Source organism: Embiotoca jacksoni, unplaced genomic scaffold, assembly GCF_022577435.1.
Source record: "Embiotoca jacksoni isolate LCO1_2020_lvr unplaced genomic scaffold, fEmbJac1.0.p SCAF_4, whole genome shotgun sequence".
NCBI lineage: Eukaryota > Metazoa > Chordata > Actinopteri > Embiotocidae > Embiotoca > Embiotoca jacksoni.
The window spans coordinates 12,391,262-12,501,244 of NW_027185392.1; the positions used below are offsets into that span (position 1 = coordinate 12,391,262).

The 109,983-nt window shown below is 39.4% G+C and overlaps 5 protein-coding genes across 9 annotated transcripts; 3 read left to right on the forward strand and 2 right to left on the reverse strand.

The window, feature by feature from the left end:
* Nucleotides 1-2,440: 2,440 nt before the first annotated feature.
* On the forward strand, nucleotides 2,441-31,998 carry tet2 (tet methylcytosine dioxygenase 2). Of its 2 annotated transcripts, XM_069166895.1 has the most exons (11): nucleotides 2,441-2,869; nucleotides 2,965-3,163; nucleotides 22,060-25,038; nucleotides 25,121-25,211; nucleotides 25,323-25,416; nucleotides 25,498-25,706; nucleotides 25,960-26,110; nucleotides 26,581-26,670; nucleotides 26,906-27,043; nucleotides 27,268-27,622; nucleotides 27,816-31,998. In XM_069166895.1, the coding sequence occupies exons 3-11, from the start codon at nucleotides 22,104-22,106 to the stop codon at nucleotides 29,174-29,176; spliced, it is 5,424 nt and encodes a 1,807-aa protein (XP_069022996.1). In that variant the 5' UTR covers nucleotides 2,441-2,869; nucleotides 2,965-3,163; nucleotides 22,060-22,103; the 3' UTR covers nucleotides 29,177-31,998. The 2 variants fall into 2 exon arrangements, with proteins under 2 accessions (XP_069022996.1, XP_069022995.1); XM_069166894.1 differs by having other exon boundaries at nucleotides 2,441-3,163.
* Nucleotides 31,999-32,108: 110 nt separating this feature from the next.
* Nucleotides 32,109-36,931, reverse strand: ppa2 (inorganic pyrophosphatase 2). Its single transcript, XM_069166899.1, has 12 exons — nucleotides 36,580-36,931; nucleotides 35,744-35,808; nucleotides 35,602-35,646; nucleotides 35,465-35,518; nucleotides 34,768-34,887; nucleotides 34,447-34,533; nucleotides 34,200-34,326; nucleotides 33,334-33,461; nucleotides 33,093-33,178; nucleotides 32,916-32,985; nucleotides 32,760-32,799; nucleotides 32,109-32,670 (listed from the first exon to the last, which is right to left on the reverse strand). Exons 1-12 carry the CDS (start codon nucleotides 36,770-36,772, stop codon nucleotides 32,648-32,650), a joined length of 1,038 nt encoding a protein of 345 aa, XP_069023000.1. The 5' UTR covers nucleotides 36,773-36,931; the 3' UTR covers nucleotides 32,109-32,647.
* A 4,051-nt stretch (nucleotides 36,932-40,982) lies between these two features.
* Nucleotides 40,983-54,685, forward strand: arhgef38 (Rho guanine nucleotide exchange factor (GEF) 38). Its single transcript, XM_069168048.1, has 14 exons — nucleotides 40,983-41,317; nucleotides 45,956-46,140; nucleotides 46,637-46,754; nucleotides 48,049-48,196; nucleotides 48,332-48,349; nucleotides 48,439-48,638; nucleotides 48,818-48,951; nucleotides 49,098-49,202; nucleotides 49,296-49,400; nucleotides 50,114-50,482; nucleotides 50,597-50,734; nucleotides 51,185-51,386; nucleotides 52,851-53,134; nucleotides 54,000-54,685. Exons 1-14 carry the CDS (start codon nucleotides 41,095-41,097, stop codon nucleotides 54,180-54,182), a joined length of 2,412 nt encoding a protein of 803 aa, XP_069024149.1. The 5' UTR covers nucleotides 40,983-41,094; the 3' UTR covers nucleotides 54,183-54,685.
* Nucleotides 54,686-54,716: 31 nt separating this feature from the next.
* Nucleotides 54,717-59,963, reverse strand: ints12 (integrator complex subunit 12). 2 transcript variants are annotated; one of them, XM_069168051.1, is made up of 7 exons: nucleotides 59,693-59,850; nucleotides 58,673-58,830; nucleotides 58,386-58,541; nucleotides 57,512-57,693; nucleotides 57,181-57,340; nucleotides 56,903-57,046; nucleotides 54,717-55,658 (listed from the first exon to the last, which is right to left on the reverse strand). In XM_069168051.1, the coding sequence occupies exons 2-7, from the start codon at nucleotides 58,826-58,828 to the stop codon at nucleotides 55,095-55,097; spliced, it is 1,362 nt and encodes a 453-aa protein (XP_069024152.1). In that variant the 5' UTR covers nucleotides 58,829-58,830; nucleotides 59,693-59,850; the 3' UTR covers nucleotides 54,717-55,094. The 2 variants fall into 2 exon arrangements, with proteins under 2 accessions (XP_069024152.1, XP_069024150.1); XM_069168049.1 differs by lacking the exon at nucleotides 59,693-59,850 and adding an exon at nucleotides 59,864-59,963 and having other exon boundaries at nucleotides 54,718-55,658.
* Nucleotides 59,964-60,236: 273 nt separating this feature from the next.
* Nucleotides 60,237-106,166, forward strand: gstcd (glutathione S-transferase, C-terminal domain containing). Of its 3 annotated transcripts, XM_069166720.1 has the most exons (12): nucleotides 60,237-60,324; nucleotides 60,451-60,887; nucleotides 62,330-62,788; nucleotides 64,189-64,458; nucleotides 68,858-68,951; nucleotides 89,177-89,292; nucleotides 89,636-89,680; nucleotides 90,154-90,282; nucleotides 95,509-95,642; nucleotides 98,035-98,065; nucleotides 100,770-100,839; nucleotides 105,792-106,166. In XM_069166720.1, the coding sequence occupies exons 2-12, from the start codon at nucleotides 60,468-60,470 to the stop codon at nucleotides 105,980-105,982; spliced, it is 1,959 nt and encodes a 652-aa protein (XP_069022821.1). In that variant the 5' UTR covers nucleotides 60,237-60,324; nucleotides 60,451-60,467; the 3' UTR covers nucleotides 105,983-106,166. The 3 variants fall into 3 exon arrangements, 2 of the variants coding, with proteins under 2 accessions (XP_069022821.1, XP_069022822.1); XR_011179112.1 differs by lacking the exon at nucleotides 105,792-106,166 and having other exon boundaries at nucleotides 97,162-98,065; nucleotides 100,770-100,837; XM_069166721.1 differs by having other exon boundaries at nucleotides 60,244-60,887.
* Nucleotides 106,167-109,983: the final 3,817 nt, after the last annotated feature.

Below are 109,983 nucleotides of genomic sequence, written 5' to 3' on the forward strand. Positions count from 1 at the left end.
ATTTCACTTTGTAGGTTTTCAAAAGTAGCTCAACTCTGTAGCTCCTCTCTGGGCTGCTTCCCTTGAAAGCTACTGTAGATTGTAAATCAGAGATTATCTCGTCATTCCTCTCACTTTGCCACATTTCAAAGGAGTGGAGGCATGTGCCGTCACCTCATCTGTAAACACAGAGCTGTGGCCTCATGCTGACCCGGGGGTCATCACAATTTAGGCACACTTGTCACTTGACTGATTTCACACCTAGGGACGCTGATGAGCATTAGTGAGGGATTTAAACTGTTGATTTATGCTAAGAAAAACAAAGACAGGAACTACTTCTTAGGTCAAAGATCTGGGCTTTTGGTTTCACAATAAATCATGTGGTGGTTTATAGTCACACTCCCTGACCAGTTTAAAAATGTGAATGAATGCTTTGCAGCCCAGTTTTACATGAAAAGTAAAAGCCTGTTCAGGGAGTGAAATGACTTATTCTTAGGTATTTTTTACTTGCCACGTAAAAAAAAATATCTGATAAAAGTGACAATGATAAAACCATCTTCAAATGTAATGTTGAGTTCAAACATGTACATCTTGTCGTGCAGAAGGCTGCACACTGATGTACAAGCTCTGCCTGCCTGACTGCGTGCAATATGCTTGGCAAAAGACACTGCGGCCATGACAAGACAAGCATCAATAAATGCATTAAATGCACTATCGGAGTGCTGTGACCTCAAACCAAGTGGCTGCTTCGGGGCAGCAGAAACGTCCAATATTGACTCTCTTTTAGCGCTGTATTGTTCGCCACCAACTCCTGATGGATAATTTGGCTACTCTTCTGCTAAATGCTACGCTACGTTCACCGGTTAGTTTCTAACTGTGTCTATTTGTCTTTAGTGGACAGTGGACTGCTGTTTGTTGAAGCCCGATGGGGTAGTGACAGCGGCGGCGTGAAATACCCAGAAAAAGGACATTTACGGACCAGGCAGGTAAGCAATCAGCTGTGACTTAATTCCTACAAGAGACCACTTTTATATCATTTTTAGATTATCGTTTGTTCTCACTTTTACTGGAAAAATATTGGCTGTAGCTGAGAATAAACATCTAAACTGGACAAAGTTTAATGGCTCATCTCAGATGTTATTCAACCAGACATGCAGACAAAGTGCACTTTCTTGTTTTAACAGCAGCGGCCTGAGGGAACGGGGAGATAGATGGAAGGAAACTAACCAGTCCAAACAACCGCTTGAAGCCCTGCAGCTTCGATTACTTGTACACTTCATAGGCTGGTGGTAGTGGTAGGTTTACACATTTGTCTGCTTGTTTTTCTTATCTACGTCTCCACCTTTGTGACCAGCGTAGATTTAAAAGGGGGACCTCTCAACATGATCCTTTTTTTTTTGGACATTTCTGTGGATATTTATAACCGAGGCTCGACCAAACAGCAAGAACACAATTAGAACAAATTGCAAGCCTTAAACACTTTGACATCCATTTAAAGAACACCCTCTGATTGGTATATTTAGAAATACTATGTACACCAGTCTTGTCTCTGCAGTTACAGTCCACAGTGACTCCTCCTTCCTCTTTCTGCCTCTTCCCCTCCCCCATTCTGTGTAAAAACAAATCTCCTTTTCTGCTCTGAGCCTGAAACTATTGAGTCAACAAATGTCACTGCAGCTCGGCAGGGGCTGCTAGGAAAGAGGTGGGGTATCCTTTTAAGCCTGAAATACATCCAAAATATTATTTTCAGACAAGCCCCAACTGTAAGTAATGAAGGAATTAAATAGTAAAATGAATGGGAGGTGCTGGTTAAAACTATGGCCACATATTTAGGACAAATAAGGACAAAACAGCTTGTTATTGGATAGTAAGGCTGAGTAATGGTCACAATATGTGTATACTTGTTGCCATGGCTTTCCCCTTTTGTATTCTGTTATTCCTCAAAGGAAAAGACAAATACAATTCTTTCATTGATCTCCAAATTGTTTTACTGCCATCAATGAAACAGCTTTTTGAATAAACCCATGACCTTTAATAGCAAAGATGCAAACACACACTTTGCAAACTAAGATCAAACATGCTGCTTTGTGTAATACCTAACTGACAGAAACATACAACAAAAAAAACAACCTCTGAAGTTTTGTTTTTGTCATAAGTCATATTCCCTCCTGTTAATTGGACAACATTCCAGGGCTGAATTTGTCTTTTAAATCACCCTCAGACCCTTTCTCTTGCACACTGCTCTCTCTATCTCTTTCAAGCCCACGTGGCCAGTGTCAACAGGAGGTGGGTCTTGGCAGACAGATGAAGCAAAGTATGCTGCCTGTATGCAGTCTGTAGAGTTGTCTTACACCCCACTCTAAAAATGAGCCAGCCAGCTGAGAAGTGCCAAAATAAGATAGCCGTTGAAAATGAGTGCATTGCTCAACTGGTTGGACTCCAAAGCTGCCACATCTGATTGTTGCTGTAATGCTCTCTCTAAAAAAAAAAAAGGAGTGCGATTACACCAAAGGGGAACTTCTGTAACCAATGACAGAAAAAGAAAGAAGTCAAGACAGACTGCATGAAAAGGGAGGGGAAAACCCTGAGTCACCCGGCTTCCTGTCTGAGAAGAGGAAGGGGGTGGAGGCATCTTCTGCTCTGCTACCTCACACAGTTGAGACCAGTGCAATATTCAACATAAAGTGGACTGGGGGGTGGAGTCCTGTCCAGCTCAAAATCCATTCCAGTGCTTCAGAGCTGCCATCACAGTGTGCACTATTGTGTACTGCTGAGGGAAGAAGAAAAAAAAGGAGGGAGCAGAGGGGGGGGGAGAAAGAAAACCTGTCTCTTTGTGTGGGAAGGACTTAGCAGGAAAGTGATTTTGTGATTATTTGAGTTCACAACCAAAGTAAGGCTCTACGCCTCTGACCTGGGACAAGTTCTTGTCCACTCTATGTGCCACTGCTGCCTTACACCAGATTCACAAATATGTGTGTTTCTCAGGCCGGCAAACAGCGACACCCGGGCTTCTCCTGATGATGAGAGCCGACGTCAGACTGGTTTCCATGAATATTGATGTGGAGGATAGTCTGTTTCATAGAAGAACAGAAGGAGGCAAGATGGCTGCCCTTTAGGATTTGTTAAAGAGGAGATCCAGACGGTTTGTTGGAATTTCTATAAAGTGGAGGGACGTAAAAAGAAGGTGAGAGTTTGCTTAGTATGTTAACAATCTGTTTATGCTTTTCCCCTTTAACCTTGAGTGCATTTTGGTGGTTTTTTTGTCAGGTGAAGTATAGCAGATGTCCCCCACCGTAAAAGCAAGAGCCAACATAATAAGGAGGGGATATTAGATAAAGCTACTCCAACATGGCTGACAATTTTCTTTCTATTTTTTGCCAGCTGAAACTGAAAGACTGTCTCTGTTTCCTTGTGTGTCCTATATGTTCACACAACATTCTTGCTGCTTTTGAATGCATCGTAGAAAATGATGTATTTAGACTGCTAGATCAGGAGTTATTCTTTGAGCTTAATTTAAATGCCTGTGTAATGCTTTCTTTCATAATATTTCAACCTTGCTTTTGTATCGGGCACATATCAAGTATGTTTGAGTGTGTAATATATGGGTGTTTTTTGTTTGAGTGAGTATTTTTGTAAGAGTGGAAACACATTTTTAACATTTATGTGTAATTAATGGATATTATGAAATGATGACCTTTTTTTTTTTTTTTAATTAAATGAGTTTAGATGCAGGAAGTGTTACCCTTTGTAGGTTTTCCTTTAACATCCATTGCTATGTATGTGCTTGTTTATGCTGTTCAGTGGGCTTCAGTATGTGGGAGAGTAAAAGTCCAACCTGGACATGTCCAGTAGTAACTGCATAGTGCCGGCACAGCAGTGGAGCTGGAATAGCTTCTGGCTTTGTGTATCTCTGTGAATCAGCTTTCATTGCTTTCACCACTGAATGACAAGCAGACACAAAGGCAAATCCCAAGGAGAAGCAAAAGAGAGGAGAATTGTGGTGGCAGAGCAAAGTGAAGGCAGGCAAGGTCAGAAAGCTCTGAAGGAATTGAAACACAATCCTACTGCACCATTAACTGGGGGAACAAGAATGGTAATTCTGGAGCAGATTTTCTGAACTCCAGGCTAAACAAGGGGTTGTTGCCAGAAAGCAGAAACAAACATGTTCATCCTCAAAAAAGTTTACTAAACTTAAACCAATGGTAACTTCACATGAATGCATTATTTAATGAATTTCAAAGTTACATTTTACCACAATCAAGCCAAGCAACTAACAAATTTGATTATTGACAATAGAAACAATGTGTATGGGTGAACTGTAACTATGTTTTAAGGAATTAAAGCACAACATGTAAATTCCGATTTTTATTTTTTTTTACACATCAGGTCTCACCTCAATTACCACATATCTAATTGGTTGTTAGTTTTATGTCTCAATTCACTAAGTGTTACTTTAAGATTAACATCTGAATGGCCCATTAGATTATAACAGATCTCTGTGAAGTTTGTATATTGGCCCTGTGTGTTCTACTGACTACAGTCGTAATGTAACTACACTATGGCCTCAGGTCACAAGCAAAGTAAAAGCCTGTCTGCAAGGTGGAGAACAATGACTGACCATTAATTGGGCATTGTAATTTACTGGCGTAGGCTATCTGCAGCAGCAAGGCAGAACTTCAGTTTTAACTTGAATCAATAAATAAGTTTTCAGAAACTTTAGACTAATAGTGCAGATTTATTTAAAGTGCAAAAGGGACTATAAAAAAAAAAGTAAATGGGCAGTGAAGTTAAATGAAGTCAGTTAAATGTCTTGAAGACAACTACCAAGCTTTTATCTGAACAGCTGATGACAAAGTAAAACTATTCTTCGACAGCCAAGCGTTGCCTTTCCACTTCTGAATCAAGTATTTGTTGTGTGGTTCCCTCAGCAGAGCACGCAGCTACTACACAACAGTACACACAATCGACTGTGAAAAGAAAATTATCTGCTTGTAATGGAAGATAATCCCATTTTAGTTAGAGTGGGTTGTCACTAAACTTGCAAACTAACAATTGTGGTGTACCTCTCTGACGCAATAACATGGCCTATATTTTGATATGGCAAGCATGGTCACTGATGTGTACTCTCAACACGAGTGCTTAAGCAAGGGTGTTCACAATGTTCATTAAGTATGTTTTGACTGCATGAGATCAGGTGATCAATGCTTTTGTGTGTCTACATGTGTATAGTGATCCCATTGACCCAAACATGACAAGACACTAGATAATGCCTCATGTGAAAGACTGTATCTACCACATTGTTTGGATGGGCTGAAAATAACCCAGTTCATTGCTTGCCAATGAAAGCACATGATTCATTGTTGTAAAAGTGCAGTTGTATAATTTGGGTTGAGCTGCAGCATGCAGAAATTACCAATGTTAATCCTGACCTGCATAATAATGCCACATTGTCAAATTAAAAATAAAACACAATCTAGCTAGAGGTGTTTTCATAAGTCTCTGCGTGGATGCTGTTACATCAGCTGAAAAGGCACCAGAGCATTAATAGGGCTAAAGGGGACTGAGTGGGGGAAGGGCTATATAGATCAATCACATGCACATAGCTTCTCTCATCTATCCACACCTACAGATAAAGCGGTTGGATTGCTCCTCCGTCATGGCCATAAGTCCCCTTTATGTCACTCCCAGGGCAAAGACAATATCACCTTTGGGAAGAATGTCCAGTTGCCATAGTGTTCCACAACAATGCTGTCTAGTTACAATACCCAAGCCCTTACCCAAGCTCTCACCCCTGACCCTGTCTGTCCAGCCCACGGATCATTTTTCCAGCCAGGGGCTGTTGCACAAATGACACAGAAACAGACCCAGTGGCAGGTTAGACATTTTAGATTGCACTACCTGCTGGCTGGTCACAGCTCAACTGCTTTCCTAAGACAAAATGGCGAGATACTGAGTGTTGTATTGATTTCTGCAATATTGATTTCCCTCTTGTCTGCTATTGGGGGTTGTTTTTCTGTGGAGACCGGGAGAGAAGGAGCAAAACACCATCAGGTGGTTCTACAATGGAATCATAGAAGCCATAATTCCGTCAATCATTTGCACACATACTTATACATTTGCACATAATTCACTGTCAAGAATGCCCAGATGTGAGAATTGTCTTGTTGATGCAAACTAAAGGCAACAATAAATTTGATAAAATATGTTTTTTTCTTGATAAAATTGACAATGCTTCAGCCTCAGACATCCCTGTGGAATTTTGAAAGACATGGTTGAACCACATGTCATAATGTGTTTTCATTTAGCATAATATTTGTGTGAGTTTCCTCGTGACCCTTTTCAGGATTAGGTGTGTAAAGATAATGAATATATAGATAGATTTGTGTGAGTTTTCCATTTGATGGCCATTTTCGTTCTTCATGTACTGAACAGTCCTAAAGCCTATTTCAGGTACCGGAAGGTCTTTTGACTTGTAAATCACTTCTCTATGTATGTACTTACTGCAAAAAAAAATTGTGGGTTGACGATCATTTTATGTGCTTAAAATAAAGTGTATTAACTAAAACCAAATTACAAAAATGTATCAGTTATAAAAAATTACCAAACCAGATCCAGACCCCCAAAACAATCTTAGCTTTCTGTCCCATGAAGGCCCGACCTTGTGAGAGAGATTTTGATGTAATTATGGCCTGGGATGGGTTTGTTTGTCATTGCTGGTATCGTAAAATAGTAATTATGTTTTTACGAGTCTGAGACACCCAAACGCTATCCGTAATTGCCACATCACATACAGTGAATCCCAAATTTGACTTGTGGCCACCTTCCGTGAAGCTGCACATTGTTCGCCCAGTTGAGGCGCAATTATGGACTGGGAGTGACAAGGCTGTGTTTGAGTGGCATAGGGCTGGAGGGAGTGTTGCTGGCCCTGTGAGCATGTATCGATGTCAGGGTTTACCTCGTGGGTGAGACAGCGAGGGCACCGACTCAAAAGCTTCCTCCACGTGAGCATACGCACATGGCCGTTCTGTTTACAAACACTATCCTGGCATTCCGCAGAGAGAGAGGCAAGTGAGATGTTACGTAACCGCCACAAAGTGAATAGCATCCCTTCCCGCTTCTCGCCGTGCCGCTCCTCCTACGCTTGGACAATCTTCTTGATAGCGTTTCCGCTGGTTCCACCACTAGAAGTTAAGAATAAGAAAAAAGACATAAAGAGCCCTGGTCACAATAGCGTCTGTACCCAAGGACATGGCGAGACCTTGAGCACGCCTCTTCTTATGCCAATCTGCATAGCTCTTGTGCAGGTGAGGGGCCTTAACAGCGGCATGTCAGGAGATTTAACTGCCTGTAAACCTTTCTGCCATCTCAGACGAATCCATACACTTCCCTGAAGTTACAGCTTTGGGGCATGAAAACAAAAATTGCAATATTTGCACGTCTGCATGCATAAAACCCAACACATGTAGTAAATAAGACCACAAAATGGATAACAGACACTGTTAAAGACAAAGTTTAGCTTCCAGTGGTGCTCTCCATTACACTGCACTGCTGACATGAATGATTTATCTGTTGAGGAAACTTGCTGTGACCGTAATTTTATGAAACTTTACAGATTGTGAAGATATAAATGAAATTTGGAACTGAGAACTCTTGAAACGGAAGGTAAAAAAAAAAAAAAAAAAAAATACTTATCAGTTTTATAAGAATGGCCTCCTTACAGATAAGGTGTGTCTTTTCAAACAAATGTGTTGCGAGGTAGCAAAGCAGCACACAGGCCTTATAGAAATTTAAAAGTAACCTAACCTCACGCTAAGATCTGACCTCCAGTAAAATGTTTGTCAAATTGTATAGCTTTCAATCATTTCCAGGTACAAATCAAATCAATGACAATGAAGAGGTTTCACAAGAGGTCTAATCCTGAAACATTCACAGGGAAAAAAAAAAGTTAACTTTCAGCAAAATATAGCTTGTCAAAATGCATTTTTTGCTATGAAAAAAATGTGTTTGATCAAGGTCAATATCTGAAAATAAACTAATGCTAAGGCTATCACAATCTGCAAAGTTCTGTCATGATAGTACAGTCTAAAAGACTTTCAAAGTGATCTAAACAACTCCTTCTGATTGCTGTCTGGCCTCTTCTAAAATGGCTGTCAGATATGAACCGTTTTGATGCTCGGAGCTATCACCATAAAGGTTAGGCCCCACGGCCCCCCGTTGTCTACACAAGGAGCACAAAGACAGACAGCTGGTCCTGATTGTCATTTAGAAGCGTTACGCTACGAAAGGCTTTGAATGACATCACTAACTACTTCTGAGGGCTTCGAGTGGCTCAGGCTCAATATTAGGTTTCTTTAGTGGAATGTACAAGTGCAGCAGCTGGTGTCTTTCTGACCCGTAGTGCTCAATGACAACTGGACTAAGTTGCATCCATATATGTATTTATATTGGGAAAGTTTCAAAGTCTGATTTTAGCTCTGGATCTGAATGAAGAGAAACTCCTGGGTGGGATAATATACAGCACCTAAGCAAAAGACTGATATTTATTTACCAGCTTCCTTCCTGAAAAATGACACAGCCGAACATGACTGCCGATTCCTGAAGAACTATCACATTTGAATGACATGTTTTGTATTTAAATGAACACCTTAAGTGAGCATTAAAAACAATACACAGACCGTGTTTGAGAAAGGATTAATATATCTTTAATACTATATTCCTACTTCCCAATTAGTTCCTGAGGTGTGAGAGATGAAGTGAAGGATTTAGACAACCTTTAACTGAAGTAATGAATCACAAAAATATCCCTCACTGGGAATTTGTGATTTCTATTCAATGAGAATCACGTGCCTCCTACTCAATGGAGGGAAAGAGGGAGCCTAGCAACAGTGGCTTAAGTCAGGCCGCTTAGAAACCAATGGGGGAAAGACTGTCACTACATTTGCTTTCCAGATAACTGAAGAGCACCTACCAAATAATTCTTACTCAAAGTTATTGTAACCACTGCTACGATATATTTTTTGGCTTCATGTTTGATGAAGAAGAGAGTAGACATTGCCAAACTTGCCTTGCTTTTTGTTTACACTAAACCATAGTAGCACAGTCCTCAATGAAAGGGAAATCTTCCCTGGTATTGAGTATATTTAGAATTCCTTTACTGCCATGTTCATGTGCCATGTTATACTTTCCCCTGTATGTGTTTCCCTTCACTCTGTTTACTGTTCACCTCCGCTTCCTGTTGAATTGCAAGCTGGTTTGGATTTAGATCAAGCAAACAGAAAATAAATATTTGCTATATGTGCCTGTGAGCTAATCACAGGCCAAGGCAAGAAGCTGAATGAAAGAAACATGGTAATTCCTACATTTGGATGAGTTTTCCATTTCATTCCAGACTGTAGTGGATGGGAAAAGAAGGGAACGGTTGACATGAAGTATTTCTTCTCTTACTGTTTCAACATTTCTAAACTGTAATTTTAATGGGGTTGATCTACACAAGTGCAAATGTATCTTTTTTGGATGTGTGGCACTACTGGATTACTGGCAGGATCAATGCATAAAGCACATGTGCACACCATGGCAAAGAAGCCTATTCTGCAGTCAGCCGTGCTGGGGTAATGTTTAGACCAGATGGGCTTTGAAGCACTCATAAGATGGTCGCCATGGCTACCATGCACCCAGAAAGAAATTAACTTTGCTCTGTGCACAGTTCATCAAGTTAGTCAGATATATTGACTGTTGCATAGACAAAGGGTTGGAGAGGAAAAGAGACAGGCAGTTTGGAGGGGGCAGGTTAGTGGGTTTGTATGCTCAGGAGCCCATTTCTTAATTAGAGTCTCCATGTGATGCAGCTCGAGGGCACAAACAAGGTTTTGACTCTCTGTAAGCTTTGCTAAGGGAGACTCTGGGCTAGGCAGGGTATGTTTTCAGGTTGTGCTGATTAAACAGGAAATATTCAAGACCAACAGGTTTATGAAGTGAGATCTAGGCTAATGTTCAACTGCTGTTTGGTTTGACCTCTTCCGGGAAACACTCAATGCTGACATGATTTCTGTGCAAAGGCACAGTTTTAATGAACTGTTTTTTATATAATAAAAAAAAAAATATTATTTTCTAGTCTTTCATCAAAGGAGTAGTGTGTTGGATTTAGTGGCATCTAGTAATGAGGTGCAAATTGTAACCAAATGAATACCATTCGCCTCACCTGCCCAAGTGTGGAAAGCGAACCTACAGTGGCGGTGAAACTCTCTAAAGCCAGTGTTTGGTTTGTCCCTTCTGGGCTATTACTGTAAAGATACATGGTGGTGGAACATAGCATGGTCCGTGGAAGATGGCTCACTACCTATGTAGATATGTTGGAAACACTATATTTCATTTCTGCCAATAGATCTCCCTAAATTCTAAATTCCTAATTAGAAAACCCTTAAACTGCTGAGAAGATCAAGCTGATTTCAGTAGACAAAAGTAGAACATACCATCATGATGTTGTGTGTGAGCGTTTGTAGGGTTCCCAGAATACCGGTTGTACAAGTTGTATCAGAAATACAGAGGCGGGGTTTATCCCCAACAACAAAAGCTGTTGAGTTACTCATATGCATGTGCTGACTACAAGAATTTATATATAGTCATCTCTCAACTTTGCTGTTCACATAAAGCTTCACATTCACTGCAAAATAGATGGTGTCAAGAAAAAAGTCAGTCAATTCAACCTTGCCCATGAAAAGTTGACTGCAGACAAACCTGTTCAAAAGCCAAATCATTAACTCCTATCCTGTATTCGTCACGAGCGTCTTGTGGCAAAGTAAATGCACGGTCCACCACAACATCAACACTATCTGCCTATTTTTGCGTATGTCCCCCTCGTGCCATCCAAAAAACTCTGACCATGGACTCTACAAGACCTCAGAAAGTGTCCTGTGGTATCAGGCAAAAAGAGGTCAGCAATAGATCCTTCAGTCTTAGAAGTTGTGAAGTGGTGTTTGGACTTGTTTTTCCAGAAAATTCCACAGATTCTCATCTGGATTAAGGTCTGGGGATCTTGGAGGCCAAGTCAACACCATGAACTCTGTCATGTTCCTCAAACCATTTCTGAACAATTGTTGCAGTGTGGCAGGACTCAGAGAGGAGACTACCATCAGATAATAACACTGCAATGAAGGGGTATTCGTGGTCTGCAACAAGGTTGAGGTAGGTGGGACTTGTCAAAGTGACATCCACATGAATGCCAGGACCGAAGGTTTCCCAACAGAACATTGCCCAAAGCATCAAACTGCCTTGTTCCATTGCTCCATGGTTCAGTTCTTATGGACACTTATGATGGTGGATAGATGTTAGCATGGGCTTTCTGACCAGTATGTGGCTATGCACCCCTATATGCAGCATGCTGAGATGCCCTGTGTGTTCTTACATCTACCTATCATAGCCAAATCAAATTTTCACCAATTTGTGCTCCAGTTACTCTTCCATGGGATCAGACCATACCGCCTTTGCGCCCCACATGCACCAATATCTGATGTCACTGGTCCGCTGGTTGTCCTTACTTATCTGGACCACTTTTGGGAGGTAATACCCTCTGAGCACCAGGAACACCCACAGGATCTGCGGTTTTGGAGATGCTCTTATCCAATCGTCTAGATGTCACAGTTTGGGCCTTCTCAAACTTAGTCAGATCCTTACGCTTGCCCATTTGTCCTGTTTTATCTTTTACCTTGAGGAAAGTCTACCAGTTAACCAAATAAGCACTTCTTAGAGTTGACGTGGGACTCTCTTGGCTATTCCAGTATTGCTTTTCATGCCTTTTAACTGTTATACCCTTCATGAAGCAGATAGATGATTTCAGCTTTTTGATTTTTGGCTGGCCATTGAGCTTTGTCCTCAAGAAATTGATGTTTTAGTTATCACTGCCTTCTTTTGATAGCCGATTGTGCTGTCTACTATGAAATTCTTTAAAACGGACATTCATTTGTTGGGTTCCAGCAGTCACCCATCACAAATTATTTTTCTTATGGTTGATTAAAAATAAGTAACTCTCAAAACAGAGTGTCTGTTTGTCTACTCTTTGCCAAGAAGTTGAATTTAAAAGTGGACAGTTGAAGACAGTTCACAGACTAAAATTGATACTTTCTTCAACCACGTGTACACTTTATAACTGTAGAAATAACTGAATAATTTCACCAATTGAAGTAGTTTCAACTATACTTCCTTCAATAATGTTATAGTTCGGTAAATTCTAAAATACAATTGAAGAAGGCAATGAGACAAGAAGCTGTGGGAGTTCAAAGACTGCAGTGGGAATCTCTAAAAGTCTGCCACATGTGTCTTACATTAGACATAAAGAACAATGTAGATTGCACAGATCCCTTCTTCATATGGAGGGGGAGGAGGCTCTCAAGAGAAGAAATTATAAACAGAAGCGCGTGTCTTCTTTGTCTGTCTCATAGCCTGGACATCTTATGTTCAGACTGAAAGATACAAAATAAAGATACTGAATTGCATTTGCATGTATTTGCACGCTTACATTCTTGAAAATTGTCTATCAGAGCAAAAATGAGACATACCAAATATGCAAAGATTTTTGTATCATATTTGATCGGAAGAGTAAATAATTTGCAAATCGGGATTCAATTTCTTAGCAGGGTGACTCTATTTGCAGTGCTGCCCTAGTTTTGGTCAGTCATTGAGGGGCGAGGAAAGATAAGGGAGAAAAAAAAGATCCTTTACTCCAGGCTGCAATGTGATGCAGTCATCATTATATCACAATCTTGTGATCAGGCCACAGATAGCATCAATAGGTAACTGCTCAGCTCTACCTGAAAAACTAAGACCTTAGGTTGTGCGTTACAAAGTCAGACCCTACCCCCATGCAGGAAGCTTTTTCAAGCTTATTAATGAAACCAACATGTGTCACATCAGTAGCTCTGAACCTCAAGGCTGTGCATTCCTGGTAATAACCTTCACATGTATCTGCATCTATACAGTAACCAATGCAAAAGATCACCATTTAAATTAAAAACAGAAGCTCTGTATATACCAAACATCAGACAGATGCAGAAAAATCTTAAAAAACAGCAATATACTGTGACACTTCAGATTTACTCTCAACCTCAAAACAGTAACTTGAAATGTAGGCAAACACTTACTTGCTTTCTTTTCAAGTGGTACATCAGATATCACTCTCGTGTCAGTACGATAAAAATGAAGCTACAGGGAGCAGGCAATTAGCTTAGCTCAGGACAAGTGCATAAAGGGAGGGGGGGCAGCTAGCCTGGCTCTGTCCAAATGAACAAATTCTGCTCCCCATCACATTTAAAGCTCACTAATGAACAAGTATCTAATTTGTTTAATCCCTGCAAAGACTAAAGTAGAAATATAATAACTTGTGGTTTTACAGGATGTTGGGGGCCAAACTATTGCTTGTCTAGAAGAAGGGGAAAAAAATGATGTCTCACTCTGATCTGAAAAATAAGGAAATGGTATGGCATGATGCTCTGACCAATCTATGTGGTCTACTCCATCTTGATTTAGGATTTTGTTCCACATTTCACTTCCATGTTTGATTTGTTCAGATAGTTCATCTTACTGACGAGGCCGAAGAGCTAACTGAGTGTAGATCCCAGTTTTGCTAAGGCCATTAATGTGCAGCAACAAGATCCAAGCGCAGAAGAAAATGTTACAATGATTTGAGCAGCCTTTAAATTCAACTTTAGACCAGACAATGTAATGATTATCGGGCGTACTGGCACAAATCATGGTAGGACGCCACAACGGTGGGCTGATAAACCGTCAAAGAAACCCACAGAAGTTATTCTGCCCCTAGTTTCTTTACCTGCCCTGTCATTCAGGGTGCACATCTGTATTCTGGGACTGGGCTCTCTGGCCAACAACAACTAATATGTAATCATCACCTCTTTCCCTCCTCAACAAATAAGTCCAGGCTGAAATTCTTTGCCAGTGCACCCCTGTTGCAGACACAGGGGCCTTTTGTTTCTTAGCCAGGGAGTGTCATATGTTCAGACTGACAGAGAGAGAGAGAGAGAAGAGAGAGAGAGAGAGAGAGAGAAAGAGAGAGAGAGAAAGAGAGAGAGAGAGAGAGAGAGAGAGAGAGAGAGAGAGAGAGAGAGAGAGAGAGAGAGAAGGCACAAACAACCACATGAACTGCATTGCACACACTCACTGCACGAGCGTGTCATGTGACAAAATTCACAAGTTTGAGGTGCATGACCAAGAGACTCAGTTAGATGAAGAACATGAAGGAACATCTGTTCTATTGCGCCTGACGAGCATTTGACTAACACGAACGCATGCTCCTTGCACATTAACTCACATGGTGCTTTATAACTTGGCATGTTCTGACCTTCTACTCTTTTCAGTCCACCCCCTTAACTCCCCCCCTTACATTCTCTCCAGGGAGTCAACCCACTCTGTTCATACACAAGCCATACATCATGAACTGTCATGATTCAAAATGTCTACACAAATGTCTGAAGGAATAATCAAACAGTGATTTAAATCAGGCAAATGAGTACGCGCAGAGTACCCTCTACTTTGTCGACATAGCTGATGTTTATTGATATGGCATCAAAGACAACAACCATTAGGCTGAGAGTGTGGTATGTATGCTTGAGTGCCCCAGTGACCAATGAACAAATTCAGTCTTCGAATTAAAACTGATCATTAGATTTGTTTTCAGCGTTCATGTTTTTTTGTTTTGTTTACACAGTCAGTTGGAATGGAGCTGTGAACATTTTCTTCGGGGTCATTAGGTTTGTGGAGCAGCAAGTTCAGCTCTATATTTACAGCAGGGATTTAAAACACTGTAGAATGCAAGTCATCTGACCTAATTACACTGGTAAAGGATTGCTAAGGATGAGGTTTCACTCACAGCTCAGCTGCATGCAGTCTGAACCGTCCAAGTCCAGTCTGTCAGCATAGCGTTACTTCTACTTTTTGAAGTGAAATATTCTTTATGAGAATGTATGTTCTAAACAAGGACTTTGTTTTATCTCAGTTTTTAGTGACATAACTTTATTTGTCATAAAAATGCAATTAAAAATGAGAACTTAGTGGCAATATAATTTCAACTTGGGGTCTTGTACGATTTAACAGTGGCTCAAACTATGCTTTTTCAGTATTGAAATATAACACAATATATACATATATATATATAGGTTAATGTTGACACTTCCATCATACACATAGCTATATATACTTATTTGGTGTATTATACAGCATGTTTTAGAACATCATATTTTCAGGTCAAGTACGCCATATGAAAGAAACATCAAGGTTGTTGTACTATCAATACTTTCAATTGTGTTTTAAAATGAAGGCCATATCAATGTTTACTGTTACTTACAGTTAGTAGGTAGGGATACTGCAGCTATAGTGGCTAAATGACAATACAAGAATAGCAAACAATAGTTTACGTTTTGTTTTTTTATTTGACTACTGAATTGGTCCACACCAACTGTTGAGAAACCTAACTGGGTTAATGTCATATTATGTTGGTAAGTTGTGGCAGATGTAGCATTAGCACTGACTTACAGTGGTGGTGTAACACTTAGTTATAACATCAAATCACGTGATATTACAATGAATGTTAGCACTGCATGGGCCTTCTTGTGACTCAGCTCACAAGGCTTCTTGGTTTTCCCTTTAACTAAGTTCTTTGAAAATTTATAGTCTCTGGCCTGAGCGCATGCTCTGCGTTCTTATCTTCAAAACAGGAAAATACAAATGGGCCCATTTCAGCCAAGAAAAGGAAATGTACACTTGAGATTATGGCTTATTCTTGGGACTATTCTACAAAACAGTGGTGTGGCTTGGCAAGTGTGTGTGTTTGATTTACAGGTCTGCTCCACATCTCCCCTTCTTGAACGGCATGGCTCTTTAGCATAGCTGCCTTGGTCTTAACCTGAGAATACAGAGATCTGAGTCTCCCAGCAGCTGTCGTTAGTGGTGAATGTCACATACGGTTGCCAAGTCACGCTAAACAGACCTCATCTAGCATGGCAGATCTCATATTTCATGAGCTCTGTCTGGGAATAACAAAAACACAGTATGAGTCCAGTGCATTTAAACACTTTTACACCAGTGCTGTGAGGACATAGTGAGGTTTTACTAAAACGAAATAGGCTGACTATCCACCACACCGTAAAGTTTTTTGGTAAAGCAAAACTAGATTTTGACTAAGCAAAACACAACATTGCATTGTTAAAAAAAAAAAAAGAAAAAAAAAAAGGCCCTACTGTCATGTGCATTAACTGCCGCCTTTAAATGACCCTTGTGCAAACTGTGCCCATTGTTTTGCAACACTTGTCACACAGTGTCCAAGAGTCCACCATTGCCCCCAGGCTCCAAAGCACTAAAGCAACTGACCATCTATAAATGGCAGCAAATATATAGCTTGAGAGCAAATTACTATGGGCAACGACTGTCTAGCAAGGTTCATAACTGCATGGGTTAGATAGTAGACTGAACAACATGGCATACATAAGTAGAGATGGACCTGAAGTGTAATTACAGGGCAGAGGTGAGGCTGTGGGAGAGGGAGGGAAACCAGACAACAGCATACAAAGACAAAGAAATTGACTTCTGGAGGGAAAGAAGGCTTTGTTGGCAAGTGAGTTTAAGCCAAATAAGTTGAGTCATATCATAAACTGTAACAGAGTGCTCATTTCCCTGGTGGACATTAGCTACTAGAAAGAAAACCAAAATAGATCGAAGCATTATAACTTCCAGCAGGCATCCACACTAAATCCACTGCAACGCTGTGCCTCTGGCTTAGTTTAGTGCTCCACTTCCGGAGTAAAAATAGATCTCCCCGTGAATCACATCTAATAAATAATTAACAAGAGGCAGCCAATACTAATGTCTTAAAGCACACAGTCAAAGTTGGACTTACAACATTGCATAATTGGTGTGTGTGTGTTTGTACGGAGCCTAGATAAACGCGCACACAGCTGGGATCTCTGGCTTTGTTCTGGGTTTGCAAAGATTTTTTTTGTTGTTGTTGTCAGTGTGGGTGTATCCAACTGTGACAAGCTGCTTGGCTCAGTTCAGTCCTTTGTAAAACCTGGAGTGTCCCATAGGAATGGAGCTGCACTGAAAAAAGCTTATCACTGTGCTCACCTCTTGACTTTGTTACTGATTTACAGACAACAAGGTGGGCCACAAAAAAAACATGAGTATGTTTTTGGGCTCGGGAAGTGGTATTCAATTGCTTACCTCATGGTTACATTTTGAGGGATGCATTATATGTGGGAGACTTTAAAGACGATGGGAACACTAGTTCACTCCTTATTTGTTAACTGTGTACTTTTTTACATGACATTTTAATACAAATGTATGAACGAAACCAGTTAGAAATATCGACATAAAAAAATGTTTGGCATATTGGCATTGCTCATTTGGTTTATCTATCTGCAACAGTTTAGCAAGATTATTAAATTAAGATGCAACACCAGTCACTAGTCTGCGTTAAATGTAGCTCATGACTGATCATAACCACCTCATCTCTCATCATTCTCTCAATTTCTGGGCCAACAAATTACACAGAAAGAAAAGTTAATCCAAACAGCACATTGTGAAACCAGTCGAACTGTCAGCGATTACAACATTCAGTATTCCTGTTGAGTGAATGAAAATACCTTCCGGGTGTAGACTCCAATAGTCATCCGTCAAAAGGAGCCATGCACGATTCACAACTCCCACGTGGTGTGACTCTACTCATTTGTAAAAAATAATGCATTTCCATTTTAATATGGTTGACATGATCATAAATGAGTTCAGTGTCACTTCTGATTACAATGCTGCTGTTAGTATTCCACTGTGGCCTTAAACATCCGCTCTGCAACTTGTTGCCCGAGCAGCTAATGACACTCTTCATCTACAGGTTCCAGTGATGACTCCATATAATTTTATAGATTGACATGCACTGCAAAGTTTATAGTATAGTTTATATCATAGTAGTCATTTAGTTTGAGTAGTTAAAACTGCAATTATTTTGTATCCATTCCAAAAACAGATCATCCTTAAAAGTCATTAGACAGGGAAACTTCAAGGAACTTCTTTAAATCAGTAATGAACTAAATTATTTTAGATTGATCATCTTCTCAGTGATGTGCATGCTGAAACAATTCCAGGCATGGTAAAATGTAGAGAATATACATAGGATCTTTAGGATTTTCGTTTTCATTTTAGGATCTGTTTATTGGTACATAATACTAGGTCTACTTAAGCGCTAAAAGCCAATGACTTCAGTTCTTTGGTTTCTTTCCTCTTCAATTCCCTTAGGTAATGCCATAAATCAATTCCCATCAAGCTGATGAGACAGTTTTTCTGAATACAAATTGATATTTGGGATGCAAGATATTCTCGTTTCACCCTCTACAAACAAAAAGACACGTGAGGCTCTTTTCTCTAAACATTGACCTTAAAGCTGATTTTTTTTTTTGCCTGTTAACATGCAATTGGCTTCTCTGTTGTGACAACAGTGGGAGCTTCCAGACACCCTTGCAAAAGTTTGGCTCATTACTGGGAGATGTAAAACTCTAACTTTGAAGGTCTGGTGGCTTAAATGTCCTGGATGGGTGATTGACATTGAAAGGAGACCATTATGTCACCCAACTTGTCTGCTTAGGCACTGCTTGCCTTGACAGTTTCCTGTCGTCTTGGTCAAGATGAGCAATTAGACCACAAGGCTGAAATTTTTTGTAGCCTCATTCATGGTCCACTTGACTAAGCTGGAGATTGTGGTTAAGAAAATACAGAGACCTAATTCAACATACTGCCTCTGTCTGAAAATGCGAGGTATGTTGAGGTCTTTCATAGGTCATAAGGTCTCCTCTTATATACGTAGTTTAATATATCAGATATTTCATTTTAACATTTTAACCATTTGTTTGGTCCAATCAGAATTTTGGACATGAATGTTAGACGTTGCTGAACTTTCAAAAAATGTGTATGGACATTCTTATGTAAATGTTATTTATAAGCCATTTTCAGTAACAAAACCAACACACAAACTGATCCAAACAACAACAACAAAAACAGTAAAGTTCTGGACATTCTTGAGTGAACAGTGTAAATCATTAATGGATGATTTTTCTTTAAAAATGATTCTTATTGTGGTTGAAACAAATGCCGTACACATTTTTTTTTTCTTTAATGTCATCAAGTTTTGGAAAATACATCTTCATCTGAAGACAACAGCTGTTCTACCAGAATTATAAATAGCTGTAACATGTTCCAGATGTGATCATCAGGCCCAATGACAGAGCACAATTATGCTAAATGAAACATGCCATAGTACCTCAATTATTTAGCATTTCTTTCTTTGTTCCCACAAGCATCAGTCAGGGCTAATAGTGAACCTAAAGTAGGTTCACATTAACAGAACGGCTTTTGTGGAAATCTAATGTTGGATCCAAGTTTGCAAAGTACTGTATTTTTGTTCAGTTTTAATGTAAACAGTAGCAGCTGCTAGTTGTGACTGGAGACTTCAAATACATTATTCACTCCTTTGTGTATGTGTATAATGTGTTTTTAGATTGCTTACATTTCGGAGTCTTGGAGATCCATAAACAAATCGTTTTTTAATTAACTAAACCTAAACTGACCTGATGAACATGTTTTCTGACACCCATCACAATCAACTAGTCTTTGAATCCAAACTTGTGGTGAAACCTCTTATTAGCTGGAGTTACAAACTCATTACAATCATTGTTATTCTGTGTTGCATTTGTAAAATGCCTTGGATGAAGTTAACAACAGGGATCTAAGACATCATTTTAAATGAAAACAGTTCAAATTAAGCCTGTTAATTTATGTTAAATTACATATATTGACTTTATGGACATAAGCCTGGAATCAGACAGTTTGGTTTCCTACTGTGGTGTAAATAAAAAGGGTTGTATATTTCCCAAAACAACCACGCATTACGAATTCAGCATGTAGAGTTTGTGGCATTTCTGTGGGATACTTTTACGTAGGCAAAAAAAATCCTGTGGACACCACTTCAGCAATTCTATTGTTTTAAACATATGTAGCATAATGAGGCTCAAGGAAAAGCTCAGAGAGTTTGAAAAGATGGCTGCCTGTACTGCATATAATATTGTTTAGCACAAGCTAAATGGAAATGGCAGCTCTGGGTCAGTGTGTTTTCTATCTTAAAGCCAGTGAAGAGAGTCAAAAGTAGACAAATAAACTAATGCAAAAACAGAGATGCAAATATGATACAAATGTATCAAACCTAATTCCAACTCTAATAACGCAGTACGAAATCAGCACTATTTCTCTCTTTTGTCGCGCCACTTTTATGCCAAACACTAACTATTTCACTTCAACTTACAACAATGAATCTGGGCTCCTATTGATGCTCACCAGCTACCCATTCCTTTGGCATCTGCAAGAGAGTTGCTCATAATTATGATGGATTAGACTGCAGCTCTTTGTACCTGTGCACTGCAATGGTTTTGCAGATGCTGCGGATGTGACATGCATTAATAATTGAGGGCAGCAGACAGAAATCAATGCTCCACTGGAATCACTGGAATCTATTTGCTTTTGGCAGAGTAAACCAGCACGGGAAAATGAAAAGGAAACCAAATGCATAAAAAAATATTTAGACTGCCATGTAAAAGATTCACCTACATTTTGCCCCTCTTCTAAAGTTTTGAGGTTTATTCCTGGAGCTAAGGAGAAAAACTAAACTATTTTGGCAGACAATTTTGTCTAACGTAAGATATAAATGCACCAATAGGCGCATTCAAACCATTTAGGAGAAACAACTGTTGTTTAGTGCACTCACACATGATACAGCACAAGTGTACCAACAAAATTGACATGAGTAATATTCAGTGAAGGTGTTTCTGCTATGTTTGTCTATAAAAGACAGTAATATGGAGCAAAACTGAACATTAGAAGTTAGCTGATGGGCATTTTGGTACCAACAACTTTGATTCAGAAGAATGTAGTTACAGTATTTTTCTAATTATTAACCCATTTTTTTGAACCCGCAGAACAGTTTTGTGCCGGAGCATTTGGTCTAAGGTGGCTTTTTAGATTTACTATGCACATACATTGCATGGTAGGAAAACCTTCAGAATGAGATAATGTTTTGCAAAAATAATGTATACATTGCTATGCACACCTGACACTAGTTATCAAAGATGCCACAGGACCACAAAGCATGGTCAACATCAAAATAGGGACTCATAGTACACCTATATTCTCTTTTTCTTGTTCACTTCCTACTAGCTCCCTGGTTTTTGGGTGATGGAGGGATGAGGTCATGGTGAATCAAATCCAAATCAAAATGACAGGACTTTTTCCACCCGACAGAACTTCGGTGCCAAGCGTGAAAGTGGCCTTCCCCTCAGTACAGCCTTTTAGTTTCAAAGTGTTGTAATAAAAAAATTCAGCAATGTATTTAATTGGTGAAAGTAGATATTTCAGTATAGCTGGTGTAAAAAGACTTAAAAAGGCAGGACTTATTGTAAATAATTAGCTTAGCTTAAAAAGTGTCACAAACAAGTGTCTTTAATTTAATTAATTTCTGATCAGAAACAAATTTCAATTCACCTTGTTTCTTTTTTATTATTATTTATTTCTGAATAAGTGCAGTTTGCCTATCACTAGTACATATAATAAAGCATAATGATGTAAAGGTTTACATGACTGAAAATAATCAGGCTACACTTGATTAGAAAAATGTATTTGAGGTGCAAATTGAAAATTATTCCTCTTTCTTTGGCATACAAAAGTTAACTGTATCCAATTGTGTCTAGGGGGCTGTCATGCTATAAGTACACTAACAAAAACAACTGGTTGGTTCTTCAACATGATCATGGATACATTTTCTTTCACACTATAATACATTTTGTGGATATATACAGGCACATATGTACCTAACCCCAATGCCTTTAGAGGTAGGGGTGCGACCACATAAAACATATTTTGATGTAAACAAACATTTCAACCCAAAAGCTTTTTGTATTATATAGTATCCACTACTGTATTTGAAAACACAACTCTTCTTAAAGAATGACAAAACCAAATATTTCTCTACCACTTTCTGCCTTGCAGGACGGACAGAGGGCAGCCCTGTGTATGGACTCTGAACAGGCCAGATGGAAACAGAACAGACCAGACATGAGACGGAAGAAAGTTTGATATTAGCACAATTTGGCACATCTCGCAACATCTCTCACAAACTCCAGAATGGAGGCCAGTCTTCAGAGGGAGACTCTCTGCAAATTACTGGGGATGCGAACTGGAACCATTACAAGCCCAACACAGGTGCCAACTCCATGAAAAGGCACAGGGAGAACTGCAACAACCCTGCTGCAGAGCTAGGGCTGTTAAATCAAGGTTCCTACATGATGAATGGAGAATTGATGAATGGAGAGTTGAGACATGCGCTTACTGAACAGTCCTATTTGGCCCATCAGCCCAAGAAAATAAAAGTTGATTCTGAAATGAAAGGAAATGATGACAGTTTGGAGGACAACTTTCCTGATTTGACAAAGGCAAGAGAATTTGAATGCAGTTCCCCACAGACGGATATTAAGTTAGACAAGAGGAACTGTAATTTTCCTAATGGAGATATGTTCTGCCTACCACGGAATAAACAAGTTCCAAATGGTGCTGTATCACCCCCCTCAACAATTGAAAGCACTCCAGGTGATCTGTTAGAGAAAACCTTGTCTCAGTATTATCCTGAGCAAGTGTCAATTGCACCACAAACATCTGGGTCAAAATTAGATGCTGTCAATGATTCATTGGCCAACACGCTGTCCAGTGAAGGTGCTCAACCCCCGCCTTTATCCTCAGGATTGCCCAATTCAGCACAGATGCTTGACTCACAGCAACAGCAGCCTGGGACGTCTAGAAATGCTGAAGGAGGCAATAATTATAACTCTGTCAACTATGTAGTGAATGGATACTCCAACAATTTTGGAGCAGCCCACCAGCAGCAACAACAACATCAGCAACGATCTTACTCCAGTCAGGAGTTGGCTCTGGGACAGCTGCCCAGCATGATGACACCAACAAATAATGGCAATAGCTTACAACAACATCCAAATGGTGCACAGCATTACCCAGATGACACAAATCCTCAAGATATATATGCAGAAGCTCACCAGGGGTTTATCCACAGCTCTTTTCTGGAGAACAGTAATCCCATACAGGCGGCAGAGGCAGGTGGATATGGATCCTTTCCCATACAGAAGATGGGGCAAAGTGAGAAACCTGGATCTGGTCAGCATCTGCATCATGGCACTGACAGAGGCCTCCAGTATGGGATTCAACCCCAGAACTTTCAAGAAAATGCTGGGAACCCACATAGAGCTGACAGCATAGGTCCCATGGCGCCCAGTCTCCAACAGCCACATCACACTGGATTAGAAAATGGGATGGAGAACACATCTCAGCAGAGAGCCAACTTGTCATGTTCAACTCCCAACCAGAGAGGCTGGATGGAAATAAATTCTTCACATCCCCAGCGGCAACCATCGAGTAGCCCATCATCTCAGGCACAAGAACAGGACATGTGGAGGGGCTTCCCTGCTAAGTCTCAGTCAGAACAGCAGACAGCTAACCCCCAGGTTCACAGCCAGACGTTTGAGCCAAACCCAGCGCAACGATTCCAGACACAGGGAGTTTTCACAGAGAGAAACCAGGTGTCTAACAGCTTCCAGAAGAAACAGCAGGATTGTCTACCTGCCCAAACGCACTGTGCTCCAGCTGAGCACAACACTGCCCCTGAGTGGGAGCAGTCAAATTCTAAAGCACCTCAAATGCAGCAGCCTCTACTGCAAAAAATGGCTGAGCAGCATAACTTCCCTCAAAATGAGCTGGCAGACAGCCGCTACCACTCCCGGATGCAGTCAGAGCACTTATGTGAAGACACTGACCTCCAAGATATACTGTCACCTGGGTTTTTAGCAACACAGCAACAGCAGCAACAACAGCACTGCCATCTTCAACGTCCACTCTCCCACCCACCACAATTTGAAGGGCAGCAAATTAAGTCTCCCAATTACAGACCTCGCAGTCAGCCTCCACCAGGTCAGCATCAGCTTCAACTCAATCAGCCTTTTAGAAACAACTCTGGTCAGCCCAACAACCAACACAGCCAGCACAGCGACCATACAATTTTCAGTTGCAATAACACAACAGAGATGCAACAACCGCAACAACATCAAAGGCAGTATCCATCAAACTCAGGCAGTAGTAACCTCAAGCAATTTCAACCACAACAGCCTAACAACCACTGCCACCAGCCCAACCCCGTGGACTTTCCTGAGACCTCGACACAGTCACAACCTCACTTATCACAAGGTGCGTTAAACCAACAGGTGACAACAGAGATGTATCTCAAAGCTGAACAGCAGCTAAAGACATCTTGCACTCAGCTCCAAAGGGGACCTAGACTACCTCTGGGACCTGCAGGTTCCCATGTGGACTTGCAGAGGCATGCCGCCCTGCGTATGCACCTGTTACAAAGGCAGGAGCGGCAAGGCCCTCCCCATCCCCCTCAGAGCTCTAGTGACCCCAAACATATTCTAAGAGCTGTAAAAATAGAAAACGGACCGAGATTTGAGCTGTCTGGTTCACAGCAGCAGGAGCAGCAGTTACAGATGCCTGACGTGGGCATTGGCGGAATCCAAGTCAAACAAGAAAATCAACAATTCCTGTGCGAGCAAAGCAAGAAGCAGGGAAGCATCCTGGCCTCTATGGAACAAAGCCTGAGGCAGTATCAGCTTTCACCTGTATTTGAGAAGAAATCCCTTGTCATCAATTCATTAAACAAAGTCAAGGTGGAATCTTCTGGGCCTGTCACAATCCTGTCAACCAACACTGATTTGAGTGGATTAGAATCATCAGCATCTGCCTCAACCACTCTAGCTTTGAAAAAAACACCTGATTCTACCCCTAAAAAGGAACAACTCCTACAAAGTTTTGTGGACTCTCCTATGAAGCTATTGGATACCCCTATAAAGAATCTTTTGGATACCCCCATGAAAACACAATACGACATTGCATCCTGCCACTGCGTTGGTGAGTGTACCAATTTTTGTTCCAAAGCATGAGTGATCTGTTCAAGTGTAAATATTAACATATTTATATTTATGATATTTAGAACAAATCAGTGAGAAGGATGAAGGCCCGTACTACACTCACTTGGGGTCAGCACCAAGTGTTGCTGGTATACGGGACTTGATGGAGAAAAGGTTAACCAAAAAAAATATAACTGAAAATTACTGTAAATATGAATTCTGTTACATATGTACTTTGTACTTTTTAATTTGTGTTTATTTTAATGCCGCTATTCTGCTTTGAAGGTCTGGTCTAACTGGTCATGCCATTAGGATTGAGAAAGTAATATACACCGGCAAGGAGGGAAAAAGTACACAAGGGTGCCCCATAGCCAAATGGGTATGAACATTTTTCATATATTTCATACGAGATGCAGACAAATCTTTGTGTGCACATATTCCTATAACCTTCACGTTACAGGTGATTCGTCGATCCAGTGTCGAGGAAAAGCTTCTGGTGTTGGTGCGGCAACGTACTGGTCACAGATGTGAGACTGCCTGTATCATTGTTGTAATGATGGTCTGGGAAGGCATCCTGCCCAGTCTGGCTGACCGCCTGTACTTCGAGCTAAGTGAAACTCTCACAAAGCATGGAGCCCTGACCCAGAGACGCTGCGCTCTCAATGAGGAGTAAGTAATAGCACAACAAAACAGATTGTAGCAAAAGACAGTTCTCTGTAATTATTTTGTATGCATAAAGTACAAATTTAGTAATTGCTTTTGTTTTGTTCAAAAGGCTCATGTCATTACTTGTTGTCAATTCATTACTTCTTTGTTTGGATGAAGTCCAGTTGCCTATCTAGGCCTCAGTCATTAATTTGACTCTTGACAGATTTACCTGGGCAAAACTGACACATTTTAATTTATTTTCTTGCCCTTTTAGGAGGACCTGTGCATGTCAGGGGTTAGATCCTGAAGCCTGTGGAGCATCTTTCTCCTTTGGCTGCTCCTGGAGTATGTACTACAACGGATGCAAGTTTGCCCGGAGCAAAATCCCAAGAAAATTCAAGCTACTAGGAGATGATGTGAAAGAGGTACCTTATGCAGGTTAAAAATAGTATTCTAAGTGCACACCATAGTTAAATTACTATTATACGCTAATCAAAGTAATTTAATTCCAGTGTTTGGAGTAACGTGTTACAAAGTAAAGTAAAGCATAATGTCACTATTTTGGGCACTAACTCCTGATGTCAAAAATTACTTTTAAAATTAGATAATGCAATTACAGTTTGTGAAATTTAAGTGAGCTCATTACTTATTACTTTTGTGTATACAGTAAATAGTAATGGATAACTGCAGACTGTAGCTGGCAAGGAGAGTTGGGTACTTGGACATGCCTGAAGGGCGACAAAGGTGTATCAACTTGCGATGATATCCCAAGTGGTGGGCAAGGACTAGCACCCCGCACCGTCTTATGCGCGCACCCAAAAATAATGTCTGTCAGCCCTCGGAGGAAGTGTAACTTCCACAACATCGCTTAATACCGCCAATTTTTGTCTTTCAGGAAGAAAAAATGGAGCACAACTTTCAAAACTTGGCAAACTTACTGGGTCCCTTGTATAAAACTATGGCACCTGAAGCATATGGAAACCAGGTGAGTATATCTGTATATTGTATGAACTGCTTGACCCTTTTCATGTATGTAATTTATCATAAAACATAATGAAAATGTTGTTTCTGAAAAGTAGAATTGACTTTCATATCAAATCTAAACCAAGCATGATTTTCAGTCACGTATTAATATTTCAGTGACACGTCTGTATTGATTAAAGACCTTCACAAACTCTTTTTATAGCTTGTTCAAATGTACTTGTTGTTCATGGACACAGGTCGAACATGAACATAGGGCACCTGATTGTCGTCTGGGGATCAAGGAGGGACGTCCTTTCTCTGGGGTCACTGCTTGTATGGACTTCTGTGCCCACGCTCACAGAGACCTCCACAACATGCAGGGTGGCAGCACTGTGGTAAGCAGAACCTGGAAAGCATGTATCTCTCTCAGAATGTTGTAATTTTTTGAGAATGAAACATAAAACAGATACACAGACTCAAACTGCACACAGAGGCACAATAACCCTTCAGAGCATACCATTAAAACTAATATGTGAGTAAAAGTAAACTTGTTATTTAATGTGTGTTATGCCCCCAACAAAAAGTATTTAACTCAATTGGTTGTAAACTTTATTTCCAGGTGTGTACATTAACAAGGGAGGATAACAGACAGATCGGAAAGATACCAGAGGATGAGCAGCTCCATGTCTTACCTCTTTATAAAGCTTCCAACACTGATGAATTTGGCAGTGAGGAGGGTCAGCAGGAGAAAATAAAGTCAGGGGCCATCCAAGTCCTCAGTGCCTTCCGCCGCCAGGTGCGCATGCTTGCAGAGCCTGCCAAGTCTTGCCGGCAAAAGAAGCTGGATGCAAAGAAGGCAGCTGCCAACAAGAATGCCATGTTGGACAGCTCTAATGATAAGGCAGAGAAGGCCCTCCTGGCCAAGTCAAAATCTGGCACTTATGAGAACACTGCTCAGAGCACTCATATGGCAGGTAGGGTAAGATTTATACATTTAATAAATTGTACCGTAAATCTGGTGTCTGTTGTAGGGGCATATTGCCAAAATGCTAATTTAATGATAGAAAAAAAAGAAAGAATAATTGATTGACACAAACTGATACAAAGAAATGCTTGATATTTTTCTGGTGCCAAACCCTATATCTTTGTCGGGGTTCTGTTTTCTAGGACCTATTCCAGGTGCTATGGGAGCAACCCTACAGTCAGGTCAGCTGTCATACCCTCTTGGGGTCCATCATCAGCATCTACAGCAACAACAGCACCTTCTCCGTTATCCTGGCTCAACAAATACTGCATTCACCAGGTTCCCTAACCATCCTGGGTCTTTTCCAAGCACTTCCACGCCAGGCAGCATGTATCCCCCTCAGCCACAAACACCAGGGGGTCCTTACCCTTCCCCACTCCATGTACCAAACGCTTACATGAATGGATCGAATCATCCGTACCCAGGTTATCAGTGTAATGGAGGAATGCCCCTCGACAGTTACCACCCATACTATGCTTCAAACCCAAAGCATCTGGAGATGTATCGACAACAGCGGCCGGCGCTTTACTCAGAGCAGCAGTACGGTGTACCTCAACGTTATGAGGTCAGTTATCCTCCAAGGTATAGTCAGCCAGGTTTACAGGTCAATGGTTACAATGCCAGCGGCATGAGACCAGTTCACCCCATGAGACCATATGGCCCTTATGGTCCTAACAGGGCCTCAGACCCCCAGTTTATGGATCCTCTCTCAAGAGCACCCTCAGTCCATGGTGGCTTAGATTATGCAGCTGCTGTGAGCAAAGGAAATCAGTTTGGTGAATACCCAAATCCATACCTGCCTCAGAGCCCTCACATCTTACCCCCAGGCCAAGATCCTTTCCATATGCAAATTAAGACGGAGATGGGCATTCCATGTCAACAGATGCTTTCTGCTCAGCTCAGTGGTGGATGTCTAAACCCTGAAACACAGTCAGGGTTAGGTCTGCCTAATGGTAGCCTAATGGGCCCCAGTATTAAGCAGGAGCCGGGAACACCACAGACCCCCACAACCCCACAAAAGCCAGAGATGTGGTCAGACAATGAGCACAATTTCTTGGACCCTGACATTGGTGGTGTAGCAGTGGCACCTAGCCACGGCTCTGTCCTCATTGAGTGTGCAAAACGGGAGCTTCATGCCACAACGCCCCTTAAAAACCCAGATCGCAACCACCCAACACGCATCTCCTTAGTCTTCTACCAGCACAAAAATTTGAACGAGGCCAAGCATGGCTTAGCATTGTGGGAAGCCAAAATGGCAGAGAAGGCTCGGGAAAAGGAGGAAGAAGCAGAGAGGAATGGTGGTGAGGGGACACCGAGCAAGGGCAGCAAGAAGGGGGTAAAGCGTGAGCATCCAGATTCATCAGAAACCACAGGGCAGCCTCCTTATAAGCGTTTTATCAAAGCACTAATGGAGGGGTCCTTGTCATGCACAACGAACACTTATGTAAATACATCTCCGTACGCCTTCACCAAGGTTACAGGGCCTTACAGTCAGTTTGTGTAGAAAACACTTACTAAGACTTTTAAGGTGCTTTGTCTTTGACAAAAATGACCACAGGCACTTATGCCCTCTCATCATCCTCATGTTGATAAATCACCTTTCACATCAGGTCTTTCACCTATTTTACAATCAAGCTTTACCGGTTGTCCCTACTAAGAATATTTATTTTTGTTCGGTAACTTTTGCAAGATACACAAAATCTCTGGTGCTTTTCAGTCTGAAACATATGGATCTATTTTAGCTGGAAACAAAGTTATCATTTTTTTCTTACAACATTTTGGAGATGTAATCTTGGCATCAAACACTGACTTTGTAAACATTCATGGTGCTAAAGTATGTGCTGATTACTCATTTAATGCAATTCAAATACTTTCACACTATAACCACAACACACTCTATTAGTGACCCTAAGTTACTTGTGTCCACAGGACATTGAAAATATCATCCCACTGTCAAGTCATCAACATTACAAAGGTTTTTGGCAAGTCAGTGTTTCTTAGAGCACTTTTTGATAATGAGAGTAAAATGTTTGGGGAAAAAACATTTTGGTAAAACCTTTAAATCTGGTTATACTGTATTACTGCATTGACAGTAACTAATTTCTAAGCATCACTATAGTTACATTCATGAATTTATAACAGGGGGTTGTATGTGCAATCTATGAAACTGTTTTGAGTTCATGCAAAAAATGGTTTTAAACTATCATTAAGTTGGTGCTTTGTTCACTTTCCTATGTCACTTATACTGTAAATTGAGCCATTCTTATGGTGCATTTTTAACATTTTGAGAAAAAGACCTACATGTTTGTTTTATTTTAGTTTTCTACAGGTTTATTTTGTTGTCAGCAACTGTTTTTAATGTTCCTTACTGCAGGTTCATTGAACAAACCTGGATTGTGAATATTACATGTAGTTTTATGTCTGTGGTGCTTAGTAAATGTGCTTTTTATACACTGAGGAACATGAAACAGGGTAAGCTCAGTGTCAGTTTCAGAGGGCAGCTGGCTTGCTGTGGGGTCTTTAATTATTGTAATCTAACTGTAAGATAAACATGTGAGATTTGTACAGTAAATTAATTTCATTTTTGGAATTACTGTTATAGACTTTGTGTTGTAAAGAATGCTAACAGCCTATTTCATTGTGTTGCTTTGGGTTTCAACTGATTTTATTTCATAAGGTGCTATTCAGCCTACTAGAAACATACAATGTGAGACTCTTTGGGCAGTGAGAAGGCTTTTAAATAATGTACAGTACAAACCAGTCATATACCTCAAAACTAGTTTGGCAATAGGATTATAACATATTTTTCTTTCTTCATTTGTATATTCCTTTCAAAATGTTAAGAACAGTTCAAGTTCATAAAAGTTCATTTCTTACTTTCTTATCAATCTGCTAGAAAGTATTACTTGAACTTCTTCGATATTACTGTAAAATCAGGGACACTTTCAACTAATTGTGTTCATCTTCATTGCCTGTAATCATATTTTCCTTTCCACATTCAGGGACTTGCCATTGCATCCTGAATCCCAATACAATTCTTGTGTACTATGCTTCACCCAGATGAAAATTATTTTGAGGAAAATTATACTTTCCTGCAATTTTCTACTCATATTTTAGCTAGTAGGATGGTGGTAATCTTTTAAAGGTAATCTGAACATATATGCACTGAGTTGACTAAAGGGAATGATATTGACAAAGTAAAAAGCAAACTATTTGCTTTTGCTATGAGGCAAGACCAGGGCAGTGATTAATGTAGTTGCACATTTTTGTGCCTGTGTATAGTTAAATTTATTTATAACCACTAAGCAATTGTATAATGATTTCTTCCCTGTCTATTTGATTTAATTAATGCGATATATATATAATTGAATGACAGTCATGTTATAGTAACAACTCCCCTAGTAATCCCACTCTTCAACGTATTATTTTTCTGAAAGCACTTCATTTCTTTTTCAGAAGAAAAAAAAATGTAATAAAGAATTACAAAACTTTTTATTTAAACAGATTGTAAATGTGTTAAAAATGAATAAATTATGTCACATTGTACATACCAAGAATTTGTATTGCAGGAGTAAAACTCATTCTTTGATGTTGATGTAGGTTCTTTTTGTTCTGTCAAATTGACCAGCATCTCCTCATATATCATATCTTTAAAAAAAAATTTTGGGCTTTTTCGGGTTACCAGAATGATTAGATTATCCAGGAAGTTTTTTGTAAATACTACACTCACTGTCACAGCAATGTTTACAGTTATAGTATAATGTTAGCTCAGTCGTTAGAAGTTCGAGTTTTTTTTTTTTTTTTTTTTTTTAACTGTTTTGTAAAATAAATCTACAAACAAAAATGTTGAATTTCCTTGTACAGGACCCAGCTACAGTAGCAGGTTGTCGTTGAGAAAGCCAAGGTGTTGCAAGATATAGCGGGTTATAAGCATAGCCATACTTGAAGATGCTTCAGTGCTTCTGAGTGAGTCAACATTACTTGAATGACTTTCTGGGCTTAACTAGGGCACCACATGTGCTCAGCTCAAAAGGTTAAGCTGGCAGTTCATACACACTTGGTCTTTTTTGCAGTTAGACACTAAAGTTGTAAAAAAAAAAAAAAAAAGGTGCAACATTTTGCCTGTCATTTTACTTTTTAAAGCTTTCCTAGTTCTCCTGAAGTTTGGTATGCTACAAAAAAAAATTTAATTAAGGATGGGTAATAATACTGTAAGTATTGTAATGTAATGAATGCAGTTTATTTGAAAGCTGTTTATTATATCATTCCTGATATTGCTGATATGTGGGTGTTTTTTTTAATAAAATTTATATTTATTTAAAGCAATTTTATTTGTTACGCCAAGTTAATACCAGGATCTAAGTTTGACACATTATTATCAATATGTTAAAGTTGCTAAATGCAATTACAGATATTGCAAAACTGGAAAGAGATGTTCACAACTTTTTTTTTTTCTTTTTATTAATCCAATAACAAGAGAAACTTGTTGCATACAAAGTGAGTTGTGTTTGTGGCTGCAAGAACAAACAATTGTAAAGGCAAATTAGAGCATTAATTTCAGTCTTATACAAGGCTGGACCACAGTGGCCACAAAACTAGCAATACATTTACAACATAATTTACAATTTATTAGAAAAGACACCAATTATTTTGGTGATTAATCTCTAAATTATAATTGGCATTATCGACAATAAATCAATCTGGGGTCCAACATGACACTCAAAATCACATCTCACTTCCGGTCCTTAACTCAGCATCACAACAGTACATACGGTATCTTTACTGGCTCATTTTGTCAGTGAAGTGGGTATATCTCTTTTCTTCAACAAATTACTAAATATAGATGGCACTTAACACAGCTGAGATGAAGTGCTTACCAAAAATAAATCCAACTGCATACAAAAGCTGCAGCAGAGTTGATACTGCTTAATGGATGTTAAGACGTTTTGATGGTATCCATGCTGTTTTGGGAGCTTCAGACAAAATGCCACTTGTCCACTGTACAAGTAGAGTAGATTTAGAATGACATAAAATGTAAAATTTGAAGCATATAACCATAAATAAAACCAAAGTCATTGTTTGCTTACCCTCCGGAGAGTCAGGATGTGCTCTGCCAAATACAGGGGCCTGGAGAGTCAGAAGATAAAACTCGGCAATTAGCAAACCGAATTCCAATGCAGTTTTATATGCTATCATCGTGTTTGCTATCAACAGCGTGAAACAACAGCTTTGGAGATGCTCACCGATTGGACTACATCTTTGGCCTCATCAGCACTGCATTTGAAAGGGCTATCACAGCAGGAGATATTTTTGCTGAACAAAACAGAAAGCAGTCAGTAGTGTTCATGACACTTTCATAGGCAATTAATGTGTAAATCACCCACATACACACTGCAGGCGTTTTGTCTCCTCTAACTTACCATTCAATCCCTCCAGTATTTGTCTGCTTCTGTACTAGTGCCCTCCAGTGCTCATGGGTGGACTTAATGATCTCCACTGCAAAGTCCTATCAGCACAGATAACGACATTTTGATTTCTTTGGGAGCAGTCCTTTTGAACCTTTTTATTTCGAGCCAATAAAACTGCAACTGCATGGACTGTAAAAACAGCACACCATCCATCATATCTTATCTTTGTGTGTATAAATACAAAGGTACCGACCCTATCTTTGAACTGTCCATTGAATCCAAACTGATTCTCAGGCTTTCCATCAGGCACTTTATATTTCCTAAACCAGTCAACGGTGGCCTCCAAATGACCTGGTCGGCTCTTGCGGACATCCTCTATGCCTGAAGAAAACACATTTAATTGAATAAGAACCTGGAGACCAATAGGTATCTGGTTTATCTTGGTATTAATTAAGATATGAATCTGCAATTCGTTTCCACTCCATCTTAATCAAAAATAAGAATTTGTGGAATATGCACATCCTTTGGGGGATGTGAACTACTATCAAACTGCAGCAAATACTTTGTGATAACAAATGTTAGAAGGTAGCAACAAACTTTAAACCAATATACAATTATTTTTAGGAACAGGTTTCTGCAAATGCTAAGAAAAAAATAATTAAACCAGTTTGATAGGTCTTAAGGATACACACAATATGTTTTGAAGAGAAACCTTGAATATAAACAAAGCCATGTTGACAATAAAAACTCCACAGGGTACAGACTATGCTAGTGTTTTAACTACAGAGCGCTACTCTGAGGTTACTGTTGGAGCAGCCAAACTTCTCCCAGGATTTCTGTGATGGATATTACAAATTCACTACTACCATATTCATAGTATGTCAAACGCAGATCTGACAAATTGTAGAGATTGGTATCAACTAATTTAATCTTAAAGGGCTTTGCATTACTTCCATTATCACTTGTATCTTATTACATACGATTACATTTGACCTTCATTTTCTAGTCAGGAATAAACAAAAAAACAAAAAAAAATTAATAATATTCCTTTAGAGGATGAAACGGTTTGTGAGACACTCAAGAAGATGACTGTTGATAGAATTTGTTTAAAACACCCACTATTTAGGTTTTTGGCATCTGGGTCCTGAGCATTGATCCCAATAACCTTCCAGTCCATTTCTCCCTCATCAATCATGGCCAAGATGCCGAGCACTTTAACTTGGATGACCTGACCTGGAGAGCACACCTGATAAACAACTTACAGTCAATTTATCAGAAACACAATACCAAAATATATACTTCAAAGGTGTCTGTAAAATGAGTCATATATGAATACAAATCATATTTACACCTCATGCTATATTACCTGGGTGCCAATGTCACAAAAATCGATTGGATCATTATCACCACAACACTTTGTTTCTTTGTCCTCATGGTCTGGATCCTCCCACGTCTTCTCCGACCAACAGTTCAAAAACATGTAAGAAATGAAGAAAACTCTCGAACAATTAACTGACAGAAATAAATACATATGAATGCATTTACAGGAGAAAAGACACGAGACAAATTTACTGAAGGTTCTTCAAATAAAACAAGATTAATTGACTAAATGTGCTCACAAAACTTTACTCTAATGGTTTAAGTTATGAATCAAACACAGACCCTCAATGCTGTGACTTTAACTCACCTGTGGGAGCGCCCCGTAGTTCCAAATGTAACCTTTATGGGGAAATATGTTGGCAACATATCGGAGCTTTCCTTTCTTTATGTCTTGTTTGATTGGGTTCAGCGGTTCCTTTGTCGCAATCTGAGAATTGAAGCAATAACGAAGGAATATTAACGTGAGTGTGTGTGTGTTTGTTTCGAAGCGTAGCAGAGTTTTTAAAAACGACTCGGGCTTACATAGTGAGGAAATAACTCTCGAGTTAACAACACACAAAAGTTTAGCTTCTACTGTTACACTAGCTACCTTCAGGACATTAATATTCTAACTCGAAAAAAAGGCTTTTAACTGACCCTTCAGATAAAGTTTTTAAGTGAGACATTGAATTGTCAATGTCAGTTACAACTGGTTTTGTAAATTAAACGGTTCATCTATGACTAATACTTCTTAGGACTATGCTATCTATTTCATAAACCATTACAAATACATTCTTAAGAAATGTAAAATTGGACATCATAGAATTAAAGCTGGCACGCAGGCCCAGACATAGCCAAAGTGTTAACACATAAATATTGTAATATGAGCCAGCATTTAATAAAGCAGTAATAGTCCTTTAAGCAGTAGAAGCAAAATAATTGAATACATGATTTTTTTTTTTCTAAAAAGAAGATATTGTAATATTTAGCCAGTATACAGATGAACATACTGCATCTATATTTACCTCCATTTTAGCATTTGACCATCGAGGGACTTCAACAACCATGTTGTAGAGAACCTGAAAGTAAACAAAAAGACTAAATATAGTATATACTGGAGTAAGTGTTTTCAGATGGATAGACTATTTGAATTGGACAGTACCTCACTCTCATTCTTCTTGTTTTTTTTAGCTGGTACATCATTGTCCTATTAAAAGAAAACAAAACTGTGAAGTCATAGTTTGAATAATACGTTTAAATTAAACAAACAAACAAAACTAAAACCTCTGCTGTCAAAGAGTTACCTGTTCCGTTTCTGCTATAAGTGGAATATCGTGGAATGGTGAAATGTATTTCCCCTCGGAGGTTTCTACGAAAAAACATTACAAAAAACAAAAAGTTAAACATTGGCCTTCCTCCATATAAACATATTTAATAATGAAATCCCAGAAGACACTTTACAGAAAGTAAAATACTGCACATACGTGTGGTGTGTTACAAAGGGATTATCAATCAAGCGCTTATTAAATAACAAATAAAGTCACGGTTGGTTTCTGACTGATTGGTTATGCTGGAAACCAAACGACAAATACAACACAATGTGAAAGATAAAAGAAGGAATTTACTGCTCAGCTATCCTACAAAGTTGTTTTATTATTCCTATTAAGTGATTAATAATAATTAAATCTCTCCATTAGGTCATTGGGATGATACATAGGAATATTCGTGAACCTCAAATGAACAATTGAATAAGTTTATGTCTGAATTTGTCTACTGTCGATGGGAACATGCCAGTTTTTGTCTTTGCTGAAGGTTTTTTTTTTAGCGACCTTTAATCACGTGACGGCCTAACAGGAAGTAAAACCACGTGAGGTGATGCACATACACCTCTTTCTTACTTTCGACTTATGGACACTTTAACACTTGTGAGTGGGGAGCCAGCATAAGCATGGTTTTGATGCAAGTTGTAAGGGTGCCACGTGCTGCGAAAACACCGCTCTTGCAACTCAAAAGTCAAAACATTTACCTGGAGGTCGACCAGGTGGTTTCCTGTCAAGACACCGGCTGCCGTTACATAAAACATCTACATCGTGCAAATGACACGCATTGGGTCTTCCATGATGGCGGCAAATCAACTTACTAAAATAAAGCCGGTAGTCGGGAGAATTCGGGTGTCCTCTCTGCTCCGTTTGATAGTGCATCGTTTTTCTCAAATAACACAGAGGAGAAACAGCTGCTGCTTGTGTGACGACTTTGTGGCGAGAGGCGCAACGTGATCCGAGAACCGTCACCGAGCAGCCGAGCGAGGAGCGCAGCAGCAGAAGCGGTCTCATTGTTAGACAGTCGTTATCCCCTCAGTTCCTCCTTCCCGTCCGCCACCTCCTCCGAAACGGGGAAGCTCCAAATTAGGACTTCTGGTCAGGGATTTTCAACGTAAAAGCCCTTCACGGTGCTTCTTCTTCTTCTTCTTCTACTTCCCCTTCTTCTGCTTCTGCTTCTTCTTTTTCGTTTTACTGGCGGGCTACAAACCAACGTTGAAGGTACATGCCGCCACCTACTGCACCAGGATGTGAAACATCATGACTTTATGTAGACGTTATATGCTTGCCATTAACCCGGTTTCAATGAAATATCTGAATAAAGCCCTTTTGATCTGTGGTTGTTTCTCTCCTGCCTCTAAAAGCCCTTTGAGACTCCACTACCTTTCCAAACAGATCACTCTGCCCTTCCACCTTTGTCTTTCCACTCATAATTTCCTGTATTCTAACAGTACGTGTACACAGTCTCTTTGCAGTTTCAAGTCACACGTTCATCAGTTTCCCTGTTTTTCATTCTATAGGCCTATAAGGTAGAATTGAGCGGTCCAGACTGAATGTGCTGTTTCTGTAAGTCATGCAGTGCTGAAAAAATACGAAGTATACATAATCAAGTGCAGCCCTAATTCTAAGATACTTGTTCTCTACTTGAGTATTTGATGCTACTTTATACCTCCGGTCCATTGACACGAGCTAGTTGATCATATAATAAGCCTACAACACATTGTTAAAGATTAAACCAGTGGTCCCCTAACTTTTGCAAAAAGCAGTATGATGTTCCTTGCTAAAAAAAAAAAACACACAAAAAAACAATGTGAATTTCACATGTGCAAAAAACCCATGTGATCACATGACATGTGTTATTGTGCACATGTGAAACATGTATTCTGCCAATGGGGAACATGTGGTTTTGAAACAATGTCATGGTGTAATGTGTGAAGCGCATGTAGATTCCAACTTTGCCACATATTTTCCCCATTTTATCATATGTTACAGCATGTGGAAAATGTGCCTGTCAGACATGTGATAAAATGTGTCCCATGTGGAAAACATGGGAACTCATGTCTTTTTTTTCCTGTAAGGCCAGAGTCACAAATATAGATTTTATTTTTTTTCCCCCTCTAAATTTCTCACACGGTTCCATTTTTAATAAATGCTTAAATGTCCCAAATTGTCACAAAAACTCAAAGATTAGACAAATAACATCCAAAAACTGAAAACAGATTAGTGTATCAGAATTTGGGGATTTGTTTTCTTCCTTCTTGTAATTGTTCACAAACCCTCCGATTTACCTTCTGTCCCTGTATGTAAAACTGGTTATAAAGCAGTTCAAACAAGCCCCACCTCCATCTATCCACCCGCTTTCTCAGTTATGTCTTCTGGTGTTGTAACTGCTAAAAATAAATGTTAAGAAAAGCTAATCCCAGTTGTTATGTTTTCTATTCTTTTGCTGTCAGCAGTTTTTTTTTAAATTTCACAGCTACAAAAATATGTCCAAAATAACTGTATTTATTATAGAATTGATAATAATTATTGTCATTTGTTCAGGCATTAGCAAACAGGAAGAAAAGCAGACACAAGGCATTTGTGGGGCTTATAATTATGCTAATGCACACCAGGCTTCGGTTAGTTGGCAGAGGTATGAGAAAGTTTGTCTCCTATTCTGAAAGCTTTCACAATGGTCGCTTTTTTTGCTTCACGGTCCACCTGCTTATTTTTCAAGCAATGAGTGACTGAATTTGATGGTGGTAATTTCCACAATACATCATATGATCAAAGTCCATATGTATCCATTGTGTCATGAACAAACACCCACCCCAGCCACCCTGATGTGCCTTTTTTTTTTTCATTTTATTGTTGTATAGGTTGGTCTCTGTTCAAACAAATGACTTAAGCACAGCCATTAAAAAGGTGGTTTATTGAGATCCCTTTGATATTGTTGCCAAAGGTAACTATCCAGCAAATAGGAAAGTTTTCACTCATGTCAGTGTTGTAAGTTGATGAAAGATTTGCGTAAACCTGCACGTTTGACAGGAGTCAAGGTTAAAGTACTGTGACTTGACATTAAAGAGAGATGGGGACTGTGCTGCCAGAGCCACATTTCAACAAGTGAAATGATGCAATATTCCCAGGATATTAAAAGGTGTTTGATCAGTTCTAACGTCTGCACAGATTCGGATAATCTGGATGGAGAGCCAAATAAAAATCAACTAAAGCGAAGTAGGTTAACATTGAAACAGTTTCAGAGATTTATCAATAGAAAGAAATTGGAAACATTTTGATATTTGATGAACAAATCAGAAGCATTTTTTTTTTTTTAATGGACAGCGTAAGTTTAATAACTTTTCTCTTAGGTGTGAAATCATTTGAAAGAGTATTCTTCCGTCTTTCAGCAGGTCAAACAAAGCCACACCCTGAGTGACATCATGTCACAAATATTCCCTCGGGGTACTGCCATGCTGACAGCTCGCAGAAGATAACACTGTTTACTCACTCGCATGTTTGTATATAGAATGTGATTGTTTTGTATGGTTTTCTTTACCAAGTCCACTGGGTGATGTAATGCTGCTAACATTGTAATCTGTTTTGTTTGACCACAGTTTAACTATGCTTATTCTACAGAGACGACAATAAATTAATGCTGAACCCTTGTTTGGTGTTCATGTTTTTGTGAGTCACGCAGTGTTGGCAGGTCTGGTAGACTCACAGCAATATTACCATACAATTAACAATCTATACAAAACACTGAACAGCTGTTGCCTTTATCTCATTTACAAGCAACATGCACACACAAATACTTGCTTGCTTCAGATACTGGAGCAGGTGATTTTTGGGCAGATGGGACATGGAGTCCTCCATCTAATTGCTCCTCACAATTGGGGGCAGAAGCTAGGGTCCATGTTCTCTCCTCTGGATTCAAGGTCTCACCAAAGCTTCCAGAAAGAGCTGTTCGTTATGCAATTTCTCTTTAATTATATCCTGTCTGATTTTGGAAAGAAAAATGAAAATGTATCTGTGTGAGCAGAGGTGCGCATGTTTTGTTGGAGGTGATGGGGAGGTGGGCGTGACAAGCTTCAAATCTATTATTTATTTATTTATTATATGTTTTTACTGAGTACCTGTACTTTTTTCCTTTTTTGCTGCTGTGTAGCACTTTGTGACCTTGCTCTAATGAAACGTGTCATACAAAAAAAAAACGTATTTTTACCTATTTACGTCTGTTATTTCGAACCATAGCTTGAACCAATATTTCTTTTACTAAACATTGAAATGTGTCCCATGGACCCTAACAGGATGAATGGTTTAATTCATGATTTGTTTTCTCCAGTACTCACGTTGATAATGTTGACGATGATGTGCGATACTAGAAATACACAGTTTTGTGTTGATGATGACATCATTTCTACTGTCCATCAGCTATATGTGTGCATTTAGTCCAATAGAAGTTAAACGGATGTGTTACACTGATCTAGAAACACAATGAGAGCCTTTACTACCTGTGCTTCAATGGGAAGAAATGTACCCATTGTTCTGACAATGAATGCAGCATCTGGTTGCCTTGGCCAGAAATCATTGTGGCAGCGTGTGTGTTGATGAACTATGAGTCTAACCAGATTCAACAATTAATGTCTTTCTATCTGTTTGTTTCATTTATGTAAGACTTGCTAAATATTTACTCAACATTAGCTCACCAACATACAACTTGACTGGTTGAAACCTTTGCTTTTTCCTGTGGTTAAAGAGTACATAGATACAGATATTCAAGATAAATTATTCAATTTGACTATATGATTATTTATTACTGTGTAAATATAAAGCTTTTTGTATTGCCAAGTGTAATTTAGATAGATAGATAGTTACTTTATTAATCCCCAAGGGGAATTTTTTTTCCCGCTACAGCAGCATTTATAGCCCAGCCATTTACATGATCACTTCCTTGTCAACATTTGGCACATTGTTTGTTGCTCAGGTGTGTTTTGTTTTGACTGCAAAGTTTTAGGGAAAAAATATTAAACTTAAGTGAGTTATTTCTGTCTTCAAACCTTCCGGAGAGAGAGGGCGAGAAAGTGCACCATCACTTTCTCTCCCTGGATGGATGTGATGGCCTAAAGGGAAGAAACATAGCACAGCAGTGGATAGGTGTGGCCACATAACTCATGACAGGTAGACATGGGGAGGAGCTGCATTACCTGTGCAGAACTGGCAGGCAGTGCACAGAGAACAGTACACCTGTTGCACTTCCCAGGGTCCTTCTGTCTCTCTTCATCTCTCTCTTTTCGCCCCTCTCTCTCCCCTTCTCTTCACTGCTCTGAAAGCACAAGGGAGCTGAAGGCCTCACCATGGATCCCAAGGAGGCCAGCGGGAGTGAGAAGGAGAAGGAGAAGGAAAAAGAGAAGGACAAAGTGATAAAAAGGAGGAATCGGCCCGTGTTCCTGCGTTACTTGGAGAGAAGAAGAACGGACACTATTGTGGCTGAGGACATGGCCAAAGGTGACATCAACCTCGGGACCTTGGTGAGGAGGAGTCAGTCTGACAAGACGGAGTACAGCGCTAAACTTAAAGGTACAGCAGCTAATGATGTCCCCTGGTGTCAAAACTATGGCAACAATTTATACACGTGTGAGCCAACAGTCTTGAAAGTCTCTCAACTTCATGCATTGCAAACCTGTTGATAACACACTGGCTAGGAGAGGTTTTAGAAAAATATGTATATGGGCTGTATGAGCAGCATTTATGATTGGGGGTTAAAATATTCAACATACACACACACACACACACACACACACACACACACACACACACACACACACACACACACACACACACACACAGCCAATAAGTACGCTCATCTCTATACTGGGCACTTGTTGTGTTACTATGTGTTGAACAGGAGATACTCCCACAGGAACGAAGCCACATATGCAAACTGTGCTCCAAACTCAGGCCCAGAGGAGTGGCTTTAGACGTGTTCCAGACCAGCTGGTAAACAAGACCTTGACACCAGTGATGTGTGGAAAAAGACTTACAGTTTATTTTTCATTGCCAAGTTTAGCAAAAGAGTTTTCAAATATTAGAAGACATTGTCAGACGCTTGGTCGTAAAGTTTGGTTGACATTAATTGTAGTATTTAACCAAAGAAACTGCAGTATTTGACAATGAAAAGTAAGAACCAGTTGGAAAATCAAATGGGTTGTGGAAAAAAATGGCCAATCCAGGTGTATGTTGCCTCATCACAACTGCTGACACAGTCTTTTCAGACTAACACACATCCATGTTTCTGAAAAACTCGCTCCGCTTGTCTTTGGAGGGCAGTCAGTGACTAGGAATGCTGCACTTCAGGCAAAATGACATCATTGTCATCAGAGGGTTACTATCAAAGATTAGCCAGAGTATGTTGGCTTTCCTGTGCCACTTGTTCCTTTCCTGTGAACGTGCCAACATGATAAGTGGCACAATGATTAAAATAGAAAAGTATAACCTACTTCTCACTTGCATTTACACAGATAGGAGATAGCTTTCACACAGAAACTCACACTTGCCTTAACAGCAGCAGCTCTGTTTACCTGAAATAGAGTCACTCTACTCATACACTACTCTTTACTTTCTTGACCAACCTGCATCAGGCAAAGTTGTCAAAAAACACTGTGGTGTTTTCAGTAAACCAATTACCCGCACTTTTTAAGTCTAGCCTCAAACCTGACCAGAAGTATTACATTCTGCATTTACAATGGTATTACCAATGCAAATATTGACAGAACGATGACTTCACTGAAAGAGGAAACATGTGAGTTGCTGCTCGACAGTCTGTTCTCATATGCTTGTCAGACAGGTTGGTCAAGCAATAGAACCATGGCAACGTGGCATCAATATGTGTCATTATTTACAGCAGCTATATATAATAATAGTTTTGGCAATGATTTACCAGCACAAAACTATAAAGGGACTGTAATGGTGAAGGTATTACTACGTATTTATCGTCTACGTATTTATCTACACCTATTGTGCACTTTGCTGTGTAGCAACGTCTAACATGCTATTTTTTTATGGCGATACATGATACACCATGCCTTGTATTCTTTCCGGAGCAGCCTGTTGGATCCCTTTCACTGGGCTGAATAGTGAAAAGGCCTGTATCCACTTTCATGGGAACTCCTGTGCCAGTAGCCATACCTGACAAAACATAAAGTTGGGAAAAGAATAAGTCAGCACTGTTTAAGATCTGCTGCTGAGTCTTCATAGGTCAAAAAACATTTTATTATTATTATTATTATTATTATTATTATTATTATTATTATTATTATTATTATTATTATTATTATCATCATTTTTCATTCTGCCACTGTGGAGGGATATTTCCAAGGCCAGGTTTGAATGTGACAAGTGTCAAGCAGAATTCAAAGGGCTTTTTAGAGAATCTGCTTATCTTTTTTTTTCTTATCAAGACTTTGTACATGGGCAAGAAAGAAAAATGGATTAAAAGCTGAAGTGCTGAAACCAGGGTAAAAATAAAACACACTTCCATCTCACAAGCCATCATAGATATCTCACCCGGTCTCTCATTAAGGGGATTTTTCTTGTGGTTGGAGGTTTTCAGATATTCTCTGGCCTCTTTTCACACCAAAAGACACATGACACTTCATGATACAGGTGAAAGATGAATGTGATATGTCTCTTATACCACAACGTGTCAGATGCTCCAAATTAGATTTTGTGAAAAATGGCATTACACCATGAAAGGTATGAATACCTTTTAAACATATTTAAAAAAATATTCTAAAGCTTCATAAGAATCACATGGCAATTTTGCTTATCTTTTTTCTGTAAGAATTATCAAGTTAATTTAAAACTTCTGGAGGAAAAGGCTTAATCCTGCACAACAGTATGTTCAGGTGTTGACAAACCTTCATGTCAATGTGCTGTATACCGACTTTCCAAACATGTTTTTACTATTTGATAGACTGACTAGGTGAATTCATGAGGGCAACATATAAATTTCACTTGTTAGATCATTTAACAAAAAAACAAATTGGGGAGTAGGTTGTAGCCTCTTCAATAAAGACACAGACAAATGCAACTCCATTTATACCAAGTAAAATGTCATCTATATCAAGATTCCAGGTGTTTACCCAAGAAATGCTTAAAGTCCTTTGATGATTATCATTGTGTGTCAGAATTCCTGTCTGCTCCTACTGTTTGCTCCTCTGTTTTGCCCCCAATCACCTCTCCTCATGTTTTCTGTCATTCCCCTGTCTGTTTGTTATTGTTTTTCCATGTGTTCTGTGTCCTCCTCTCCCTGCCTCCTGTCACCTCCCATGGCCACACCCCTCACCGGTCTCAGCAGCTGCTACCACTCTCCCCAAATCACCACCTGCAGGTGGCTCATTTCCCTGGTCACCTCCCCGGACTATATGTACCCTGCCCCTGCAGTCATCTAGTGTCGGTCCATACTGCCAGTCACTGCCAGTCACCCGTCCGTCTGTTCCCGTTCCAGTACCGGTACCCTGTTTCTGCTTCTAGTCTGTGCGATCAGTCAGTGCTCCTAATCTCAGCTGATATCTGAAGCTAAGCAGGGTCAGGCCTGGTTAGTACTTGGATGAGAGACCACCTGGGAGTACCAGGTGCTGCAGAGCCACCAGTCAGAGCTGCCTGGTCACTCCAGTACCAGAGTCTGTTGCCGCTCGCTGTGGAGGACCTCAGGATTCCCCCAGTGCAGCCTGGCAAATCAGTGGAGTTTCACTCCCGACTTGGGAATCAGACATTGACTTTAGGTACCGGCCTTTGTTGATCAATAGAGACTGTGTTTTGAACTTATACCCGAGTCTGTGTGCCTGTGTTTGGGTCCTGTTACACCTCACCTCATAACATTGTGAAGATTTTTCCTAAATGGTTAGAAAATTGACAAATTGCCCCTGCAGATATTAATTTCATCACTGTATCGGAAGGGCTTTGAAAAAGTAACGTGGAACTGGATGCAGTGTTGGAAGCAGAAAGCGATCAGATCTGTGCCGGAATCACCCACGTGTGAACACACCGTGCACAGTGCTCCCATTCATGAGGAGGCACTGCCCACAGGCCAGAAACACACGAACCATTTTACTCTGCTTCAACAAAGGGCAGCCAGTGAATATTTTACCTTTCCATCATCTGCAAATTGTAATTTTTTTCATTCCTGTTACCATTAAAAAAAAAAAAGAGGAATTCTTTGCAGATGCCCTTGCTTACCTGTTTAGCCTATTAAGTGCTAAAAAAAAAAAAAAGGACATGACAGCACGTACAAATAGTAGATGTAAATGCAAAGGGTAGGATTGGTCTAATCATTACCAAAATGTCTGACATAAAAGACTTTATACTATTCATTCTTGATTGGTGAGTAATGAGATAGACGGAGTATATATGTTTGCATGTGTGACTGTGACACTGTGCATATGTCTTTGCATTTGTAGCTGTGGGTTTATCAATGCACCCCCCCTACATACACACATACACACACACACACACACACAGGAACACACACACACTCTCAGTCTCAGCAGATGGAATGCCTGAGCACGCTACCGAATTACATCAGCGGCACGATTAGTTTCGTAACCTGACACAGGCCTAGCAGCCTTCTGTCTCCCTTCCCTTCCCTCTCTCTCTTTTTCTCTGTGTCTTCATTGCCCCCCCTCCCTCCACACACACACACACACACACACACACAACCCTAACCCACCAGAGGAGGAAGCAGCGCGTGGTGTCGATTAGCAGCAAGGAAGCATCCCTCTTCCCTGAACAGACACTCCTGCCTGCCATGCAAAGCACAGAGCAGCCACAGACTGATTAGGCAGCAGAGCAATAAAAAAAGAGAGAAGTGAGCCTGACTGGCATGTTAAGTGAGGCCTTCTGGCATTCGAGTCAAAATAATTAGATCACCGTGAAACACCGAATACTGCTCAGGCGTCAAGCGGATGTGTTAGAAGAGATGTATATTTTTCAAAGCATGCCTAGTTCACAGAGATAGGGTGTTTACTAGAAAATGCATATGTGCCTCAGATGGCTTAAAAGGCTGGCAAAACCAGAACATTTTCTGAGTAAAATCTTTCATCAGTGTTATATGACATTTTATAGCCTGTATGGCTCATTAGGACAGTTGCTGGGATTGCTATATGACTATATGATTACGTAAAATAAAAGGTTTTTTTTACATCTTACCATTTACAGAGAAAATGACACCCCATGACCTGTCCACGCCCCCCTCTCCAGCACTGGATCCAGAGGAGGTCCGTTCAAGGAAGATGAACCGCAGGGCAAAGGTCATTCAGGAGCTTGTGCAGACTGAAAAAGACTACCTCACTGACCTGGAGTTGTGCATCAGAGAGGTGGTCCAGCCTCTACGAAATTTGCAGGTAGACGCTTTTCAAGATCCCCAATGACGGCTCTTGCTCGCTAAATGTCACATTAACCCCATCAGCATCTGCACATACAAAAACAGCAATGACAGTCAGTGATTACACGGTAACCTTTGCTTAAAATAAATCCAATCACAAAGTCCAGCCTGCAAACACAAAAAGCTACGAGCGGCGCAAAAGCTGATGTTCTACTGTTGCCAATATAAATCTAACGCTAATAAACTTTAACCTCTTTTACCTCAACCCTATCTCAGTAACTTTTGCTGACATATTTAAAACCTGCACATTCCTTTTTAGTAAATCACAACAATTTAATAAACTTCAATGATATTTTACAAACAAACAGGTGGTTAGGGATCTAGGAATGGTCAAATGTTGCTATTTGAACAATAATCTCTTGAAATGACATTTGGACAGAAATGGCACTTTTAGTTCTACATCATTTGATTTAGAAAGACAGTAGATCAAACTCTTACTTCACATATTTTATTAGGTTGTGGACGTAGATCGAATGTTCACCAACATGGAGACAGTTTGTGAGGTATCTGCAGCTCTCCTTCACAGACTGCATGAGGCCGTGGCTGACCCTGATCCAGAGGCAATTGTTATAGGTGAGGCTGTTTGGATTCTTTACTGATTGACATTGTAGTAGAAAGTACTAATACCACACTGGGAATATACTATCAGAAAAATCATGTCACGCCAGTAAAATTTGTGTACGCCAGTAAAACTATCTAAGTGTCATCAGCAAAATGACCTAACAAAAGTAAAAGTAGACACTATGCCGGTTTTTACTTAGATGACTTAGATTCATCACATTCTAAAAGATCATCATTCGTTTGTAGCTTTACTGTCCTGTGAGAATAACATAAAAAAAAAAAATCAACATGACAGAAAAACCCTTTGGATTTCAGCTTTCTAATGATTTTATGGCTCTTTATGCCATTATGGTTTTGGGTTCTCAGTCCATCCCGTTCTGGTGAACACCATATCTCAAGAAGCCTTTTATTAAGCTTAATTGTTCACTTTGCCCTAAGTATGAACTGATCAGATATTGGGGTTTTGAAGGCCAAAGTTGAAGGTCACAGTGACCTTCAACCTTGAAGGTCACAGTGACCTTCAACATGGACAGATGCGCCCCATCTGTCCATCTCAGTGCAATGGCTAAAATATCTCAGACATGCCTCAAAGAAATTTCATCAAATTCGGCACAAATGTTCACTTAAACTTATGGGGTCAAAGGGTAAGGTCGCTGTCCCCTCACATTGACCCATGCTGGTGAACGTGATATCTCTGAAAAGCCTGGAAGGAATTTCTTCAAATTTAGCCTTAACCATGAATTGATTAGATGTTGGTGGTCAAAGGTCACTCTGACCTCACAAAACATGTTCATGTTGTTTACTGTCAATCAGCTTTATTTGCCAAGCATGTGAACACATTAAGGATTCCTTCTAAGTCTTTTTAAATAGTTTAAATAGATATGGATGTAAACTGCAACTTGTTGGTGGCCAAAACTGAGGTGATACTTCTAGTTTTAGTGCAAGCGGTAGTAGAATTTTCTGAACCCATGAAGGAACATTTAATAGTTCAGTTTTTCAGAAAAATGGGAGACGTTGTTTTCACTGGACAGGAAAGCTATAATAAATTGTAATATTGTTAAATCTGAGGTGAATACAGCTCAGCTGTTGGCTGCAGTGGAGTAAAAAAGTACAGTTTTAGTTTTCAGGTAGCAGAATGAAGTTGCTTTAAATGTACAAGTGCCTCAAAATAGTATTGAAGAACAGTTCTTTAAGTAAATGTAGTTTGTGACATTCCACCACTGTTGATTTTCCAATTTTATATTTGTTGACTGTTGCCATTGGTCAGTACTTAATGAAAGATCTGATGTCCTATTTTTGTTTGAAGGAGAAGTATTCATCCAGGGGAAGGCAGCTTTAGAAGATGTATATAAGATTTACTGTTACCATCACGATGATGCTAACATGTCACTCAAATCCTATGAGAAAGAGGAGGAAATAAAGCACCATTTTACCACATGTGTATTAGCACTAAAGTAAGTTGTGCCACTTCCTCCAAATATTTGTCATATTATTTTGAACCAATCAATTATATTGATGATTCCTTTCTGCTGATAATCTTTAATCGTTTTTTCCCCCCTTTTTTTTATTTTATTTTTTTTTTATTACAGGAAGATTTATGACCAAGAGTAAGTGCAGTCATTTATCAAATTTTTCTCACCATGTTTTGTTTCTCTTGTTGACCATATTTTACTATACAATAAACTTATTCTCTCAGAGGGAAACCTAATTTATTGAACATGGGTTCGCTGATCATCAAACCCGTCCAGAGGATCATGAAGTACCCATTGCTGCTTGGGGAGCTGTGGCAGGCCACACCTGAAGACCATCCTGACTATCGGCCACTGCAGGAGGCATTCACCACAGCCAAGATCATAAATATTAACATCAATGAGTTCAAGAGACGTAAAGATATTGGTGAGATTTAATTTACGCTGGCTTGTACTCTACAAGGGTATTTTATTTGTGAAGTCTAACAAATGTGTGATTTTGCTACCTGTAAGCACAAGCAAGTTTAAGGTAAGTCATCTGTCTATGTCAAGTCTATTCAAACTTGATTCTTTAAATTTTGGCTCCATATTCCTGTTTATTCTCAGTTATGAAGTATAAGAGGTTGGAAGATGAAGGCACATTGAGGGGCAAACTAAACAAGTTCAACATCCACTCTATCCGCAAAAAAGGAGACAGGTTTGCTGGTTATCTCAAAATCCTCACAGGAGTTGAACCACAGGTAAAATAAAGAAACAATACACTTATTCCTACATCCACACTCTTTTTTATATACACTCTATATGAAAAAGATAAATGTGAGGAGCAATTAAGGAACAAATGGGCAATTACTGCTTAAGCCGAATAACTGAACTGTTATTTCTGTAGGTGAGAGATGAAGTATTTGATAGAGAGGAGAAGCTGTTCAGGAGTTTGGAGAAAGCTGTGAGGCAACTCGTCAAGAATGTCCACTGTTACCTGCAGCAAATTCAGGTAAGTACACATTTCACCATTTCCTATTTGTGTGTTTAAATTTGAAATACTCTACTGACTTTCTGATGATTTTTTGCCATACCTTTTCTGCAGGAGATGGTGTCGGTAGCTGCTCAGAATGTGCAGGACATGGAAAACATTGTCAAGGATACAAATGAATCGTCGCACAACAATGGCAGTGATCCCTATAAGCACTTTGTAAGTATAGCTTTTGTAGAACTTAGAATACTTTACTGTCCAGCTTCCCCCTCTTCCTTTTCTTCCTTGAATCCTTTGTATCTGTCTTTGTTTTACTGTCCTGTTCCTGCATGACCTCCCATTCACCCTCCAACTGAGTCATATGTCACTTTGCCCAAAGCTACCTGTCTTCTGTCCATTATATTAATCCTCTCCCATGGTGCCGCTAACCTTTCGATTGCATCCTGCAGTAACCCTGCCACTCTCTCTTTTCTACCCTCTTCCCTCTGTGAACTATTCTGTCTCCAATTCTGAGGTAACTTCTTTGTAAGAAGATTTTTTTTTTTGTGCAGCAGATCTTCACTACAGAATTTCAGCCCTGCCACAAACCAAAGTCTGTAATGATAGATGCTTTCTGGAAGCATCACATTTCCAACAAAGAAACAGTTCTTTTTTTACTTGATGTATACCCATTAGATGCTTCCTGCAATTATAATCTGTTATGTCACCACATCCTTACCTCCTGTTCATCTGTATGCAAATGGGGCTGTAGCAGTTCTCTTGTTTTATGTATAGTCCTTTACCATATTCACTTATATTACACAAAAAATGTAAAACAAATACACAGGTCTTCAGGAGCACCTGTTCACATATACAGTGTACAACATAAAGTCTACACAGGTAATAAAATAGGCATACTAATCTTCATCTCCTGCCACCTTTTTTTCCTCCAGAAAGACAGTGTGGAGCGCTTGGTCCTCGCCCCCCTCTCCTCCCTGCACGGCATGTTCACAGCACCGCAGAAGCTCATCCAGAAACGTTATGACAAATTGCTAGATTACTGCAGCCGCCTGGAGCGCTCATCCTCTTTTTTATCCTCATCATCCACCACGTCTTCCTCCCCTTCACTGGTGTTGGAAGACCCACCTGGTCCTGCCAGAAGGGACTATGAAGCTCTCAATGCTTTGCTATTGGAGGAGCTGCAGAGGTTCAACATGGCTGCCTATACTATCCTGACCAACAGCGTGCTGTATCTGGTGGCCCTACTCAGAGCAATGATGAATCATGTATTGGTCGGTGCTCCAGCCGTACAGCAGCTACCAGTGAGGATCCCAACACACCATTGTGGTGTGACATAAATCACACCATTATACACCGTTTACAGTGTTTTGTCAATTTAATATTGAAACTAAAATGTGTTATGTTTGCCTTTTCAGGCTCCACTGTCAAACATTGCTGAAGTGCAGAACAGCATCATGGACGAGCTGAACAGTCTGACTTTCGTCAAGGATAATGCACAGAAGTTAATGGAGCGAAAAGTCAGCTTTGAGAGACAACGAGACAAGAAACTGCCGGTAAGAAAGGGTATAGATTATTTTGAATAGATTATTTAAATCTACAGACTAAAAGGTCTTTGTGCACTATTTAAATCCCCGGTCAGATGTGTAAGCATCTGTACACTTGTCACTGACACCAGGTTAAAACAAATGTTCTTCCAAGCTTTTCAAAAATGTTTGCATAAACGCTGCTTCTTAGGGTAGACACAGAGATCAGCTAAAGGTTGTGATCAGGGAGGTCACATGGCAACTCAAAGGTCTGCCAGGTATCAGTCTCCTGAGACAGCTATATGTTTGTAAGTGTACACAAATAAATGCACATCTGTACATATTACATTGTGCTTGTGCATGGATGTGCGGACAGACTTACTTGAAGTGCCAGGGTCTTATCACCTTTTACCCTCCTTTGTACACTGATTACTAGCAAATATTCATACCAACTCTCCTTTGTGCTGTGCTGTCCTCCAGATGCCGGAGGTGCAGCATCAGACCGAGGAGCAGCGTGCCTGGCTGCTAGCAGAATACCCACTGAGCCGTATGTACCAGCTAAAGAGGAAGTGTAATGGCTGCCAGGAGCAGGACCTCAGCCTGCTGGAGGGAGAGCTGGTGGCCCTGCTGGAGGACACAGACCCATTAGGCAGCAGCAGCCGCTGGCTGGTTCATTCTGGAGGCAAGTGTGTGAACGTGTATGTGTGTGTGTGTGTGTGTGTGTGTGTGTGTGTGTGTGTGTGTGTGTGTGTGTGTGTACGAGGACAAAGACCTTTGGGGCAAAGGAAGCTGTTGCCGCAGTAAGACATGCAAGGTGAATTAAGTTATTACAATAGATCATCTGCAAGGATGGTTGGTGCAGGTCTCCTCTGACACACATTCCTCTATGGATACACCTGCATCTATTAGACGACTGAGGCCATGTACGCGCACCAAACTTTACTTTCTGACGCTGACAAGTCAGCGTACAAGAATTGGTCCCAGGAGCTCGTGTGATGTCATGGTTGCTGGTGCCTGTGGAGATGGTTGCCTCACAACAAGGCCAACTCCTTACCTAGTCTCTATCTCCCCTTCACGTCTTGCAGAGGCACCTGAGTTCCCAGCGTCTTGTTTGGAACAAACCGCTGCGCGGTGTAAGCAGTGTTACTTAGAGTACAAAGCCTTTCCCTCTGGGTATTAAGAAGCAAGGATGGAGATATTGCGCTTGCGCTCCTCTCTGTACTCTGCAATAACAAGTTGTTTTTTTTTCACGAGTACTAGAAAAAAAAAAAAAAGTCTGTGTATGTTTTTTGGTACATTCTTCACAGACTTGTCTTTTCCTCTGGGATAAGAAATATTCCCAGGAAGTTGTTGTTCATCCTTCTGTTGATATCAACACTATGAATATGCCTTATATTTACACACTCTTCACTCACTCACAGTAACTGGATTTAAGACTCTGTAAGCAAGATGCTCCAGCCTCAAGCTGAAATGCTTCCAGCCTTAATGTGACACACGCAGGCCCATTTATTAAGCACACGTATATCATCTAGAAATGATGACCATTTCATTTCAAGCAGTTTTGTTGTGGGTTTTTGTGAATTACAAAATGAAATGTCTTACATTGTTTTTTGTGTATTTATTTTACTCTTTACTAAGACAAGAGTAAGTGTTGTCTCAGGACAAAAGAACATGCTTGAATGAGGAATATCTAGCCATGGAGATGGTTTGACTCTCTGGTTTTGTCATGCATCTCTCACCCCAATGTGATGTAAACCAACTTTTCTTGTGGTGTTTTAAGAATTCAAATGAAATATATATTTTTTAAAACTCAAACAATTTGATATTTACTACAATATTGCAGTAATGATTGACAGTTATTTGCTCTTGTGATTTATCAAGATTAACACACAAAACAAAGGATGTGGAAGTGGGTGGGTGGAGGGGGTGAGGGGTAGGGGTCTCCTCAGGAATTTTTTTGGAACAGTTTTTTCATGTTTGGAGCACCACTTAAAAAAAAAATGCATTCGTTAGAACCATCTAAGTGCCTTGATACCTGAGAATAACAATACTTTTTAAAAAAAGATATAATTTGGCTGAATCAACCCTTTTAAATGGTCTCAGAGGTCAGGCCTCCTGACAAACTATCCCTGTGTGTCTCTGTTAGGTACACAAGGCTACGTGTACTCCACATTTCTGAAGCAGTACAACCCTCTGAGGGACTCCCAGCGGGTAGGCCAGATGGACAAAGAGCAGCAACAGCAGCAGCCAGCTGTCATGGTGGATGAGGACTTTGATGACCTCAGTCTATTCGTGTCAGGAAGTGGCAGCAGCAGCCTGCGCAGCTTCAACCTCAACACCACCGACAGCAGCTCCACCCTCTCAGGTCTACAGGGGGAGCTGGAGAGTGCTGAAGACCTGGAGGACACACTGGACACAGAGGCTCAGCAGGTGCGTGTGATGACATGCGACATTATCAAAACTGTTCTGGCGCCATATGGATGTCATTTTAACATATTGCATTGTTTGGCACTTTAGAGGGAAAATATCTTTTGGTTTACAGGATAGAACAGAACAGTTAAGGTAAAAAAGATGAACGCCCTTTTCAAGTTTGTGCAAAAGGCAAAATTACAGAATGACTGTGCTGAAAAAAACATGCATGAACAAACACTTTAAAACAGTTATAATTAAAACAAGCAGTATCAGAAATGCAGGGTCAAAACTGAAACACAACAAACCACAAAAACCCCACAATTATTATCAAATGAATGCTCAGCGACTGTAACTTGAAATGGGTTTTCAGAGTCAGAAGTGTATCCTCATACAGGAAGACTCTGCAATATAAGTTATAAGAGTCACGGAAGTGCACAGGCATAATCTGGATCAGTCAAAGATGTGACACTGTAAAATTTGATAGCTTCACACTCTGTCTACCTTGCATTAAAATTAAATGGGTTGAATAATGGTGATGCTGCTGTGATTTAGCACGTCTTCATCTGCAATAATGGCTTTAATCTTCATCATATCATGACAGAGTTATTGGTCTTAAAATATAGTGCTGACAAGGGTCAGTAGTTTGCAACCAATGACAATTAGTATTTGTAGTAACAGCTTGTCTGGTTTTAAAGCTAATGAACAGTGCCACCTGCTGGATTTCTTGGAGGACACATGTAAATATTATTTCATGATATCTTTGTTTTGGAGTGAAAATGAAACATTTATGTTTGAAAGTTGAATGTCTTCATTCAGTCGTAAAAAACAGAATTAGACGAAGCTGTTTGCCTCTTAATGTGTCTGAATTGTGTCTTGTCTCCAGTTTTATGCCGTGTATGCATTTCAAGCCCGCTGTGACCAGGAGTTGACCTTACAGGAGTACCAGCACGTCCGCATCCTCAAGTTCTGTGACCTGGGAGGCAATAAGGAGTGGTGGTTAGCTGAGGCCAACGGACAAAAGGGATATGTCCCTGCCAACTACCTTGGCAGGATGTCTTATGCATAAATTGAGGGTATCGAATAAAACCAACTTGTGGTTTTAAGCATTGAAGTTCATTCATAAACTTGGAAACTTTTAGCTTTTGAAGAAAGGCTACTTACTTTTTAATACATCATTGAACCTTAATTTCCTCACTGTACACTAAGTTACATTTCTGCTATGTGAATATCAAACCTGCACTATGCGTCACTAGAAGTTGTTATGAATAGTGTCATACCAAAAGTGTTGATGTTGAACCTGTTTTGCTGTCAGAAGATCATGAGAAGGAGCTCTCCAATGGGACTGGACTAATAATCTGTGAATGTCAATAATCATACTATAATACAGGGCACCTTGCTGAGCACTTTTTGTACTTCAGTGTTGTTACGTTTATATTGATGATGAAGTGATTCTATCATGAAGTAAATTTTATATGTGAATTGATTTACAAACAAAGTTTATGTTGTATATGAAATGATTTATACACAAAGTATGTTTTATGTCCCGAAATGAAGAAAATGATGTCATTATTTAGATTTTATTAAGTACATTATGAATAAAAATGATCTCTATGATTAGACTATTGCAGTTTATTCTCCATTTGTCCTAAGGAATATAATGATTCTCATTCAAAAAACATCACTTTGTAAGAAGCCATTGTGACTGCCAGTTTATAAAAAGAGGATATTTAATGACACTTCACATTTTGTCAGAAATGTGACACTTTTTTCTCTGGTTAGATTTGTTAGGACAGAACGAGGCACACAAAGTCCAGCAGCATTTACACAAAGTAAAATTCAAGTATTTGACTGGATGGTGTTACTCCACGTACAGATGCTCTTGAAATACAAACAATGCTCTGAGACTAATTCCACATTTTTTGAATGTATATTTTCTACTCCCTCACACCTCTTCCTTTTTATTTCTCTCTATCTCTACTCATTTCTTCAGTTTCTTCTGTGCTGCTTTCTTCTTCACCAGCTGTAACCGTTTCATGGCGTTGAGCTGGGACTCTTGAGATGTTGGTGCTTTCTCTCCCGGTGCAGCCTTTGACCCATTCCCATTGTTCCCGTTACCTCCGACGTTATTGCCCCCGTTCCCTCCAGCACCTGTCTGGGAGCTGCTTGGGGAGCTGGCCCCTGATGACGCAGAACCTTTCCCTTGGCCTTCACTGCTCGATGAACGGTTCAGTGGCTGCTTACCCAGAGTCAGAGGTGGAGGGGGTTTCAGATTAACCTGGCTGGAGCCATTTCCATTGCTACTCCCTGCTATCTTGGCACCCCCAAGTCCTGACTTGGCTCCAGCTAGCCCAGACAGCCCGGCAGGCTTCTGACCAGAAGGAGTTGCCAAGGTCTTGTTGCTCCCACTCGGGCCTGAAGAACCTAGTTTGGAGCTAGCGGGAAGAGATGAGCTCGGTTTGGCGCCAAATGCAGCCCAGCCTGTAAGACCGCTGCCGGAGGAGGAGGAACTACTGCTGGTGGGATTGGCTGATGTGGGAGGTGGCTACATGAAATAAAAAAGCATCAATGTAGATTATCAGAGTGCAACACAAAGTCAACACACCTAGTACGGTATTGTTATACTGTGATAATAACTTCTAATGTTTTGAAACTGAGACCTCAGGAGGACAACAATATTTCTGAATTCAAACACTACTTGCCTAATTGTCAGTGAGACTATATGTTGAAATCACACTCCTGAGACACCAAATGGGGATTTTTATACTGTCTTTCTGAAGATTTAGGCTCTGTGTTTATGTTTGACATTTTAATATTAAGGTTAACATTAAAAGTACAGTAACTGAAGCTTTTTACCACCTCGGGATAAATAATCCAATTTAAGATGCATATCATATGAAACATTCAGTGCACTAACTGATGTAAATGGTGTTATGAATGAGTGTACCAATCTCCACTCCATTCCTCTTGCAACACCTACAACTACTTCATCAGACCCTACTTTACCAATTAACACTCCAACCACCGTAAAAGCGCTTCAACCTTTGTGCTTTCAATCAAAATGTGACTGTATGACACAAGGTAACCAGTGACTTTGTATGTGAAGAGATAATTCAAAATGACCCAGAAATACAAGCTACATTTCGGAGCATCACTGCTAACATCTTCCGATTTGAAGCCATTGTCAGTGGCGAATTCACTGTAAAAGGGAATCTGGTCTCTTACCTATAAACAGACAACAACTATTAGCTGTTGTTTCTCTAACATTATTTATTCAGCTGAGTTACCAACAAACTAAACAGGAGCGTGATTTTCTTACTTGGGCAATACTTTTACTGCAAACTAACATAACTTTCACTCCCGACATGAGTGGTATTAACATAATCAGTGACTACAAGGGAGCATGTTTTGGGGTCAAAAAAAACTTCATGTCGAACTCCAAATAGCAAAAAGTGCTCTGAAAAGTTTTAAAACTCATTCCCTCTCGGGAAATGATATGGTACTGGAACACTATCCCAGCTGCAGAAGTCAGTGGTCTGATCCTTGAAAATAAATGTGTACTTTCTGCTTGCTTTCCTCTTCAGGGATTCACTGACTTTTACATCAGTTTTTCAAACTGACAGCAATTGCTCTTTTCCCTCTGGCTACCAATAATAAATTACAGATGGGGAATCCCAGTTTTTGCTTAACCTTAGGTTGACACAGGAGCACATGAGTGTCAAACAGGTTGGTCAAATATTTGTTAACTATTCACAATGACTGCGTCAGACATACTAAGTCAACACGTACCTTCACTTCTGTTCTTTTGAAGGCTTGGAAGGTGCTGGCTGCGTCTGTTTTGAGTTTCAGCTCAGTCTTTTTCACCAGCGTGTCTTTTACAACAGGAGCTGATGATGCAGATGCAGGTGACGGTTTCTGTGGAGGTTTCTGGGCCTTGTGGACAGAACAAAATTAATTAGTTTTACACAGAACCAACACCAGGTCCTCCTAACATGACTGTGGACTGACTGTACACGTCATCAGTGGTGATGGGCAGCGAATACTTGACCATAATTTAATATCCTCACCATGCGTTTCATTTGCCTGGTGCAGCGGGCACAATACCACACCAGCCGTGGGTCATTTACTTCTTTGTCTGTCACCTGGGGCTTATGACAGTCCTGGTGGTACAGATTATGACACTCCTGACACTCCACCAGCTGATTTCCCATGGTCACCGTCATTTGTCTTAGGTTATTAAAAACACAACAAAAGAGTGAACATAGGAATGCAACACAGAGGTCACCAAGTTTAACTGTCCAGGCTAGGAAGAGATAATTGGAATTGGAGCAATATGAACTGACATCCTGAAGCTCAAGCATTACTGAATAATTATATTTACTAATAATTAACATGTACCTGCAAACCACACAAGCCAGGCCCATCTCCATGGCAAAGTCATCAGCGTTAGTCTCATCATAGTCATTTATGTTTGGCAGGAGGTCTTTGCTGGTCTGAACAGTAATTGGAGAAGAACGATTCTCCAGTTTCTCCGGACGTGGCTTTTTCGGCGGGTCCACCTCTCCCAAGTCAACCCTGACCTGTTTTTAAGCAAGACAGAATGAGGTCAGTTTGGACAATGCATGCCTAAAAACACTGTCAAATTATATCTACCATATTATCACACATGTGGAACTATGCACGTATGCTTCTTGCACTTTAAGAAAATCTCTGGACCCGGATTTCCCCATCATGCGATTAACTCTGACCTGAACTGCATGCTTGATGCAAAATACTGCTGCAGGCGTAAAAGAAAACTAGAAATCCAAAATGTAAAACAACATTGCATTTTCCTTTCAGCTTTCTTAACCGTCATTGCAAGATAACAGACATGTGCTTTACATATGAACATGTACATTTGATCACGACTTGACAACTTTCGCAGTTTATATTGTACTACTTCAGAAAGAAATCACATTAACAGGCATCACAGGACTCAAACATGGAGGTCAATTTTCCTTGTTACAGTCTAGACAGTTACAGCTTGTCTTTTAGCACTTTGAAGGTGCTAATGTGCAATACAATTTGATACCTCTTTTGAGTCTTATTACCATCTTCTTAATTTGCCTGGTTACCTCCATTCCCCCTCAATCTAAATTGTAACTCTCAATCAGCCTTAAGTCATGTGTGAGATACTTGTGAAGGAACTAACATTGAAACAGCTCACAGCTGTCCATGACACATTGTGGCACTAAATTATTCTAATTCACATGATTTAAAATGCATCAGGTACCTTTTCAGAGGGCCTCTTCTCTCCTTCTTTCTTGCTCTTTTCCGAGCTGGATTTGCTACTTCCGCTGCTGCTGCTGGAGGATGAACTTGAGGAAGACTTTGAATCTTGTTTACTTAAGCTCAGTTTTGACACAGATACCTTTGACACCTCTATATCCTAAAGATACAAATACACAGAGTATAAGAGCATTTAATTGTGTTCAAATTACATCCCAAAGAAACTGAAAGAGAATTTGACAATAATGAGGTAGGGTGTGAATAAAAACATGTCTGTCTCCAATTTCTTACTTTTTGTGATGAACGGTAGGATGAGTCACTTCCTCTTGCAAGGGACTCATCGAGTAGACTTTTGAGTTTCTCAGCAGAGTCTTTACTCTTAGAGTGCAAATAACTCAGTCCCTTCAGAAAGACGGGGTCCAACTCCAAGCTGACAGGTCCAGCCATGGCTTAAATTGAGAATCATAAAGTATTGTCAGTTTTCCAGGCCTCAATTTCAACTTACAATGCTAAGTCCCACTACTAAAGTCTTTCCTAGACATGTTTTGTTAGACAAGTTAAGTGATTTTCCAAATTAAACTCAAAATAAACGAACAAAAAAGCTGCAGGATCTGTATAGACAATATAGTGCTAACTTGCAATGTCAATCGACTTGGATGAGACTTTCAAGATTCATAGTACAGTAAAACTCTTCATCGACTGAAATAACAAAATATCTTCGCTGCAGTTGATACAACTCAGTATCACCTTGTAAAAAAAAAAATGGGTCTCTAACATGGGGAACTTCCTGGAGTCAGTCTGATCTTAAGTTCATCCTGGTGTTAGGATTTAGCTATTTATTGGGCTCTTAACATTATATAACCCTCCTCCCCCCCCCCCCCCCAAAAAAAAACAACAACAACAACAACAAAAAAAGATTTATACCGACGCATGAAAATCTTTAGAAAGAATAAGTATTCAGTGATAACTGTATGTTTCTTCTGGGCAAAGTTTGGAACTCATGCAATGTCCGTGTTTATATCTGAAACATTTTAAAAGATGACAATAAACACAATGAAAGGACGGGAGGACAAGAGAGGAGAGAAATAGATGAAGAAAAACCAGTGGAAGTCAAGAAAAGACGCCTTAAGTCGACCAGGATTTAAATTTGAAGTGTTCACTCCGATGACCAAGTGACACCTGGACACTGCTCTGTAATCTTAATTACTCCATGGCGATTTTACATTATTTTCATGCTTTCAGGTAGGATCGTCTGAAAAAACACGAGTCTCTTTGTTGAGCACCAAATCTCACAGCTGCCCTAATCTTTACCTGCTGGGTTTACTGAAGGGAAACGTACGGAAGCAATCAGTTCATTTGGTTGCTATTACGTTATTGGTCCGGACCGGGAACACGGAGCAGCGCAAGCGGCTAAAGTTTACTCTGAGCTGTCAGTTATAAATTAAAGTTCACAGCTTATCGTCTCCACTTGAATTACGTTACCTCACACTCTGCTTCTGGTAAAAGTCGGACCCACAGCCCGGTGTTGTTGTTCTACTGAATAACTGAAGGATGGGCTGCACTTCCTACAAAGGAGCGAACGTTCCGTCTTGCAACCGGTGCAACAGCCAAATATGTCCGGAATCTTTAACAAGCGGAACCTTATCAGGAAATTGTTTTTTTTTTAACTCAAGAATATTGCATATCGCGGCTCCTGAATTTAATGTTTAGTGAAAAGTACAATGTACACCGATTATATACGTACCGACGGAGCACTTTTAACACATTACGCCGTTTTAAGTATTTATTTATTCCGAAGGAGACCGCAGAAGGCGCTGTGGAGCTGTGCTTGCCCACCTTTAGCACAAGGGAAGAAGAAGCGGCAGCATTTCAGGGATGTTCTCTAACAGCGTGGTTTTTACTGAACCCGCCGTGGTGCATATTTCTGGATATCTCTTGCTATTGTAAGTACCTCTCAACGTCGTTCAAAGTGTTTGGTCCACCTGGTATTTTAGCTTACACTCCCCAGCCGGGCATAGCGACACACATCCTGAACTAACGAGGGACATCCCATGTCTTTTAACCCACAGTATTGTTGTGTTTTACAATGAAACACACTGAGGTGAAGAAGCACCAGGGTCCCTCCCTCTACTTAGAAGTTTGTGCCCAGAACGAGGAGCCGCGTCTTCCCCTGCACACCTCCATTGTCCTGTTTCTCCTGTCCTACTGCGAGTGCAAGTCTTTCACAGTGTTTCTGGTCTTCAACAAACAAACCAGCCCGGAGTCTCTGAGGAGTCAGCTGCCAGCGTCTCTGAATGTCTCTGCCATCCAGCTGGAGGATCTCCCACAGCTGGTGAGGGGCTGCCGTCTCCCCGCTGTGTTGGATGAGACCGGGCGGCTCTGCAGGGCGGGGCTGGCAGTGGTCCTCAGACATATCATCAACAAAACCGTCGCGGCAGACCCCTCCAGAAATGATGTACTGACACTGCTGGGGTTCAAGAAGACATGTCTGAAGGCCTGTGCTGAGGTTGGTGGCAAATACATGACAAAAATACAAGAAAGAAATAGAAAGTGCTTAAATAGCAACTTTTTTTTTTCTTCTCACATGCAAGGTGCATGAAGATGATAAGTGTAAAAGGGTTAGGTGTTTTGCAACAAATGAGATATCAAGAACAACTATATTAAAAGACCTATGTAGTTTGGCTTTTCTCAAGCTGTCACAAGTGATCCCGATAGTTTTGACTCTTAAAACTCAGTCAATCCATCAATATATTCAGGTGAATTTTGGGTAAATATGTCATCATCAGTGCTGTGCATACAGATTGTGTACATACTGATTTACAATAAACTAAAGTAACTACGATGTATAAGTTACAATTACTGAGAAGAACATATAATTAAATTGAAGTTATTAAAATGTTAGGGATTACAAAGGGGTTACATTTGAATATACTCTTCAGTGAAAAGCTTATATAATGTTAATTCTGTTGCTTCTGTTTCACAGTAATCAATGTTGACTGCTTTTGGGAGATTTACATTGCCTAGTTAAAATCAAGCTTTTAGGACTTTTCATTTTTATTGTCCAGTTTAAATCATTTATTCGAAAAGTAATCAAAATAAGTTGCATTGAAGAAATTAAAATGGTTACATTACTTATTACATTTTTAACAGTCATACATTGCCTTCCCAACACTGATACCTACAGGGAAGCATGCAGTTCAGCACCAATGAAGAATCATTTTTCTATAATCAATTTGAAAAATGAACTCGTATGTAGTTGGGTTTCAACTAATCAGGTCTCAGTAGATCTAACAAAATTCACTAACCTCACAACTTGTTTTTGACATTGTTCTTCAGCATTAACCACCCAGGATATTATTCAGAATTGATCAGGTTTAAAGTCATTAGTGGTTCTCTGTGGGCTGCACTCGGTGGTAAACTTATTTTCTCAGTGGTATCATACTTTGACCAACTTCACTATAACATTTCATACAGTGAACCGTCAACAAATGTCTTTCAGTTTTGATTGAGGCTGCCGCTAACAAATAATTTCATTATTGATTAACCCATCGTTTATGTTCTCTATTACCTGGTTAGCTGTTTGGTCTAAAAATGTTAGAAAATGGTGAAAAATGTCAATGAGTGTTTCACAAAATTGAGGGTGCAGCATAAAATGTCTTGTTCAGTCCCAACCAACAGTCCACAACCAAACAACATTCTGTTTATAGTCATGGAGAACCAAAGACACCAGGAAATAGTCACATTTAAGAAGCTGTAATCAGAGAACTTAAGCTTTTTTTCCCCACACAATTACCCAAAATTATTATTTGATTATTAAAATAGTTGTCCAATTCATTTCTGCTGAGTAACTAATTGATTCATCTTGTAATCATTGCAGCCTTAGTATTGAGTGACTGTAAAGACGGTGCTGTATTTGACGTCAAACCTCTTGTCATTCCTGACTCTCAGGTCAGCAAGTGGACCCGACTCTGTGAACTTGGCATCCCCTCTGCTGTAGAGGAACACCTCCAGAATCCAACAAATCAACATTGTCAACTGCCTGTCTCCATTCTCACCCTCGAGCAGAGGCTCGCTGAACCCGTCAAAGTCCACAACGATGACAAAATACGGAGACAGAAACTCCAAGAGCAGAGACAGAATGAAAAGAATGAGTCCTCTGAAGGCCAAGAGAGCCTGGACTCTGAGTCCAAGCCTGGGCAGTCGTCCCAGGCCTGTGATGGTCTTGAGCTTCGAGCGGCTCTGGCCAAAATGTCTGTGGATGGAGTTCCAGCTTTGACCACCAGAGAGAACTCTGAGATCAGGAAAGTGAAGACAACAGATTTGCCTCAGCTGGAGCATGTGTTCGCTGAGGGACTATACTTCACTCTGACTGATGTGGTGCTGCTGCCGTGCATTCATAAGTATCTGGTAAGAGCTTTAGACGAGATGACATGATTAATGTTTGAGTGTTGTCAGCAATATACCCTTGTGGCTGCGGACCTCCTTCCTATTAGCTTCAATGATTGCCTAATCTGGATCCATGAGTACACATCAAATGCTTATTTGATTTTATTGTCAATGTCTTTATTTCCTACATATGTCTTATAATTTCAACACGCTGACACACTTTCTTTAAGAAATATTCTTTCAGCAAAACACATGTTATTTTTCTGTCCGTCAAAGGCTTTGTCTTACCACTTTAAACAATAACACGCATGACTGAGGTGTGATGTCACCAATCTGACGTTGCCACTCAGGCCAGAAGGACCCACATTACATGTATTTGCTGGCGTCTTAATGCCTTTTATTATGATGACTTATCAAATTGTGCGTGATGTATAGTTTTGACACTCCGGTCAGGGTGAGCAGGCGGTACACCCAGCTCCTTTCACATCCATCCAGGCACACTCTTGACTTAAGAAGACTCACTGCATCAGACTTGGCATAGGTTTTGCTCTCTAAGGTGGTCCAGAGCCACCTGGCAACGACTGATAAGAGCGTATGGGAGGGTTTCTATTCAAATGCAGCAGGTTGAAATGCTTTTCACTTTGCTTTGGGAACGATTCTCTCTCTGCAGCAGATCAAGGGTTGGCAGGTTGTTATGTTGACCTTCAAATTGTTAACTTAGCATTTTTTTTGAACACTTTAAAAGCTGGCAAACATTTTCTGATTATTCATCACAGACAATGATTTTAATGAGCTTGCTTGTAGCAATCGGAGTAACTGCAGTGGAGGACTGAGAGTTGTTTAGTACAACTGTATATCTTTATTGATCAGTAATGCTGCATTGTCAGGCAGTGATGTGGGACTCAACCTCCAATTCACCTCTCAGCTGTCTCCAGCTATTCCCTGAGTGTGGGAATAAACTGAAGTTCCCACAATGAGGCTTTTAGTGGTCAGCTGTGCTCCAGTGGTTTCCAGTTTCACACTCAGCCTAGCGTGTCTCCTCCTAACGCCATTCACTGTCCACGACACACGCAGCCACAGTGGATCCTTTCCACTCCGCCCACTCATCGTACTGCAGAGTGCCCCCGTCTCCCTCTTGTGTCTTCGTCCCTCTTTCTCTCTTATGTCTTCCACACATTGTCACATGCACTGATACAGCTTCTCTGATCATGTCACTGTTTGTGTCTTTACTCTCCCCACCCGCCAACTCTTGTTTTGATGTTTTTCCCGCTGGCCCCTTGTGTGTGTCCATCCACCACTGTGATGAGTGAATTCTGGTGGAACCTGACATCTCGCTTCGCTGGAGATGACACTTCAGTCGAGTCATTTAATCAATATCTCCTTGTTTTTTTTTTCTTTTCTCTTTCATTCCTCTTTAATAGTGTTCCCTCCAAGCTCATGCCACGAGCTCTCTACATCAGCTTCCCCACCTGCTGCGTTGGTACAGCCGTGTTCAGGAGGTACCTGGGTTGCTCCGCGCAGCCGAGGATTGTGGGTTACTTCTGTCCATCCCCCAAGTTCCCGCGTCTAGCCTCCCCGTGGTCCCATCAGAGAACAACCCAGCCAGCCTGCTGGCACAAGAGGAAGGCCAGGAGATGACCACACAGCTTCCTTTTGTCGGCGGCCCCAGGCCCACAATGACAAAACTTCAAGTAAATCATTGTTTTCCATTACTTATCTCTGTGCACGCGTTGCCTCTATACGTTCTCCAAACATTTTTGCTTCCACACTTGCATATACACTGACCTAGACTTAAAGTAGCTGTCCCCCAGTGTCCCTTCATAGCACAGATAGAGGGTTTGCAGGCATCGACTGGTTGTTAACTATTATCCCTGTAATTTCATGCCTCCATTTTCTGCCGATTTAGCCTTCAAGAGTGTAGCTCTAAGATAATGTTTCGGCTTCTGGCAGGCTTTCTAAATTGTTGATTTTTTTTGTGTCTTTCTGCCAGTTCTTTAATGTTAATTGCTTTGTCACAGAATTGTCATTTTAAGTGGGCTCTTTAAGGATTTTGGGCTACTTGTCTGTTGACATTTGTTTTCTTCTCATAGGTTGTAAATAGTACAGTCAATTTTTAGTCAAGACACTGAAACAAAAAAGGGACCTTTCTTTAAATGAAACAAATATGTTTATAAGAAAAGTATCCTCCTGCATTCAGCATTTTTTAAAAGGCACATTTCAGTATTCTCAGTGGATCCTTGTTGCCACTTGCATTAGTGCAGACAGTGCACATTCAGCCGGTCCTCATTTCAGGTGCAATAAATACAATGAATCCAGTCCAAAACAAAGCAAAGTTTTACATCCATACTTAGTTGTTGTTGTAATGGTTGAAATTCTTGGTGCTCTACTCCACACTTTTAAAATGCTGCTCCCTCAGGAAGCATTGGCAACGGTCACATGCATTTATAGTTTCCTTAGCTCCATGCCACCCCAGATATTACCTCTGCTCTGAACTAGCTTTTTTTGCAGCACAAGATAAGCAGGCCCAGCTGTTTAAAAAGATACTGTCTCTTCAACCCTGACTAACCTCTCACTACTGAGCCCTCAGACTGTTCTCTTGGCCTTTTTGCTCTCCTCGCTCAACAAAGATATTTCCTTGATTTCCTGCTGGCTGTGATGTGCATAACAATATATTAAGTGACAAAAAGGGAGAAAGCAGGAGGCTTTGGAGAATTTGGTTGGGGCTGAGTGAGCTGGGTGGTCAGGATGGGAAGTGTCTTAAACGTGCCATGCTGCCAGATTAAATTGAGTTAGGCCCAGATGTGAACAAATGACAGTTTTCATGGAAGGTTGAAATCAGGCATTAAAAGTGAGAGGAATGTGCACAAAGACACATACACAATGGCCACCATTCTGTCTCAGCCTGGAGGGATTACAAGGATGGCTACATGTCGCCACCACCCTGTCTGCAGTGCAGCTGTTGCCTTGGCCTGTGTGTGTGTGTGTGTGTGTGTGTGTCTCTCTCCTCTCTCTCTCTCTCTCTCTCTCTCTCTCTCTCTCTCTCTCTCTCTCTCTCTCTCTCTCTCTCTCTCTCTCTCTCTCTCTTTCTTTCTGTCTCTCTCACCAAGGCAAGTACATAGAGACAGAGAGGTCTGCTGTCTGACATGGTGGCAATCGATCCTTCACTGCTGCTAACCAGAGGCACCAGACTCATCTCGCTACACTATCCAGAGTATAAATGGCTCATAAACTCTCCCTCTTTCTCAGTTCAGTTAACACACACCAGTGCATGGCAGTCAAACTGCCTGTGCAATGAGCTGTAGAGACACAACCTGTGATCCAAATGTAAACAAAAGCGTAGGCCCAACACTTTCATTTCCTAACAAGGGCTAACAGTAGACCACAGCTTAAAAGATACCAGTAAAAACAGAGTTTATCTTGAAAGGAATATAACTCGGCTAAAACGATGAGTTAAATAAAAACTAAGAGGAATCTTTCAATTTTTTTTTACTGGAAGAAGTGGGCTCACAGAAGCTGGAGCTCCAAAAACAGGGATTGTAGACACAATCTATGTGTAAACTTTATTGCAGGAAACTTTCACCTGGACCTATTGGGTTTAAGGCTTAACCAAGAAACCAAGCTTCTTTTTTCCAAGCAGTGTCCACCCGAAAGCAGCTTCAGAATACAACTATAGTGCATCGTAATGATGTGGCCAGACCACTTTCAATTCAACGAATAAAGACAGTTTTTGGCCCTGGCTACATATTATATTAGTTTATATTACGGTGTTAAACTTTAAGTACATTTTAATTGCTTTTTACCCTATAAAAAGGAGTTGGTCATTTTAAAGCTGGATTTTGTGGTGTTCTTGTATTGGATTGCGTTGTAGTGTAAGGTTGTTGTTGTTTTTTGTTTTGTTTTGTTTTTTACATATTTTGGCTCTCCTTTAATGTAGATAAAGAAAACACAGCATAACACTGTTCAGCCCCATTGGGCCGTAGTCAGTCAACACACAAACAACTGAAGTACTAGTTCAACCTATAATGTTTATTGTAGAGCTGTGCATTACATGTGTACATGTGTTTTGATCACAGTGTTCATATTTTTCTGATCTCTTAGTTTATCTTATTAATATGTACAGAAGGAACCATGAGTCTGGGGCGACTAGTGAAGATATTAGAATTCAATAAAAAAAAAAAATCTTTATTGATATAATAACAACTTAAGAATTCGAGTGAAAAGTTGAATCTCTGAAAATTGTTCTTGGATAGTATTTGATATACTCCTTTTATGCTTCAATTACAGCTGTACCCAAGCTGCATGGACTCCAAAAATGTGTGCAAAACTGGATAAACTATGTTATTCCAGCATAATTTTACGATGTTCCAAAGAGCTTCTTGTCATGTCAGGAATCTTCGACTTTCTCAGTCTTCAAGTGCATCATAAATGTTAAACAGGGTTGAGGTCAGGAGACTGTGGAAGGAAGTCCAGGACAGTCAGCAATTCTTGGTCTACTTTGGTCTTCCAGTAGTTCTTCAAAGCTTTGACGTGTGTTTGGGCTCATTATCCTGCTGCAGTATGACTCCTCTACAAAGATGCAAACTAAGGGATGCATCATGTCTCTAAAGAATGGAGTTCTTACTTCTGTATCGCTGTATTGTCAATTTGTCAATTTCGTACTCATTTCTCGTGTTTTCAAATGTTTCTAAATTTACAGATTTTTCGGATTATTTATCAGTTCTCGAAAATATGACAAGACAAATGTGGTTTCAGACTTTTGGACTCCTCTGTATACATACAGTTCTGTGTTGAGTTATTTTGGTGTACAGGCCTTGAAGTGATGCCAAAAGGTATATTAACAATATTTTGTTTTACCATTGTACCTTCAGAATACTTTCTTCTTCAGTATAAATGTCTGTTTTCTTCTTTTTTAAATTGAATTATTGTAGCAAAGTTCTGCCATACAGTACAGCCATATTGTATGGTAGTAATAACTAAATGGTAATGCACAGCATTTTATACATAGTACTGTCTACACTTTAGGCACAGAAGGTAAAGTGAGGATAATTTAAAGAATAATTTCATAGTTTTTATGTATTGATTCATTTCATACAGAGCGCACTAAACAGAAAAAAAAACAAAATCAAATCAATACTTCATGACCACGCTTGGCTTTAAAACAGCATCAGTTCTCTGAGGTACATTTTCATTTTCACTCATTCTGTTCCAATGCCTCTGTCTCTTTATGTAATCCCAGACTGAATCAATAAAGTTGAGATCAGGGCTCTGTGTGGTCGTTTTCATGCTGCAGAATGAATTTAAGACCGATCAAATGCCACCCTGATGATTTGTTTGATGGATTCAAATCTGAACATCTAAAGTACCCAAACGTTTTGCACAGTTCTGTATTTTACTCGGAGCACTTTGATAAAGTTTCACATTTGGGTAATTTCAAGCGAAAACATTAGTTGTCAAGTACCACTACCTTGTAAATAATTGTAAATTGTAAACCAATATGCACGATATTTTGCTTGCATCCATATTTGTTTCTTCCATGTGTGTCATATAGCCTAATAACAGTTTAAGCACAAAGTGATTTCATATTTATTATTGGGCATTTAGCATCATATTTGTATTATAGTGGCTTTCCATTCACATGGGGGTAAAAATATAGAGCTGTCAGAAAATATTTTCCAGAAGATACTTAATAATAGTTCAACTGTACTAACTCAAATAGACTGCTGTGACAAAGTAAATAGTTACTGCTTTAACCTTCTCAAATGTAGTCCAGTAGAAAAGAAAGAAATGTGCTGTACCTTTGTTGCCCTTTTCTATGTCTCGTGTATTTAACTGAACTGGTTGTGCAGGAGTATTCACTATGCAGGTGAAGAGTTGTTCTCTCCCTTGAGGGTGATAAGTGCTGTAGCCATATTTCTTCCTGGGGTCCAGCTTCAGATCAGTGTAAGCAAGGTGACAAGGGGCATGTTTAAGAGCAGTTCTCTTCAAGTCACTTAATTTCAACCATTTGGACCACATACCCTCATGGCTGTAAAGTGGTTTCTATGGTAACATGTTTTTTTGTGTGCGTGTGTTCGTTCGTTCTTCCCCTAGGAAAATGGTATCGAGGCAGTCTTTGCTCCCCATCCCCGCCCTGCCTGGACCCTCCCATGGGACAGTTTACCAGGAGCTATCAACCCCACTGAAGGTAGTCAAATCGAGCCTTCTGGCTCTCCTCTTTGCCTCCCCCTTTTTCCTTTTTGCCCCTTTGCCCTTGCACTGTTTTATTACTGCTTCGGTTTGTCTTTTTCTGTTCTGATGCCTTTTTTCTTTACTTACTTCATATTCATCTGTTTCTATCTGCATCCAAACCTCCTCACGCCACTTTTACCGCCTTCATCTCTTTGTCGGCATACCTTTACATCACTTGATACTCCCTCTAAATTCTTGTTTAACTTCAGTACAAATACTAATGATACTGTATACAGAGCGAGGAACATGTATAAATATTTACATCAAACCTCCCTGTGCTACTGTGGACTGGTGCTTTTCAGGGGCACCTTCCATTGACATGTTGCAGAGCTTTCTGTTCATCCTCAGTTGGATGTGGTTTCCCATGAGGCCCCCCTAATGATTTTTTAAGTGCTTATCTACATATTATTCTCCTTAAATGTTGCAGGGGTGTGTGTGGAATTTGTATGTGATAAAAAACTCAACACAACAGAAACACACAAAAAAATGCATACACTGCTTATGTTTCATTTGTGCTTATGCCTCATATATATAGCATATCCACCTTTTTCCTTTAAACTGACATGGAGATGCTTTAACATGATGTATCGTAGTGTACATCAGACAGTTATGATACAGACAGTTAGACAGACATGCAGGCAGTTGATCTGAGAAAGATGGAGTTTCGCTTGGGAATATTTTAAGTTCAAAGCTGATGATGCAGGTGAGCCAACCGACAGGGATGAAACTGTGTGCTCTGCTCCATGAAAGTTATGGGGGTGGCCTGCAAATCCCTCTGCATGTGAGCTTCAAGTGCAGCATCTGAGTGAATTATTCACCAAGGTGGAAACTCGGGATGTCACAATACCTGAAATGCATAATGTGATTGATTGATGCCTTTATTTGTGGTGTAAAAGCACAGAAAAATAAACCTCCTTTCTACCCTGCTGCTTTTTCGCTGCTCAATATTCGTGTTTTGCGGGTCAAAGTGCTGATGAGAAAACAAACAGTTCCAAAAACCTAAATAATACAGTGTGCTATACAGGTACAATGTACAAGATTAGACCCAAAAATCAAGCACATATTATAATCGCTTGCTGATTGCACTGTACGAGTAATTGTTTACACCCATTTGTAACCAATTAATGTGCTCCCACAGTGCAACTTAATCATCTATTTCTATCCCAAACCCCACTGACATCTAAAAGCTCCACCCAAAACCTCCACTCACACCTCAACAGAAGTACTCTTGATGATGTGGGAATTGTGTCTATTCTGGGAGTGAGAATCATGTAGAGAGACTAAATTTTAGCTGTCCCACTTTTGTCAGCACTCTGCATGATAAACGGCACTGTTGATATCTCCTTTTGCAGTATTAGCCTGGTAGGTAGGTAGCTCCTGCGTTTCAGTACTGTGTAATTAAAGAGGAGCAGAGACGAAAGGCAGCCAATTTGTCCTGAACCTCAGTGCGTAGGCTTTCCCATCTATCTGCTACTACAGTATACACAGATGGTTGCACATATGCCTGCACGTACCGTACCGAAAATTGCAGCAATTTTCCCTTACGTATGCATACATATTTCCATGCCTACAAAATAACATGCACAAGTCCTTGAATCCGGTCTTATTTATATGTATTGGCTTATCATTTATTGTGTAACGTTTGGTTTTGTTTCTGTACTCCACAGCAGTGGATTTAAAATGAAACAATGTCTAGGAGGTCAAAGTGCTGACTTTCAGCTTCAATTTGAGTGTTTACATACACTTTCAATGAGCTGTGTAAAAATTGTAGCCCTTTTCATCCATAACCCCAATGGCTGAAAAAGGCTACAATTTGTACAATATGGACCTCCAAGCAGAAAGTCACCGCTTTAACCCTCTAGTTGTTGTTCCATTTGAAATCCATTGTGCTAATGTTGGACCCAACAGCAAAGAATTATCTCAATGATTTATTATGGCACTGTTCTTTTAGACATGTTGGGTATTTCTACTTCCATGTCTACAAAGAATATAATCACATTCATGCATCTGTGAAAACCAAGTTTGACTCCTTTGCATGCAGTGGTAATAAATCCCACACACTGACACTTAGGTATGAACAATACATCGAGGAACAAAGGGACTTCTGTGAATGTGAGGTTTTTGTCCTCCTTGCGTCAATGGCTGCTTCGCTAAATATAGTGAGGGCTGTCTGCAAACAGGTAAACAGCAACGTGAATAGAGGGGCCATTGTATGGAGCAGCCAGCTTCATGTCTCCAACACTTCACTTAATAGAAGGAGGATGAGAGGTAGAAAATAAAGCAGGATAGCATGATGGAGTGTGTGTGGCAGTGGTGAGATAGGGGTGAGACAGCATGAGGAGAGACAAGGGTTATCAGGAGAAAACAAGGCAGGGGAGGAGGGGTGAACGAGACAATGAGGCATAAAGAGGAAGGGCTGGTGAGTAAACCGCATAGTTGTCATGCTTGAGACATGCTGCTATTAGGTCCTTCAGGGTTGTTTTGGTACAAGGAGATGAGATGAGTTCCCTTGTCTGTGTCTTGGGTTACAAGAGTATGACAGAAGTTGAACTGCTGGAGTGAAAACTGGCTTCATTTGTCTCTGTCTCCCTGCTTCGACTGCAGCAGGGACGTGATTGAGATTTCACAAATTCCACAGTTGACTGGTGTGTGTGTGTGTGTTTTCTTTCCTAGTTATTGGACAGAAACAATGAGCCAGAGAAAAAAGCTTGTGGTCTTTAAAAGAAATGTTACTACCTTTATGTTGCATTACTTAAGCATGAAATCCTCATGTTTTCTCATGTTAGTGATAATTGGACTTGGGAACTTGATATAAGGGCAAAACCAAAATTTGTATACTTATTTGGGAAGCCAGTCAGGTAGAACGTATTGATTTGTGTGTATTAATGATTTATCTTGTTTTCACCATAAATATTTCACAATTACAAAGTTTCAAAAAGTTTTCAATTTCCATCGCAAAAGCACATCCCTGTTCCCAGAAAAATTGAGTGTGAAATATAAATAAAAACAGAATGCAATAATTAGCAAATCATGTAAACCCATATTTAATTGAAAATAGTCATGTTGAAAATGAGAATTTTTTTTTTTTTTTTTTTTTTTTTTTTTAATTTTTTTAGAAGATATGTGCTCATTTTGAATTTGATGGCAGCAACACATTTCAAAAAGGTTGGGAAAGGGGCATTTTTACCGCTGTGTTTCATCAACTCTTCTTTTAACACCAATCTGTAAACATCTGAGGAAACCAGTTGCTGGAGTTTCCAAAGTCAAATGTCCCATTCTTGCCTAACGGTGGATTTCAGCTGCTTAATAGTTAAGAGTCTCCTTTGCTGTACTTTTCATTCACGATGCTCCAAATGTTTTAAATGGATGACAGGTCTGGACTGCAGGGAGGCCAGACTCTTCTCCTATGGAGCCATGCTGTTTTAAAACGTGCAGAATGTGGTTTGGGATTGTTTTGCTGAAATAAGCAAGGCCTTTCCTGAATAAAAGTGTTGTCTGCATGGCATCATATGTTACTCCAAAGCCTGTATATATCGGTCAGCCTTGTAGTGCCTTCCCAGATGCGCAAACTACCCATGCTATGTGCACTAATACATCCCTATACTATCACAGATGCTGACTTTTGAACTGTGCACTGATAACAACATGGGTGGTCCCTCTCCTTTTTAGCCCAGAGGAAGTAGCATCAATAATTTCCCCAAAAAATTTCAAATTTTGATTTTTTTTTTTTACTTCATGGAACAGTTTTCTGCCTTGGTCTGTCTGAAATTAGCTCAGTGCCAGAGAAGGTGGCAGCGTTTCTGAATCATGCTTACATATGGGTTCTTTTCAATTTTAACCTGCATTTGTGGATGCAGCGATTAACTGTCTTCACAGATAATGGTTTCAGAAGTGTTGCTGAGCCCATGCAGTAATTCCCACTACAGAATCATGTCTGTTTTTAATGCAGTGCAGCCTGCCTTATTGGGATGCTCTTTTTTTTTTATACCCAATAATGTTACTGGCAGCTGTGGGCTTGATTTTGGTGGGTCGGCAGCTAGAAACGACTTTATGCGCAAATTACCATACAAACGCGCAAGAATCGACTGCAGACTAACTAGACTGTACCATGTTGTTTTGTTTCCTTTTTGATGCTTTCCTAGTATGTCATGTGGTTTATTGATCTGATTGTTTGAAGCCAAGTGATTTACAGATGATTCATCAATCACCTGCCAAATATTTTTTGAAAGTGCCAGCCATTTTCCAAAAAGTTTGTAAGACAACTTCTCTGTGGAACAAACACTGTGGTGCGTCAGGTAACCTAAAACTGTAATAACAGATTTTCTTGATATTGGTAGGGAGCAGAAACAAGCTACAAACACAACACAGTGCACAGCATTGACATATTATCTTTTTAAGAACTAAGCAAGCAGTTGCCTAAACATCTAGCAGTTATGGAGCAACATGAGTATTCATGTTTTTGGCCACCTAATTAATTTCAGTTCAGTATTCACTCACTGTTGGCCTTCACTAACTGCTGAATATAATATCAGGCTCTGACTTTAGATTTACCTGTTAAATACTCTGCTACTCGTTGCTCATTGTCTGTTTGGTGGACAGTAGTGTACAGTGGGCTTATCGGAGTTTGGCTTGTCTGCTGCACCTGAATTTGATGCTATGAGAGCAGAGAGAGGAAACCAAATATGTCAATTTTAGAGCTGCAAATCAGTAAGCTAAAGGATGCAAAGCGATCACTAGAGTTGAGGGGAGAACTGCTGTGCTCAAGATAATTCTCTGTAGGCTTTTTCCACATACAAGTGTGATCTAATTTTGATGTAAAAATATTGATTTTAATTTAGCTCCATTCGAACTTAGTCATCATTTTTGATCTACAAGAAAAACAAGTGTTTTAATTTAAGTTCACACATACTACATACAGTATTGATAAGACACATTCAGCAAATTCCAATTTTGATCCTTTATATTGTTTGCCTCTAAGGTTAAGCTTATAGTATATCAGGATATTTCTCAGACTGCAGGACTGCTGATGCAGGATTTAATGGGTTGAACTCTGTAGTAATGGCTATTCAGCATTATAACATCCATGCAGTGTTAAGTGATTTCACAGCATCCTGAGGTAGCATTAAACGCTGTTTTAAAAACTGTTTGCACCTGAGTTGGAACTTCTTATTCCGTTTACAATAATCCCCCAGCCTCATTCCCTTCTTTGTAATTTAAATCCCAATAGAAATCTTGGCCTCATCAGAATATGTAGCCCACGCTTATGCTTTGCTTGTTTTTTCTACTCTCTGCATATGTCTAGTGAGTAGTTCAACATCTGTCGTGTTTCGCTTCCAGATACCCCTCAGATGATTACCAGTTGGTTTGGGAATAGAAAGACATGTCTGTAAGATGCATCAAAGATGGAATATCTATCCAATAACAACTTTCAAATATTTCATTATGTAGGTGGATATGTACTTTTTCTCTGCTGTGTTTAAAATGTACTTTTCAACAACTTATATTAATGAAGAGGGGTTGATTTCTTCCACCGTTAAGTCAGTTTAGCGGCCTGTAATGGCTGTGCTTTTTTCCCCTCAGGCATAACATCTCACTGTTATTGAAGTTATTCGAGAAGATAATTAGCTTGGAATGATTAAAGTCAAAATTTATGAATCTTATACATTTTCTCATTTCACTGGATTGGGTCGGACTATTGACTGGATGCCCTAAGGATAGTGCAAATTCTCTGTTGGACTTCACTAATGGATTATCATTAACTTTAAATAAATAAATATGACAATGATTTCATCTTCCAAATTATACTGTCCATGTCATCCATCTCATATCCTGCACATTACCTTCCAAGATTACACTTTACATTTCATTTGCTTATAATCACTGACAGATATTCATAGAAAGAATTATCAACCCAAACTCAATTAATATTAATAAAACGATCAGATCTTAAGATCTGATGTGGAAATCATTACACTACCCCTCTACAAATCCATGTTGTATTAAGTTTTTGTTTTCTGTGTTAAGACGAGAGCAAGTCAGGGAATATACAATGTTTTTTTGTTTTTTTATCTACTTTATGTAAGTATACCTTCTTTTAATATTCTTGTTGTAAGTAAAGGGGTGGATCCAAAAGTTCTTGGACTGCTCCTGTTGCGTGCGAGCAGTGCACAACACCGTGAAATACACAGAGCAGGAGGAAGGTATAACCCGAATGAGGACGTGTTGATAATATTGCTGCTTGATCATCAGTTCCTGAGTTACACACGTTTTTGTTCGCGCTGGTCTGGCGCGTGTGTGCAATCTCTCTGTGAACATGACCAGAGGACTAGGAGTCTGGAGAGTTGTTTGAGTGACATGAAGTGTCCGGTGCTCAACCAGGTGGATTTTCTTTGACATTTGTGGCGTTGTGCACTGTGAATTTGTCCCCCAGGGTCCGACTCTCAACACCAAGCTCTACTGTGATGCTCCGAGACATTTCAGGGAAAACATTCAGTGCAAATGACCTCACTGAATTTGGCTCCTCACTTGTTTCTGTTCCCCGATGATTTGTTCAAGTTTCAGGAGCATAAAGAATTGCTGACGCTCAGAAAAGCATATGTCACTCAGGTGCTGATTTTGATTAAGCAACGAAACTTGGAGTACTTACTCATGAAGGTTACAGCTTCTTTCTGCTCCGTGCACATCACGGTGCTACGCATCGTTCGTTCACAACAGGAGCAGTTTATGAACTGAATAATCCACCCTCATTTATCAAACACACTGAAACATAAAGCTCATTAAACATCCATTTTCAGGAAAGACTAGAAATGAGGTTGGCTGAAAACCCTGTGAACCAAAATATATTTTCCTCCCTTACTTGTGGGGTGTGTGCACAACATTTAAGTCAACTGATTGAATTGAGTTCTGTGCACATGTTTTTTTGTTTTTCCTACCCAGCTGTCAGGCTGAATGAGGCTCTGCACAGCAGGCTTAGTCACAAATGTGTCTAACTGTTCTCCCCATCAGCTCAGTCTTAAGACAATGTTGACTGATTCTCTCTCCCTGTCTACTTGTGTATTTCTTTTAACGCATTACTGTTTTTTAGGTGTGCTACGAGCTCAACACAAGGGCAAAGTCAGGACATATGACAAGATTGTTGTTTTTTTAAAGTGTGTCTGCCAGTCAGATACTTGTCAAAAGGTGCTTTAGGCTTCTGGCGGACAAATGTCTAGGGTAATCTAGGCGCAAGGTTAGTTGGTTGATTTTCCCTTCAGACACATACTCTTTCAAGTAGACTTGAGCACAAGACTAATAAATATATCCGTCCATTTTCTTGGCACTACATATAAGTTACTGATCTTGTCACGTTTTCAGAAATCCGACTCTCCAAATGCTTATAATGAATGAAATATCCCACCAGAGTGCTTTGTAGTGGGTTTGATCTGAGAATGTTTTGAGTTGCAAAGCAAAATTAGTAAGAATTGTAACAGTTCCTCAAAAGCAATTGACCCAGACTAATCTTGAATCCAAGATCCCTTTCACATTTGTCCTTGAGATAGTCGGCAGATTTCTAATTTACTGGAAAATAAACTGTGTAAAGTGTACAGCTGGGCAGGTGCCTTTGTTAGACTCTATTTAGGCACAGTTGTGGTTTGAGCCTACTGTGTAATGTAAGCACGTTAACATGCTGATGTTTAGCAGGTTCACCTTCTTCTTTTAGCATACTGACATTTACTTATTAAAACAGAACACCAACTACAACTGACACTGGAGAGCAATGTCAGAAGCTTGGCACACTTTTGTTTTTAGTTTGCCTTGAAGGAGAGGTGTGTGTAGGTAGAGCTGTCAGTGCATGTATAAATAAAAGTAAATTCCCTGTTATTAATACTAAAGAGTTTCATTATGGAGTACATTTTAAGACCAATACAATTTATAAATGTTTTTTTGAAGGTTGGTGAGGATATGTGTTTGTACTGCGTTCTGGCATTTGGTTAATACTTTATTCCCCCAGGCTTTACTGCTCCAAACAGCAGGCTGCAACTCCCAAATCACTCCTCTCATTCTCAATTAATTGAACTCATTAGAGCCTTTAAATTGGAGATTTAAAGATACGCAGTAAACACGGGACCTAGCACAACAGCCACCCAGCTTTGTTACTCCCAATTAGAGGGATAATTGGCACTTTATTTCTACAATTCAAGTTCAAACACATCCAGACTCCCTGGAGGGTTACCACAGAGTTTCACTATTTGCCGCGATGTTTGAGGTGGGCCCATTTAAATGCAGAGCCACTGGCTGCCTCCGTGATGAGCTCCTTGCAAATGTCACATCATGAATATGCATTTGTCTCCTCAGTTTTGTTTTGTTCAATAATCTCTGCTGAGGCATTGCGGTGTGGGTATGGAGCAGGAAGACAATTTGCCTAACCCTCAGCCAGCATTCAGTGAGGTTTGGATTACAGAGTATTTCTTGCGCCGTTTCACGACACTCGTAATTAATTACTGATTCATGTTTTCAGCCAGGAGCACAATGTAAAAGCAAATCTTTCCTCTGCAGGCCTTTCCTTTGGAGCACAGTTTGGCGTGTCTTATCGGTTAAACTCCTTCATGTTTGGATCACATCTTATGACATTTGAAGGCTACAACAAATTGAATGAAATAACTTCCTCACCTGGAAAAGTTTCTTTCTTTTTTTAGTTGCAGATCCTTTTTTTTTTGGTACAGATATGGCATGATTATGTAATTACTTTTTTAACTAATAGATCTGTAAAATATATTTAGAACCCTTTGTTTATATAAATGCTGTTCTCAAATGTTCAGAGGTTTTGATTGAATTGACGACCGTAAAATAATCCCAGCCAGAGTTAATCCAAGTTGCATATAATATATATTGTCCGTTAAGGTTATTATTGTTCTAGCTCTAGCTTTTTTAGTTGAAAAGATGTTGTAATATTGGGGCTATTGTCATGATATCCATCCACTCTTATGTGGTTCTTTTTTAATACATTTTAAATTAACACTTTTGAATTGTCAAAATGAGAATGTCATTATTATTAAAAGTAGCAAATGTGTGAATTGTTTTGTTTCCTCAAAAAAAAAAATCTTAGTTGGCAACAAACTCGTTATTTTCACAAATTTCCTCCAAAATGTTGAATGACAGTATGAAGCGATATTTCCCAGCAGAAAAATGCAAATGAGGGGGGGGGCAGATGCTGATCTGCCCTTGTTCTCATTCTAAGAAACATGTGTAAAGCAAAGCGTGTAGTGGGAAATAAATGAAAGTTGCTTCCCTAATAGAATACTAATATGTTCCACAACACTCTTGAACCAGTTCAGTTACGCAAATTAGCAGTTTATATCAGTAGCTTGATACCTCATTCATTAATGTGGTACGCATCAGTCAATTTCAGTCATTCTTTTTGAGAGTTGTCACTTTGTTTTTTTCTGTCCATAACTACCACAATTTGAGTTTGTAAACATTACTTTGACAGAAAGACATTTTAAAAAATGTATTCCCACAAACTCTGACAACAGAATTAAAGCCTTTTCCATTCCCATCACTATGTGTGACACATTTGCATTTTTCTTCCCATAACTAAACAAAGAGGCCCATCATTTTTGTATTTGTTCTGTATCAGGTGACCTGTAATAATGTGTCATATTTTGTTTTAGTGTGTACCGTGAGATGTGCTTCTAATACAGGAGGACCCTTCCCCAGTGCCCACATCTAATTTGGCTCAAAGCAGGGTTGTGTATGGACTTTGGCATGTACTGTATGTCTCCGTTGTCTGTGTTCGACGTGTCTGTGTTTTTGTTAATGGTGTTTTCCCTTGTGTTTTTTACACCCTCATGGTGTCTGCTTACACTGCTATAGGTGTCAGTTTGAGTGTGTTTTGTCTGTTTCTGCGGCTGCAGCTCATTTCATAAAAAACATAAACCACAGAGGTTGCAGGAGCCACCATACCGTCACCTACTTGATAATTATAGTCTTTTAGATAAATGTGCATATGTGGCTGTTAAAATTTGGACAGTGAATCATATCCCCAGAGTTACACAAGTGTATCCTGTTGTCAAAATGTAATCATTGTATCATGTTGAGTCAGTTGGGGTTATATGTTGAGAACATTTGGCCAAGCTTAATACTAGGTGATGTGATGTGATTTTTTTTTTTTTTTTTTTTTTTTTTTTTTAGTATGCAGGTGGCTCAGTAACACACAATAATGGCTCATTTAAATTCTGCTCTAATTATCCAAAGGGCATGTGTAGTGTTTGCGGCCAATCTGCAATCCCTTGATTCTTGTCCCACTTCAGCAGCACAAACAACGTCCCTAATCTCAAAGATGCAGTGGATGGGGGGGAGGGGTGAATAGTTGATTAATAATTGAAAAATTCAGAGAGAATTTCAAATAGTTTTCTGCTTGAAATGCCCATGCTTAGTAGAGTTGAGTCTAATTGAGATGTACTCGGGTGGAAAAAAGGCAATAGAAAGTCAGGTTATTTTGAAGGGATAATCATCCGCAATCTGTCAAAAAGTAGTATTTGTTGTTCAAACTTTCCTCTCAAGCTCTAGGAATCTTCTGCGATGACAACATAAGCTTACAGAGTTGAAGGGAGAGTCCCTTTATTTCTCTCTATAGAGGGGCCCCCGGCTTTGACAACCCAACATTTGCTGTAAGAAAAGCAAGAGGAGTAGGGAGACCAGCTGGCTGGAGTTTATACTTGACTTAGCACAGCAAGGCTAGGGCTAAAAGCCATACGGGCTTGAAGATTTTACAAAGGTGGCAGGCCAAAAGACGTCGACACGGCCCTGCACAGATGCCAGCATTGTGCGCATCCTCCCTGACTTTGACAGCTCTGGCAGAGAGCAGAGAGTGTGCACTGAATAAAAACAAACTACTTAGTTTAAAGGAGGAATTGTGGGGGAAGGAGATTTTAAGGGATACATAACTGGAGGAACAGGTGGATTTATACACTACAATTCTCATATATTTTTCTTGCATTCAAATTTATTACAAGTATTCATTTTTATAGTTTTTCATAGAGCTGAAGCAAAATGGTAGATCATAACAGTTACTCCACATTTTGCCAGTTTATTTAAAGCAATACATTTGTGAGAAATACAACATTAACAATTCTTATTCTAATTTGGATCAGAATGTCGTAGATGCAGTATGGCCAGGCACCCAAACGTTTGTTGATGTTTTACCATTTCCGTTTCTTACATTATAGCAATGGTCTTCTTGGCTAAGATGCTTCACAATGCCGTGATGAAGCTGGTATAGTTTATCCTGATTGATATGTCTGTTTTTTTTAGCACAGGAAATTTAAATTATTGGAATATACTCAATATGAATATGATATATGTAAATTGGAATTAGTGCTTTCATCTTTCTTCCAGTTGATCAGTAGGGAAACTGGTTACATGTGACTTTCTTTGTGATGCAGTAATGCATCCTGGGACAGGACAGATTGATTGATATTAAAGTGTGAAAACTATCTCAAGCACAAAACCTGAGCAAAATCTTATGTTTCCCGTGTGGACATGGTTTACCGACATGTGAGCTTGTGGGTAGCCTCAGGTCATCTGTTCCTGAGCTGAGCTGTGCATGTGCTGGTCAGGATCACAGGAGTTTAGTCATTTGAATCTTCTCTGAAAAAGCACAACAATGTTTTTCTCTGCCCTTGGCAACAACTTCACTGACAGGGTGGATCGATTCCAAACTGCCCAAGTTTTAAAGCAGAGGAGTGTAGTGTTGTTTTGCCCTGTCCACTTCAAATAGTGCAGAGAACAGTACGCAGGAGACAGACTGCAAGTCAACGTTTACTCTACACACTGAATGGCAGCCAAAAGGAGAGAGATTGCTTTGCATGAATGTGCCAATATCGAAATGTAGCGAGATTATTATCATGGCCAAAATATAAAATATGATTGTATAAATATTGAAATAAGACATAAATGTCTTGGATGTGTTGGTTAGCTTATTATGGTTCCCTTTGGTCACCCTTTTCAAATAAATTATAATAAATAGTATTTTCCTTCCCAGAATATCAATATTGTTTCAACAAATTGTCTTTGATGGGGGAAAAAAGCTACATTGCTGTAATACGTGTGAAATACAATCAGCTGAAACGAGGTAAGGAAAGCTTACTTCAACTTCAACTTCTTTAATGTCAATCCACCATATGACATACAGACATCCAAACATTAAAGTCTTTATGTTACAATTCATACCATAGCAGCTCATGGGTAACACTTTATTTGACTTCACTTTATTTATCAAACAGCTGTTTTTTAATGAAATTTTAAAGAAAGATGTATGGATTAGATTTACACTTATGGCAAATCTTTCAACTTTTATTAGTTGATGAGTTTGATAGTTGTCGGACGATTGAATAGGTGGTTATCATCAAACTCCTATCCCAAAAATATGGGATATATACGGGCCTGTTAAGCCTTATGGTAGGTTCAGGAGGCCATTATCAGCGGCAGGTGTAGCAGACCTCCTTCAACACAGTTGAACTAACAAACACGTGTTCAACGTTCTGACACAGTTTGGTCAGATTTAAGCGCCAAGACGACTTGGTTAATTTTGGTAAAAATTCTACGTTACTTAAAATTTTTACCCATTTAACCTATGTAAGTAAAGTTGCGTAAAGTTTTTAAGTAATGTAACATTTTTACTATGCCCAATTTGACTGTTATCAGTCTATTGAATAGGCAATTATAATCACACATCTGTCCCATAAGGGCTGGTAGGGGTCTACCAGAGCTACTTGGCAAACTGAGAGTCATAGGCTAGAAAGAAAAAACATGTACGACCTCTTTCCTAGATGAAAGTCGTGTTTGATCCATCCAATCAACCCCGACCTGCTGCTTTTTGTGGTCTTTGTTGCTATTTATACTACATCACCTCAGTTCCTCCCCTGCTTCCGTCATAATTACGATGGCCTCTGGGAGGCCCACTTATTGTTACCGACTAGCCTTTGCAGTTTGCCATGTAGGTCTAATAGTCGTCTACCTGCCCATATCTTTGGGACAGATTATAACAGACTGTTCAATAGTTTGATAACAGTCAAATTGGGTGAATACATTGACTAAGCATTTTAGCTGTGCCAACAGAAATTCAGATTTCTATTGTGATAATGGATGTCAGCGTGTCTAGCATGTGTTGATTTGATGCTTTGAACCTGTGTACAAAAAAAGTCAGTAATTGGCTATATTTGGAGGAGCCAAACTGACATCTCAGTTTGGTTGTATGCTCATTTTGAAACAAAACAGTGCAGACAAATTGGGTAGGTGCCGTGACATGAGAGGAACCATGGGAGTTTGATAATTATGCAGACTTCTCGCTTTCAGCTACGTCTGGTCATGTCTCAGACATTCCAAAGCTGCTGAATGATGCACAGTAAGAAGGCTTTTTCCTCCTGCGTTTGTCTTCATTATTGTTCATTTTTCTTGTCATCACAGTCTTAAACAAATACATTGAAAACTTTCCGTGACTACATGCTGTTAAAGCAAACATTTCTTTCCTGACAGCTTGACAACAATGAAAGCATTCAGTGTTGTCAATGTTTTTTCTATTTTAAGGCAACTCAAAAATATTATATTTAATTAATTCTCCCTCTCACTCTAAAGGATAAGCTGGTAAAACTAATGGTATGCTATGGCATTGCACTTACACTACCAGGAAAGCTGTGTGTATGTTGATGAATCTCCTGTCATTAATTACCAACGTTATGCAAAACGTTCCTTGTTCATTAGTTCATAGATTTCCATAATGATGAACATATGGTCAAATGCAAATTTTTCTACACCAGTGCATATGTTGTTCATGCCAACAAACTTTCAAAATTTTAATTATGGGAAAGTTGTTGGTAGTAGTGCATGCCAAGGTAAAACTAAAGCCATGCCAGCTAAATATTGTGCCCGTTTACAGAAAGATGGGTCACTGCCAGAACCTTGTCACGTTAGAAATATGTCAAAGTGCCTTTAACTCTGTGGAACTTCGATCAATCATTTTGTGTCCTTATACAGAAATTTTTTACCAAACAAGGCACATGCACCTCTGAATCTGTGTTTTAAGAAATGGTTCCCATTTCTTATTGTGCTTTCCCTTCCAGTCTCCCTCTGATGTTTTTTTTCACATCTCACTGAGCAGCAGCTACAAGTGCTCTTGTCAGCAAACAGCACTAAAATCATAGAACAAGTTAACAAAGACTTAGCTTGTGCTGTAAGGGAGGCCTGCTCCGTGTTAGTTGTTGAGAAATATGTTGAGAAAAGGTTGTGTTCTGGCAGGCTATAGTAGATGTGTAATTATCTTTGTGGAATTAGAGTTGTAATTAAACAAATTGAACAAACCTTTTAGAATGTTTCCATTTGTTGCAATTGGGTAGCTGTATTGAGCTCTGCTTAGTATGACCATCATAAAGTGATGATCGAGTCATTTGTAAACTTTTTTAACAAGTACATACAGGATATATTTCAAATGCTGTTACACAGTAAATGCAAAGAAAGTTTAAAGGACAACTAATCAGAAGGTCAGAATTTTAAAAAGTGATTTTTTTTTTGTATTTTTTTTTTGGTCATTCTTTTAACCTTGTATGGCACAATCTTTAATCTTGTAGACATTTGTTTAATTCTTTGTAATCCATTTTACTTTTTTTTACTGAGCTCCAAGCAGTTTGTTTTTTTAGGTGGTTGGGAGTGCTTTTTATTAGGGTTGGTCAGTTTACTCCTGAGTGCAATTCACAGCACTTAAGAGAGCAGCAATTTGCACTCTTCCAGTCCCTTATACATATATAGGTTGCTGTCTCACACCAGGTGTAATAGGAGTCATTAGCCAGCCTTTTGTTGCTGCATGACATATTCACATAGTCGGAGCAGGTAGGCCTCAGTCAATGTATGAATTTAATATTTCATTCAGCTGGTAGACCAACACTAAGCTGCTGCAAGTGTTAACTGGTTAGGTTTGTACTTTATTGTTTAATGTTTTCAGTGTTCTTTAGTTTTTATTCTTTCCAAGAGCTCCCACAAGATCCTTTCAGCTGGTTTTATGACACACACGACATTGTTCTAAGTGGCAGCCAAGACAAGAAAACAATGTTATTGTGAGGAGGACTTCGGCAGCCAGCCTTGTCTTGTCAACTCGAGCAGAATCCAGGCATTCATGATGTGATTCTGATCGCCTGGATTCTGATCAAGTACGGATCTGATGATAATCGAACCGCACTTTCCTCTTTCTGATTTAGTTTCCCATACACTTGCGCAGTGTGTCCTTATGGTGATTATTTCACTAATACTGACACAAACATGTATGGAGCTGAATACTGAAGTTTACTCTTCAATCTTACTTCTCATGCAAAATATGCATCTTTTATCTTGATCAGAGTCTCTCCTCTATATACTGACCTGTGCTTTTCTGTATTTGTTTTCATTAGGCTGTGCTGTGAGTTGTGAAACAATACAGTAAATTAATATGATTTAATCAAAAAAATTATTTAGCTTGCCTTCTCCTGGAATTATCGAACATCACATCCAAGGATAAACCAGTGTCCATTTGTTTTATTAACTATATGTACCGTCAAATCTATTACTTATTTTAGAAATATAAGATCGCAATTGACAATCAAAATCAAATAAAGTATTACATTTTTTGAAGTGTCCTTTACTGAAACTAAAAAAGTGAATATTTACATTCATTTTTAAGAGCAAATTAACAAACCAAACATACATTTATTACTGACATAAAATACAACAAAAGTTGCATTCAAACCCTCATATACTCATATGTTCTTCAAATCAGTCCATTTTAGAAACACAAAGTGTTTGGAAGACTGTCCTTTATGGCTCGCCATCTTTTATCATGTCGTCCTGTGACAGCATATTTCTTGGCTGTTAATGGATGAGTCTGTCTGGGACATTTCTCTGGTTGACACGTCTGGAGACGCTTTCTGCTCGTAAGGAATTCATTTTCTCTGTGGCAATAAAAGACCTAGTGCAAGCCAGCAGATAACTTCTCTACTTTCAAGACTGAGCTACTCCGATGTACGCACTTTAACGTATGAAAAGTTTCTAGCCTAATGCTATTCAGGCTACAAATCATCTATATTACAGCACCCTTTAAAAGTAACAGGCACTGTCTGTAACACGAGAGATGGTGCTTTTACCGTTCAGAGAAGGCATGCACTGTTCTGAATACATAAATAGGTTGTCTTCAAATATAATATAAATCAGACTCTCCTGTAATTTATTTATTGGCCGGTATGCCAATAGAGTTAGCAATAATTTCACCAAGCAAACACAAGATCCAAACACTTCAATCCAAAATATTGAAGCCAGAATTTAAATAATCTAAAGGTAAATCTCAAAGCAGCCCTTCTCATGTTTGCTTTTTATACCAGCATGTCCTCTCAGAGGTGGTAGCTGTTGGATCTTGCAGAGCACAAACAGAGGTCCCCTGTGCCACAGCACTGTGTTTACATTCTAATCTGTGTGATGGACCTGCTTGATAAGGCCGTGGGCAGTTCTGCAGCATCAGGGTAAAAAGGAAGAGATCGGGGCTCGCTGCCAGCAGCAGCAGTGGTATAGGTATCTTTTAGCAGTAAAGGACACACGGGTGAATGGATCCTCAGTCTCCCCCGATGATACCGCCACTCCATGCTTTCTCCTCTCTTAGCTTTGAGAGATGGTAAAGCAGAGATGACCTGCTGCAAAAAAAGAAAACTTGTTTCCCTGTTACCAAGACTCTTCCTGGCTCTGTCATCTCTCGCTTTGTGCCATGAGTTATCCAGGTGGGATGGTGTCCGTGCACTTGTTCATAAACTCCACCAACATAGTTCTGCTTTCAGCTCACAGCAGCCTGTGGAAGGAGGTTAAACACAAAAGCCTTTCGGAAGCAAACACCTGAGCCCCATCATATTCCAACCAAAGGAAAATGTCAGACCAATATCCAAAGAGGTTAAGGAAACATTATCTGGAACTAAGAAGTAATTACATTTTCGACTCAACACTTGAATTGCGGTTGGCCTGTATGCCTGACAGGCAGTTTCTGTCATATTGTGATTTCTGTAGCTGTTTTTATTTTCTAAATAAAGTGTCTTGAAGACAGCAGATTTAATTGGGATGCATGAGAAAAAAGTGTTGAAGAAAAAAAAAAAATCACTGTATAATGTCCTACTGTGCTCATTGTGAATTACATGGTCTGTGATTTTTTTGTTTCTTTGTTGTAATTTATTATACATTCATTCAGGCACATGGGTTATTCTGTGATTCATACTATTTGTAGAAACCGCATCATAGCTTACCCTGGCATCATATTGTCATGTAAACATTTTGTTTAATGAGCAGTGAGACCATCCTTCCATCAGAATGCCTTACCTCAAGCCTTGCATTGATAAATATGCTACTTTCTTTAATATTAGTAGTTAGTGTTATATAAAGACAGTGCAGCTCCACTCCACCCCCTTAGAGATTCATTGTATCCTGTTCATCTAAATGTTTCATGTCTCAAACACATTTGAGGAGACATTCAAATCTTCTTCATGTGTTTCGCCTGCATAACTTTAATACAGCACCTGCAATCTAGTTGTCATAACCACACTCTGTTCCTAACCTTAACCCAAAAGGTTTTTGATGCCTACCTTTAACCTTGTCATAACTATATTGTCTTTGTTGAGGTTGTTGGAATAACAGATGAAAAGGATGACACTTGCCATTCAAAAACCTCATCACTGAACATAATCCAGGGTTTCACGGAATTGTCCAGAATCCACATTCAGTCTGTGAACTGCAATTTAGAGCTGAGATCCTATGAAACACATGCCGGCGAAGGTGTATTTTATCTGGGTGACCCTCTTAGCAAATAAGCAGTGTAGGAGCATTACCTTGTGGCCTCATTACTTGTGCACACCGCTAGTAAAGAAAGGGACAGCGTGAAGGGATGTATATAGTCACATCAAAGTGGATCAAAGTGAGAGGTGAAAGAAGCAAGTTCAATCAATGTGACTCATCTTTTAATGGTTGAAAAATATGTGGTGGAAGGCTAAATTCCAGTATTTGCATATTTTATCAAATCTATCAAGATAGAGATCTCCATTGAAATGTTAGAGATCTCTCTATCTTGGGGTTTGATACAGTAAAAAACATTTGACTGCTACTCATTGATACTCAGCAATATTTTCTGCAATGGCACAAGTGTTAATTAAGTGTTAAATTTTTCAAAGGCCACTCAGTTTATCCATACTTAGTTGCATCAAGGCAAAACGAAAGGACTGAATGAGGTTGCAGCGGGAAAGGGACATTTTCTTTGGGGATTGTTGTTGTCTGTTATTGTGCTAAAGGTAGCACTATAACCATTTGTATCTTTAATTAAGATATTGATTTTCCCCTTCCCTACCAATACCGAAGCATTTTTTTTTTAAAATAAGGACAAAATAAATACGTTTCCCTTTCCCCCTCTAGGTGTCTGCTTTGTCTGCTATATCTTGCATTGTTACTAGTTTTCCTGAAACCAAATTAAAACAATGAAATTGAAAGTAAAGGGAAAGCTTGACTGGCAGGTATTTAGCTCTTGTGCTGCTTATGCTGACCTCTAATTCTGTGATGACCTTTCCTTAAACTCCATCTTGTTTGAGCAAAAAATGCTAAAAGTCAATCATACACACACAATGACTAAAAAAAAAAAAAAAAAAAAAAATCAATCCATAGTTTTATTTTGTAATAACTGGCATAACTAACCTTAGTTTCATATTTCACTGCACTCTGACCATGTAAGGCATTAACTTTGAGAAACTGCCTGATAGATATTTGGAACTTACCTAACATCTTTTTTGTGGCTCCACACACGGTTGCCTTTGAAGGATGTCTATGCCCATTGGAATGTAATGACTGGAAACAATCCTCAGAGCATGGCCAGACCCATATATTCTCACAGGGAATTTATGTCTGGTAATAGCAGGCTAGCAATTTCCTGGAGGGACTGGTAATAATACAGTATATACGTCATTGTTGTGTTTGAAGCTTGTGTCCAAGTGGTCTAATAATCAGTTGTAACCTGAAACTGCTATCACTTTAAAAGTTTGAGTCCTAAAGGGTTAATCTTTGCTTTTTTTTTCTGATTGCTTATTCCATTTCACTATACTAAGTCACCTCATAGATTCCCCTCTCTATTGCTGCCCTGCTGAATTTTAATTTGCAATAAAAAATCTAAATGCGTTCAAAGGCATCAAAAGGCCTCAATGCCGAGGCTCTCTGGAGTCATGGATACATTGAAATGTTTACACCCATGTGAATTACTCATCCAAATGAAGAGCAGAGTCTAGTCAATACCCGACTTCTGTTTCTCTGTATTTAAATTAATCCTCAACGACAACTGGGAACAGCCAGTGCGGGAGGCTGAATAATGCCATTGTGAAATTTCCTGTTTGTGTCAGAATGAGAATCTCCTCTGCCATCCCTCCTCACCTGTTGTCATACACAAGACACAATGTGAGCAGGAAAGTATAGGAATAATATTATTCTGATATTTCAGTTGTCTGAATGTGAGGGAGTGACTCAGGGGTACATGATGAAACTCTCATCACTCTAGATTTATGGACCAGAGATGGCTTCTGCACAGCGCGTCAATGGCTCACTGCCGATGTGGTGCACTAGAAGTCGGAGGAAGCAGGAAACTGAAATATGCTCTGAGTTAATGGAGTATTTAGAGCTCACACAGCAGCTAAAAGTTCTGCTGCAAATAAAGAGACACTTGATTTTAGCTTGAAGGCCCGCTTTTTACAATGTTAAAAGATTGTTTGCACTCCCTAGTTGGGAATTGGCCAGAAATATGTTGATGAGAGAGTGGAGGCGTTTTCATCTGTGTGCTATAACCATTGTCTGAAATGGCTGGTTGTAAATCATATTTTGAGCAGTTGGAGGAACGTCTGTTTGCTCACTCACAGCAATGAAAAGGAAGACATCAGAGTCATGAAAGTTTGATTTGGACTCCACTGGAACAATTCTGTTCTGTAAAATTATAGTATTATTATTGTAATAAGTTAAGTTACCAAATAGCTTTATTTCATAGCTTTCTTCTGTAGCAGTTTCTATTGTTTCCCTTAATTGAGTTTTCAGATGAATTGGCCCTACAAACCTGTTGGTTTCCAGTACTTCCTCAAATGTAATGAGAATTTGTGCTTTTTTTTTTTTCTTCTTTCTTTGCAGGGAAAATGTCAAATATCCGTGCAGTCAGGAAGATGCAACAGCTGAATAACTTGGTTGCCATGGTTACAGAGCTAGCCAGGCCAGGATACACCATTGTGGATTTCTGCAGTGGCACGGTACTTGTGTTCTACCATCAGTCCAGCAATGCATGTGCATTTATCACCATATTAGACTGCTGCTCCATTAGCGACCAGCTAAAAGGAACGAGTCCTTGTATTCTCTCCTATTTCCTCCCCTCTTTAAATGCTTTCTTTTGTTGACCAGTGCACAAACGCAGGCTGATAATTGCACTCATGAAAATGCACACTCAGAAGAGTTTAGCACTGCATGCCTGAAGGGTCGGCACTCAGTCAGAAAGGGCAGCACTAGTCGTAACTCAATTGATATCCTCTTTGATGTGTGCTGTGTTCTGTTGTGCATTTTCATTTTCTTTCTGTTTTTCTCCCTGCCATCTCACAGGGCCATGTGGGGATTGTCCTGGCTCACATGCTTCCAGATTGCCAGGTAACGTGTGTTTGGAGATATGTGCTTGTGGTTAAGAAATACTTTTTAAGATTTCTCTTTGGAGTCTGGTTACCTTTCACTGGCATTAGGGGTTGTTTGACATTCTACTGGCTAAATTAAATCATTCAGTAATGATAAGATGATAATGTTAATCATTATCTGAGTCCATATGCTCCTACTGTGTTGTTACAAACTGTTGTGATATACTGAAGAACTTGCCATGTTGTATTTACAAATATATTAGTTGGCCTCTTATAATTTCATGTTACTATAAATCCATTTAAAATCTATGTTTATTGTTAAGTTATAAAGGTTTTGTTGATTTTTTTTTTTTTTTATACATTCACTCTGTTTTAAACATGGCTATATTGTAGACAAACAATTTATTGCTCATTCTAGAGCTTTTGAAAAAGTAACAATCACCTACTTTATAGTTATGTGATATTTTTTAGTTTTTTCTGTCTTTATTCAAGGTCATCCTCATAGAGAACAAGGAAGAATCCTTGGTCAGAGCCCAGAGTCGCATTGCTGAGCTCGGTCTGAAAAACATTGGCTTCATTCAAGCCAATTTGGATTACTTCACTGGACCGTTTCACATTGGGGTGAGTATTGATAGGAATACATATGTTTTTGGACCATTTGGTCTCCATTTGTTGTCAGGTAATCCCTGGATCTGCAGACAGTATGGAAACCATTTCAGGTGATTGAACCACTGTAAAATTGACCAATTTGTGAAGAATAGAAACTGAAAATATTGCAAGCAAATGCAATGTAAAATTTGGTTGTGATGACTACAATAAAACCTGAGCCATTGGGGAATTTACAATAATTGGATTATTAGGATTAGTCACAATATTATCTGTACTGATCTATAATTGCATGCTACTTTTAATACCGTTAGAAAGCAGTCCCAGTGGCCTTTATTCACTTCAGTTTGTTTCAGTGTAATTTGAATTGTAAAATGTAATCATAATATAATTTCCACACTATATTTTATACTGAATTGTTTTTTGTTTTTCTCTTACACAATAGCTTTCTGAGATAATGATGAAAAAATAGGGAAGATATAATTAGCAATACAATTTTACTCTAAAGCTTTGGAGGTAAAACTTATTCTCCATAAAAATACTGAGAATCAGACAATGTGTTGTCTTACTAATTATCCCGTTGAGCTATATTGCAAAGAAAATTTGTTTTTATTAACAATACCATGACATGAAATTATTCTACACAAATAAATATCGTGGCCATCACCAGAATAATTTTCCAGTCTATTATTATTTGTTGACATTAGTGCGATGTTTGGAAGCACTCGTGTCAAAACAGTTGCCATCGTTTGGTTGCTTTCTTAAGAAATGACCTTTTTTTTAACGTTGAGGCACAACATGAGATTTGAACTGGAAAATAAAATGTTAATGAAGATGACTAATTATATTTTCTGGTGATGGATCTGAGACATAAACACCTTTGATTATCACTGCATAAGCAATATGCAATGTCCTTCTGTGCCACAGTCACAAGTTCCCTGCAAGGTGTCTGAGTGTTGTATCTTTAGTCTTAAAATATTAATATATAACAGAAGAATGCAGCCCAAAATTACACAGAGAGGCATGTCACTCCCCCATCTTTTTACAGAAGCTGCAAATGCCAACATGTAATTATTTTTGTCAGTGCAACTAAGATGGCTTTTCATTCCCTGATGTGGAGCTTTTAATCAGAACCCTTTTAGCACCCTGCACTGTCAAACTGTCATTGTTCCCGCTCTATATTGAAAATCCAAAAGGTAGTTTTACCCAGAAAATTAAAGACAAGGGTAATATCAGGGTTAAGGAATGTCTGCATTGAAGAATATTAATGGTTTATTTTTCTTCGTTTGTTCTTGTTTATTGTAGAAATCTTCTATGCTTTTGGTTTGCTTCATACTCTTATTAAAGTGTTAGAAGTCATCTCTGGAAAGGGAAGTGTGATCTTTGGAAAGGGTTTGTGGTGAAAGGGAACATGGTTTCCAGCCATTTCAAGTTGTATTCAGGAAGGTTCACTTACAGGGTCACCTTTTTGCTTCTTAGGTCTCCACTCACTTTTTACACCAATACGTCTGCCGACATTGCAGTTCTGCCTGTTTGTGTTTGTTAAGCTCCAACTTACTAAACGTGTTGAATTCTGCAGAGCTATCTGCAACAACAGAATAAATATTTGACTGGCTTTCAAACTCTATGCTTTATGGGGCTTAAACAAACTAAAATTCAGCACTAAGTAGAACTCTCCAACAAGGTTGAAACCCTTAGGGGTCTGGTTTAAAACACTCACCTCCATCTACAGACCTCTTGACTTTTTACACTGGTAATTACTATCAATTTAGAGCAAATACTGTATGTCCTTAAGTGTTGACATCCAGTAGATTTTTGAATCTGACTTTGTCACCCGAACAAAACAAAAACAGGGATTTAAAAATTATTTTCTTCATACCTTTTGTAGACTCTGTGAATTCCTGTTTCCACACAGGCAAAACTTTTACTTTCCTGTAGAATCTTTACTATCATCGCTTTTGGTCAGTGTTGTTATTCATGTGTCTCAGGCCAGTGTCTTCACCCAAATATATTCCTGTTGTGTGTCATAGCCCACTTTCAGACAAGCCAGCTGCTCTAGTAGCCTCAGTTTAACTTTCTCTGGGACCAATAGGAATATATCTATATAAAGAATTATATATGTACCTGCTGTAATTAGAAGCAGCTTTTGTTCCAGCATCATCCTCCACTGAGACCCGCTCCACTTGGCAAGAAACAAACAGCACAGATTATTCTTCTCTCCAACATGTGGGTGTTTTTTGTGTAGCCTAGCCTGAAAGTTTACATACACACACACACACACACACACACACACACACACACACACACACACACACACACACACACACACACACACACACACACACACACACACACACACATACATACATACATACATACACACACATACACACTTGCACACACGCACAAACACACACAAGTTCTTTTCACGTGTAACATGGATTTACAATACATTTATGTAAGAAATGGGTGCTTAATTTTGCCCTTTTCTGCACTGCTTGAGATTTATACTGTGGCTAAGCTTCCGCCTGCATAACACAGATAGTTCTACCTGAAGGGGCCACCCATCACACTGATTTTAATCCTGATATGTATAATAAATGTAGCCATTTTTAGTCCTGTTCATTAAGTCAGGCTAATTAAATTGAGGTGTTCCTAATCTTAGTCAGTGTCTGCTCTTCCTGGCTGAACTTGCATACCCCAGGTGTCAGCCTTGTATCAGAACCAGCCTATGCATGCAGTGTTTTTAGCCTTTATCCTCTCTCCTGTCGGATAACATCCAGCCAACACACTTCAGGGGCAGGAAAGTTTGCATAGCTTGAAGTTGATTTGGATTTTATTGGATCCATGTCCATTATTGATTCTGCTTAAGGGTCTGATTGTTTGCAATCGATTCTTTCAGTTGACTTCTTTATGTTTGTGCGAATACAAAATTTAGTTGGAGGAATTACCTGAAGCCTTATGTAAAAATTGGTATTGATTAAGTCCCAGATGGCTTCATCAGGTCTAATTCCAAAAGTAATGTCATCCAAGGACATGTGTGTGTTTTTTTTAAGACTTTAAGATTGAGTATGTTTATCTCCCGTGAAAGGCATCATTGCATCCACAGCAAAACAACTCTTTGATTTCATGTAATCACACTTTGTCTGTTTTTTTTTTTGTCTGGTCCAAACAAATATGCATTCATATTTTTGTATATGCGTATACAAACAAAAATGTAGACGCAGAAATTATAAATACAAAACAATTGTTGTGGTTCTGTTTACTGATTGTTGATGACATTCATGTTTTTTTTCTTTCATTGTCAGGTAATATTAAATATCATAAAACAAAATCAGTGCAACATTTATAGGAAAGCCACCAAAGGTTTTTCCAAACTGTGGCACACACTTTTGAAGCTCGCAAGACAATTTTACAGAAGGGTATGATGCTGATTAAGTATTATTGAGCTCTGTTGCAGGAGCTTGTTCTTTCTCAGCCCCTGAAAGAACAGTAGTTTAATATCATTATTTGACAAAGGGTGAATAATGAAGCCTCATTATTTCTGTGATGTGATTATTGAGAGAAAGATACAGACGGAAACAGTTTTTCCACTCCTGAAAAAGAGTGATTAATATAGGTGGCCCTGTGGTTGTCGCATTTTCATTTATGATTATACTTCCAGTCTGTTTGTGCAGAGGTAATGCTCAGCAGAATATGTATTACAGTAGAACGATGAGATTTTAGAGTTTTAAAAGCCGTGCACACATTTCATCATTCATTTTTAATTAGTAACACAGACAACATATTGGGCACTTCTTTTTCAATACTTCTTAAAATGGACAGAGATATTCTTTAGAAATTTATAAGGCAGAGATTTTTCAAAACTTGGAAATGCATAATTGGGTATCAAAACATATAATGTTTTTTATTTTAGTTGTGTGCATTTCTTTTGGTTGACTGGCTTTGTGTTTGTGTTAAATCAAGGCTAAAGGTTATGAAATGTAATTAGGATTTAGCACAGCATGACTAATGTACAACATTAAGTAGCTGGGGGAGAGTGATGGTGTGACTACGTTAATTATTTTTGCTTTAGATGTGGTGGATGCAACATCATGCGGCCTTTGATAGGAGCCCCTCCTCCTAATCAGCCGTCTGAAACATGCTGTAGAAAAAGTATAAAGCTTTTCCCTGATGACAAAAATAAATGCAAGATTAAGTGTCAAATAGATGCAAGGCCATGGACGTAATTGATGTTAATTCCCCAATTTTCAGTTTCTGGTTATTCTTTCATCTGCACAGCTTCGTTTGATGAATTTATGTTTAAATCAATGCAATGCAGAGGAATAAATAATGTTTTTTCTAATAAGCGTTTATTCAGAGACCAAACACGTCATGGTACCACACAGAGCTTTCCAAACATATTTCCAAGTACCGACTGTGAAATCGCACAACTCTTCCAGGGAGAGTTTAGGCACCTCTAAGAAATGTAACCCCCCTTTCCAGACATTTCACTGACATCGGGAGTGGCTTTGGCCGTGCTCAGAGTGTCAGTATCTTCCCTTCCCTTTCCCCATGTGTGGAGCTGCAGCCAATCTTGGCTCAGCTCTGAACTTCTCCCTGTGGCACTGCTGTCAAGGCAACATGCAGTCGATTCAGACTCACGGACGCCAAGTGACAACTTCTTGGAAAACAAGAATAGAAATTTTAGGTGTCTGACAGAGCTGGATGGGGTTAATTGTAGAGTCTCTGTAGCTATTGTCACATTAAACAGTTGATAATGGATTTTATTTGGACCATTGATGGGGAATATTTGGAGCCAGTAAATGTTACCACTTTACTGTCGATATTAAACTCATTGCCTTTGAGGAGTCATAATGTATTTTTTCAAAGGGAATGGACAAGAAAGACGACTGGAACTCAGGCCGGCTGAAACATTGGCTCTTTTAATCACTTTCTGCCATCCAGTATATAACCACCATTATTAATGCATAGCTTGGTGTTCATCGCCACGCACAGTTTACCCACTCAATAGGAATCTTGATGAATTCGTGCCTCCACTCCTAAAGCACAAATACACTTAGTTTACTCTTGCTCCCCGAGTCTGCACCTTGGAGAACATAGATGCATTTAATAGGAGCAGCCATTAGGAAGTAATCAGTGAGATTGAGTGCATGCTCTCAAGTGATCTCAGGTTTGGCCTTGCTTTTGGACATAAAAGGTTTTCAAGAAACCAAGGTTTTTTTCTTCGTTTCAATTCAGGTGGCCCTCCATGCATGTGGCGTTGCAACAGATATGGTGATGGAGCACTGCATCCAGGCTGGAGCCGCCTTTGTCATTAGTCCTTGTTGCTACGGCTTCATCCAGAATGCAGTCAAATTTACCTTCCCCAAGAGGTTCGTACCTGCTTGTAGCACCTCAGTCCAGTTTCACCTCTCTGTTTTTTTAAATGTTGTTTCTGACTTTGTTGTATTCATGTTCGAGTGATGCTCCTTCTTCTCTCTCCTATTCTCTCTGTGACTTTTTTCAGTTCCTGTTTTTGACTCTCCATCATTTTGACTCTTCCTGTTTCTCTCACATACATATAATCTATATCTCATTACTGATTCTTTACACCACCTGTCTCATCAGCACTGACGATATGAGGCAGCAGCATCACACTGCCTTCACAACAGGCTCCACCCATCACAATTTCAGCCTTGTTTGTTCAGTAACTGAGAATGCGGTTCTTGATGCACAGACTGGGATATTATCAGGGATATTACAGATAGACGGACAGAAAAACCTCTTTGGAGGTACAGAAATAAATATGACTTTTGACTTTAGGACTTCATCGAAGGTGGTGGAACAGACAGCTAACCACTTCATCCAAAATGCCTGGTGATCTTGCAAGCTGGAGTAGGATGCTGTTTAAATTGGCTGTACTTAAATGGTATTGAATCTGTTGCCATGTTGACTAATGGCACTGTAATGGTTTAATCATAAAAATATAGTTTGGTGCTAAAACGATTTTAGGAGTGCAATTGCTGCAAAACAAAGCTGCTATGTGGGGATTGCTGTTGGAGTATCAACTTTGATCACTAACAAGTTATGGTGGAGATGCTCATATCTGTGTTGTTGTTGGTCGAAGTCTGCTCAGGTTTCAGGCTGATAAAATTACACTGTGGTGGTAAAGGATTCTGCTAATTTATGTTTGGATTTGATCTCTGTCCATTGTCACTCGTTCATTTTAAGAAGATCTCAACTGGAACTCAGTTGGAGATTTTATTACCGTCTAAAAGTGACAACCAAGCAACAAAAATGGGGCTGTGTGCCTTCAGTGAAAATTATTTTACAACTTGCGAGGATGTAAAATTTTCTCAGCTCAGTTGGAGCTGGGTCACTACCAACTCTCCTTGTCCCCCTACATCCAGTAGTCCATCCAAATTTCTGTTTTTTGAACATGTGTTTATGTTTTGAAACAGAAACATGCAAGAATTTGTCTTATTGCAGGATTTCAAGGGTTGCAATTCTGATCACAGACTGCCAGTCCAGTGTTGTCTCTGTATTTACTGAGTTATTCACTTCATGATTTTTTTCTTTCTGTCAGTCCTCATAATTACTTTATTGGTTGATATTGACAGGGTGTCTCCTCTTTTGTCGATTTCAAAAAGCTTAGGTATCTTGTTGAATTTGTGAATACTGTTTATGTTTTGGAAGATAGTAAATAAGCAGCTTAGCTTTTATCTCGCGCACAAGGTGGCCCATGTAGGAGGAGGCAGGCTGCGCAGTGCACACACAATATCAGGCTATGAAACACTGTTGGTGGAAGTAATGTAATTGGAAATGTATGGATTTTCACTGGTGCTTTGGTTACTTCCCACAGTCCAAACCAAATGCAATGTAATTTAATTGACAACTCTTATTTACCTGTAGGTGTGAAAGTAAAAATCTGATTTTAAGGGCCCCATGCATACAAATGAAGGTAAGAATGTTTTCTGTGTACCTGTTATTACTGACCCTAAAACTGTGCCTTGGGGCAAACCTCAACTGTACAGTATAAATATTTAGGTTTTCACATACTTACTTTTTCCTTTCCTCTCTTTTGCTAACTTGACACTTCACCTCTTCTGACTCATAAATTATTAAGGAATGACAGAAAAAAATTGTCTTTGCAGCTGTAATGGACAACAAGAAGCTCTGTTTCTGCAGGGCAGTATATGTGTAAAGGATCTGCGCACCTAACTCTGTCAATCTTCATCTGACTACTTTTTGTGTTTTCCCCTCAGGTCATGTTCCAGGTACTCATGTGGATATTCTGCAGGTGTAGACATTCCTAGCAGTTCACAGGTTTTTATGAGCAGTGAAACTAAACTGCCCATTTCATTAAGGCCTGAAAAGTTCAAGTTAAACTCATCACTTTTCTCCATATGACCTGACTGGCCCCTGACCTTTGACCTTGTGTTGTTTTTTTATTAACATCAACCATCAACCAAACCAACTGTGTTTGACCATTACAAAGAGACTGACTCTGTTCCCATGTCATCGGAAACGTAATGAAAGTCCTTCTTTCCCAGGGAGAAAGGGGATTGTTTTGGAGATAATGATAATTGTTGTGTTTCTTCAATTCTTGGATTTTGTTGCATATTCCTAATCTGTTTGTAAAGATATTTTCCCTAAAAGAGAAAATCTCCTTCCCAGAATTTGAGCATGGAAACATATGACATATAGTAAATACAGTCTGCTCCCTCATTTGAATCACTGCACTATAACATAAAAATCTCTTCTGTTTTTTTTCTGTTTTTACAGCAATAGATTCCAAGAGACTCTGATTTATAAGGTAGGCTTTTATACAGGATTAAATCACTGTTACATTTGCTATTAATTTAAAGGCAAAATATGAAGTAGATAATTATTGTGTTCAGATTCCATTCAGATACACATCAAAAGAGACCTTTATAACATATTGTAAAGAGTTTTTGTCATCAGCAGTTTTTCTCCTCGCTAATTGCTTCTTGATTAAGATGCTACCACATCAACAGAAGTATAAAGGCATTAGAAGAATTTAGTTTAAAAGTTATCGTTTCACCATGCCTGGACCGTAGTTCAGTGAAAGGTAAAAGTGCTTACTCATACCACGAATGTCAACACTCAATAAACACAGATAGTCAGGCAAGACTAAGACAAACAAACTGACAAGCAGAGACACATCTGGGTTGGGTTGCACTTTCTATTTTTCTAGCCATGTTTAGAATTGCGTTTTAGAACCTTAATTCTTAAATTATTAGTTACTAGCCAGTTTCAAACAGGTAATATTCAACGTTCAACAAACTAAAAACTTCAACAACTATTTGAGATGACTTTATTTTGCTCGGTAAGAGTAGGATTTCTTCAAGTTGCTTTGTATGAAATTGCCCCTTTTATTTTATTTTATTTTATTTTATTTTATTTTATTTTATTTTATTTTATTGGTCAGTAAAACAGAAATAAAGGGACCTCTGCACTCAACACTGTTGTGGAAAGAAAGATTCTCCAGGCACTTAAAAGGGGAAGCTCGCACCCTCCAGTCTCTCAATCCCTTATCGCTTCATACAGACACACCACTGTACTCTGGGGGGGCCTAACCCATGATGATGTATGGGACCTGTCATTGCCCCAGGGAAAAATCTGTGCAGAAGTAGCTGCAGGTCCCAACCATAGCAACCTGAAGAGTTGACGTGTCACAACACTGGACCACCTCTGACATTTTTTCCTCTGTGCATTACAAGAAGCAGATTTTCACATGGTGTGAGAAGCAGAGAAGGTAAAATTGTATGTACAAGGCACTAGGCAATTGCAGTGTTCTGTGATAGTGAGATGTGGGTGTTATGCCAAATACAGTGATTTAAACCAAAAACACGATTGCCATATTCTCTGTCTGAAAGTAAGAGGCTAAACATGCAGTCAAGCAGCAGGAGAAATACAATTTATTTAAAACATCACACGCATTATCTGCCACTTCCAACCTGAGTTTCAAATCTCCCCTGCCTCCCCCCCATGGTTTTGTTTTCAACAACCATGTTTGGTATTTGCCCTTGATTTGGGCTCAGTGTACAGAACCTCACTGTTTCCTGTGTCTCTGCCCCAACCACCTAGGCGACGCTTTCAGAAATATGAGCTGCATTGCATTGTTTTATAGCTGAACCATAGTTGTCCATCCTGAACTACAGTAGTTAAACAGAATGACAGCACATTGACAAATGGTGTATCGCTGGAACAAAGGGCTAATGGTGTGAGATATTGCTGCTCAACACTAACTTTAAGCACCTGCTATGTGGCCTTGTATTCAACGTCAACCCTGTGGAGTGAAGAATGGAATCAATTAAAGTAGAGGTAGGTTAGAGATGACTAACCGCTCTCCTGACTCCCTTGTTCAATGAACCATAGAAAGGTAAAAACAGAATAGGAAAGCTTTTTGTTTGGTTAGAAAATAAATTACTTCGGTTCATCCAGTCTGTCTGTAGAGTTTAATGGGATATACATATTGGCTTTTGAACACTGGAACCCGAAGTCTTGTATTTACTTTTATGTGCCACATTGTATTGACAAAAATATATAAGTTGGAAAAATGTCACTTTAATGGACAAACAGCTGCAGTTTGGATTCCTATCGAGCTATGTAGTAACTAAAAAGACATACAGCTGCAACTGCTCTCTGACTTTCTGTATAAAAAATATCCATGCTAAAAGGAAAGGTACTTAACTCTAATAATTGTTATATGTTGCTGCAACAAAGAAACCTGGACATATTCACATTTAAGATGTGGTAATCAGAGATTTGTAGCATTTAGTGACTAAAACCGATTCATCTATGATCAACATAGCTAGCAATTAATTCTGTCGATCAACTGGTTGACGAATTAACTAATTGTTACAGCTTTAGTTAAATAAATGATAAACGTACACTTCATAGTGTATCAGGTATCTGTATCAGCTGTTGTCTAGGATGATTGTTCAGGTGAGGGCTGAACCAATTAAAAGACATACCTTTATTTTAAACTACCGTATTATGAGTTTATCATCATTCAGGGAATTTTTCAATGAATTTTATCAAGATTTTTTTATTAGCCTCATACAAATTATCATGGCAATATATTTAATAGCTGCTCAGACAGGAATAAAGAGGCCTCTAGAGTCATGCCACCAGTGTGGCTAAGAAAGACAAAATATTGTTTAGGTTCAGTGCCATGTTATTTGCTGAGAACGTTTTCCTGCCTTTCACCCTGTGCATGCTGACATTGGCTCCATTGCTGACAAGCAGATGTAGAAAATTGAAGGATGAATGGAGAGGGAGACCCAATTCATTTATAATAGTTATTTTCACTGGATGGTTGATTTTAAAAAACAATCTTTGTGGAAGTCTCTGATGACCTTGATTGGTGATTTTGCTGTTATTGCAGTGGCGAAGCCTAAATGTGTGGTTTTGAGATTGGACAGATATTATCCAGCACTTTCATTTTAAATGCAATAAACACTTCCTGTACTCATCGTCTGTCCTTGTTTCAGGAACACATGATCCTCTGTCGCTTCGCAGACCAAACTGCTGTCCAGCTCACCCCAGAAAGACGACTCATCGGTAATGTTTACAATCTTCTGTTTTCACAACCCCGTTTCCTAAAAAGTGGGGACACTGTGTAAAATGTAAATAAAAACAGAATGCAATGATTTGCAAATCATGTAAATCCATATTTAATTGAAACATGTCAAATGTTGAAACTGAGAAATGTTATCGTTTTAAAGAAAAATATATGCTTATTTAAAAATGTATGCTAGCTACACATCTCAAAAAAGTTGGGACAGCGCCATGTTTACAACTGTTTTGAATCACCTCTTCTTTTTACAACACTTCAGAAACTGGTCTCCTTAGTTCCAAAATGTTTATAAAGTGAAATGTCCCATTCTGACCTGATATAGGATTTCAGCCTCTCAACAGTCCAAGGTCTTCTTTGTCATATTTTTAATTTCATGATGCACCAAATGTTTTAAATGGGTGACGGGTCTGGACTACAAGCAGGCCAGTTTAGTACCCGGACTCTTCTACTAGAGAGCCATGCAGTTGAAATACGTGCAGAATGTGGTTTGGTGTTGTTTTGCTAAAATAAACAAGACCTTCCCTGAAAAAGACGTCTGGATGGCAGCATATGCTGCTCCAAAACCTGTATATATTGTTCAGCATTAATGGTTCCTTCCAAGATGTTCAAGCTCCCCATGCCATGTGCAATAATGCGCCCCTGTACCATCACGGATGCTGGCTTTTTAACTGAGTGCTGATAACAAGCTGTGTGATCCCTCTCCCAGAGGAAGCAGCATCCATGATTCCCCCCCCCCAAAAAAATCTAAAATTTTGATTTGTCAGACCACTGGATAGTTTTCCACTTCACCTCAGTCTATCTTAAAATAACTCAGACCCAGAGAAGGAGGCTTGCTTCTGGATCGTGTTTATTTATGGTTTCTTTGCATGATAGAGATTTAACCAGCATTTGTAGATGCAGCAATGAACTGTGTTCACAGACAATGGTTTTCAGAAGTGTTTCTTAGCCCAGACTATGATTTCCACTAATTGAGTTGGTTTTGAATGCAGTGCCGCCTGAGGGCCCAAAGATCACAGCCATCCAATATTGGTTTTCGGCCTTGTCCTTTGCGTACAGAGATTTCTCTGGATTTTCGGAATCTTTCAACGATATTATGTACCCCAAATTTTTTCTTTTAGGTTGAGCAAGTTTATTCTTAAATTGTTGCACTATTCTCTCATGCACTCATACAGATTGGTGAACCTCTCCCCATCTTCACTGCTGAGAGACTCTGCCTCTCTGGAATTCTCTTTTTATACCCAATAATGTTACTGACCTGTTACTAATTAACCTAATTAGTTGTGATATATTCAATCAGGTTTTTTTTTAAGCGTTATACAACTCTTTTATTGACCTTGTTCCAACTTTTTTGACACGTGTTGTTGGCATCCAATTCAAAATTTGCATTTGCAACATTTTTCCATTTTTCCATTTGATATGTTGTCTTTAATCTATTTCCAATTAAATAGGGATGCATGTGATTTGCAAATTGTCACATTCTACTTTATTTGCATTTTACACAGCATCCCAACTTTTTTTGGAAACAGGGTGGTAGCATTGATCTATCAGGCATAGTTTTTAAGGCACAGAGTGGGTATTATTTATTTAAAAAAAAAAAAAAAAAAGGGCTGTTCCCAGTAAAAAATAAAATAAAAACTGCCTTCTAAAATAAACAAGTGTATGATTTCTACCTTTATTTGGCATTAGGAACATCCCTCTTTATTGCAATTATCTGCCAGTATAAAGGGGCTCTGCTTTCCGTTGTCCCGCTTTTTCATGTTCATGTGAATATACTAGAACTAAAAAGATGCATCCTGAAAACATATTTGGATTCAATGTGCAAAGATACATACAAAAACTGGTATTTTTTTTTACAAGTGACAAAAGTTCCAGTGTTAATATTCAAGGAGCAGCAAAGAGGAAAAAAGCTAAATCAAATCAATAGTTGGTGTGAGCACCAGTTGCCTTTAAAACGGCATCAGTTTTTCTTGGTAATCTTGGCACAGTTTTTCAGTTTATTTGGCAGGAAGGTTGTTCCAAGCATCCTGGAGGGCGTGTCATCTGAGGCAGGACTCCTTGTCCTGCTTGTCACAGAAGATTGTTTTTTATGACTCTGGCTGCATCGTTTGGGGTCGATGTCATGCTGCAGAATGAATTTGGGAATTTGGGACCAATCTGACGCCTCCCTGATTGTACTGCATGATGGATATAAATCGTAACTTCTTAAAGTCCGTCTGTTTGCACACCTTTGTGCAGAAATTCATCGGGAATTTATTTTCATAGGGATTCCTAGAATTCCTGACCTTGCCAGCTCCGGATCACAGCTCCAGTATGATTTATATATTTGGTATTATATATTTATATATTTTTGTTATTTTGTTATTATATTTATATAGCTATTTACATGCTGAAATTTTAAATATGTCGTCTTGATTGCTTGAGAGTGTGACCTACGCCCCTCAGCCCCCCTCTACTTTTTCAAAGGTCTCGGCTTTTGAGAAGTGTAAACAATTTTAATGCTGGGATTTCTACAGACTGACAACGCAGCTGCAGCGAACAGCTGCCAGATCAGTGTTTGTCAGATTCTGAGGGAAGTGTTTTGTCAGTCTGAAACCTGGAGGCCTGTGTTGAAGTTTCACCGTACAGTGTTTCATTATGTTGAGGACTCTCTTCACCCTGATAGCTCTCCAGGTTATCAAAGCCTCCCTCTGAATCTAAGAAGGCTCCCCAGTGCCTCGTCAGTCTGTAGCCCTTTCATATGTACCTGACAGCACCTGTCACACTTGTTTCTGCGCTATATCAGTTAACAGAGCTCAAGCTTTCCCACTAACATTTTGCAACCATGTTTGATCTCATCTCTGCTGAGCCTGCTAGTAAGACTGTGACCGTCTATGCAGCATGCAGTCCAAAGCTCGCATTTATTGTGTCTGCCACCTGCTACCGAACAACTAAACTGCATAACATGTTTGAAGTCTTGTGTTCAAAGGAAACCCTAAGAGAGAAGCACGATAATCCATGTGGAGTTGTTGGTGAATGAGTATCTCCTGTAGGGCACTGGTACAGAAAGGAATACACAGAAAGCAAACAAAAGGACATTAATCAAACCAATACAGCAGCAATACTATAAATGCTGCTGAATTAAAGCCAGACTAATGAGTTGATCTGCTAGCTAAGATATGTCAGCAGATGGGAGGCAAATTAAGCGAAAAGCCACGGCTGTCATCAGAAGTTGCCAGAACAGCTTCAGTGATCCCTGACTTCTAAATCTCGGTAACTCTACTGGAGGGATGCATAGGCCTACCTTTTCTTCCAAAAGATGTTCCCTCATCTGGCATGTTGATGATTTTGGTAAAGATCACTGTCTCAAATGTCAGTCCAAACTGTGAATGCTGTAGAATGAGTCAAGTATTTTTTTATACTCACTAAGCCACTCCTGCCCTTTGGACTGGGGCATTGTCATCCTGCAAAGAGATTCACACCAGGATGGAAATGTTTCTTTTTCAGCAGAGCAACACAATGTCATAGCATGGTAATTAAATGTTATTATTAATAGTTAATCGTGACATGTAGTGCACATGTGGGGAAGCAGCTGCAAATATAATTAATCATTTAAAGTTTTCAGGTTTCCCATTTGATCTGTCATCTATCCGCTTAATAATTTAGCAAACAATTTTATATTATATTTTATATTCCTTTTTTTGTGGGTATTTGTGATCATTTGTGTGATCAAAGTTTGTTCATTCTAAACAATAATTTATGGTTAATGATTTAGTGTTATATTTATGGTTGCTGTCAACTTGGATATTAAGTTAAAAAAAAAAAGTTTACCATTCAGCTGTAAAATTCCCTTTCAAATACAAAGTTTGAGAAATCTTTGCTAGTAATTTTAGTTTTTGGTCTATGTATATCAGGGCTGCAACTAAAGATTATTTTCTTTAATAGCTAATCTAAATCTGAATGTAAGTAAGCAGTGAACGGTGCCTCCTAAAATACGTGTTGCTCCTCTGACTGTTTAATTTGACAAACAGTCCCAAACAAAATATTCAGTTGATCTAATAAAAAAAAAAAAAAATAAATTAAAAAAAAATCACCAAATCATTATGTTTGCTTTAACCATCAAATATTTAAAAAAATTTGTCTTAAAAGTTGTCTAAATCCTTTTAACAGATTGTCAAAATAGTTAATTAATTTTCTGTCAATTGACTAATCTATTATTTGAGCAATTACTCCAGCTCTAGCCTCCATTTTTTTCTGTCTGGTAAAAGGGAAAAAAACACCTTGTCTTGTGTGTATCTCATTAAACCAATCGCAATAATATTGAGTGGTGATGAGTCCTGAACACATTAATGGCGCTTTTGCAAAATAGCGTCAGGAAGGAACTTGCTTTTGCAGGAACATTTGCTCGTGGGGGGGCGAGACCTGACATTAAAATGGCATAAATCCCTGCAAAGTATGAAAACCAACCGTGCAGACACATGACCCTAATCTGTGTCAAAACTTTTTTCAGCATTAAGGTTGCTGCTTGGAGGTTGTTGTCGTTTCCTGTTGCGACGGGGATTTTGAAAACCGTAACACAGATTTCATAAAGGGAGGAGGATGTTGACTGAAATAGTCGGCCAATGGCAGGTTTATACCAACTTTCAACATCCAATAAGTCAGACTGCTGCAACTCCTGTAGATATGTTAATAATAAATATCTGTAAAAAAAAATAAAAATGTAATTCGGTTTGTGTGACCTGTAAATATATGCATCACATCAGTGTCAAAAACATCCACCGGTAGTCAGGCTCTAGTTGTGGCTGGTCGTATCTGACGCATTAAATTCTGCACACATACTGAATGTTAAATATAATGTGCCTGATATTTTGTCTCTACCCATCAGTAATAGTAAGTTCCTTAGTAAGTGCTTGATAATAAACAATAACAAGATTTTTTTTTTTTTGTCTTTGCACAACAGGTAAACAGTGTATGGGCTTGGTTGACTTGGATCGCTCGTGGGCAGCAGAGACTCATGGGTATTCGGTGCGGGTAATGACTATGGAGCCTGAAAGCTGTTCACCAAAGAACAACATGCTGGTGGGAAGGCCGCTGGAGACGAACGGACGGGAAGTCACTGCTGACCAACTGGAAACACCGGTGCATAATTAGGACTTCAAGCACTGGTGTGCAGCAGAGCATCTTCGGCATGGTCAGCGTTTGATAAAGTAGCCAGCCTTTGCGGCTCCCGGCTGTATTATGACTGTTTTATCCGCCTTTAACATTGAATTTACTTTTTAAAAGCTCATTTTTATAAGAAAGGGCCTCAAAAAAAAATAAAAGGATTTTTTTTGTGTGTGTGTGTATTATATCTGGAGTAGCAGAAGTCATTTTTTAAAATTCTTTTAGGCCATGATTTTCTGATTAACATATGCATAGAGCGCTCTCAGAGTTTCTCCTCTCTTTAGTTAAATACCCTCAATTATCAGACAATTAGTTGTAGTAAAAGAGCTCAAGGTTTTCACCAACTGCACTGCTACGTTTGTGTTGCCTCACTGTGATCAAGCTGTCAGTGTACAAAAAAATCAGCAGGAATTACACACCCACGTTGTGAATTAAGTACACTGTACGTCCGCATGCTGGTTTTGCAAATAGTTTGCATACAACCTTTGTGATAGCGCTCAGCAGTCAGTTCCCTCTGATTAACATAAGAAGGAGAAACATCAGCGCTAAACATGAGATGGGGAATTAATTCCATCTCATCTCAAGTACCGCTCATCTGTGTTTTCATGCATGACTTAAAAAGAGAGGTGGATATAGAAAGAGGGAAATTGGATTTACACTCATACCACATCAGGTAAAATACAGCATTTGTCATGGTCCTACAGAAAACTTGATTATTCCTCATAAAGAAGCAGTGTGAATATGGTATGCATCCCATAATACGTTCAGTAGCAATGAATATTTTATGACGCTGGCGAAAAGGTCAGTGTGCTTGATTAGATGCGCCGTGTTCAGAGCCTCGTAGCTGAAAATCACACAGTACACTCCGCATTTGCATTCCTGTACACTGTAGATACACTGTAGCCCCCTAAGCTTTCACTCTTGCAGGTGAGACCGCTCATCTGTTTCTCTGAGAAATCCTGTGTTGTCACCTTTGGCAGTGTATTGCAGCTGCTTGAGAAATCTGGGGAGGTAGCCGAAGAGCCGGTTTTCCTGCTCGCACTGGAGGGACGGACGAGAGAGATGCAGGCTTTTCCAGCGTCAAGCTCATCAGAATTCAGTCAGCAGAGTCAATCTATCCCGAGGTAAATGGCCACAGACACAGCTCCTTCCAAGGACTGGAATTATTTCAAAAGGAGACGTCTGACTCCCTGTTCATGCTTGTGGCTTTGAGAACATTACAGAGATGCATAGGTACAAAGGAGGAGAGACAGAGAGTAGGTGGCATTACTTAAAGCTTGCATGAGAAAGAAGAGAATATTAAAGCTTGAAGATGGTTGATTCAACCCCAAGCAACCACAGCTGGAGGGTGACTAGACTGGATTCTTTGTTTAGGAAAAATAAGTGATGTCAGTTAAGCCTTTTCTTTAACCAATAATTCACCTCATGAATCCTCTCTTTTAGAGTCAGTGACATACTAAACTGAATACATTTTTATTGGTTCAATTAGTTGATAGACCTCAATAAAAAAGTTGGCAACCGGTGTGCTGAAGCATGCCCAATTATTTTTTTTATTTTTATTTTGTTTTTACATTTCTTTGAGCAAAAGCAACCTACAACGGAATATAAATGATATGCATAATCGATTTGTATTTAATCAGTGAGTATCCTGTATTTATATTCTGATTATCAGCACTGAAATAATCAGTGCAACAGTTCAATGTAGAATCTCTTCTTTTAAAGACTTAATCATTTGTGGAGGTTTTTAAATTCAGCTCAGAAAGATGTCTCGCAACAGAAAACCTCTACCAGGAAAAGATGCAGCTATGGAAGCTGTTTTATTAAGTTAAGTCATTATTATAGTTAAAATTCACCTCATTTTAGTGTTTTTGTTTTTTTTGTTTTTTTTTTAAACAGTTTCATTATGCTGTTTAGTGTTTGTGGTTGTTGGTCTGCAACAGTTCATTGATCCATATTTGGGGGGCTCTCCCTGTTAAGGTGAATTTTTATTTTTGGACAAGCAATGACTGTGCCTATGTGTCCTATAGTTTAATACAGCAGTCTGATATGACTGATATAACATACAAGTCAATGTAAAATGGATGCAAGGAGTCTCTATGGTACCCTCCATTATCTTTAATGTCATGCCTCTTTAATATGAAACTTGCATCACGATCATTAAAATGTGTTTTATTTGACTCGCATAGTTTTATAATTAACAACACTAAACATAATTATTGGAATCCAAAATACTAACAATTATTATGTACAGTATACATTTCCTGTTTTTGGTTGCCTATAGCAGGTTTTAGCTGCTGTTATTTTGCGCCTCCTATTTGTGTGGTAATCTATTCCTTGTGCTTCTCCCCCTATTTGTCACATATAATCCCAGTTTAGGATTTCCATGCTTCTATTCTGTTTTTGCATTTATTTTCTACTCATTATCTACTGTAGAAAAGTCTGTTCAGAATGCCACATAATGACAAATTTTCCCCCACGAGGTTCATTTAAGTTCCACCAAATCACAAAAATATTTTTTTCCTATTTCAAGCAGTAAAACGTAACTTCATTTTTAGAAATATGTGTTGTTGATTAGCTTTTTTTTCAATTAAGTCCCATAAAAAATTTGCTTAAAAATTGAATATTTAAAAATGTAAAGGCCTTTTAATTTCCTATTAAAATTGGAAGTGATTTGCAAAAAAACAAAAAGACATTCACTCGGTCCAAATCAATTTCCTAATGCAACCAAAGGAGTCTGTAGTCAGTACAGAGCAGGTTTAACATTAATAAATCTTGAAACGTGTCTACAAACTCAGCATATGAATAGGTTTTCAATAATATATAAGTAAGACATGAATATTTGGCCTTAGATGGATTTGGTAACTCCTCTTGAAATAAATCACTGATTCTAGATCCTCTCAAGTAAAAGAGCTTTATCTCAAAGATAGCCTGGTTCTGCCTGACTGTTGCTCATTCAGTTTTTGCTGTGATTATATAGTCTGACACTCTGTTCGCATGAAGGTTTGCACAGCCGCTATAAAGGGCGGACCTATCAGCGACAAGTGGGGTTTTAAAAAAAACAAAAAAACAGTCAATCCAGATTTTATTTGGACTTATCTTTGAAAATCTGGATGATTTTTGCAAATCGTATCAAACTGCATTTGGAGGTAGTTTGAAATGCAATTCCAATCAGATTTCTACACATGCGTAACAGTCCTAGCAGGAGAGCATTATCAGATAGTGTAGTTATGAAAGACCACGAGAACAACTGTCTGTGGACAGACGCCGAAATAAATTGTCTGTTTCCACGTTGTGAAGTTGCTCCACCAGCGTAGCTACGTGTACGTCGTTACCACGGAACGGAAGCCTACCGCAATGAAGCAACGAGCCAGGAGAGGTGTTTTGAGAGACATTTGGAACAGAAGAGTCAGACTGTCAACACCGAGTTGTCCAGTGATGTTCTGAGGTATCTGAGGGAAAACAATTAGTGCAAATTACCTGAACTGTGGCGCGACTTAGTGAACTGTGACTATGTGCCTGCTCACAATGTGTGGAAGTTTTTCGCCTACGACAACGAAATCGTCGCTCCCCACCACCCATCACTCTCTGGATTTGGCTCTTTGTGACTTCGCTCTGTTCCCAATATGTTGTTACAAACTTTGATGGGCATTCTCTGCTCAAGTTTCAGGGTTGTAAAAAAAATTGCAGATTTACCCGGACCACTGATCACAAAAGCATGTGTAACTCAGGTGCTGATTTTGATCATGCGACGTAATTTGTAACACTTACTCATTAGGGTTATACCTTTTACCTTCTCCCTGCACGTCATGGTGCTGTGCATTGTTTGAGCGAAACAGGAGCAATCTCAGAAACGTATTTATCCACCCTTGTATTTATGCAATGAATTAGGGTCTGGTAGCAGGCTATCTCGAAGATGGAGATTTCTAAATTTCAACAGATGAAACAAAAACACTTTCCTTAGCTTATGAGGATAGTTGAGATATTTTTGC

Bases quoted from the DNA above. Each gene is read 5' to 3' on its own strand.
- tet2 (XM_069166894.1), top strand. From the start codon at position 22,104: ATGGAAACAGAACAGACCAGACATGAGACGGAAGAAAGTTTGATATTA. The intron at 25,707-25,959 runs GTAAGTAATAGC...TTGCCCTTTTAG, and splicing joins CGCTGCGCTCTCAATGAGGA to GAGGACCTGTGCATGTCAGG. The intron at 27,044-27,267 runs GTAAGCAGAACC...CTTTATTTCCAG, and splicing joins TGCAGGGTGGCAGCACTGTG to GTGTGTACATTAACAAGGGA.
- arhgef38 (XM_069168048.1), top strand. From the start codon at position 41,095: ATGGATCCCAAGGAGGCCAGCGGGAGTGAGAAGGAGAAGGAGAAGGAA. The intron at 51,387-52,850 runs GCAAGTGTGTGA...TGTCTCTGTTAG, and splicing joins CTGGCTGGTTCATTCTGGAG to GTACACAAGGCTACGTGTAC. The intron at 53,135-53,999 runs GTGCGTGTGATG...TCTTGTCTCCAG, and splicing joins TGGACACAGAGGCTCAGCAG to TTTTATGCCGTGTATGCATT.
- ppa2 (XM_069166899.1), bottom strand. From the start codon at position 36,772: ATGAGACCGCTTCTGCTGCTGCGCTCCTCGCTCGGCTGCTCGGTGACG. The intron at 35,809-36,579 runs GTAAGTTGATTT...GTTTTTTCGTAG, and splicing joins CGACTACCGGCTTTATTTTA to AAACCTCCGAGGGGAAATAC. The intron at 32,986-33,092 runs GTAAGTTAGAGG...TGTTTTGTTCAG, and splicing joins AATACTGGAGGGATTGAATG to CAAAAATATCTCCTGCTGTG.
- ints12 (XM_069168051.1), bottom strand. From the start codon at position 58,828: ATGGCTGGACCTGTCAGCTTGGAGTTGGACCCCGTCTTTCTGAAGGGA. The intron at 58,542-58,672 runs GTAAGAAATTGG...TTGTATCTTTAG, and splicing joins CCTACCGTTCATCACAAAAA to GATATAGAGGTGTCAAAGGT. The intron at 55,659-56,902 runs GTACGTGTTGAC...TATTTCATGTAG, and splicing joins TCAAAAGAACAGAAGTGAAG to CCACCTCCCACATCAGCCAA.
- gstcd (XM_069166720.1), top strand. From the start codon at position 60,468: ATGAAACACACTGAGGTGAAGAAGCACCAGGGTCCCTCCCTCTACTTA. The intron at 89,293-89,635 runs GTACTTGTGTTC...GCCATCTCACAG, and splicing joins TGGATTTCTGCAGTGGCACG to GGCCATGTGGGGATTGTCCT. The intron at 90,283-95,508 runs GTGAGTATTGAT...GTTTCAATTCAG, and splicing joins CTGGACCGTTTCACATTGGG to GTGGCCCTCCATGCATGTGG.